The sequence below is a fragment of the Podarcis gaigeae genome (assembly GCF_964106915.1).
Source record: "Podarcis gaigeae genome assembly, chromosome: 3".
In the NCBI taxonomy this organism is placed as follows: Eukaryota; Metazoa; Chordata; class Lepidosauria; order Squamata; family Lacertidae; genus Podarcis; species Podarcis gaigeae.
Window position 1 is genome coordinate 15,375,291 of NC_139680.1, and position 113,680 is coordinate 15,488,970.

The following is a 113,680-nucleotide window of genomic DNA, read 5'->3' on the forward strand; positions in this document are numbered from 1 at the left end:
AGCTGGAGGCCCCATTAGCTAAAGTGTGCTTCAGGTTAAGAAGAGTTTCAGGTTAAGAATGGACCTCCGGAACAAATTAAGTACTTAACCCGAGGTACCACTGTATAGATCACTTTGTTCCCCTTATCAGAGAGGCAGCGTCAGAGCCTATGCCTGTGCTGCCCAGGGTGGGCGCACTCCCGAGGGGCGTGGAGGGTGCCCTCCCAGGTGCGGGATAGCCGCTCGGGTGCATGGAGCGGCACATATGCCCTGCAGTCAGGGGCAGAGCGAGCTGCCCACGGGGGCGGAGTGAGCTACTGATGGCGGACATTCGGCGCACCACCCGCCCACAACTCCCAAGCCTTCTACAGCTGTCAAAACAAAGGAAGGGGGGAATGCCACCGGCAAAGTGGCGCAACTCCCCCAACGGCTCGGGGTAGGATTGGGAGTCGCGGGTGGGCGGCGTGCCAAATGTCACACACACCCCAGCAAAGACATCCGGAGCGGTCCATCCCCACCGCACCCCCTTCTTCCACCCCTGTAGAGAGGATGAAACATTCATCTTGCCTCTCCATCATATATGCAATGTTGTTTAGTCGTTTAGTCGTGTCCGACTCTTCGTGACCCCATGGACCACAGCACGCCAAGCACTCCTGTCTTCCACTGCCTCCCGCAGTTTGGTCAAACTCATGCTGGTAGCTTCGAGAACACTCTCCAACCATCTCATCCTCTGTTGTCCCCTTCTCCTTGTGCCCTCCATCTTTCTCAACATCAGGGTCTTTTCCAGGGAGTTTTCTCTTCTCATGAGGTGGCCAAAGATGGAATAGTCCCCTTTAAAGTCTGTAAGATTGCAATCACATATCAGCCAGTATTGGAAAAATACAGAAGACAGAAGCACCCCTTCCTACCTGCCATGACCCCACTTTGCACAAGGCCCTTTCTCAGGACAAGGGCTCATCTCCTTTGGACCCCCTACAGTGGAGGTTTCAAAAAACACAAGCTAATTTGTATTTCATTGTAAAAGGTTAACTTAATCCATCACAAGTGATCTTCTTATTGGCCTCTTGGAGACGTCTGTTGTTCAGATTATTTCCTTCGTGAATAAATTGTTCATTAACTTTGGCCTCAATTTCTATTTTTGGATAGCTCTTGATATTTTCAAAGGGATTAAAGGCTTCTTGTGAATCATTCACTGTAAGTCCTGCATGAGAATCTCTCGTTAATTGTGCTTGATTGGCCATCAAGCAGCAGCTATCAAGTTCTGTACACCTCGCCCATCTGTTGATTATGACTAAGGATGGGCAAATCTGTCAATTTTGGTTTCTCTCAGTTTCTCATTTCTCCAACCCTAAATTAATTTCCCAACATTTTTGCATCAGTTAGCTATTATTTAAAATAAAACCTTATTAAAAATTCATCAACATTGTAGTATTATGAATTTCCCCTAGTTTGCACATTTTTTGTAAAGCAATTTCCCCTAATATGCATGTCATTTTCACTGATATACGAAGTTTTATGCCCATCTCACCCCAGTATATGCTTTTTTTAATATATTACATGGCTGGAGAACTGCAGAATTCGGGGAGGTGCAAATTTCAAAAGATAACTGAGTTTCAGTTCTCATCTTTGTCGTTATATGTGAACATAATCAGATTTCTCCCCCATTCCTATTTATGAATAATGGTTAAAACACCAGAATTCATAAAATGTATGAGGCTTAGCAACAGGCAGGCTGGGGGTCAATACTCCATGGGATTCCCATCTGGGTTCAAGAATAAGCACCTTCTCTTATTCTTGAACCCAGATGGGAATCCCATGGAGTATTCCCATCTGGGATTCCCATCTGGGTTCAAGAATAAGAGAAGGTGAGATTTCCAGGCTAAACAGTATATTGAGACTGATGGATTTTTGTTGAGGACTGAAACCGGGAAAAGGGTGGGTGGAGTCTGGGAATCCAAAGGGTATATAAATATAGTTTGTTTTATTTTTACTTTGCTTTGTTATTGGTATGGAAATTGGGAAAGACGTGGAAGGGAAATTTTGGTCGACTTTAGGAAAAACATTTAAAATATTTAAGAAAAAATAATGAGGTATAAATATTGTAGGTGTAAATTTGGTTAAGTTAAAAATGGTCTTTTTTTAAATGGCTAAATTAAATGAAAATAAGGTTTGTAAGTATAAATTGAGGAAATGGAAGAAAGAAGAAAAATAAAATAACAATATGTTAGAATAAATTAAATTAAGTTAAAATGGAGAAGTAAATTAAGGATTTGCTGAGCCAATAATTTAAATTGGAATACAAGAAGGGGAGGTGTGAGGAGGTCTGAGAAACAAGTTAAAAGAAAATAAGTATTTGAACTTTCAGGTGTTTTTAATTGTTTTTATTTTTAAGTTTTGGATTTTTGTATTTTTTCTTTTTGTTCATTTATTCTTGTCTTTGTTGTTATATGTGTTGTTCTTTTTTGAAAAGGCTAATAAATATTCATTTTTTAAAAAAAATAAATAAGCACCTTCTCTTGTAACAGGTGAGGTACAAGGGGAGGAAATCTTTAAGTTCTTCCTCTCCAGTATGACTAGTAACAGAAGTCTTGGCAAATCACCCCCTCCTTATGATAGGCTTCAAGGACACAGTCCACCATAAAGGCAAGTAGCTTGTTAATCCCTCCCCTTACAGCAATACAGGCTATGTCAGAGTCCATTTCTTATGTATCTCAACTTCTCATTCCCATCTGCCTGTGCTTAGGTGCCTACAGAGGACTAGTCAGCTGCTTTGTACTTGATGATGGTTCTATCAAAGCTTCTGTTGTGCACCTAGGAAGAGCATTAGACCACTTTTTGCTTGAATTGCAGCTGGTTAGGACTGAGTCACAGGGGAGAGCAAAAGCGTTGGTTCTAATTTCAAAATGTTGACCAAGTAGGATACAGGTAGAAGTGGGCAGACCCCGTTATTCTTAAGCAGCGTTGGGGAGCCCATAGCAAGAATCCCACAAGGACATCACAATTATTTCCCACTCCTTTCATTATTATTATTATTATATCAACCAACCTTCCATGTTCAGATTGAGAGATTTCTCAAGTGTATACATCCTTTACTTATAATGTAGCTCCTCTTCCCTTCCCGCTTTGCCTCTTGCTTTTGAGTAAGTTAAAACCTTCCGTTCCTATATTCCAATCACGAACCTCGCCCCACCAGGTTTTGGTAATTCCATTAAATCATATTGGCCTTCCTTTAATATTGTAAATTCAGTATGCTTATTTCCCATAATCCATTATTCTTATTTCCCATAATCCATTATGCTTATTTCCCATAATCCATATACAGTGGTACCTCAGTTTTCGAACATAATCCATTCTGGAAAACCGTTCGAGTTCCGAGACATTCAAAAACCAAAAACTCAATACAGAAGCCTCAATGCAGAAAACTCAATACGGAAGCCGCATGGCATGTTCGACTTCCGAAAAGTGTGCGAAAACCAAAGCATTTACTTCCAGGTTTACAGCATTCAAAAACCGAAACGTTCCTCAATAGAGACATTCAAAAATCGAGGTACCACTGTATTTGCATAGGGACATTGTAAACCATTGTTTTTAATTGCATATTAGTACACACCCAGGTCTACATCTCAGTTTCACACAGATTGCTGTCCCCACACATGATATGATGTTGTCTTCCAGAATCCCACTGCTCTCCCTTGTAGGACTTCGTGAAACTCCTGCCAAACACTATTTTCCATGTCCTCATGAGACGACACCCATCTCTCACCAGAGGTCCTTCATCACTGACCATGATCCAAGAATCCAAACTTTTTCTGATGACAATACGGTCAGTCGCTAACTTCCAACTTTCTTGCTTGCTTCTCTTCCTAGACTACAACTTTCAATTGGAAGCAGTGATGAAAACACCACATGAGTGCCAAGGTCTGTCACCTTCATCGTCTCTTGAAATACATTTAGAAACTGGGTTTGGAAGTATCATTTGTGGAACAGCAGGAAAGGCTTGTGGACAGTGGTCTGGATGAGTCTTGGCAAGCATTTGATCATATCCTGGGTACACTCACTAAGGAGACAATACACTTTCCGTTGAAAACTATCAGGAGAGCACACAGTTGCCTTTGTTCCTCTTAATTTGGAATCACCAATTACCACCAAATGTCTCCTCAACAGTTAAGTATGCAATAGTCGTTAATAGAACCTATAGGTATTTCCAACTGATGAGGGTCATGCCTTTTATTTTGCTGGACAATTCCAAGACCATCTTTAATTGCAATTAAGTGAAAACAACAACAATATCATCAACAGTAGCAACCAAGAGAAAGTTAAGCTGCAAAATGAGCTGTAGCCTAACCGTAACCAATGATACAGTCATGCTATGGTTAATAATAAAATGATAATGTCATATTTCAACAAATGGCATTCTATCTGGAACGGCTGTTGTGAAAACTCTGTGCTTGCTTTTGCCACTATATTTAGAAACGGATTGCAGATCAAAGTTAACAGCTGTATTTCAAAGTGGGGAGCGTGACAGCTCCTAGAAAGAAATGCAACAGAGCCATCTAATGGAACAAGCAGAAATCTGCCTTTCAGAGTCACTGAAACTACAAGCCTATAAACAATTCCTGGAACTGTCTCGTTAAACTCGACAGGTCTGACTTCTGAGTAGACATGCAGAGGACTGCATTGCATGTATACCAAAGGCCACTTTTGCTTTTGCTTCCATGGCTGATATATGGGTGTGTGGACTAGTTAGTTCTGTATTTCTTGGTATAAAGTTGGCACTGCCCTTCATCTGCAATTATATCTTTTGTAGCATGCTACAGGCAAACTGCAATAAAAAAATGAACGTAAAAGAAATTCAGTGTAGCAGCACCTCCAATTTGGGAATGATATTCAAGATCGTGTCCTCACGTCCAGGTAGGCATGCCGACAAAATTAAGGTGTTATGCCTAGGATCACAGAGCTCCAATCAATTAATCAATTAATTAACCAGTGAGCTATGGCATTGTTATTTAACCTGGAGATAACACAGCTGCATGATAGTTTCTTCCCAACTCAGTGCTTTAGTACTAAGCTGAAAGACTGCAACCTGTTCTTTAAAAAAATTCTAGGGAGTAAATCCCATGCTGTCTGCATGGTCCAGCCTGTACTAGATTCCATTTCCATCCATTGCGCGTCGAGGTGCCCAAGCCACCCCAAATAACTCACATCTCACACAGAAATTTTTGTTTAAGATTTTTAGCATAATTTTGGCCGCAACTTTATTAAAATACAAAAAATGTGAGTGGTTGCTTAGGCATTGGTTGTGACTATCTGCCCCCGGTGGGGACGGACTGACATTTCACAAGCCTGCGAAAGCCAGAAAAGGGGAATAGCGATGGAGCAAGAAACCTGCCCTCAGCCCTCCCCAAAAGCAACCAGAGGCTCTTGCGTGGCCCTAGCCCCTTGACAGGGTTGAGACAAAAGAAATGGTGAGCCCCTGTATTCCTTTAACAGAATACCCTTGCAGCAGCAGCATTAGAGGGGCAGGCACAGCCAATCCATGCCCCTCAACCAACCAAACCAAAACCAAACGAAAAACCAATGTCTAACCGCAACCTTACAAGTTGCTACGCAGTAGGCAAAAACCAAATGGCACCAGCCAATCAGCCAAATGGACAAAATTCCTACCGGGCCCCTGCCTCAAGAGCAGATGACCCCATGACAGGCATAGCAAAGTCAACACGAACAGCCCTAAATATAGGGAGGGGGGACAGGCAATCCAATGCAGGGAGCGAAAAGAGGAAGCTCTACGCTTCGTGCAGGGAGTTTTTAGGTTTCAAGCTGTCAATCACAAAAGGCAACATTAACTTCCTCCCAACAGTAAGGGAAGCCCAATCACAACAGTAGCCAATGATCAATTAGCCCACCCCACAATTTTGGAGTGCTTTGTCGGCCCCTACCGCAACCCATGCTCTCCATGAAGGAGAACACACTTCATCACATGAAAAGAAGAGACTGAGGACCAGGCAAAGTAGGTCCTCTGAGACCCAGCTGGGTATCAGGTGCATGCATGTCCAGTCCCTTAAAAAAACAAAATAGTACAGATACACCCTTTAGTGTTTGCAGTATGGTACATGCTACATAGCAGAAAGATGCCATGGCCTCTTACCACCCTACTAAAGGGATGCTTCACGCAGGAAAGGATTAAAGCCCTGCTGAAAAAGATGCCCATAGGAAGGCCACAAGCAGGATCTGAATGCAACAGCATTTGCCCCATCTATAGGTAAAGGTAAAGGGACCCCTGACCATTAGGTCCAGTCGTGGCCGACTCTGGGGTTGTGGCGCTCATCTCGCTTTATTGGCCGAGGGAGCCAGCGTACAGCTTTTAGGTCATGTGGCCAGCATGACAAAGCCGCAAGTCCTAGGCTCTGTGGTTTAGCCCACAGTGTCACCCACGTCCCATTTATAGTTTCCAGCAAATGGTATTCTGCCTCTGAGATCGCGATTGTGGCATTATTCCTAGATGCATAGAGTGATACCGCGGGTTACATACGCTTCAGGTTACAGACTCCGCTAACCCAGAAATAGTACCTTGGGTTAAGAACTTTGCTTCAGGATGAGAACAGAAATCGCGTAGCGGCAGCGGGAGGCCCCATTAGCTAAAGTGGTGCTTCAAGTTAAGAACAGTTTCATGTTAAGAACAGACCTCCGGAATGAATTAAGTTCTTAACCTGAGGTACCACTGTATAAGAAAAAAATGGGACACCATTGTGTGCCCAATTCACAAGTTTTTATTTTGCTGCATGTAAGCATGCTTAAAAGCTGCTGCACACATTATTTCCACATGGGAATGTTAGCTGTATTGCAGAACGTGCTCTCCACTTATAATGGGTGACCACGCCTTATGGTTAGGCCAAGGAGAATTTAGACAAGGATTTTGAAGGAGCAAATTAATTTCACCTCTTCCGCCTGACATCCATGTATAGAAATAGCCATCCATTTGTTTCGATTCGATGGTCCTTTGCATCGGCTTAAGCGGATACCACAATCAAAGAAACAACATGATAAGGAAACCAATAATATATCTGAAGCACTTAGCTGTGGAACAAATATTTGTTTCAGCTCCACCCCAGCTGACTCAGTGTCTGACTGTGGAAAGCTGCATATGTTTTGAATGGCATTAGAGACAGCATCTGATGAAATGTTTTCATTGCAGGCTAGCCTGCTCCTACTAAGCACATTGTTAGCTTTTGCCCCTCACAACATCATTGTATCCTATTGTTATGTTACAAGGCGCGTTCTAACCAATCGTATAAGAGTTAGTAGACAAACATTCTAATGGCAAGTAAGCGCATGCACTTTCAACTGTCAACTGTCAGTCCATTGCTCGGGTTTATTAGTGTGTTGTCTAGTCAGTTTGGTTCTTGTGTTCCTATGAGTGAGCTGTTGTCACTGACAAATGTTGAATAAACTTAGTTGAGGAACTTATACTGCCTTGGGCTTCTGACTTTTTCCGAATATTTATCACCTATCATCAATTCTTTTACAATCTGTTTTGGTTGCTGTGACGCAAAGCAGAGGGAGGGAGAGTTATCCACTCTCTGTGGTGCAAAATAATGACGTTTCCATTGGTTCTTCCTTCTCTACCAGTCCATTAATGCTGGACATTTGATTTATGGTGGGTCCCCCCCCCTCCACTCCAATATTCCAAGTCTTATACACAAGTACCGATGTAATAACCCACTTCTGGGAATCCCAAGCTAAAGGTAAAAGGTAGCCCTGACTGAGGCCGAGGGAGCCGGCATTTGTCCGCAGACAGCTTCTATCTACCCATCAAAAGTGACAGCAAGGGATGGACCTTGTATCCCTGACAGCTGAATCACTTGGGCAAAGAGGTCCCTGTCTATACTACTAACTTAAACTGGTCCTGTTCAGAAGGGTTGGGTGAACATGGGAGTGGGGACATTTGCACATGCAAATGCCTCCTTCCTGCCAACATTTGTTCTCCTGGATGTGCAGATTTCAGGAAACAGGGTGAGCTGGTATGCATAAATTTGAGTGGTGTGCTTCGCAAAAGGTTCTGCTCATGCATTAATGCAACACATGAGCATTACTTTTAATTACTACTTGTTCATGGTAAGAGGATTGGGGATCACCTTTGAGAGATTATTCTCAGCACCCTCATCAAACTACAATTTGCAAATGATTTCTGGGAAGCCACAACAAACATGCTGATTCAAAACCAATGTATGTTGGTAGTGCAGATCTGCCTTTTCCCTCTTCTGCAAGGCAGACTGTGCAGAGAGCCTCTTATAAAGGAGTAAAAAAGACTAATAAGCATGCATTAAGGTACCAGGCAGATGCCTCATTTCTCAAAAAATAAAATAAAATGGTCCAATGCTTTCTAGTGCTATAGATCCTCTATACCAGAGGTGGACTGGGTGGCACTGTGGGATAAACCACAGAGCCTAGAGCTTGCCGATCAGAAGGTTGGTGGTTCGAATCCCCGTGATGGGGTGAGCTCCCGTTGCTCGGTCCCTTCTCCTGCCAACCTAGCAGTTTGAAAGCACGTCAAAGTGCAAGTAGATAAATAGGTACTGCTCCGACGGGAAGGTAAACGGCGTTTCCGTGAGCTGCTCTGGTTTGCCAGAAGCAGCTTAGTCATGCTAGCCACATGACTCAGAAGCTGTATGCCAACTCCCTCAGTCAATAAAGCGAGATGAGCGCCGCAACCCCAGAGTTGTCCGTGACTGAACCTAACGGTCAGGAGTCCCTTTACCTTTACCAGAGGTGGGAAACCTTTTTTTGCCAGAGGGGTCATACATGGCTATGGGAGGGTGCTCAGGGTTTGGGTGGCAGTGAGTGTGGCTGGCAAAGGAGATGGCCATGTGTCCCTGGTCCTGAAAGTGCTGAGCAAACTGCCAGTGAGCTACTGGTCCCAATTCAAGGTTTTAGTTTGAGCACACAAAGTCCTAAACGGCTCAGGACCTAAGTACCTAATAAAGTGCCTTCCCGGATCTCAACCATCCCAGACCCTACAACCAGCATGGTGCTGTCACTGAGCTGCCCAGTTGGTGCTGACCAATGACAGGGCCTCCTAAGTGGTGGCTCCCCATTTGTGGAATGCCCTCCCTGGTGAGGTGTGTCTCTCCCACATTAGTGACTTTCAGCCTGAGGGATACTGTTCCTGGCAGCCCTGAAATCACCAGCTGAATTCCCACTGGCAACTAATATTACCCAACCCCCTCCCTGCAGAATGTTTGTAATTATTTAGCAACAGAATGGCAGGCTGAAATTCAACCGCCACAGAGTTTCACCTGTTGATTCTGCCCCACCCACACCTTATACAGGTGCACATCTAGATCTCTAGCTGTAGGTGTATCCTGCAAAATTCTCATTATGCTATTTGAGGGATAGGAAGCTTCCTTTCCCTCGACCTCGCAGCTGAAAGCCCTGGATTGCAGGAAGCATCACAACTTGCTCTTGAAAGCAGTAGCTTTTTTAAGAAGCATCCCAGACATCTTTAAGCCGGGGTAGATGGAAATGTCATACAAGCCACCAGGTGGTGCTCATCAGGAAAGCTTAAGGGCACTGCAGAAGGGAGATAAAGAACCCCATTGTTCCCCCCAATATTTATTATAAGGTAGAAAACAAAGCCAGAGTGTGTCTGATTGTTGTGATGAGAGCCGGGGCGGCAGCATTGTGTAGCTGCGCCAACAAATGTGAATGGGGATTGTCCTTGAGCCATAAAGCAGTCACTTTGATCCTCCCTGCTTTCCTCTCCTCTGTCCATACAAGAGAACATTGATAGATATGCAGTCACATAACTGGCATGCAATTCCACTTGGCTTCTATACAGAAACCCCTTCATTGCTATCCTACAACCAGCAGCTTCTTCTACTAGATTCCAAACCTTACGGGATACATAATCACTGGCCTGAAAGGGACCCATCATCAAAGTTGTCCTCCCCAAATCTATAACAATAGGCTTGTAAAAGGTAACTAATAAATAATACCAGTAGCACCTTAAAGACCAACTAAGTCAGTTCTTGGTATGACCTTTCGTGTGCATGCACACTTCTTCAGATACCCTTCCATGGTATCTCATTTCGTGCATGCACACGAAAGCTCATACCAAGAACTGACTTAGTTGGTCTTTAAGGTGCTACTGGAAGGAATTTTTTTTGTTTTGACTGTGGCAGACCAACACGGCTACCTATCTGTAATAAATAATAGTACTTCTATAATGATGGTGAAACTGATTTTTAAAAATGCCTAATGCTCTATCTTTTGTAAAGTGCCTAGGTAACTTTAGGCAGATGGTTTAATATTTTTATTTTATCAGCAGCAGCAACAACAACAATAACAACAACACAGACCCTGCGCCAAGCCCTACAATCTTAAGAAAACTAGTCCAGCCCAGGTTGTCCTGGAGGGAGGGAAATGAACCTGAATATCAGACCCCTGAGCCTACAAGGCTATTAAAGAGAAATCAAAGTAGAAAACATTAAAGGTCCCTTCAAAAGCTCTCTCTTAAGTCCAGTGAAGTTATTTGCGTCTTAAATTATTTCAGAGATGTCTCAAGTTAAAACATTCTACTGATACTGGTAGGTCACTTTCGTTGATACCCACCTGACATACGCCAGTGGCATTCAGGCAAAGCTTAAATTACTAATAGGCCAGCATAGAAGTCAGAGGAGGTTAAAGAATATGTAAATGACTGGTTGCACTACCGCCAAGTCAATGAAATGTATAAAGAGGATTTAAAGTGAAAAGGATTTGACGATAAAAAATCAAAATTTGAAATAGAAATATTAAACAATGAGTGTAAAATAATATCCAAAATGTATAAAATACTGTTGGAATGGCATTTGAAAGATGAGGAAGTGAAATCGGTAATGATATATTGGGCAAAAGATTTTCGATATAATATACAGCTTGAAGAATGGGAAAGGTTGTGGAATGAAAGGATAAAATTTACAGCCTGTAATGCTTTGAAAGAGAATATGTTGAAAATGATGTATAGATTGTATATTACATCAGTGAAATTAGCTAAAATGTATAAGACAAATAATAAATGTTGGAAATGTAAAGAAAAAGAAGGAACATTTTATCATATGTGGTGGGGATGTAAAAAAGTAAAGAACCTCTGGGAAATGATATATAATGAGATGAAAAAGATGTTGAAATATACATTTTTTTAAAAAAAACAGAAGCATTTTTACTTGGTATCATAGGTCAGGACATTAATAGGCAAGATGTTAAATTGTTTTTATATGCAACAACTGCGGCAAGAGTATTGTTAGCCCAGAAATGGAAACCAGAAGAAATTCCGACGAAAGAAGAATGGCAGACGAAATTAATGGGCTATGCAGAATTGGACAAAATGACAGGAAGGATTCGAAACCTGCGGGACCAGAGATTTACAGAAGATTGGAAGAAGTATATGAATTATTTGAAGAGCAACTGTAATCAACAAATTACACTAGTAGGACTACAAGAAGTTTTGTAAGGAGAAATATACAAAGTGTTACAAAGTAGAAAAAGACAGAGATATTGGTTATGAGTTTGAAATGTAATAGGGAAGATAAGAAATGCATACCAAGAGATTAGATTGGAAAATTTTCAGACAGGATTGATGGAAGTCAAAAAAACATTGAATAAGATGTAAAAGTATGTTGAATTACTGTTGAAAATGATATGTTAAAAAACTAATAAAAAAATTATAAATATAAAAAAGCATAGAAATCAGAGGGGTGTCTGATATGCTTGTAAGGGTTAGAGATCCAGAGGAAATAGAAACACAGAATTTATTGGGGAAGGCAGGCAACACATTTTGGATGTGCACTTACTAAGTTCCACAGTGCATGGCTCAATAGGAATCACTTTGTACCATTTCCTGGCCCTGGCCCAAAGTTCTTCCGCATTCAGCGGAATACTTATTTCTAATTAAAATTGGATTTAGCTAATGTCAGGCTTGAAATTCAGCCTCTGCAGATCAGCTCCCAGATAATCTGCAGCACTGGGGCTGCTGGCCAAAAGTGAAGACAATTCTAGCCAGGAAATTCAATCAATCCAGGTCCATATTCCGGCTAGCCTGAAAACCCAAAGAATAATGATTCTTTTATTCTTAATTTCTTCAGTCTTGGCATGCCATTACCGAGGGAAGGCCAGCTAGTCTCCAGCTTTGCCACTTCGCTGCTGTCTGGCAGCCAGCCGATTCCTGAAAGACGTCTCTTTGGGAAGAACCAAGGAGCAGGCCAAGGAAAAGGCAAGCATCACTTCCTAGGAGGGTCAGCAGTGGAGTCCGAAGGGAACTAAGGGTGGAGCCTGCATCCCTGGGGGTGGGGTCAGTGGTAAAGGGGTAGAGAATATCAGTATGCACATGTGAGCAAAACAAAATAATTAAATGAATGGAAAACCCAATGAGGGAACTTCCTTCTGCCTCACCAACCTAGGGCTAGAGCAGGGGTCGGCAAACTAAGGTCTGGGGGCTGGATGTGGCCCCCCAGGCTCATAAATCCGGCCTGCGGACCCTGCCACCTGCTCGGTCAGTCCCTGCGTGCTGCGGGCGCCTCGCTGCGCGGGAACTGACCTCTGCGACCCTGGCAGTTTGGATGCGGCCTGGGCAGGCCGGGTCTTCCTGTTATATACCTGCTGGGATTGACAAGGCATCTGACCCTCACCTGAATCTCACAGCTCTCCTGACAAGTACTTTGGTCTGGCCACCCGATACCTGGCACTCTACTATTCAAATTAGGCCCCAGTGCTGCTGCCACTGAGGACAACTGCCAGCTTGTCCTCCTCCCTAACCTCAGCAGCAGCAGCGCTGGCCGGGTATCAAATCGGAAGCTGGGACGGCTTTCGTAATTCCGGGACTGTTCCTAGGAAATAGTGGCACCTGGAGAGTCTGCTTTTATATTTTGGGTAAACACAATGCTTGAAGATATGCTGAAAACGTTTCTATTCCAGCTGTTATGGAAATTACAGGTGGGGCACATCTTAAAGTTGTTAAATATTATGCCTGAATGTATCCTTTCGACTTGACAGCTCATACCATTGCTATGTAACCACCCCCCCTCAGTTTCACTCCAAACATACCAGTCTCTTAATGGTGATTCATCACTTGATTTATTTGTCCCGTCTGTCGCTCTGGTCACAGAGATCCATTAATCAGCAGTCTTATCTCCCGAACTTTGCTTGATGTATGTGCTTTAGCTTCTTTCCAATTATATGTTTCCAATTATATTTTCGAGCTAAAGCGAAACTGGGCGCTGATTGGAGACAGCATCAGGAAGAGCCGACTTCACTGAGGGCTTGTGCCAAGTGACCGGGCACCCCCTTCTTTCGAATCCGGGGGTGCATTATGGACACCAGTGGCAAGGCAGTCCCCCCCATCTCCTGGGGGGGCGGGAAGGCTGCATACTTCCCATAGCAGCCTCTTAATTACCTCGTGTGGGTCAGAGAGATGTTAACATCAGCAATCTTCCAATGCGCCACCTGGTGGCCCCCCAACCTGAAACTGTTCTTAACCTGAAGCACCACTTTAGCTAATGGGGCCTCCTGCTGCTGCCGCTGCGCCGCCGGAGCACGATTTCTGTTCTCATCCTGAAGCAAAGTTCTTAACCCAAGGTAATATTTCTGGGATAGCGGAGTCTGAAGCGTATGTAACCTGAAGCGTATGTAACCCGAGGTACCACTGTATAAGAAAGCAACGTAATATCCTTCAAACAGAAATAGGACCAAGAAGCAACAAAAATCCAATATTATTAGGCATGGCCAAACCTGGCCCTCCAGCTGTTTTGGGACTACAACTCCCATCATCCATAGCTAACAGGACCAGTGGTCAGGGATGGTGGGAATTGTAGTCCCAAAACAGCTGGAGTGCCAAGTTTGGCCATGCCTGACAAAAGCCACACAATCTCCGGACAATTTCTTTTTTTAAGGGAACCTGGTGCCTGAACGCAGTTGCAGCCAACTGTTACGGAAATTAGGGGGGGCACATATTTAAAGTTGTTAAATGTTACAATTATGCCTGAATGTATCCTTTCAACTTGACAGCTCAGGGAAGTTAAGGTAAAGGTAAAGGTACCCCTGCCCGTACGGGCCAGTCTTGCCAGCCTCTAGGGTTGTGCGCTCATCTCACTCTATAGGCCGGGAGCCAGCGCTGTCCGCAGACACTTCCGGGTCACGTGGCCAGCGTGACAAGCTGCGTCTGGCGAGCCAGCGCAGCACACGGAATGCCATTTACCTTCCCGCTGGTAAGCGGTCCCTATTTATCTACTTGCACCCGGGGGTGCTTTCGAACTGCTAGGTTGGCAGGCGCTGGGACCGAACGACGGGAGCGCACCCCACCGCGGGGATTCGAACCACCGACCATGCGATCGGCAAGTCCTAGGCGCTGAGGTTTTACCCACAGCGCCACCCACGTCCCTCTCAGGGAAGTTACCTAGCTTTAAAAATAAAATAAAATCAACTGCTTTGCCAGTTTCCTCCATTCCAAAGCTATTTTCCCCTTGAAAATGGACTCCAAAAAGTTCCCAGAGGTGACAATTGCTGGGCTCATTGTTAGCCAAGGGAAGCCAAATCTCATCACCTGACTTGCCTCAGGCTAAAGACATGCAAAGGAAGTTCTATTGTACTTTTGGGTGGTGGGTACTTAAGACACATTTGTCTATGCTAATCTTATACTTGCGTGTTGCCCTAACACATCTGTCTATGCTAATCATGTGTAACCCTCCCCTTTGTGACATGTCAGTGATGTAGCAATGATGTGTTTTACTGTATGGACGTATGATTCTCTGTGTCTGTACTGGTATAAAACGGTGATGTCCATTATATAAGAAGCAAAGGTAAACATATTAACCATAAGGGGGGACCAAAATCCATATCTTCACTGGGCCAAACAAAATGTCCGCAAAATAGAGCAAGCGAGCTTCAGAGTGCTCCATAACTCTTCATCAAGCTAGATGGTATACAAAGCAAGTCGGGGAAGGGGGAGAGGGAGTTGGCTGTGCTGAAGCCAAGTCGTCTTGTCTTTGGTCACAGACTAAATGCAGACTCAGGATGGAATGTGGGAGGAGGTGGCAGACAATTAAATGAGGCTCCAGTGAGATTATTTGCAGGTTTCAGGTTGCACCCAGGACTGCAAGGATTAAGAAGCATAAAAACAGCGGATTCCTCATTCTTGAAAATATAAACTCCAGCTGTTACCATGTCTATCTCCTTAGGCAAAACACGCAAGTTTCCTTGGCAGGTAAAAATCAAGCGAAACTGGGCATGTGCATTATGTTCACCAGAAGAGGTCAGCATCAACCCAGTAACATTGAATTAATGTGCATTTTTCTTGTAATCCTTTTAAAAACAGACACTCAGAGACGCAAACCACTTTTTTAAAAGTCCCAACAAATCCTTGTTATTTAGACCAGAGGATTTCAACCTTTTTGGATCCACGGCTCCCTTGACCAACCACATTCTTTCTACGGCACCCCTGTGGGGCTCAGAGCCTTTGGGAGGCAGAGGCGCGAGAGGGCATCGGAGGGAGAAAATGAATGAAAGAGGGACAGAGGTCAGTGTTGCCCGCGGCAGCCCTGACCATCTTTCAAGGCACCCCAGGGTGCCATGGCACACTGGCTGAAAACCACTGACTTACATCGTTGCTTTTTGTTATCATTTGAAACCTTGGGGTCCTTGTGATTTAAAGGCTATGGGAAATACAGTATTTTAATCTTGGCTAATGGAATAATGTGACTTCACCACTTGATGGTAAGATGTACATCCATTTTAATCACCTGTGCTTCCACCTGCCTCTGTGATTTATGCAGCCAGGATTTCAGACTGAAGAATACTGTGTTACCTATTAATATAAGTCATCCTCAGGAAGAACCATGACTGTGCATCAGGCATCCAGTCCTGATTACCAAAATTGTGATGGGATGGTTGCCACAGGAAGTTTCAGCTGCAATTGTAGGGTAGGGTGGAACTAGGCCAGTTCTTTAGGACATTCCTGCTACAGTCATTGGGCATCATCAGTACCAAGGGGAAAGGTCAATCCTCAATTTTTTATTGACTTATCATGAAAGTTGTCTTCATAAGATTCTTGTGTTTATTATAATCAGCTTGTATGGAAAGATGAGGTAGTCTCGGTCTCTTATTTATCCAAAGGAAGATAAAGTGATCTTTCATAGCCATAACTAGAAGCTGTTGGCATCTGTCTTGAGAGACAATGGAATGAAGCCAAACCACTGGAGAATCACAATGCCTGCTCTGGCTACAGTGACTGTGAACTCATAACTGCTGCCTCCCAGGAAGTGACCTCTCTGGGGTGCAAGCCTGGGCAGTGTGTCTGGAGGTCCTGGGCTGCCCAGACGACAACCCCTCTCTCAGTCTCAGTGATGTGGTTCAAAGGAAAGCAGAGCAATACGTCTGGCACCAGCTGGGCAGCAGGAGTTGCCAGGAGGAGGCAACAAGGCATCATCTAACTGTCTTAAGGACTCCACTTTGGATTTGTGTAGGGTTTATTCCATAGCCTTGAATTCATCCCTTCCTGCCTCCTGTTGAGTTGCTTCACCATCGCAGGTGACAGAGATGCCACCAGACAGCTGAAAGGGAGAGAACAGCAACGGATGGCAAAGTCTTGCTCATTCAGTCAATGTGAGGAATAGCAAGAACTGTACTACTTTCACATAGGGGGGAGACCCTCAAATGCTACATCCTTCTAGAATCTGGAGCAAGGAAAAGTCTTTCTCCATGAAAAATGACGTGGCTTGTAAAAAAATGACGTGGCTTGTAAAAAACCACGACTTCCTGCAGGAGACCATTTCACTGCCTAACAGTTTACTGTATAGGCAAAATGATTTCATCTATTTAAAAAAACCCCTTCAAATCCGATACACATACAGACAGATGTGTGTGTTTGTGTATGTGTGTGTGTGTGTGTGTGTGTGTGTGTCACACAACCACATGAGACAATACAGACATTTGCAGTCCTTTGTTGCATTTTTATTGTTCTTTAAATATCCTGCAACCTGACTTATACCTGCAGGGTATATAAGTACTCCAAAATAAATAATAAATAACTATGTGTTGCCCTATGAAGCTGTGGAATCTAAAATACAGAGCGTCCAGCAGTAGTTATACCTAATGATGCCAACTGTCCCTGATGGGCTTCCTGCTGATGACAACTGTCAGTGCAAAATGCACGTCTTCTAGCCTGTAGGCATGAAGGAATGGGGCCAGAGATGGAACAGTGCAATTTGGGGGCACAGCTTCCCCATATGGTTCCTTTCTGCTCCACTCCAAGCAAAGAGAAGAAAGGAGATGGCACCGAAAGGTCAGGGCTTTAATAATAGCAATAATAACAATAACAATAATAATAAGTTATATCCCGCCCATCTGGTCGGAATTCCCCAGGCACACTGGGCTGCTCCCAACCGAAAATTAAAAACATAATACAGCATTAAATATTAAAAACTTCGCTAAACAGGGTTGCCTTCAAATGTCTTCTAAAAGTCAGATAGTTGTTTATTTCCTTGACATCTGGTGGGAGGGCATTCCACAGGGCAGGCGCCACTACCGAGAAGGCCCTCTGCCTGGTTCTCTGTAAACTCACTTCTCGCAGTGAGGGAACTGAGGAGATTTCACTCCTCCCATACCCAAGAATCTCCTGATGATCTCCTGATGGTCTCTGCTGACTCTCCAGAGAGGAGGAGGCGTGTTCTGCTATCTACTTATTCTGCCCCAGCACCACATCTGAGTGTGAGTGAGAGAGTCAGTCAGTCAGTGTATCGGAGAGAGAGAGAGAGTGTTAGAGATCGTGTCTAGAGATAAGGTTGCTGCTAAGAGCAGCTGCAGACTCTCAGTGTAGCATTAATTTATGCTTAGAATATTCAGCTCTGTATATAGTTTTGTATCATAGTTGTAGTTACAGAATAAAAGGAAGCTATTCTACAGAGCTGCCCTCCGAGTGGTTTATACTCTGCAAGACTCTGCAAAACTCTGCTGCGCAACGACTGTATTATTGAGACAGTGAATCCGGTGCTCTCAGCTCTAAGCTGTGAGTCCACAGCACTGTGACCTGTTCCTGTGAGAAAGGAGGTCTCTGGCAGTGCTACCCAGCTCGCCTAGCCCAGTCGGGGTTGAGGTGCATGAGTTCAGTTGGTGCACTGGCTCAAGGGCGATGCTGACAGGAACTGCCAGAAAGCCCTAGGCGCTGGATGATGATGGTGGAGATGCTCCTTCAGGAATACTGGGCTGAGGCCATTTAGGGCTTTAAAGGTCAGCACAAACACTTTGAATTGTGCTCAGAAACATACAGGGAGCCAATGTAGGTATTTAAGGATCGGTGTTATATGGTCTCAGTGGCTGCTCCCAGTCACCAGTCTAGCTGCCATATTCTGGATTAGTTGTAGTTTCCAGGTCACCTTCAAAGGTAACCCCACACAGAGTGCATTGCAGTAGTCCAAGCAGGAGATAACCAGAGCATGCACCACTCTGGTAAGACAGTCTGTGGGCAGGTAGGGTCTCAGCCTACCTACCAGATGGAGCTGATAAGACAGCTGCCCTGGACACAGAATTGACCTGCGCCTCCATGGACAGCCGTGCGTCCAAAACAGGACTAAGCCCAAAACCACCACACCAGGAGACATGGCAGCTCCTTCCCCAGAACTGTGATACCTTTAGCCAATGCCCCGGTCCCATGATGGCAATGGCAATGCTGTTGCTAAGCAACTAAGCCTGAGGTGACCCAATGGGCTTCATGTCTGAGTATCAGGGAATGGCTGGATACTGAGGAGCGGTGGCTGGGTTCTGGATTCTGATGAATGAGTTCTGGATGGGCACTGGAAGAAGGCGGGTTGGAGACTGACTTGGAAAAAGGGAACGGTGACCTGGGGGAGCCTGTAACCTGGGAGACGAGAGGCAGAGGCAGGAGAAGCTGCAAGATTGGAGAGTGAAGGTGCAGGAGGAGGGGGAGAGAGGTCAGGCTGGTGTAGAGACAAGGGCTTCCACACCTTCTCCTGTCTCCACCTCTCCTGCTTCATTTTCTCCCAGGACCAGGTGAGAATTGAAGTGGGAGGAGCAGAACCAGGTAACACGCAGATGCAGTCTTCACCTGCTCAGGTGGGGCAGACACATAAGCCAAGGTCAGGGCCGGGGACTCTCTGTTGCGGCCACTGCCTCATCAGATGCACACCTAGGAGTAGCTGAGAGACATAGGACTGAAGGGCATGCCTTTCCCTAACTTGTAAGTGTGCTTTTGACAATAAAAAGTAAGTTCCTTCCTCGGGACCTTCCTTGCCTGGCAGCACCAGGACACCGAGCCAGTAAGGGCGGCCCGTTTCGTTTTGCCACTCGAGGCAAAATGAGAATGTGCTGCCTCCTACCCATGCACCGCCTGCTCCACCACTTCTGCCACAGCACCCCCTCCACTCACCAAAACTCAGGTGGCATTCTGCAAGGCCTTAGCACTTGTCTTCTCCACCCCAGTGGCAGGGAAGACGAGCGCCAAACCCGCCTGAGGTGGCTGCTCCACCTCATCTAATGGGTGGGCTGGCTTTGAAGCCACTCTTACTCACATGCCCCCCACCACTCCAACCCCTTGGATGCTGACCTCCAGACACTCCTCCACCCCATTTTACACATGAATGCACAGGCACGTGAATAAACAAACATCACTGCTTCTAGCTTTGCCATCACTTGACTAAAAGATGCGCAATGCTTTGAGACCAGGAAATAAACAGTTTAGTTTCTCAATTAATTTGGTTTTGCCAAATCATTTTGGCTTTTGCGTATCTCCTCAGGTGTTGGGTGTCATGGGCGTGGGTGCTAGCGAGACTCAACCAACCAGCTTGGCAAGCTGAAGCCCAAGCACAGCTTGCTCCCTCCAGCCATGTTACTCCATTCATTTGCATGAGTGGGGCTAACCCTATAGCGCTTGAGTCATGCAGTTGCGCAACTGAGGTTCATTCCATAAATGCCGAGTCAGGGGAAGCGCAGGGGGAGCGATCCAAACCACTGGGTCAATGACACCAAAGGCTGAGTTTCTCATCGTTGTTGTCAAATGAGCCTCACCAACTCAAGGAACGCCCAAAGATGTTCCTGTAGATGATCTCAGTGATCCAGCTGGAATATAAGGGTTCAGGCGATCCCTGGGGCACATGATTCAATACTCCACTGAACAGGTGCTGGTGGTTATTTCCCCCCTCCCCTCTTCTTGTACAGGATGTGATGGATCTTCTGACAGTGTACCTGGCATAAACATGAGTACAGAATTGCTTTGTTTGAAAATTACATCTTTCTTCACTTTTAGAGAAACACATTAATGCAATGGTGAAGCATTAATGCTGTAGGATAAGTGCCTGTTGCCTGTTAATTTAACATTTGCCACTAATTACCATAGTGAGACACTTAAGGTATGATTTGGTACATTTTCTGGATATGCTTTCAGCCAGACAACATTGTGCCAGAAATTTTATTGCGTTGGGTCAAGTGAAGGGATGCCCATGTTTAATATAACTTGGTTCCTTTTTATGAACACTGGTGGTCGGTTTATGTTTCTTCGGAGCTACTACCTGAAGGCATGCCGTGGTTTGTGAAGATTGCAGAGGATTATTTTAAAGAAGGGTTGCATTCATCACTTTCACACACTCCAAATACCTTGCAAAGAAACACTTGAGATTTGGAAAGGGGCCAAAAAAGAAGGCAGCAGCTGGAGCTTTACTGCTAACTTGGAGGGGTTTGTCCTGTTTGCTTTGAGGAAGAAGTGGTGCTACTTTAAATACATATGTTTTGCCTGGTTTCTTGCCAGCTTCATTCATACATACATATATATATATATATATATATATATTTGCTTTCGTAGATTATATATATATATATATATATATATCGTTATGATTTTTGGGGTGTCATGACAGTATGCCGAGACCCTTCTAATCCCTGTATCCAGCAAGTGTGAAAATTTAAATAAGGCTTCTAATTCTTGGAATAGTCAGGTGGGGTGATAGCCTGGGTGTTGGGACATTAAGAAGAATAAAGGAGACAGCAAATGGGTGGGAGGTCCTCTCTCAACTCCTGGTAGTTAGAAAGACAAAGCCAGAGTTGAGAGCAGAGAGTGGCCATGATGTGAGCCAGAAGCAAAGCAGCAATTTGAGAACCGAGAGAGACAAGAGCAATGTTTGATTTCTGTTTGAATCCAAGGCTGTGGCTGTGCAAGAAACCAAACCCTTTTGGGGTGTTGATGCAGTGAACCTTTCCATTGTAGGCTCAGGTTGTAAATACTGTATGAGTAAATCAACAATATATCATACAGACACCATGGTCTCCACTGTGCCTCATTCCAAAAGGAGACACAGACCTTAGGGATCTGGCACCTCACAGAGATTGGGGTGGTATGCAACAATATTTACATATATCATGATAATGTAGATGATGACATGCTTCCAGTCTTTCTCTCTTCACAAGACAATCAACCCCACAACCTGGGTGAAAAGTTGCCCAAGAACTTCTCACCACCCAGAAAAGTGGGGCCTATGTGCAAGGCAGCATATTTCTTGCATTTCTCAAATCCCCAAGCAGCACTTCACAGGGAGGTTCCTCTGCAAGGACAGACCACTGCAGATTTATGGTGTCACTTCTACTGTCTGTTCCTTTACAGCATGGGTCGGCAAATTAAGGTCCGCAGGCAGGATCAGGTCCAATGGCCTTCTGGATCTGGCCCACGGACGGTCCAGGGATCACCACGTGGATCGCCAGTGCGTGTGTTCTTTCCTTCTCTCTCTCTCCCTCACACAGCGGCAGTGGCGCCTCCTCCCTCCCTCCTCCTGGCTTCTCCCTGCCCTGCCTAGAGGAGGAAGGGGGCTGGGCTTTGTTGGTGCCAGCAGCAGCAGCGCTTGAGCAGCCGCCATTTTAAGCAGCCCCTCTCTGGAACCCTTTCATGCGCCGCTCATTGTCCCTCCACCGCCAGACCCTGGCACTCGCAATACACAGGTAAGCAGCCACCGGGACTCATGGTGCTCTTGCATCATTTTTTTCCCCAAAATATAGTCCGGCCCCGCACAAGGTATGAGGGACAGTGGACCGGCCCCTTGCTGAAAAAGTTTGCTGACCCCTGCTTTACAGACAGGGCATTTGAGCAGAGGAGGGTCTGATAAGCACCAAGCAGTTCATGTCCTGAAAAACGATCATTCTCCCCCAAAGCAGTGACATAGACTTACATCTCTTCAAGGCTGCTTGACTGCTATCTGCAAACCTCAAGGACCTTCCTCATTCTTCTGGTCAAATTTAGAATAAAAATTTACTGTGGCCCCTGCCTGGGTGTCTACAGCTCCTGGAACACAAGTCTTTGGTTCTGGCTGCAGCTGTTCCATATTGCTAAGCCACCAAACGGGAAGCTGCAGCAGTGAGATACGCTCAGGTGCTGGGACTGCCCGCCCAGGCTGGCTCCTGGATCATTCCAAAAGAGCAGAAGAGGGCTTTTTCTTCCAGTTGAGCCTTACCTGAGTAACACAGCCTTGCCAAGCTTTGGCATGCTCTTATATTGCCTGGTTGCTCTTTGGTCCTGACTTCTTTCTGCCTTTGACTCAAGTCCTACCTCCTGGTTTCTCTGCTGCTTCTGACTTACTCTGTGGCCCCAACTCCTGACTTTATCTTCCCACTCTGATCCCCTATTGCAACTCCTGGCTTCTGGCTCTTGGCTCACCCAGACTTCTGCCTAGGGATACATTGCTGCTTGTTTCTCTTAGTGTGACATAATTTTTATGGCGCCGAGGAAGCCATCAGGCAAACACTTTCTGCTACCAAATTAAACTGTGACTCTCCTCCAGATGTTAATAATAATAATAATAATAATTTATTATTTCTACCCTGTCCATCTGGCTGGGTTTCCCCAGCCACTCTGGGCGGCTTCCAACAAAGATGAAAGATACACTAAAATGTCACATATTAAAAACTTCCCTGAACAGGGCTGCCTTCAGATGTCTTCTGAATGTCAGGTAGATGTTTATCGCTTTGACATCTGATGGGAGGGCATTCCACAGGGCGGGCGCCACTACCGAGAAGGCCCTCTGCCTGGTTCCCTGTAACTTGGCCTCTTGCAGTGAGGGAACCGCCAGAAGGCCCTCGGAGCTGGACCTCAGTGTCCGGGCAGAACGATGGGGGAGGAGATGCTCCTTCATATATACTGGACCGAGGCCGTTTAGGGCTTTAAAGGTCAGCACCAACACTTTGAATTGTGCTCGGATGTTGAAGCATCGACTCCCATGATCCCTAATCTCTGGCCTCACTGGCTAGAATATCTTTAGGGCCTAAAATGGTGCCCCTTTTTTACGTAAGCCAAAGAACAGGTTGACAGCAGACCTGTAGCTTGCACAAATCCTGATGAATGCTGTATGGCACAGTGTGCAAGGAGTTAAGCTGAGGCTGAATCTGCTCATGAAACAGGATGAAATGATAGAATAATGAGGCTGTATTGACAAACACGAAACTGGACAGGGTGCCTGCACTTTTAATTAGTAGTAAAGGTAAAGGTAAAGGTAAAGGTAAAGGGACCCCTGACCATTAGTCCAGTCGCGGACGACTCTGGGGTTGCGGCGCTCATCTCGCTTTACTGGCCGAGGGAGCCAGCGTACATTTTCCAGGTCATGTGGCCAGCATGACTAAGCCACTTCTGGCGAAGCAGAGAAGCACACGGAAACGCTGTTTACCTTCCCGCTGGAGCAGAACCTATTTATCTACTTGCACTTCATGCTTTCGAACTGCTAGGTTGGCAGGAGCAGGGACCGAGCAACGGGAGATCACCCCATCGCGGGGATTCGAACCGCCGACCTTCTGATCGGCAAGCCCTAGGCTCTGTGATTTAACCCACAGAGCGACGTCCCTTTTTAATTAGTAGTATTAGTAGAAAAAAGGTAAAGGGACCCCTGACAGTTAAGTCCAGTTGCGAACGACTCTGAGGTTGGGGTGCTCATCTCGCTTTACAGGCCGAGGGAGCCAGCGTTTGTCCACAGACAATTTTTCCGGGTCATGTGGCCAGCATGACTAAGCCGCTTCTGGCGAACCAGAGCAGCGCACGGAAACGCCGTTTACCTTCCGCCAGAGCGGTACCTATTAACCTACTTGGACTTTTTGGCATGCTTTCGAACTGCTAGGTTGGCAGGAGCTGGGACCGAGCAACGGGAGCTCACCCTGTTGCAGGGATTCGAACTGCCGACCTTTTGATCGGCAAGCCCAAGGCTCAGTGGTTTAGACCACAGCGCCACCCGCATATTGTCATGCAAATTGCTAAATTAAATGGTTTCTCAGGCCTATGGAAATTTGATATCTAAATTTTAGATATTACATTATGTTAAAAAATTAACACTTCTGAGGCTACATCTTGAGACCTATCGGTTACTATTAGTAATCATTAATAATCTTATCAATCAATTTTGCATTTTTAGATTTTCTGTTTATAATTTGGTTTGTTAAATAAAAGTCTTGTTCTTGACATTCTAGAGACACAGGTCTAGATACAGGTTTACATTCAACATAGCACTAAGTAGCACTTTGGGTGAACTAAGCGACTTTCATTTGCACCCCAGGACCTACCCCCCTTTCCCTCACCACCTCCTCCCCTAAATCTGTTCTTGGGTTTCCCCCAACCCTCCGGAGCATATTTGAGGATGGCAAGGGATGCACAGGAGGGGAGGGGAGAGTGAAAATGCCCTGTTGCACAAGCAGAGCTCATTCTGCTGACAAATTTGTTTAGTTGAAAGCCACTCCTATATATCAATATTTATGTATAAAAGTTTTGTAAATCTATTTTTCACAATAACTAATTTGATCATTTTTATATTGTATCGTATTTCTCTATCCCATTCTGTCTATGTGCATACATATATTTATAGTGCCCCTTATTATTCAGAATCATGCTTGTAGTAAATCCTTCTTCAAATACCTAGAGTTCCTCTATGTTTTTCCTACCGGTGTTCCCTTTCCCAGTTTTGAGGTTATTTTTTTTCTGATTTTTACCTGGCCAACCTATCTTGAGGTGAGGTGGGAGCACCATTTTTTAATGAGGCTCTGCATTTTTATTTTTGTTTTCTGCAAGTAACCTATCAGGGAGAAAGGTTCTTTCTTCTGTTGAGCTAGCTTTCTACTTGCATGGAGCTATGTTGTTGTTGTTGTTGTTGTTGTCGTCGTCGTGTTGAAATATCTGACTTTGAAAAGATGCAGAGACGTGCAAAGCCAAGTCAGCTCTGCAGATATAAATAACCTTTGATAAAAATCAAACTACTAATAATTAGGGCGGGGGGATAGGGCTGAGCTACTATACTCAGCCTCACATGCTCTCTTTCTCTCATTGCATGAGGCTGTTGCTCTCAAGCTTTCTTCCCACAATGCCCACCTGAGACAGCTGGAAATTGCTGAGGTCCACCAGTCACAAAATGGCGGCACAGGGGCAGAGTTAGTCACAAAATGGTGGCAGATGGAGAGGGGGAGGGGTATTGGTTTGGAGCTCTGATTTGGAGTTGTTCCTGTTTTTATTATATATTTTGTGTTTTTATCTTGTATTTTTATGTTGTGAACCACCCTGAGATCTACAGATGAACAGAAGCTTGCAGATTTTAATAATATTTACCTCTGGAGGTAAAACGTGACTCCTGATTTTGCCTGCCCAGGGGCACTAACTGGAGGCTTTTTCTTTTTTGTTTTCCCTTCCTGTTTCCATATGTCTTTCTTTCTTTCTTTCTTTCTTTCTTTCTTTCTTTCTTTCTTTCTTTCTTTCTTTCTTTCTTTCATCTCTTGCACTTTCTTTTCCCAATCTCCTTTCACACTCAACATGTATCGTGTTCACCACACCCTACTAAAACATAAAGTTTCTTTCGTCCCTTCTCCCTGGACCTCTTTTACAATATATTTTTTGTCCTATAAGCGCTATCCTCTCCTGTTCCTTTCCACTTCCATATTTACTTTGTCTAAAAGAAGAAAGAAGAAAAGAAAAGACCCCCTGGATTTCAAAGTATTATCTGCTTCCCCAAACAAGAGGTATTTGCATACTGGGATTAATAGTTCCTTCACCAGAGCTCAGAAAATGATTTCTCTAAGGAACGCACAGGACACCAACTTAACATGTCAAATGTAAAACGGCATAAAACATATCGTTTAAAAAGAAAGGCACTGGAAGCAGAGATGAAAGACAAGAAGGCGTGTCTGTGTGTTGACATACCAGATGTGAAGGTCACAGTCACATGATCAGGAGACTAGGGATGATCTCACTTTCTCGATTGAAAGAGACAAAAACCTAAGTGTTGTGTTTTGAAACTGAACAGCACTAAAACCATCACAATTGCCCGCTAATGATGGGAAACACCAGCTTCTTTTCAAGCTCCGCAGATGCTCTCCATTAGTATGATTCATCTCATCCAACCCAAGTTAAACTCCCATGTACCGCTATTTCAATTGTTAGAAAGCTGAAATAATCGACATAGACAAGTGTTTTTTAACTGTGGTTCCATTGTGATCTTTCTCCAAGGTTTTTTTCTTTTCTTTTTTGGTGTTTTTTTAAAGGCATTTTCCTGAGCAGGAAACTCCAAAGACTCTAGAGACCAGGACCTGAGGCAGCTGACAGCATAGATATTTTGTGGGCTTCCCCACAAGTTTGTTTAGCTAAAGTTTGTTTAGCGTTTCTGGAGGAGGCATAATTTTGCAATCATTTGAAGCGGAAGGGTTCCAAAAAGTGTATGAAAACTGTGCTGCAGTCCCCAAAACAATGCTTTGTGCTGAATTGTTTGTTTGTTTGTTTGTTTGTTTGCTATGTCAAGCTATTGCATTAACCTTCACAGGGATTTTTTTCAGCCAGAACTCAGTTCCAGCCCCTCTCAGGTGGGCGCCATTGGCTTTATAAGAGCACAAGGGAGGCGTTCATGGTGAGTTGCAGCACCACTTTTTCTAGAAAAACACTGACCTTCAGACTGATGTTGTCACTTTAAAACTGCTGTTGTCAATCACTGCACTTCATAGTAGGCCGAGCTACTCCCCAGATTCAAGAGTTCCTGGACAGCATGTAAGCTGCGATGCCTACTGCCATTGCATTTCAAAATTCTGTTGTCTTGGGTTGCATGTTTATGAGCATGTGCAAGTGTTCCTTCCTGGTGGCGCTGTGGTCTAAACCACTGAGCCTCTTGGGCTTGCAGATTGGAAGGTTGGCGGTTGAAGGTTCCAGTGTGCACTTGAATTACAAAATACTGACAGTCTGGAGACGCCCCTATTTACAGCGGAGATTTATTTATTTACAAAATGTGCATACCACTTAATCTCAAATAAAATCTCGAAGCAGTTTACAAAAAACATAAACAATACAGTGGTACCTCAGGTTAAGTACTTAATTCGTTCCGGAGGCCCGTTCTTAACCTGAAATTGTTCTTAACCTGAAGTACCACTTTAGCTAATGAGGCTTCCTGATGCCGCTGTGCCGCCGCTGCACAATTTCTGTTCTCATCCTGAAGCAAAGTTCTTAACCCGAGGTAATATTTCTGGAGTCTGTAACCTGAAGCGTATGTAACCAGAGGTACCACTGTACCTTAAAACTGTCAATAAAATTTGAAGTTAAATACATTTTTAACAAATCGAAATATTAATAGAATCAACAGTTAAAAATATACATTGTAAGCTAATGCACTTTTTCCTAGGGCAGTAGATGATTTTTTGCATCCTCATTGCCATCCTTCTACATGAGAGAGCAGAGTTCCTGCATTTAAAACACTTAAAGCAGAACTCCAGTTACCATGAAAAGCCCAGCAAAATGAGGAGGAGGAAAAGGTGAGGAAGTGAACCAGCATATCCTCCTATTGCTCCTGTTACATTCCTGCACTTACAAAAGTTATAGCACTTATTTCTTCATCCTGCATACTGGTTGACGTCCTGTGTTAGTGAATAAGTAGACAACACTAGAGATGTGGCTGTGAAGCTGACATCCTAGCAGGACAAGCTACAGTGGAATGGACTCCCTCAGAAGTTGGTGGGCTCTCCTTCCTTGGAGGTTTTTAAGCAGAGGTTAGATGGCCATCTGTCATGGATGATTAGTTGAGATTCCTGCATTGCAGGGGGTTGGACTAGATGACCCAAGGGGTCCCATCCAACTCTACAACTCCATGAATTCAGCACCTCCACCCTCCCATTGTCAGTCCTCCTGTTGCTGTTCTCCCGACTATCTTCTGTGCTTAAAACTCTATGCTTCGTGCTATACAGTCGTGCCTCGCAAGATGAAAAGAATCCGTTCCGCAAGTCTCTTAGTCTTGCGGTTTTTTCGTCTTGCGAAGCAAGCCCATTAGCGGATTAGCGCTATTAGCGGCTTAGGGGCTTAGCGGATCAGCTGATTAGCAGCTTAGCGGCTTAGCAGATCAGCTGATAAGCGGCTTAGCGGATCAGCTGTTAAGCGGCTTAGCGGATCAGCTGTTAAGCGGCTTAGCGGATCAGCTGTTAAGCGGCTTAGCGGATCAGCTGATAAGCGGCTTAGTGGCTTAGAAAAAGGGGGAGGAGGGAAAAAAAACCCACAGGAACTCACAAGACATTTTCGTCTTGCGAAGCAAGCCCATAGGAAATTCGTTTTGCGAAGCACCTCCAAAACAGAAAACCCTTTCGTCTAGCGGGTTTTCCGTCTTGCGAGGCATTCGTCTTGCGGGGCACCACTGTATTTTAAAGGAAAACTATATGAAAATGTTCTATAGGTGGTATATAACGCCAAGTAAGCTGGCGAAGATGTATAAGTCAGAAACGGATATTTGTTGGAAATCTAAAGAACAGGAAGGGACTTTTTTTTACCATATGTGGTGGACGTGCAAAGTAGCTTAAGACTTCTGGGAGATGATTTATAATGAAATGGAAAAAAATGTTTAAACAAACTTTTAAGGGGAAAAAACCCAGAAGCCTTTCTTTTAGGAATATTGGGTACAGATATAGCTATAGAACAGATAAACTTATTTATGTATGGAACTACAGTGGCCTGGATGGTATATTCCCAGAAATGGAAGGAAGATATACCCCCTACAGTGGAGGACTGGCAGACTAAATTAATGGAATATGCCGAGATGACTAACTTAACAAACAGATTTTGAGATCAGGAAGAAGAAGTGTTTAAGAAAGAACGGGGAAAATCTGTGGATTATTTGAAATTTAATTGCAAACAGCTAAAAATGTTAGGATTAGAATAATTGCAGGGGGGAATGGTAAATGAGTTATAAATTGGAAAGATTAAATATGGAGTAACTAGAATACATAGCAATAAAAGATAAAACAACACTAAACCATGGAAGGGGGGAAAGGGAATTTTGTGAATTTGTTGTAATATTGAAAATGATAAATAACATTGTTATGTAGTGAAGTTCACCCTGGGCCAGCAGGGGGATACTGTAGATAGTTTTCACTCAGGTCTGTAGATAGTTTTCACTCAGGTCCACATCAGTTATTTTAGGCGGGAAACTCTGGGTTGTTGTTGCTACAATGTTGACAGCCGGCTGCCTATAAAAGCAGGCCGGCTGAGCTGTTTGCTGTTCAGTTTTCTGTTCCAGCTTACAAAATAAAGAGCTGCTTTGGAGAAATCGCTGTGTCGTCTGCCATGTCTACCCACTATTGTACAAACATAATAATTAAAAAAACTCTATGCTTCGGAATAATCAAAGGGCCACAGGCCAAAGGAGCAGCCAGCCGTTTTGCTTCTCCTTAGTCCTTTTTGCCACTGAGCTGAGCTACACCAAAGTTAGACTGGAGAGATCTTAACCATGAGCCTGGGTTCAGACGACAGGCATAATTAAGCAAACCTTGGTTTAGTGCATCACAAAAGCAGACTTGGGAGGACAAAACAATTGCAAACTCCTCTCTGGAAGCCTGCCCATTTGCCCTAAGTTTGGCTTAGCATGATGTGCAAACTGGGGCAGAAACAGGTCTCCTTGCCTGGACTGGGCAAGGAAGCATCAGTGGGGGCGGAGAAAGAGATTTAAAAATAATTATCATATTTTAATTTCCCTCTTTCTTTTTCATTGTGGACTGAATATAAGTGACAAAGGCTGAGTAAAACACACACGCTAGGAAGCTGTATGTCTAGTGTACACTTTAAATAAATGTGCAAATAAATACACATTATGGGCTACAGGAAAAAGGAGATTTGGGAATTAATATTTCGAAAATTATTCAGTGGAGCATTGTATTAGAACAAGAAGAAATGACTCAGTCATTTGGATTGCTGGCTGTCCTCTGGTGAACCCATTATTTAAAGACAAAACATGCGTCTCCCATTTTTCCTGAAGTGTTGATGGGTACAAATCAGTATTTGTACAAATCAATTCACCGGAAATCACTCAGCTAGACACCTCATCTTGCACACACAGGAGCCAAATTGTCATGCAGTTTGTAATCCTGTGCTTTTCATTGATCAACACTAAGAAGCAGAGGAACCTGGAGACCAGGAAGCTACCTCTTGTCCAATGCATAGAAAGCACGGGTCAGAGAGGTTTTCCGCTTGTCCCGCCACTTTGCCCAGCAAAACCAACTCTTTGCTGCTGCATCAGAGCAAACATGAATCTGCAGAAACCCAGATGATGTTTGCTCCAATTCAACAGTAAATAGCGTGTTTTCCTGGACAAGCGGAAGCGTGGACAAGCTCTAAGTCAAAGCATTAGGTCAAGCATTAGTTAGTTTGGATAACTTAGTAGAGCATAAGACTCTTAATCTCAGGGTTGTGGGTTTGAGCCCCACATTGCGCCAAAGATTCCTGCACTGCTATGGGTTGGACTAAATGACCCTTGTGGTCCTTTCCAACAGTGGCGTAGCGTGGGTTGTCAGCACGGCAAGGCAAGTAATTTGCACCCCCTAACCCGTGGATTTGCGCCCCCTTACCCTAACCCCCAGATGTTGCGCCCGGTGCGGCCGCCCCCCCCTGCACCCCCCACGCTACGCCACTGCTTTCCAACTCTACAATTCTATGATCTAGCTATGTATTGGGGTTTCAGACTGAGGCCTCTCCCAGCCACACCTCAAGACACCAGGGACTGAACCTGAATTTTCTCCACATGAGGCTGATGCATAGCTGTCAACCGTCCCTTATTTGGCAAGAAAGTCCCTTATCCCAGCACTGGGTCCCGCTGTTGTCCCTTATTGATGATGTCCCTTAAATTTCCCAGGTTTCAAAGGAAGCAGATCCTCTCCCTCCCTCCCTGCCGGCCAGGGAGGAGGGAGGCTCCAACTGTGTTGCTTGGCTGCGTTGCTCACCCAATAAGGAGTCTAAGAACGACTGGGGGGCGGAGCTTACATGCCTTGTGCCAAACAAATCGGCCATGTTGCCTAGGGACTCACTTTTGCTCAGCGCTTCCCAGTGGAGAGGTGACGTGGTTTTCCTTGCTGCATCCCCTTTGGCAGGTTGCTGTGTTGTGGGAACCACCGCTTGAGGCTTCATTTGGCTGCTGGCTGGGCTTTCTGCCTTTGGCTCGGAGGGGTTCAGAAGTTGAACATACCTCTGCTCTGAAAATCCCTTATTTTGGCTGCTGATCCCTTATTTTCGAGGCTTCTGGCCCCTTATTTTCAAATCTGTAAGTTGACAGCTATGGGCTGATGCTCTACTGCCAAGCTAAGGTATCTTCTCAAGAAGGGCTGGGCCTAGACAGTTGGCCTCTTGTAACCTTTCGACAAATGAATTTTCCATATCACCCTATAAGCATATTATTAAACATGCTAATGAGAGAATAAATATTAGTCCAGGGCAATTATCAACTGTGTCACTAATCCACGATGCCCAAAGTTGCTTAGAGTGACATGAGCATAAAGGAATGTGCAGCGCAACCAATGTGTCACAGGAAATAGCCTTGCAAGAGGAGTCACAGGCAGCGGTTCTACCCTCCTTTGGCGTAACAAGTTTAGTGGAAGAGAATATGCCATTTTGATGAAAGCTTAAGATGCAAAATATTTGCAAACCAGCCATGGAAACAAAAGCTTGGGGAGGAATTAAGACTACCGCACCAACAGAGAGTTAATATTTAAACCACTGCTCTCTCTTCATGCCCCAACTCAGATTAGTAACTAAGGTGGTAAACTTTAACACACTTACCTGGGAGTAACTGAGCAAATATGCACAGGCGTGAGCTGTTGTGTTACAGTTCTATGCACACTGGGAATAACCCTCCACAGGGACACTTACTTCCAAGTAAACATGCATAGAGTTCTGTTTAATGGCTTCAGCTTTTATGAATGCTTACCTGGGAGTAAGTCCCAATTATTCACAGGGCTTCTCAGTAAACATGCATATAAGATTGGGTTGAGGCTCCCATCAATGCAAGAATTTCCATGTGCAGAATGGGACAAGTCCCCCCTCCTCCCATGAGATAGTCTTTGGAGCAGGGGTCAGTAAACATTTTCAGCAGGGGGCCGGTCCACTGTCCCTCAGACCTTGTGGGGGGCCGGACTATATTTTGGAGAAAGAAATGAACGCTTTCCTTAGCGCCACAAATAACACAGAGATACGTTTTAAAGAAAAGCACACATTCTACTAATGTAAAAACACCAGGCAGGCCCCACAAATAACCCAGATATGCATTTTAAATAAAAGGGCACATTCTACTCATGTAAAAACACGATGATTCCTGGACCATCCACGTGTCGGATTTAGAAGGCAATTGGGCCAGATCCGGCCCCCAGGCGTTAGTTGGCCTACCCCTGCTCTGGAGGGTTGGCAAAACCCCTAGAACGATTAGGGAGCTGGGAGGAGAATGAGGGGAGTCCCATTGCGCATGCAGAAATCCTTGTGCTGAGAGGACCCTGACTTTGTGCTATGCTGGATGTATCCCACAGCTTTGCTATGTATCCCTGGCTCAAATAGAGTGGCGTTGGAACGCAAGGATAGTGGGGACTGGGAAAGGTTCCACATTCCATTGGTGTGAAGGGTATATTTGGGGGAAGAGGTGAGATATCTGAAAGAAAAGTTAACATTACAGTAGATACATTTCTGTTGGGAAGGTTTTACTTTCTTCATAGAACATCGAAGGCCTGAAAATACTGTACGTATTCATTTTTCCTCTAAGGTTTTGTTTTCAGATTTTTGGGTGCTGTGAGATCTTGGGAGAGTATGCGCAGGCTTTTTTTTTTTTAAAAAAAAGATTTATTTATTTATTTATTAAGAAAATTGTATACACTGGTACATCGGTTCTCAGACGGAATCCGTTCTGGAAGCTCGTTCAGCTTCCAAAATGTTCAAAAACCGAGGTGCAGCTTCCCATTGGTTGCAAGAGCTTATTGCACTTAGTGGAAGCTGCATCGCACGTTCGGGTTCCAAAAAAAGTTCGAAAGCAGAAACATTTACTTCCGGGTTTTCGGCATTCAAGAACCAAAACGTACCCCAACGGAGGCGTTTGGGAACCAAGGTACCACAGTACTTGGAAAATGCAGCTTTAAGGGGGAAATTACACAAAATGCACAACATTTGAGAAACAAGCATGCATTTACTGCAGCATAAATTCATATTGCAGAATGATGCATGATTTTCCACGATCTCTCTCTTTTTTAAAAAAGGAATAAAACTTGTAGCGGTGGAAATGTAGACGCCAGTAATTTTCAATAATGGTTGAGACGTCATTTTTTTGATAAAGGTTGTAGCTAAGCCAAAGGCAACAGGTGTAGTGAAGAGAGCTGTAGGGTAACCTAAGTCACCTTTTGAGACAGGTAGGAAAACTGAGAAATCCCACACAGTCAGAGACCGGTGACCTAAAGTGGCAGCATGGAAACTTGTGCAAGGAGTGTAAACATTCAAGCCTGAGCTTGCTTCAGTTTCTCAACAAACCATCCTCAAGTCATCAAACCGCAGCCCACAAAACTAATAAAAAGTCTGCAGGTACATGGAATGGAATGGGCTATTGGCATTTCCCAGCTTATCTAAAGCAAATAGCCTTTTACGATCCTTCCTGTGCCTGGCCAAAGAAAAGCGAAACACCGTTTTCTCTGCAGCAGTTTCTCTCCAGTCTAGGCACTGCAGTGCTCAGCGCAACAGTTATGACACACCTTGCTCGATATGTGGCCTAGAACAGGCTCTGCCTCTGTGATAAAAATCAGCGTCATTTCCCTGGGCTTTTGCAGCTGCTGCAATGAGCAGGAATGTCCACCAGTCCTGTATCATGAGTAATAAATAGCATGGGAGCAGAGGAAGCGGCCTTATACTGAATTCTGATGGGTCCATCTAGCTCAGTATTGTCTGCGCTGATTGGCAGAAGCTCTCAAGAGTGCCGGGCGAGAGTTTCTCCCAGCAAAAACCTGGAGATGTCAGGAATCTTCTGCTTGCAAGACAGATGCTCTACCACTGATCTATGGGCCTTTCCTCCCAAAAATGAAAAAGCTAAGTACCAGAAGAACAATTAGGATGGTGCAAGTGATGTCCCAACACTGGGTGCAAGGTCTTGGGGGTGGAGCACAAGACCAGTTGCTGTCAATGGTGTGCGGCTTAAAATCATTATAACAGCATGAGCCTCACACTTTTGACAGTTCGTTTGCGGGTTTGTTTAGTCATCACAAAATCAGAATTACCCACGTGTAATTACCGGTAATAAAACCATTATAAACAGTGAATGTTAGTTATATTAATCCCATGCAGGTATCTTTGATTTAATAAAAGGAAAAGGTTCATTTAATATGCAAATCATCTTTAAATGTCTGGATTTTCTTCATGGATGTTATTCAGCTAATTATTTGCACTACTGCAAGGATTATCACTAGTGCAAGGCGATTCCCTCCTTTTCCTGTGCCATCCTCAAATCTTATCCAGAGGATTTAGGGGGTGCATAAGGAAGGAAGAACATTCACCTTAACATTGCATTGAATACAAGGCAATAATTTTTAGCTAATCTTTACTGTTGGTTAGTAAACTGCATCAAGAAGAAGAAGAAGAAGAAGAAGAAGAAGAAGAAGAAGAAGAAGAAGAAGAAGAAGAAGAAGAGTTTGGATTTGATATCCCGCCTTTCACTCCCCTTCAGGAGTCTCAAAGCGGCTAACAATCTCCTTTCCCTTCCTCCCCCACAACAAACACTCTGTGAGGTGAGTGGGGCTGAGAGACTTCAGAGAAGTGTGACTGGCCCAAGGTCACCCAGCAGCTGCATGTGGAGGAGCGGAGACGCGAACCCGGTTCCCCAGATTACGTGACTACCGCTCTTAACCACTACACCACACTGGCTCAATATCAGTGTGATATTGTGAAATTGGTATGTTTATTGGAGCTTCAATTTAATTAGACCAAACTAACTGGCCTTCCAAAAACAATAGCTGGATATTGCAACCAGTGCAGGCTCTTCCACTACGGCATATCCCTCTTAATGAGAATATCAAGTAATTTTTAAAACATCCCTTCTCCTTCCCCAAAAATCTCAAAGCTACACACCAAGGGTGCCAACTTGAATAAAATATTGGGGGCAGGTAAGCCATGCCCCCCATAACTGACCACATGATGCAGTGGCTCACACATCATTTGAATGGCAATGCCCATCAACTTTGGGGTGGACAGCCCCCTCAAATATTTTATGGGGCGAACCGAAGGAACCTCAGCCCCTAGGAGTTGGCTCAGTGTAAATTTTATACTTCCATGAAGTTGCAGAGGCTTGTGAATGCATTTCTGCCAACCATCTCTCTGCACCACTTAGCCAGTCCTAACTCAGAAATGTAGCTATGGCTAGAAATGGTAAGGCCTGCTGGGAAAAAGCTGGGAAAAACACAAATAGGGAAAATGAACAAACAAAGCAGGGGGCTGCCAACTGTGTGCCAACCATTTCACTGCATTCACTTAGCTTCTGGTTGGGGCAGGGCAATCAGAGCTGAACCATGTGCAACTCGATAGTATTTCCAGTAAAGGTGTGGGGATCTGCTTCCAACAAGTGCCGTCCCCTAGCATAGATTCAGAATATTTTGAACGTAGACTGGTGAGAGACATGTTGCTGCTATTATTGCTTGCTTGCTTGCTTGCTTGCTTGCTTCCTTGCTTGCTTGCTTGCTTGCTTGCTGGTTCATGAGCTAGTCAGGGAATATTTTAAACGAAAACGTTGAGCTCTCTGCCACATTGCCACACTGACTGGCTCCACATCCTTTCCCAAATCTGGAAGATATTCTCCCCAGTCTCAGACATAAGAAGTACATTTTCAGCACTGAGCCATGCCGACGCAGTCCAGATTAAATGAAACATACTGAAGGTGGCCAAATGTTGTCCCCATCTTCAAAAAGGGGGGAAAGGAAGACCCAGGTAACTACCGACCAGGAGGCTTGGCATCGATACCAGGGAAGGTACTAGAACAGATACCGTATTTTTCGCTCTATAAGACACACTTTTACCCCTTCAAAAATTAAGGGCAAATGTGTGTGCGTCTTATGGAGCGAATGCAGGTTCCATGGCTTCAGCGATAGCAACGTGAAGCCTCCAAAGCGCAGAGGGAGAGCTCCCCCCTGAGCTCCGGAGGCTTCGCATTGCTTTTGCTGAAGCCCCCGGAGCGCAGCGGGAACTCCCGCTGCACTCCGGGGGCTTCAGGCAGCTATCCGCAAGCCTTCGGAGCGCAGCAGGAGTTCTCACTGCGCTCCAAAGGCTTGCGGATAGCCGCCTGAAGCCTGAAGCCTCTGGAGCGCAGCGCGAACTCCCGCTGCGCTCTGGGGGCTTCAGGCAGCTATCCGCAAGCCTTCGGAGCACAGCGGGAGTTCTCGCTGCACTCCGAAGGCTTGCGGATAGCCGCCTGAAGCCTGGCGAGCAAGAGGGGTTGGTGCACACCGATCCCTCTTGCTCTCCAGGCTTCGCTTTGCTGGAGAGGCGCTGCACAGTTTTCCCTCTCTGCGCAGCGCCCCTTCAGCGAAGCGGGAGGAGAAATGGAAGGGGCTCCTGTTTCTCCTGCCGCTTCACTGAAGGGGCACTGAGCAGAGAGGGGGAGAATTTTTTTCCCCTGTTCTCCCCCTCCTATGGTCCGGTGCATCCTGTAGAGTGAAAAATGCGAAATTCCACAGTCAGTCTGTGAGCATTTAGAAAAGAATGGTGTAATTACTAAGACTCAGCATGGGTTTCTCAAAAATAAGTCATGCCAGACCAATATGATTTCTTTTTCTGATGAAATTGCAAGCTTGGTGGGTCAGGGAAATGCTGTGGACATAGTGTATCTTGATTTCAGTTAGCCTTTTGACAAAGGCCCCCATGATAGTCTTGTGAGGAAGCTGGTAAAATGTGGGCTGAAGGGGGTAACTGTTAGGTGGATTTGTAGCCGGTTGACTGACCAACCCCAAAGAGTACTCATTAATGGTTCCTCATCATCCCAGAATAAAGGGGCAAGTGGGGTGCCACAAGGTTCTGTCCTGGGCCTGTTGTTGTTCAACATCTTTATAAATGACTTGGATGAAGGAATTGAGGGGATGCTTATCAAATTTGCAGATGACAGCAAACTGGCAGGAGTAGCTAATGCCACAAAAGACAGAATCAAAGTTCAAAATGACCTTAACAGATTGGAGAACTGGGCGCAAGCTAACAAAATGAATTTCAGCAGGGACAAATGTATGGTTTTGCACTTTGGCAGGAAGAACCAGATGCACAAATATAGGATGGGGGGCATCTGGCTTACTAGCAGTACATGTGAAAAGGATCTAGGGGTCTTGGTGGACCACAAGCTTAACATGAGCTAACAGTGTGATGCAGCAGCAAAAAAAGCTAATGCTATTCTAGGCTGCATCAACAGAAGTATAGTGTCCAGATCAAGGGAAATGATAGTACCACTCTATTCTGCCTTAGTCAGACCACACATGGAATACTGTGTCCAATTCTGGGCACCACAGTTTAAGAAGGATGTTGAGAAGCTGGAACGTGCGCAGAGGAGGACAACCAAGACGATCAAGGGTCTGAAAACGAAGCCTTATGAGGAGCGGTTGAAGGAGCTGGGTATGTTTAGCCTGGAAAAGAGGAGACAGAAAGGAGATATGATAGCCATCTTCAAATATCTTAAGGGCTGTCACATGGAGGAGGGAAGATGCTTGTTTTCTCTTGCTCTGGAAGGTAGGACTCAAACCAATGGCTTCAAGTTGCAAGAAATAAGATTCCGACTAAACATTCGGAAAAACTTTCATACAGTAAGAGCTGTTCAGCAGTGGAACAGACTCCCTCGAGAGATGATGGACTCTCCTTCCTTGGAGGTTTTTAAACAGAGGTTGGATACTTTAGCTCAGGGACGAAGGGAGGCATCGTGACACCTGGGGAGGGCGTAACGATGTAGGATGCATGTGCTGCATGTAGCGATGCCACACATGCACTGTATAGCGGTTTGCCACCGGCGCCGCTCCAGCGCCATACAGACAGTGCCGGGATCCCTCTGGCGCCGCTACAGCCGCAAATGGAGGGTCCCAGCACTATCCGTACGGTGCTGGAGCAGCACCAGCGGCAAACCGCTATACAGTGCATGTGTGGCGTCGCTATGTACAGTGCATGCATGCGAAGCTGCACATGTGCTGTACTTAGCAGTTTGCTACCGGCGCCGGGATCATCTGCTCGCAGTTGCAGCTGTGAATGGAGGATCCTTCAAAGGCGGCTGCGGCGGTGCAATGGCTGCTCATGCCGCCGCAAGCCCCTGCGGGGTGACTTCTTGTCACCCCCACAGGCATGGAACCCGGGGCATACCGCCCCCCGTTGCGATGCCACTGCTTTAGCTGAAATTCCTGCATTGCAGGGGGTTGGACTAGATAACCCTTGAAGTCCCTTCCAAGATTCTATGATTCTATTTCTCCAATGAAAATAGCGACATCCTAAGGAAAAGTGGAGGGGTGCGGGTGGCGCTGTGGGTTAAACCACAGGGCCTAGAACTTGCCGATCAAAAGGTCGGTGGTTCGAATCCCCGTGACGGGGTGAGCTCTCGTTGCTCAGTCCCTGCTCCTGCCAACCTAGCAGTTCGAAAGTGCGTCAAAGTGCAAGTAGATAAATAGGTATCGCTCCGGCGGGAAGGTAAACGGTGTTTCTGTGTGCTGCTCTGATTCGCCAGAAGCGGCTTAGTCATGCTGGCCACATGACCTGGAAGCTGTACGCCGGCTCCCTTGGCCAATAACGCAAGATGAGCACCGCAACCCCAGAGTTAGTCACAACTGGACCTAATGGTCAGGGGTCCCTTTACCTTTACCTAAGGAAAAGTGGGCCATTCTGGGATCAAATCAGAAACTAGGATGGCTTCTGTAAATCCGGGACTGTCCCTGGAAAACAGAGGCACTTGGAGGTCTGAATATATGGTTCACACTGGACACAGTTGTGGTTAGTTCAGCGCTGCTAAGTGGAGAAACTCTGGACCTAGGAAGGGTACAGAAGTGACAAGTCAGGAAGTCAAATGCTCTCCTTGCAACTTGTCCAAAGCAAACACGTAAAACCTGCAGGTGCTTTCTCTTAATGAAACAAGCCTGGCAGGAATGTCAAGTATAGGCTTTTGCTCCACCACACCAGCAGTGTCTCAATACGCAAGGAATGGGATACGTCGACATACTTTTTCTGGCCCAGAAGGAAGGGGCTGGCTCTGAACAAACAAGTGTGACTCCCTGCAAGAGTGCGTATTATCAGGTTAGGTAAGCACGAAGGTGACAAACGAGAGTTTCTGCTAAAACTCATCGCAGTGCGTGTGTGATGCAATTCTGAGATAAACTTATACATGCTGTGCTTCACCAGGCAGACCTGAAGTTTTCGTTTTCTTTTCCCGGATCCTGAAGGAATGTCACTGTGGATTCCAGCCTAGCTCATTCCAGTCTCAGATAAGGTTGCCAACTCCCCCCCCCCAACCCTCTGGCAAAGTCCTTGTCCTTTTTAACAGTTGCCAACGGTAGAAGGTTTCCTGACTGGAAAATATCTGTGAACGGCACAGAAAGCCCGCCGGGAAAACAAAGCTGGTGGAACTGAGGTGCAAGACAGCTTTTGTTGAGCAAGTCCTTGCCTACTTGGACCTAATGTACCTCAGCGTACTGTGAAAAAATAGAGGGAAAAGAATTGTGAAATACCAAAGAGAGCTGTAAAGTGGATAGGTAGTAAGAACAGTTGAATAACAAGTAACAGTGCAAGCTTGGCACTTGGGTACATACCGTATTTTTAAACACACACCCTAAGAACTGTAGTTTATCCCTCACTGAACTTCCATTCCCAGCATCCTTAACAAACTACAGTTCCCAGAAGTCTTAGGGGCAGGGGGGTGTCCGGATCCTAAGTATGTAACTAAGGGGTTTACTTCTTATATGTCCATCTCTCCCTTGCTTTTTTTATTGGGCCAGGCGCTAGAAGAGTGAAATTGCATTCTAAATCCATACTGTTACTTTTAAAATGGTGGTAAGTGGTGGTGGGTTCTGTTTTTTTTAATGTTGTTTTAGACCCACCTCATACAGTCCACACTGACTGGCAGCCACTCTCCAGAATTTCAGGCAGAAGTCTCTCCCATCGCTACCTAGATGTGCTGCGGTTGAGCCTGGGATGTTTTGCATGAGAAACAGGTGCATGCAGCTACAGCCCTTCCTAAAAATGCTTCCTGGGAAATTCCAGGAGAGCTATATAGTTTAAAATAAATAAATGGAGGAGGAGGAAGAACAGGTGCTCCCGAACTGTTTTCTGCTTGTCTCGTGATGCTTTCTAGTCATGGGTTGTGAGCAGCTTTTTGTTTGTCCCACCACTTTCTCCAGGAAAACCTGCTGAAAATAATAACTGACCCCCCCACCCCCGTGGGTTTTCCGGGGCAGGGGAAGCGGCAAGACAAGCCAAAGTGTGGATGAGCCCTTTGTTAGGGCATGAAGGTACTTCATGGCATCATCTAGCTAGCAGCTCAGAAGGCATGACTTTCCATTTTGCATTTCGAATAACCTAATGCCATTTAGTAAGAATACACCAAGACCAGGGTTTCCTGAACTTGGTTCTCCAGCTGTTTTTTGGGACTACAACTCCCACCATGCCTAGTTGGCAGGACCATGGTCAGGATGATGGGAATTCTAGTCCAAAAAACAGCTGGAGACCCAAGTTTGGGAAACCCTGATTAGACATTTGCTGGCTTTTAACACTAAGCTTTTCTGTGCTTCCTGCTGTATTTGGGACTTTTTAGTTTAAGGGAAAAGATGAGTGAGACGTGACATGATAGAAGTTATAAAAGTATGCAGTGCATGGAGAAATTGGAGAAAGAAAAGTCCACCGCTGCACCCCGCTACCTCCTCTTATAAACACTAGAATTTGTGGACCTCCACTGAAGCTGAATGTTGGAAGATTCGGGACAGATAAAAGAAAACACTTTGCCATTCAGTGCACAGTTAAACTATGGACCTAACTCCCACAGGAGGCAGTGATGACCACCAACCTAGTTGGCTTTAAGAGAGGATTGATGGAGAGAAATACTGTATTTTTCGCTCTATAAGACGCACTTTTTCCCTCCTAAAAAGTAAGGGGAAATGTGTGTGCGTCTTATGGAGCAAATACAGGCTGCGCAGCTATCCCAGAAGCCAGAACAGAAAGAGGGATCGCTGCTTTCACCACACAACGATCCCTCTTGATGTTCTGACTTCGCTTCGCTGGAGAGGTGCTGCGCAGAGAGGGAGAGAATTTTTTTTCTTTCTTGTACTCCTCCTCTAAAACTAAGTGCCTCTTATGGTCGGGTGCGTCTTATAGAGCGAAAAATACAGTAGCTTTAAAAGAAGGCTGGTGATGGCAACTGGCCATGACAGCTATGCTCTGCCTCCACAATCAGAGGCAGTAACACTTCTGAATGTCACTTGCTGGAAACCACAGGAGAGAGTACTCCTTGCCACAGATTACCAGAGACAAAACTGATGCTGAAAGGCTTTTTCTCAGAGCAGAAAGTTTGAAAACCACTGCCGCTTTGCTGTTCACAGCCAGCACCAAGCCTTGAAAGGCAGTCTGTCTCGGCCATAAGAATACTTGAGGTAAAAGCAGGCTGGGAAGGTAGGCCTCAGTGGGGAAGAAGAGAAGCAGGACTTCCACTTCCTGAATCTTGCCTTGCTTCCTCCTCCGGCCCTATGGCTGCTTTTGAGGTTACATTTCATGGATTTGTGATTGATTCATATCCGTCACCGTGCCTTGCAGCATTATTCATTCAGATTTCTATATAAATTGCCTAACAACAGGCTAATAAATTTACATGCTTATCCTCCTCTACTGCAACAAAACTGTTGCGTTAGTAAAGCTGAGAATTAACTTCCCATAGATCACTGTAAAGATGCTAGACTAGATGGTCTAATCCAGCAGGTTTTTTAAAATTTCACCTAAGGGTACAGAGTGAGCTTATTGTTATACCAGGCATATTAACTAGGGGGAAAGTGGTAGCATGAGGAAGCCTTCCCATTAATCCCAAGCAGAAGGTAAACATTTTCCACCGCTAGTTTCATCATTTGGGGGCAAAGACAGCTCCATTTTACTACCTGAAGCTCAAAACAGAAAGATCAGAACATGTGGAGCTTTGTCTCTCCCTGTCTCCATTGGTATGATTAGAAAATATAATTATCACCCTATACCTGGACTGTAATAAGAGTTTCACATTACATTTTTAACATGTGCTATTCACACGTTTCTTTCAACCCCTAAAAATGTGACATTTGCGCTTGTGGTTCCGAAATTGTGTGCCAGGGCACATACAGGAGGGCTTGACATGAGTGTCCAGAAATTAAGCTGCCATGTTTGATGCATTCACCACTCTAAACCCATTACAGTAATGGAGGCCCAGGCAGCCTTGATTTTCCACAACTACCAATATAAGGGCAGTGCCATCACTGCAAAAGGTTGAACTGAGATTCCTTAACACAGCCTGCCGTACAGCTAACAGGGATGAGAGAATGCAGAATATTTTTTTATATATATAAATATTTATTAAGGTTTTTGAGTACAAATGCATAAATAATAAACAACATTATTTATATCATAACATAATTTCATCATTTCTTTGGACTCCCTCACGTCTCCCGCTCTCACTTACATCGTTAAAAAAGGTTTTTCCAAGCAAATTACCATCTTGTTTACAATCTTATATCCGCTCATTTAAATAGGATCTAGCAGTTCTCCAAAAGATTTATATTTTCCTTAATCTCACTTATCGTCAAATTCGGATCTAATTCAGTGGTGGGCAATTATTTGTGATCTAGCATCCTTCTTAACATTCAACCAAATTACAATATTTTTGTAAATAAATCTTGAATTTCTTCCAGTCTTCTTCAACCCTCTCTTCTCCCAGGTCGAGAGAATGCAGAATAACCACCACTGCCAAAAAACATAGTCTTGCCCCTGACCTCTGACTGACTATCCAAAAACAGGAGAGTGGGGTGCTGGGAGGCAAAGAACTTTTTGCAAGTAGGATGTCTGCCTGGTTTTTTAATTTTTTTAATTAGAAAGAGAGGGAGAGGGATGACTGAAACTATGGTATGTGTCTCTGTCTGCATGTTTTGAGGTGGAGTGGAGTGTGTGTCTAATTTGAACCAAGAAAAGGTGTTTGGGGAAACCTGCATTGATGCACAACAAAGAGGTGTTTCTTATTAACATTTATTTGATGTTTGTCTCACCTATGGATCCAGAAGGATTCCCAACACAGCTTCCATTAAAATAATACAATATAATAACGCTATCACATATAAACGTGCATACGAATACGAATCTGACTTGGTTGCTAAATGCATACATGATAAATATTATTTCACTTCTGTGTCTGAGATTGCCCTAACTCCCACTTTTATCTGACAGCAAAGTTCAGGAGAGGTTTAGTGTTCATCCACACTGACTTCTGCTCCAAGTGATTAGTTTCAGTGCCGAGTCTGTGATTCTACTGGTTTTCTTCCCTGTTCCACTGGGTCACGGCGGAGCAAATCTGAACCTCGGTTGAAGGATCCATTGAATGTTAGTGCATGGGACATAATTTGTCATAGACTTGACTGGATCTCCACATTAACAGCCACCATGTTTAACGTTTTTTATGTCTATCTACCCACTAGTAACGTCTGCGGAAGGGTCTGCAATCTTCCAGTTCAGAAGGAAATATTTCACTTGGCCAACCTTTTTGGTCCAGGAGCACAACTGGATTGGGGGGGGGATGCTTTGGGAATCACCTACTCTGGTTGCTTCTCTCCCTGCCCAGCAAACCCTCCACACCCCTAAGACAGAAACAGAGACAGCACAGGCACACATTGCTTTTCCATGGGATCTGTGTGAATATCAGATCCAATAGAATTAAAATATATCCTTTTGAATCTGCATGATTTTACAAAAATCAAACAAACAAAAAACCACTGTCAAATTAAAACTTACATTGGTAAACTGCACAGTAAAAATCTGGTGAATTCCAGGACCACAAAAATATTGACCCACGGCATAGGTCCTCATAGTTCTCCACCAACAAATCAATGTAAATACATATGTAAACACAGAGGTAACCTACAATTACCCAAAGCAGCCATTGAGTGGTGGCTTTTGCCTGTTTCCTCCAGTGAGCCAGTGTCAGATGTTGGTATTGGCCTGTCTTTTCCTGTTTATGGTTATAACTGGATCACTTTAGGTCTGTGGAAATACAATTTGTATACCAGCCTATGAGAACTATCAGGTTTGCAGGGATCTTGGAAAGGACTTTTACACTGGTGGCCCTCATCCAATTCCTAATGAAGTTTTGATGTGAAGATGCACTTGTTCTCTGCCACTTTTGTGGAATGATTTTAATTGGGCTGTGGAGGTGGTGAATCTGCTTTTATTCAGCAGTATTGTTCTATGACTGAACAGAGCAGAATGCTTTTATGGCTATTTTATGAGTATTAGAATCATAGAATTGTAGAGTTGGAAGGGACCACAAGGGTCATCTAGTCCAACCCCCTGCAATGCAGGGATCTTTTTGCCCAATGTGGGGCTTGAACCCACGTCCCTGGGAGTAAGTGTCTCATGCTCTTCTTGAATGCTTTAAAGTTTTAAACTATGTCATTTTTATATTGCTGCTATGTGTTGTTTCATTCACACATTGTGCTTTGTGAGGATACTTTCTTGAAAAGGGGGATTAAAATCTATTCAATTGGATTAAATTAAAATTGCACAACTGCGTACCTTCTGGAGAAAAGACTTCCAGAAAATTTTCTAGGAATAAGATCATGGAATTCATAGGAACTTGGGCATAGTTAATTTGGGAAGTGAATATCTGAAAGTATAAACTAATAAATACAATAGTGCGTAGGAAGAATCCCTGTCATCAGCATCCCATTAGCCTGGATGCGATATAGCATGGTTAGGAAACTAGCAACAAAGCAACCCGTGCCAAAAAAAGGTAGTGATTAGGTAGGAGTGTTCTATGTGCTCACCAGAAGTTTCTAGGCACCTAATTTGTAATAGCAGATATTAAGCGTGACTGTGCTACAGGAAAAGACCATGAATATTCCCATTCCACAGAGCCTTCTTGCTTTTGTCATCTGCATTGTTAAATACCTTCAGGACAAAAGGTAATATACCTTGGAATCTTATGTCTTCACATCTGCCCAACCCTGACTTTCGAAATGCACTTACTTTTGACATTTCTTTCCTAATAATAGCAACAGAAGCATGGCAACAGAAAGACATGAGGCATTTAATTTCTAATGTAAATATTACTTTCTAATGTACATAGGCACTGCAGATGTGTGAACCTTAAGACACTACGTACCCAGTAAAGTAACACAGGCAAACTGCATGGTTGCATTCCTTCACGGTTGAGCATTCATCCTGGTTTACTTGCACAAGTTTACATAGAGGTTAGATTATGTCTAGTATTTATTGAGGGACGCAGGTGGCACTGTGGGTAAAACCACAGTGCCTAGGACTTGCTGATCGCATGGTCGGCGGTTTGAATCCCCACGGCGGGGTGAGCTCCCGTCTTTCGGTTCCAGCTCCTGCCCACCTAGCAGTTCGAAAGCACCCCTAAGTGCAAGTAGATAAATAGGTGCCGCTTTATAGCGGGAAGGTAAACGGCGTTTCCGTGTGCTGCACTGGTGCTGGCTCGCCAGAGCAGCTTCGTCACGCTGGCCACGTGACCCGGAAGTGTCTCCGGACAGCGCTGGCCCCCGGCCTCTTAAGTGAGATGGGCGCACAACCCTAGAGTCGGACACCACTGGCCCGTACGGGCAGGGGTACCTTTACTTTTACCTTAGTATTTATTGAGCATTTGTTCTGATTTATGTGGAGGTTGTGTTATTATGGGCATTCATCCCAATTTGCTTGAATAGTGTTTATATGTTACTCATTTGCTCATCAAAACCTTTTCAGTACATTTATGTCACTTTCCTTATCACAAAGTTTGGTGTTTTTTTAGTGTCTTTGTTGTGGTAGTATGCCAAAACACTTTAATATACTTTAATTGTGCAAACCTTAATTTCTGGTACACGCTTTAATTCCTCCTACATTTCTGGAGGCAACCTTTGTCAGCCAATGATGACAACGACATTTTCAGGAGCCATTAGGAATTTCCAAATGAATGTAACATCTCTCTGAATATGGCAACTCCAGGTGTAATTATTTTCTTAGTATTCATAGTTGATTTTTAAGATGATCTTTGAGAAATAATAATAGAAATCAGGAAGAGTAACAAAAATCAAGAGGAAAAACTTGAAACATTTTGAGTGGGGACCCAGATAAATTGTCCCTTTACGAGGTACAAAACAACTGGGAAGTACATGAGTTTCCAATAATTAAACTGTGTCTCCGTTGTTGAAGACCTTGGACTTCTGAGGAACCATTAAAAATCCAGACTTCTGTTATATTTATTCTTTATGTTAATTCATTTAGATAGATACAAGTTTAGTATATGTCTGTCCCATGAATAATAATAATAATAATAATAATAATAATAATAATATTTATACTCTGCCCATCTGGCTGCGTTTCCCCAGCCACTCTTGGCAGCTTATAGCATGCATAGAACATAGTAAAATATCAAACATTAAAAACTTCCTGATACAGGGCTGCCTTCAGATGACTTCTGAAAGTTATGTAGTTCTTTATCTCCTTGGCATCTGAAGGGAGGGCGTTCCACAGGGAGGGTGCCAGTACCAAGAAGGCATTCTCCTGAAAACACAGGATGCAACCCTGCACTTAACTTTGCATACTTAAGCTTAAGGGTAAATCCCACTAGGATCAGCAGGAAGGATATGAGACACATGTATAGGATCGTGGCACACATCTCATTTGTTCCAATGAGTAAGAATGTTCGTATAACCGTTAAGTGCTGAATTAACATACCAAGGCTTGGGGCACCTGTTCTTTTCCTCTGAAGTGGGGAATTTCATTCTGTGAAGGCTTTCCCTAAGGTGCTGGTAAGGACGAAATTGCGCTTGCCAAAATCTCGTCCCGGCAACACCCTTTTGCCAGGCTGGTAGCATTGAAGAAACATAGGGAAATGATGTCCCTGGGATATAGCTTGCTTCAAAGAAATAAATAAAAATGTTGCCTATTGACAGCTTAGGGGTGAGGGAAAGGCCTCACTCCTCAACAGCATTTGCTCACTGTTTATTTGTATTTATTTATTACATTTACAGCCACCTTTATCTTCCAGGGAGCTCAAGTTGGTGCAAATGGTTCCCCTCCATACACACACACACCATTTTATCTTCACAGCAACCCTGTGAGGTAGGTTAAGGTTAGGTGACGCAGTTAGGCAAACCAGGCCAAACTTGGGCCTACGAGGGAAGCCTGAAATGCCGCCTGGAGAGTTCAAGCCTGGTACAAAAAAAAAAAAAAAGGCACAACGGGCTCTTTGCAAGCAACTCGAACCCAACTTCGCTCCCCGCCATCCGAATTAAACATCGAAATCGAGCTAAGCCTATTGTTTAGCAGCTCTGCCATGACCCGAAACTGACCTACTATTCCTAGGCTTTAAAAGGGGGCGCGGTGCTCAGTGGAAGCTTTTGAGGTGTTTACTTCTTGCAAATAAACTTATCGAAGTAGGTTTCTCCTTTTCCCTCTTTCTCTCTTGGTGGGGGAACAGAAAAGCGAAGAAACCCAACTGTGCAGATTAGGGGCCAAGAGAGGTGTGTGGGGGGGGAACCAAGGATTTCGGGTGTCACCTTTGGATATGACCTCCTTGGTGTCTCTTCCCAAAATAAAGGGCTGGTTTCCAAACGCGTAAACCTGACGCTGAGGCGGCATAATCCTGATCGCGCAGATAAAAAAACAAAGAGAGAGAGAAACAATCGCTGTGCTCCCCTGCTTTTAAAAAAATAAATAAGTAAACTCGGATCTTGCACGCCCTCCTGGCGCGCGATCAAAAGGCGCGCACAGGTTGCGCTTTGCTCAACGCGGAGCAGGGCGTGTGCCTTTGGAGCGTTCCCGCCTTCTTCTCCACCCCCTTTCCTTCTCCTCTTTCTTCTCCTTCTCCTCCTTTTCTGAATCGTTGGTACGATCTTCGCGACTCCAACTGAGTCACGCAGCTCAGGTGCCCTGGAGGACCCAGCATGGGATTTGCGTCTTGCTCCTTGATTTCGGGAACAGCAACTGCTCGACTCTGCTCCGGCCCCGCGCTATCCGAGGCATCCAGCACCAGCACCGCCACCACCGCTCGCCTCTCGGTCGCTGCGACTTCGCTGAAGCGATAGCTATCTCCTCGAAAAGCCAGCCAGACCAGTTGGATGCCTTCTTGCGCTGCAGGTCCCTCGCGTCGGAAACTTTCGCCTGCTGCTCATCCCCGCTCCGGCTTGCTCGACTTCGAAAGCGCCCGGGACCCTCCGCACGGCTCGGCGGCCGGCTCTCCTGCCAAGCAAATGGCGAACCCTAACGCGCTCTCCAATGGACACCTGCACTGCCGCCAGAACGGGCACAGCTCATTCAAACGGGACGTTCGCAAGAAAAACGGGGTGGTTAAAGAGACCAAGGTGAGCTCTGCATTTCCGGTCCCAACTCTGGAACCCTTGGCTAACCAAACTAAGCCATATACTTTTAAGCGTTCTACTTGTGTGTAGTGGGGCGATTTAGCTGTCTCTCCCCCACAAAAAAAAAAACAATAATACACTGTACATGGGAATGGGGTCAACTTATCTCTTCTAACGCCCCAGCATCTTCAGGTCAGAAAGGCTTGATTTGCATCTGTTTTAGGCCCATCTCCCCTTCCCTGCCCTCCTCTTTCTGATTAGTTTTTGGCATGGCATATAGCTGTTATACTGTTTTAAATATATGGTTATTCTCCTAGAAGCTCATATGGGGGTAGCGCATGAGACTGAGATTCAGTTGTGGGTTCGGACCCCCACATTGGGCGAAAGACTCCTGCAGTGCAGATGACTCTGGAGGTCCCTTCCGACTCTACAAATCTACGATTATTAGTAGCTTGAAACACTGCTTTTGATTAAAAAAAAAAAAAAACGGAAACATCTCTTTTCCCGCCCCCAGCATATGAATGCAGGATGGTCTTATTGTTTTGATTGTTGCATGCAAAAATGAGGGGCAACTTGTATGTGATACGTATTTGTCCCAGTGTTTGTTTCACAGCTGGACTCCAGGTCAGGGTTCTTGTTAAACTATACTGTCCTCATTTGATGTCTCGTTGAGTTGCCTCCTTTGCTTTATCTTCCTCTGATTCAGCTCTCACACCTCCAAAGTTTTCTAACAGGTTGCCGGGTGTCAGCTTGCAAAACAGGTCTTTGCTGAAGTTTGAGAAGCAGGTGTGGGTTGGTTGGATAGAGGGAGGGCTCTTCCCCATATAAGAAAAAAAAAACAATGCTTGTGTGGTTGTGGTCAAGATGAAAGTGGGACATGGGGAAGTTTCCCATGTCTGACCGCTGGTCCACCTAGCAGAGGCAGCTTTAGAGCAGTGTGACCGGTTCCGCCACAGTGGAGGCCGAGCCTAGGGGGCGTCACAACTATGACGTAGCAAATTGAACAGAATGGAAGGCTGGGGGCATGTGTGCCGAATTTTGGCATCGCACAGGACCGAAGTTGCCCCTGCATCAAGCTTAGTGTGGTCTATGTGGTTGGTCTTCAACCAGTGTGTTTGGAGTCACTAATGCATGGCAGCAACATACTGCCATACAAATAAATGGTGTGTGCATATTTGTGTGTGTGTGGTCTCCAAACACATGTTTGGGTTAACAGTGGGCCCCAGATCTGAAAAGGCTGAAGACTACTGCTGCAATGATGGTTAGCACCTCTTCAGAGCTTCAGACACACGTCTTTCCCATCTGGAATTGGATGGAAACTTCGTGCCCTTTGCATGCAAAACAGTTGCTCTTAACACTGAACTACAGCCATTTTTACCCCCAAGGCAGAAGGTGGGGGACCTGTAGCCCTTGTGATGCTACAACTCCCAGCATCTCTAGCCAGACTGCTCTATGGTCAGGGATGATGGGAGTTGCAGCTCAAAATCTGGAGGGCCTAAGGTGAAAACCAAGTTTCTTTATAATAAGTCAAAGCTTCAAGAGGTAAGAAATAGTTTGTATATGAGACTTCAAGTGCTGTGGTTTTGTTCAGTGAAGTAAAAAAAAAAAGGTGTTCGTTCATACGCTAGTGTTGCTTGTTGAATAGTATCTTGTTTCTTACTTGTGAAGAAGCAAAATACCATGGTGGTAGAACAGCTGTTGATTGGATTGCTTTCCAAACTTGGAGGCTTTCCAAACACAAACTTCCTATCTAGAGTCTCTTCCTACTGTGAACTGCATACACGGCTATGCTTATTAAGTAGACGCACCCAATGCCTTGTCCAAGGAGTGTCTATGGGTGTCTCCTGCTTGCTTGGCATAAAACCTTAGTGTGAAGATGGGAGGGAAGAATACTTGTGCAACTTATGTGGAGGGATGTTCTGGGTGACTTCCATTCAGTCTGAGAGGTTCAGGATTTTGATACTGGGCTCAGCCAACAGCAGAACAATGGGAGAGGACTCTATGCAAGGAAAGAAATCCTTCAGCAAATCTATTGATCTGCCTTAAGGGAGATACAGGCAGCCAATCAAATTTAACATACATCCCTGGCTATTTTTTTTTGCTTAATGGAAGTTTGTTGGGATGTAGTGGATATTTCCAGTATAATATAATCATCACTGCCTATACCTTTCTGCATTTCATTTCCTTCTGTCCTCATTGCTTGCTGCTCCTGCCCCGGTTGGGTATATTGCGGGTGAGTAATCTGTGGTCCTCCAGATATTGCCAAACTAGAACTCTCATGAACCCCAGCCAGCATGGCCAGTGACCAATGAGGATAGGAGTTGGTGTTGTTGGGTTTCCCATCTTTGGTGTGCGAGCGTGTTATCTGAAACTCAGGATAACACTTCATACGTTTGACAATGTGGACTGTAGTTCATTCAAGCTTATGTCACAATGTGTTAGTCTTTAAGTTTCCGTCTGTTGTAGCAAAAACAACTTTGGATATTCCCTGTAACCTTTTACTAGTAATGTGTGGCACTACTCTTCATCTACCTCCTGATAAGCCTAGAACACTTTCTGAACTCTTCTTTGCCCCTTTGCTATTCTGTGAGCCTTTAGGATAACTAATTGTTGACTCAACTGTTTCTGGAGTCTGTGTACTCCCTGTTTCCGGTTCCGAAGCTTGGTTTCAGATGAGAGCAGGGTCACCTGCAGACCATACCTTTAAAGCACATGGCTTTCCCCCAAAGAATCATGGGAACTGTAGTTTGTTAAGGGTTCTGGGAATTGTTGCTTGAAGAGGGGTAAACAGTTGTTCCCAGGATTATTTTTGAAAAGCCATGAGCTTTAGATGTACAGTATGCGGTGATTACAAATCGCAATGAAATTCTCCCTTCCCATCAGAATTCTGTGTGTATGCTTCAAGTCTGAGTGACACTTGTTAGAGCATTGCTTAAAGGAAAATGTGTTGTTAAAGCGCAGGTGGTTTGATGAAGGTTGTAACGGTGCATTCCTTATAGCACTGAACAGACATTTTTATAGTATTGGGCTAGACTGAAAGTCTGTTCTCAACTGTTTTGCCCATTGTTTGCTCTGAGACACTGAACCAATACCATTTTAAGTGATGCAGCAGTCACATCAACTGGAATGCTAGCCTCAAACCAGTCAAGGATCTGCTGCTCTCTTTTGCCAAAAGAGGACATAGCTGTGTTGTAGGATGCCTCTTTGATGTACCGTAGTTCCACCTTGCTTCAACGCTGTCTCTGGGGCAGTTCAATAGTGCTTGTTTGACGGAATCAGAGAAGCGTTCACAAAGTTCAGATATGACTGATGGGTAGTGTTGATTCGAGGCCTCGCTTTGGGCTATGGGTCTTCTGTGGCTGGAGAAGGATCTTATCACTGGGGAATGATCCATGTCACAGTCTGCATCATGGTAGTTCCATGTAACAGTGCCAATCACCTGGTGACAAGTCCAGCCCATGGTGTGACCTGGGATGTCTCCAAGACAGTCACTGTTTTGCCTTGATAGAAGAGAGCATGCTTGTGATGCAAAGGCTGTGAAAGCAGCACAGTTCAAACAGCCTTTGTCCTTTCTCGTTCATGCTGTCAATACCAAAGTGGCCTACAGAGTTGTCTCATATGTGATGATCGCTCTCAACTCTGCCACTGAAATCTCCTAGCAGGAATAGGCGCGACCAGCCTGGTCTAGTTCCTCGTGTAATAGGTCTCTGGACTGTATGTCAGAGCACATACTGGGAGCATAAATGCTCAAGATGTCAACTGGACTGGAAGTGATTGAGAGATGAATGGAAAGCAAGCATTCTGAACCCTCAGTTGGCAGTTCTGTTGCAGACAGGAAGTTCATTACTGCTAATCGTATGCCATGAATATGTGGTACTTCAGGATGTTCTCCTTGCCAGAAAAATGTATAGCTCTCCTCTCACAGCCTGCCATTCAAAGAAAGTCTGGTCTCCTGTAAAGCGTTGATGAAAGAGTTGAACATTTTCGGCTTACAGTCAATGATGGCCATTTGTATGTTGTTTCTTTTCTTTCTTTATTGCCTCGTGCAGTTTTTCAGGTAGATAGCGGTGGGTCAATATTAAGGCTGTCTGGCTTAAGCTGAGACATGATGAGCTCTCCCACTGCCAAAAGCAACCGATAGCACTTGTACCTTATGCCAATCAGATTAAATCAGATTAGATCTTATAATTTGTGGCGGCTGCCTCCCACATTGCTCTTGCTGTGCTAGCAGCACCAAAGTGACCTTTCTGGGGTGCAAGCCTGGGCAGTGTATATGGAGGTCCTGGACTGCCTAGACAACAAGACTCCTCTCTCAGCCTCACTGATGTGGTCCAGAGGGAAGCAGAGCAATACGTTTGGCACCAGCTTGGCTGCAGGAGTTGCCAGAAGGAGGCGCACAGGGCACCATCCAACCACCTTAGGGACTCTACTCTGGATCTGCATAGAGTTTACTCCTTAGCCTTTTCTTCTCCCGAAGATGTCCCGCAAGGCAGCGGATATTATTATTCAGAATTTACTCCCAAAGCCTTTCTCACAAATGTGTACGGTGGTACCTTGGGTTACAGACACTTCAGATTACAGACGCTTCAGGTTACAGACTCCACTAACCTAGAAATAGTACCTTGGGTTAAGAACTTTGCTTCAGGATGAGAACAGAAATTGTGTGGTGGCGGCATGGCAGCAGCAGGAGGCCCCATTAGCTAAAGTGGTGCTTCAGGTTAGGAACAGTTTCAGGTTAAGAATGGACTTCCAGAACGAATTAAATTCTTAACCCGAGGTACCACTGTATAGCCGCAAGGCAGCAGAGGTTTAGGATCAAAGTTTTCTTACTCCAAGATGGTTGACGAGCCCCATCTGCCACCCACTTCCCTCTACAGCACTGCAGAAACTATCTTCTTGACAATTGGACCTACAATTGGTCTTATCTGCTCAATCAACTGGGGCCCGTCTACTCATGCAAGGGAAGTCCCTAACAAAATGATGGTTTGAGGCTTATCGTCTACCCTCACATGGTTTAGCCAGCCAGTTGAAGTTGTTTCCTGTGATGTGGCCACTGTCAAATGCTGGCTGCTTCTAGGATCCACAGGTGAGAGCTGAATACAGGATGGGGACCAAAGGTGGGCAAATTACCCCAGAAGAAGCATGATGTGTGGTCCCCCCTCCCACCAGAGGTACTAACCCTACCCTAAAAGCCCATACACCCCAGGAGAGGATTAGGGTTTGGGGAATGTGGGCTGTGAGGAGTGTGTGTTTCTAAAAGGTTGCTGTAGACACAGGTGTTTCAAGAGGAAAGAGCCAAAGGACACCCATCACCCCCCTCTGCTCCTTTGCCAACACTGCAGAATACGCACACATCACTTACTTATGTAGCTTTCAAATTGTCAGTGGTTTGGAGTAGACAGTTCCACTGTAAACCAGCTGGTGCTATAGGAACGTAGGAAGCTGCCTTAAGGTTAAATGGTTCCACCTAGTCCAGTATTGATTCTAGTCCAACGTCAGAGTCCTAAACAGAGCTCCAGCATTACCTGCTATCTGATGCTTTATAGAACAGCACAGGCATGTTCCATGTCTGGGTGGTACACTGCAACTTTTTGTTGGATTAAGTCATTGGTTCTCAAGCTTTTTTCCCTCTGAACCATACTTTCAGAATAAAAATAGGCTTGCGCCACACCAAAGTTTTTATTGATAGGAAAGACACTGGAAATCAAAAATAAACAGTGCTTCGCAGTGCTTGATTCTTAATGTAGAACACAACTGAGCTTATCATATGATCATGGGGCACCCAGGAAGGGCAGCTATGTAAGGACATGAATCATTCCCCAAATATAATATTGATTGTCCTTGAATCTTCCTTCCACACTTGCAATCCTCAAAGTGCCACACCCTTTGAGAACCACTGGATTAGGTGCTGCTAGGACCTTGGTTTGAAAGAGACCTGGAGATCCCCTGCTGAAGAAGACATTCTTGCAGACAAGAGTTGCCATATTTTGATTTCATAAATATTGGAAACCAGCAGGTTTCCCTCACTTGCCAGGCTTTGGGAAGGGAGTAAAGAGCTCTGACAGTGTCCCAGAGCTCTCACACCACCTTCCCAGACCCCAGTAAACAGCCTCATGGGGAGGGCAGTTTTGGGGGTTCCTGGCTTGTGCAATGTTGCCTTTGTGCAAAAAACCCCAGAGCCGAACCCTTGCACACATGGCAGGCCCACCGTACTCCTTTTCTCCTCCCATTATTTCTAGTTGCTGTTTTTTGCCTTTGGTGCACATGCAACAATGGACATGTTCAGTTCAGATGGTGGCTTGTTTAAATACGACAGGTGTCTTTGTCTCCCTTTTTGCCTAATGCAATTACAGGTGGAACCTGCCCCCACAAAAGATCATTTTGTCATGAGGGCTTGGCAAAGCAGAAGGAGGGACTAGCTATTTATGTAGGGCATCTACAGTTATACAACCAATTTTTATGACTCCGCAGACTGCCGGGAAGAAGGTTTGAAGAAACCTTCGCAACCACTTAGTTTTCTTTTCGCAAGAGCTATGTGCAAAAATAAAAGTGTAACGTGATCACTGCCCAGAGGGCTGATGGCCTTCGTGAGATATGAAGAGAGGCCCGGCAACTGCCTTATGTACAGCCAGTCCTTCCAACTCTCTTAATCTGTTTGTGGCTCTTATTGTTAAGGATTATCTTAATGTTGTAACAAGGTGAGTTTAAAATGCATAGGACAGTTTTTAATTGACGTTCTCTGTGCTTACCTGTGAGGAGCAGACTGTGTTTGGAAACTGAAATGGATTAACGGAATGAGCCAGAGCCTACTGTTTTTCTCCATGCATCCTGTTTTTCCATTTGTTTTTTTCTGATTGGCTTCTTGGTGGTCTGCCTTCTTGTGCAGGTATACTCTGCCTCTCAGAGAAATTAGATTTCATGATCTAATTGTCATTGTCTGCTCCCTCAATGGCTTTGCGCAGGGACACATGAACCCATTTGCCAAGTTCACCACCACTGTCACTTCTCTCTGGCAAACGCCATAGGTCGCCAGCACACATTCACTGAGCTACAGGCTGCTACTTTCTCCCTTGACCCAGTGTTAGAAACTCAGATATATAAGCTACCGGTAGGTGCCAAATGGCTCCTTAAACCAGGGTTACAGTCACCAAAATGGAATGCCTAGTGGCTATTTTGGGGCCAGATGACTCGAAAGCCTTATACAGTCGTACCTTAGTTCTTGAACGCCTTGGTACTCATATGTTTTGGCTCATGAATGCCAAAAACCCAAAAGTGTTTCGGTTTTTGAACATTTTTCGGAAGCCGGACGTCCGACACTGCTTCTGCTTCAATGCAGGAAGCTCCTGCAGCCAAACGGAAGCTGTGCCTTGGTTTTTGAATGTTTTGGAAGTCAAACGGACTTCCGGAACAGATTACGTTCGAGAACCAAGGTATGACTGTATTTCAATGTGACTTTTGGGTTTCTGAAATTCGTTTCGGTAAAATATAACAGATATAATTCTACAGGATGTGGAATTAGTGTGTGAAAACAGTCAAGATCCAAGGATCCCCAGGCATGCACTCCAGATAGTAGAGATGTGAGGCATCATCCTGGGGCCCAGGCACCTTAATTTGGTCGCAAGTGGCCAATAGCCAGGTGCAAAATGCACCTGGCGATTTTGAACACCGCTGCTGGCACCACCATCGGGGCTCAGCATGTGTTGCATGCTTTCTTGGGAACTCGTGGGTAACAGTAGTGTTATTAAATCCGCCTTGCTGTGCCCCTGAGCTCAAGCTTCCCTACGCTGGAGTACCCTTTGAGTGCAGAGGCAGAGAAAGCATCTGTTTCTCTGCACCCTCTCCGGCTTAGAAGTATTATGGGATGAGAGCTTTTTCTCTGATCCCACCATCCACTTTCCCAGCTATAGAGCCTGAGAGAGGAGCAGATCCACACCCCACAAAAAAAGCCTCCTGTTACATCTCAGAGATGTAGCATGAGGCCTATGGAGTAAAAGGTCATGGTAACAACCTTTTTTTGGGTTGTGAAGGACAGAGGCAAACCCAGGTGGCAGAGGCACATTGGCTTGCCACTGTGCCCTATGGCATTCTGAGTTTGGGCTGCGTGTCAGGCACAGAGGCAGGTTAGTAACAGTGCAGCATCAGCCGCCCCCTTCCATTTCTGTGGCGCAATGGTTAGAGTGATGGACTCTGACCTGAGAGAGCAGGGTTTGAACCCCCACTCAGCCATGAAGCTCCCTGGGTGACCTTGGGCCAGTCATCATCTCTTAGCCTAACCTGCCTCACAGGGCTGTCGTGGGGGCGAAACAGGGAGAAGAAAAACCATGTACACCACTTTGAGATCCTTGGAAGAAAAGGCAGCATAGAAACCTAATTTTAAAAAACGGAGAGGGTTGTTATAATCTGACTTGCTTTGCTCACTGTGAGCTGCAGAAGGTCTATATATTTGCCTTTCCCCTTTATATAGCAGGGCTTTGTCATGAAGTCCATTGAGAGCGTTTGCTTCTGTATCTAAGTATTCAAATGGCTCAAGAGAAGAGACACCGAACCATCAAAAATATTAGAAACAAGTAGATAAGTGAATAGTCAATCACTGCCTATTGAAGATGAGAAGGCAAAGCACTAGAGTTTGGAGTGATATTTGTACGACAATAAGGGTTGTGGGAGAGGGGAGGAAGTCATAGCTGTCAACTTTCCCTTTTTCTTGCGAGGAATCCTATTCAGAATAAGGGAATTTCCCTTAAGAAAAGGGAAACGTTGACAGCTATGGAGGAAGTGAGACCCCTTCCATTGGCCTGCCTGGGACAGCTTGAATATGGCTTCTCTCTTCCCATGGCTGTTCTACCGGGTCACCATAATATTTTCTGTAACATTATTTAAATACAGTGGTACCTCGGGTTAAGAACTTAATTCGTTCTGGAAGTCCCTTCTTAACCTGAAACTGTTCTTAACCTGAGGTACCACTTTAGCTAATGGGGCCTCCCGCTGCTGCCGCGCGATTTCTTTTCTCATCCTGAAGCAAAGTTCTTAACCTGAGGTACTGTTTTTGGGTTAGTGGAGTCTGTAACCTAAAGCATCTGTAACCCGAGGTACCACTGTATTAGTAGCTAAATTGCCTCTATTTCCCCATGACTCAGGCATCTTTTCTTCTTTTTGCATCATGGCCTGTGCCTGTGTTTTGTTTTTATACTAGTTTATAAAGAGTACACCTTGTATTCTCCAAGCCATACTGTATTAGTAGCTAAATTGCCTTTATTTTCCCATGACTCCGGCATCATTTCACATCATGGGTAAGCCTCTGCCTGTGATATTTTTTTTATATTAGTTTATAAAGAGTACACCTTGTATTCTTAAATTATTAATTAATTAGTTTCTTCATCAATTAATTCTTACTTAATTAGAGTTTAGGGACCGCTTGTATCAGAAGACTTGTATACTACAGTACCTAGCATGCCAAGCCAGCTTCTTCATTAAAGTTGAATGAGTCGGTTAGGTTTTTATCTCTATCTCTTAAACACTCCCTGCTGCACTAGATGTACTATCAGGAATCTGTGTCCATGCTTTTACTGACACAAATGTGAGTTGCAACACCCTTTCGCCACTGACTTTTCCATAAGTTGGTGTGGGTGTTGTGAGCTATGAAGGAACCAGGCAGTGTTGAACCCCAAGACATGGGACCTTTCATGAGAAGCAAAAGGGAGAATTCCGTCTTAAAACAATGGGTTTTTCTAGGTGCTTACTGCCTTTTGCAGGTATGACAAAACTGGATGGCAGTAGGGCTTTATCCCAAAACATGGAGCACTGCAATGCCACATCTTCAAGGGATTGCCTCCACTTAAAATATGTCTAGTGAAATGCACACAAGGCAGTTTTACACTTGTGATGTTTGAAAACTTCTTAATGTGTCTGACTACATGTCTCTTTTATGGCCTACTTTGCTTCTTCATATTCAGTTTCCATGGTACACAGGATCACCAGTTGAATTAAGTGGAACAAGAATTCTTTATGCTCGGTAACCATAAAACTTGTAGAGCAACTGGTAAGGGTGGCTTAACAAATGCATGCATAATTTGTCAGCTGTATTTTTTATTAGATGATATTGTCAGTTTGTCCCTTCCCCACCTTTGCCTAATGTTTTTTATACTGAAATCCATTAAACTGAACAATACTAGGTAGTACTTCAATAAACTTGTGATAACTCATATCACATTCTCAATATAGGTTTGTGCGGTTGTATTCATTGTTTCTGAACATGATACAGGGTACTCAATATTCATATAACAAACAGAACCATGCTGTGTATGTGTGTGTAGATAGATAGATAGATAGATAGATAGATAGATAGATAGATAGATAGATAGGTCATTTGACTTCTACCCTTCAAATAGTTTTAGTTTATGAGATATCTTTTTAAGAAGAGCAGTTTGTCAAACCCCAGATTACCAGCAATTCAAATTATTAAGGCTAAAGGTCTTCCAGGATTTGGCAATACAATCCCTGGCTGTTGTTAAACAATGAGAAATAAGTTCGTTACTTTTCAAATCCTGTTATGTTTCCATAAGAAGATTCAAAACTGCCAGGTAGAAAGATGGAATAATAGTTAGAATAGAATAGAATTTATTAATTTCGGTCACAGACCAGTTGCAGCTTGCATTCAATATCAGGGAAGTCATAAAACACGATAGGGATACATTTGAATTTGCAATTGGGTATAACAGATATAGCAGCAGTTAAAAATATGTAAGTTAAATCTTAATCACTAAAATATAACCTAAAATTTTCATTTAAGGCCTTAGTCATTATGGTAGCACAGCTTCTTCCCTAAGTTTTATGGCAGTCGCACAGAATTTGGCCACCTTTGGCGTGATCTCTGGAATCTTGTCCTCTACCAGGGATTTTAGACATTGAAGTTCGGACCTATTTGGAGATTTTTGTATATCAGGGGTGTTAAATGCTAAGTGTATATCCTCATAGAAACGACAGCATAACAAGGCATAAGAGACTGTTTCTACCTTCATCAAGCCACAGGGGTTGACTCTAGCAAGGGTAAGCAACTGCCTGTATTTAGGTATTTGTAATTTTGACAACTATTTTGCTGCGGTGAACCCTCTTTCCCATTGTCTTTTATTGTTGGGTGTTTATTCATCTCACTCACGTGACATTGCAGTTCCACATCCCAAATTTGTTGGTGGATTATTGCTCTAGCTTTCTCATAACCTACAGCTATTGGGGCCTGTGGGGAAAACCCCAAGCCTCTTAGCTTTTTGTGCAGAAATAATAGTTTATTTAAGTTATCCAAGAGATGTCAGTGAACACATTCCAAAAAACAGCCATCTTTGAGCAGTCCTGCCACATGTGTTTATACATACCCACTACGTGGCAGCCCCTCCAACACCGTGAAGATGCACCTGGATACACAAAAGAGGGCTGTTGTGGAGTAAGGTACCAGCCACATACAAATGTTAGAGAGAGGTCTTGAGTTTGGCTTGACAAAGACTTGTACAGGTTCATGGCCTGCAGACCATTCCACTGCTCGTCTCCCTGTATGTCCCACCCTGACTTTTGACTCGGGCCCCAAGGGAGGCGTTAATAAGAAGTTCACCTTCAAGGTAGAGACCAGTGAAAATTTCTGTAACTCTTTCTTCAGGACCACTGCTGACTGCATGGGACTAGTTGCAAAAATTAGCATGTCATGAGCATAGAGCCCCGAATCAGTTTAAAGCTCCAATCTTGACTGCTATAGTTCCCTCAAGCATATGGCTAGTGGTTGCACAGTTAAAGCAAACAGTGGGAGCTGGGGACAGCCCTGACTTGTCGATTTTGAGGAATTGTGATAATTTCACTGTATTCATCAACAATAGTTGCAAGATCACACTTGTCCTTGAAACATGTGATATGTTGTGCCGGTGCCATCTCAGTGTTAGAAGATTTTATTTATTTATTTGCTTGTTCTGTATTGTGAGTGCTTCTTAATTTGGTAGAATTGCATGTCTCGTTTGTTTTAAAATTTTAAAATAATTACCACCTATGTAAAGCAAAGTTCCCTGACACTTTTTTTTAAAGATGTTTATTGCAATTTTGAACAATAAAACAAACTTCACAATCAAAACCAAAAAAAGAAAGAAAAGAAAAAAACATTATCACAATCAAATAAAAACAGAAAAATGCAATACAAAACATAAAAAGTCGAAGAAAAAAGACCTAAAAAACAACAACATATAAATCCAGTTTCTTACTTATTATTTTCATATCCTTCTTTCCTGACTTCCTCACATCTCCCTTTTCTGTGTTCCCTTTTTACACAATCATATTCAGCAGTGCCTTACCCTTTTTAAGATCTTATTCTGTGTTATACCTTTCAACTATTATGTCTCCAATTTTTCCCCTTATAACATTTTGTTTAAGTTTGACATAATGTTATAACATTTGACATAATGTTATTCTAACTTTTTCACCCTTATTTCTCATAAAACATTTTTACATATTCCTTTCAGCTATGTCACTAATGCCATATTGTCTTTATATCCTGCATCATTTTAACATTCAAACATTTTGCAATGTTTTTGCAGGTAGTCTTTAAATTTCTTCCAATCCTCTTCCATTTGCTCTTCTCCCAGGTCTCGGATTCTGCCAGTCATTTCTGCCAATTCCATGTAGTCTATCACTTGCATCTGCCATTCTTCCAGAGTGGGCAAATCTTGTGTCTTCCAGTACTTTGCGATAAGTATTCTTGCTGCTGTTGTTGCGTACATAAAGAAAGTTCTATCCTTCTTTGGCACCATTTGGCCGACAATGCCCAGGAGGAAGGCCTCTGGTTTCTTAAGGGAGGTATATTTAAATACCTTTTTCAATTCATTATAGATCATTTCCCAGAAAGCCTTGACCTTTGGGCACGTCCACCAAAGGTGAAAGAATGTTCCCTCAGTTTCCTTACATTTCCAACATTTATTATCAGGCAAATGATATACTTTTGCAAGCTTGACTGGAGTCATGTACCACCTATATATCATTTTCATAATATTTTCTTTTAAGGCATTACATGCCATGAATTTCACACCGGTGGTCCATAACCATTCCCAGGTTCCCTGACACTTTTAGGCCCAGGGGAACCTTTTGAAATTCAAGTAACTCCAACAACAACTGGTGATGCTCAGAAACACACACCCCTCACCCCCCCCAAAAAACCCAGGTAGCACACATACACACACACCAAAAAAACATAGACAAAAAAGTAGGCAACCCATCTCCCCAGCAAAAATAATAATATGAATTAAGTAAATATAAAAATTGGGTTATGAGCCTTGGTGGGTGGGTGAAGGTAACATAATGGCCACAAGCACCAGCTTTGGGATTTCAAACTTATGACAACAATAACCTAAAAGCTAGTGCATGGTATTCTTGTCAAAGGCCTATACCGCCATTGTGACCAGAGAGTATTTGAATGCACTTCATTACCCACCAATAAAACATACAAGGATGAAAGGGTTTTGTGTATGTTCATCTTGCAACACAATGCATTACAACATTACCAGCCATACTAGTTAATTTGCAGATGGCATCTGTAGCGTTTGTTCATTTATTACAATGCATGTACATAGTTTATATGCTCTGGTAACATCAAGGTTGGAGACTCCTTTGGGGCACTCTGTGGGGAAAGTGTTTGGAAACTCAGCACTGCGGAATGCAGTGGCAAGGCTATTAAACTGGTATCTGCTCAGGAGACTATATAACTTGGGTTATTTGGTTAGACAACCAGTACTTTCTACTAGCCTGGTGTCAGGTTTCACCATAATACAGTACTGCCTTGGACTTCTTTATGAGCACCCACTGCTTGCAGCATTCTGCTTACTGACCAAGTTTCTATAATCCCACCCTGGCCATGGAGAAAAGGGGAGTTAGTCTTTGGCCATCAAGATGTATCAAAGGCTTCTTCCAAACCTAGAGCCAGAAAGCAGATGAACCCTACTCCATCTTCATTTCTGTGATCATAAGAGTTGGAAAATGCCACGAGGGAATGCAGGAATCTTTTACCCAATGTGGAGCTCAAACCTATGATCCTGGGATTAAGAGTCTCATGCTGTACCAACTGAGCTATCCAACTGAAGCCTGGATTGGTCTTGGCTCTGTGCTTATTAACAGCCATAACAGTGTCTGTCTCGGATCTCAAGCTTCAGAGATAGATGGAGGAGGCAAGGCATTTGCTGACTTGATCTGGCATGTGCTCCACACCTGAAATGCCCACTGGACACAGAGACAAGACAATAAGGCAGTGCACCTCCCCCTTCCATTTCCAAGTGAAAAGGAAGAGGTGTGTGGATTTGCCCCCGAGTCTCACAGGTGCTCCTAGATTTGAGTGTCCAGGGATGTAGGGGCAGAAGAAACTGATGTCTCTCTACTTCTCCCTTCCAAGTTAAGGTGGAGGTGTGTGGATTTGCTCCACCTCTGCACCCAAGCATTCTCATGTTGGAGTTCCTTTGACTGCAGAGGCAGAGAAAGCATCTGTTCTCCACCCTGCTCCAGCTTTTGAAATGTTATGGGGTGGGAGCTTTTTTCTGACCCACTCCCCTTTCTAGCCCCAAGCCTAGGGCCTAAGAAAAGACCAGGAGAACTTCCTTTCATCTCTTGTTGTGTTTCAGAGTTGAAGTACAAGATCAGGAACAAGCCTGGGGGCGGGAGGAGCCATCCTGGCCATGACAAATTTTTGGTTGGCAAGTGTAGTCAACAAAAATGTGTTGACCCTGTGATGAAGCAAAAAATGTGAAGTACAGAAAGCCTACCCAATTGTAGATACCAGGCAAATAACAGACATCTCTACTCATTGAATTTATGGCTACTAGTCGATATTTATAAACTGCTTCCCAACATGTTTCCGAAGTGGTGCATATTCACTTCTGAAAATCTTACTGAATATAGTAGGGCTTGTTAGTGAAACTTGTGCTGGTTATTGGAGAGGAGGCAGGAAATAGCAGTGAAAACTCTTTGATTGCATATCCAGAGTTAAACTTACATCACCCGTTAACAAGCAGTGCTCAGTATATTATTAGGGACATATAGATAGCACAAAACATAATGCAAGTGCCTTGACAGCTCCATCTCACGGCCCAACATCCAAGCAGCACACTCAATTGCATTGGTGCACAGCTTCATGTTATGGGATGGTCCCACTAAATGGCATAGAAATACATTTGCCCCGATTGAGGTGATATGCCAAAACGTATATTGTATTGTTGTGTGTATTGCATTTTCTGACCCATTTTTGTATTTTCAGTATTATTTTGAAACTTGGCTTCAAGTTTTCAGAGTGCTGCCCTTCTCTTTTATTTTGAGCTTTACTTGCCTTTAAATTATCTGGGCGCAGGATGTCAGAATGTCTGAAGGAGTACCACTTAATGTGTATACCGCCACCGTCCCCAACGTTGGGGTCTGGCAGCTTGAGGTTTTCTGTAGATGCTCAGAATTGGGGCCAAACCATTTCCTTACTTGCAACTTCCCTTTGAAACTCCTTTTTGAAATAGGAATGTCTTCCAGGAGAAAGGTTAAGTCTTTTTTGTTTTTGTTTCTTATAAAAAAATATTATATAGATTGATGCTGGTGCTGATTTTATTTATCTATTTTGATAGTTTTGTCAAATTGAACTTTAAATGTTTTGTGGGTTGGGTTGTGGAAAAACAGAATAAAAAGATCTGTCTTGTGCTTCTGTAACTATCTATAGCTTAGCGTCCTCATTTGGTTTTATGTCTGTTTCACGTCCTATTTGTGTCTTTAGTCAGCTGATTACACGTTATGTGACTACATCAGTCTCTCTCCCATGGTTTTTTCCAGAACCCATGAATGTGGTTTCTGTCAACAACAGTATTCCTGTATTGTGTTCATTTGTATGTCTTGAACCCTTTTAGGAGCCTCTGCTTTGTTTTGTTTTGTTTTGCTTTGCTTTTTTTTTTCTTAAACCCTAATCTGTGTAGTTCTAGGATCCTATAGCAAATAAATAGGGCGACATTGCCAACAAATACAATAAATGATCACCCTCATGTCATTCTAAAGTTTGTGTAGAATGGGGCCAAGATGCATAATGCCGCCTGTTCATAAGACATGCTGTTTGATCACACTCTGCCGACCCATTCAAAGGTGAGAGCAGGATACTGAGAAACGTGTGCTCTTTCAATCAGTGTTGTAGGTTTTCCATTTCAGAATATTATTTTCAGTCACTTGACATGTTTACATAATGGATTTCAACCGTATTGAGTAATGCAAGTATGCCACATGGTTGATTAAACATCTCAATATCTAAAACTAGCTGAACTACTAACATGATTTAATTAACGAATTGCCATTTGCTCCAATTGAGGGCTAAAGAGCAGTTTTCACTGAGAAAAAAGCAGCGGGACTAAGAGGAAGTGTGGATAAGCCCTGTGTGGGAGCACATATAGTAGAAAACTTTCTGCTACACATCATCCTTTGGACCTTTCTAGGACAGTAAAACACTTTTCCATGACCATACAGAATATCCAGATAGCATGCAAACTTTTTTCTAGTCCCTTTTCTAGTTAATGCACACATACACTTATTTCAAGACTTTCCCTAGACCTGGATTATGTTAAACATAGTCAGAAAACAAATAAAAGATACAAGTATGTGTATAACTGAAATCGCCACCCAAGTCTATTTAAAGTTTGTCAACATGCATGGGCTAAACTATCTCTACAGTGCTGGTCCATGAATGTATTGCCTCTGTGTTCATAACTTAAAAAAAAAATGTGTGCAAGTCTCTAATCGTGTTTTTTTAATATGTCTTTGAATTAAAACATGTCTCTGTTTCACATCAGGCCTGCATATATTATCATATAAAGATAGGCGTATTGGATGTATGTTAATAGCCCAGCAAATTTAAAAACGCCTTCCAAGTACAGTGGTACCTCGGGTTACAGACACTTCAGGTTACAGACTCTGCTAACCCAGAAATAGTACCTTGAGTTAAGAACTTTGCTTCAGGATGAGAACAGAAATCGTGCAGTGGCAGCGGGAGGGCCCATTAGCTAAAGTGGTACCTCAGGTTAAGAACAGTTTCAGGTTAAGAACAGACCTCCAGAACAAATTAAGTTCTTAACCTGAGGTACCACTGTATGTACACCTGACCAACACTCTACATTTCTCTGTGGAAATGTGTGATCAGGGTGGATTTAACTATGAACAGTGCTGCATGATGGGCCAAAGCTAGTAGAATCTTTTCTGAGCAAACTTCAAGCGTACATTTCATCTGAAGCAAGTGCAAAGTGTTCCGTCTTTCTGAAGGGTTAATGTATCCACTAGCAGCTACTATTTAATATTATTATTATTTATTAAATTTGCATACTGCCCATCATCTATAGTAGCGCTCAGGGCAGTTCGCAACAAGCCACTAGGCCTGTTACTATAGGAACAGGCGGGCCTTCCTATTTACCCCTCAGGGACTCCTCAGAGTTTAGCACAGGCTTTTGTAGGTTTCCCACCAAAAAAAGGGGGGTGCTGTGAATTTGACGTCTCACCTCCCAAGAGACAGTTCTTCTAACACCGCTCAGAAGATGAAGGGAGCCTTAAGCGTCCCTTTATATTGTGTATATAACTAAGTTATTTTTTTTTAAAGACTGAAGGGGTGAGAAGACTCAAAAGAACCTGTCCCCCCCTCTTGTCGTCGCCTTTCCTTGAAATGAGCCATTTTTAGTGAGGGTCCTTGGTTTCTAATGAAGGAGCTTTTTTGAATCCTGGAAGAGCTTGGAGGAAAGGCTGTAAAGGAGGAAAGGCCTAGAAGAGAGCCCGAAGGCGCCCGTTCCTTCAAAAAACACATTTCTCGATGGGGTTGAGAGGACTGGAGAAATGGATGGGCCATCTCCCCAGGGAGACGTGGAGGGAGATCATGGCCTACATGGAAGGAGGGCACACGCCTTCGCGGCAGGGAGGAGAACGCCAAGAGGCGCCCAGGCGGCACGGGGCAGAGCTGGTGATCAACGTTTTGAAAGAGAAGAGCGGGCCGAGCTCGCCGAGGAGAGGCGACGAAAAGGAGCAGCCCCGAGATGGGGGAGAGGGGCGACCCAACGGCCAGAGCGGAATAGCATTGTCTTTGGAGGGATCCGCGGAGGTAACCCGTGGTCCCAAAGGGTTTTAACGGGGGCCTTCTCAACGTGCCACGTTAATGGCTTCCGTGGTGTCCAGAATGACGTTCCCATCGCACGCCATCCTGTTTGCAGGCTTTCCTTCATCATCCTGTGAGGACAGGATGCTGGGCTAGGTGGGCCTTGGGCCGGATCCGGCCAGGCTCTCCTCACATTCTTAATGCGCCATTTGGGGGCACCAAATCTGGAGAGTAGTATGGGCTGAGTGCCTTTCAGCGCCTTGCCAGCTAAATTACACGGTGCTGCAGGGCACTGTCTCCCCCCCCCCCCCAGTGCTATCTAATATCTATATGAAACCTCTGGGAGTGATCATTGGGATCATTGCCATGGGTATGCTATGTCTCCTTATCGTCTTAATTGAGAAAGGTTGCACGGCCCCTGGGGCACTGATTGGACGCAGTGGTGAAATGGATGAATAAGAACATGGTGAGCTTAAATCCTGGCAGAACAGAGGCACTGTGGGTGAGCAGTTCCCACATCCAATAAATTGGTCAATTGCTTGCTGTGGGCAGAGCTGCACTGCTCCTTGAAGGAGCAGGTTTGCAGTCTGGCAGGTGCTCTGTCACTGGAGGTGCAGGTAGTTTCTGTAGCTAGGAGTGCCTTTTATCAACTGCAGTTGGTATGGCAAATACAACCATTCCTGGACCAGCAGAGTCTCGCCACCGTAGTTTATGCATTTGTTATTTCAAGAACGGAATAGTGGAATGTGCTTTATGTGGCACCTGATCCGGAAGCTGCCGTTCAGTCAGATTGCTGACAAAAGTGAGGCCTTGTCAGCATATAACACCTGCGCTCAGAGATATGCACTGGTTGCCAATTTGCTGCTGGGCCAGGTTCAAGTGTGTTAGTATTTTTAAAGCCCTTAAGAACTTGGGGCCAGTTTCTTTATCAGATTGCCTTACCTTACCCCATATATGCCCACTTTGACAGCTTTGATCTGTAGAACTGGCCCCGTTAAAGGTGCCACATAATACCTGTTGCACATTTGTAAGAAATTGATATTTAGTTGTGGCAGCACCTACTCTCCGGAACTCCCTTCCTATTGACACCAGGCAAGCCTACCCAGACATGTAGGGATGTGGGTGGCGCTGTGGGTTAAACCACAGAGCCTAGGACTTGCTGATCAGAAGGTCGGTGGTTCAAATCCCCGTGCTGGGGTGAGCTCCCGTTGCTCGGTCCCTGCTCCTGCCAACCTAGCAGTTCGAAAGTACGTCAAATTGCAAGTAGATAAATAGGTACCGCTCCGGCGGGAAGTTTCCGTGCGCTGCTCTGGTTCACCAGAAGCGCCTTAGTCATGCTGGCCACATGACCCGGAAGCTGTAAGCCAGCTCCCTTGGCCAATAAAGCGAGATGAGCGCCACATCCCAAGTCGGCCACGACTGGACCTAATGGTCAGGGGTCCCTTTACCTTTACTTTACCCAGACATGTAGCATGTTGATGTATGCTTTACTCCAGGCATCCCCAACCTGCTGCCCTCCAGATGTTTTGGCCTACAACTCCCATGATCCCTAGCGAACAGGACCAGTGGTCAGGGGTGATGGGAATTGTAGTCCAAAACATCTGGAGGGCTGAAGGTTGGAGATGCTTGCTTTAATCTGTTTATAATTTATTGCTGGTTCTAATTTTTTCCCGATGTTTTAAACAGTTGGTTTCTACTGATACTTTTGTTGTTTTATTCTCTTTGTCAACTGCTTTGAGGTTTTGGAGCTTTATTTTACAATCAAGCAGTGTATAAACTTTATGAAATAAATAAAATAGCACATGTTCCTGGGCATCAGGGAATATAATGCAACATTTAAATACAAGGCAGAAATTAAAAGCATCAACAAGAGCAATAAAATGCAGCATAAAACACCATTTTTGGGCAGATAGAAATACAATTGGTAGCCCAATAAAATAAAACCAAAAGTGAATCTTATAGAACAATTTTATTTTAAAGTTGGCTGTTTTTAAAAAAAGATATCTGCCTGGCACTGAAAAGATAACAGAAGGGCATTAGGCAAGCCTCTTGGGAGACGCTCTTTTCATGGCTAGTATTGCCAGCACCGAGAGGACTCCCCCACCCCAGCTGTTACTCCCCTTGGCATGGCAACTGTATGTTGAGAAATGTGCCTGTTGCAGCAAACACTGGTAATACCTGTGTAACCTTAGTAAACCCAGTTACGTTAAGGAAGTGCCTCAGGGCAGTTCAATGATTTTTTGTGTTCTATATAATGGAAGAATCTTCAAAGCACAGTACTAGGGTGAGGGATACTTGGCCTCCAAAGGAAGGAAAAAATGCATAATAAGGAATTTGAATATGAAGATAGCAGAGAGGACGATGTAGAGTACAATAGGCAAAAAGTAAGACAAATGGAAGGTCCCCTTGAAAAAAAGGAGACATTCACCCAGTGAGATCATGCCATAATCAATGCCCACTTAATTATTATTATTTATTTATTTATTTCTAACCCACCTATCTGGCTGGGTTTCCCCAGGCACTCTGGGCAGCTCCCAGCAGAATATTAAAAACACGATAAAGCATCAAACATTAAAACCTCCCTAAACAGGGCTGCCTTCAGCTGTCTTCTAAAAGTCAGATAGTTGTTAATTTCCTTAGCATCTGATGGGAGGGCTTTCCACTACCGAGAAGGACCTCTGCCTGGTTCCCTGTAGCTTCACTTCTTACAGTGAGGGAACCGCCAGAAGGTCCTTGGAGCTGGACTTCAGTGTCCAGGCTGAACCATGGGGGTGAAGATGCTCCTTCAGGTATACTAGGTATATTCCTTCAGGTATATTCCAGCCTTGATACAACTTTGCTAATATGGTACATTTCTATGACTAGGGGATATTGTATTTATATATTTTGAAATGGAAACTAAACCGCTCTTCGCTTATAATCTTTCTGATTAGGATCAAAACATGATATTTATTTACAGATGGTGAGGGTTCAATGTTTCATGACCTAAACCAGACAATTGCAAAGTTCATGTTGGCACTTCCAGTTGAAGGCAAAGTAAGGTGACTCCCTCTGTGTGGGGCTGCGGCAACACCTGAACCTTTCTGGGGCCCTGTTCTGGCCTGCTGCTTCAGATTCAGTGAAGGACACTATCCTGTCACCAGTGTTCAGCCCAGCGCGTTTTTGTGCACCGTGTTGTCATTTAGCTTTGAGCAGTGAAAACAGGATGGACCAGGTGGGTTATTAGCCTGATCCAGTACATTTCTCCTTAGACTCTATTTAGATACCAGGTATTGTTAGATACCAGGTATTGTTTCCAAATACTAAATTGAACACAGAAACTCCTGGCATGCAGGGCTGGCCCAAAGCATTCTCACAGTGGCCAACTAGGTGCTGATGGGAAGCACCAACGCATGTGTTCAACAAGGTTAACATACGCAAGACTTATATATGCAGCTATGTTCTTGTTTCTTCATGTTCTTTATTTATTCTTTATGGTTAACTTTGGAAGAGAACAAAACTAGAGAAGAATCCTATACTGGCCAGTGATTTCATCTTGTCTTGGCCGCTGGCTGCTCTTCAGGGAGATGTGTGTGTGTGTGACCTGCAACCGTTTGTAAAAATGTGGAGGAATCTAGATCTTCCTGAACAAACCTCAGAGCCCTCACAATTAATTTGCCCATTGCTTCATGTGGAAAGTTTTAAACCCCACGTAAATCATTTTAGTTTAATACTGAAACAATACTAGAAAAATGCTTACTCCAGAAAGATTTGTGTAATGTTGAAGATACATGTTAATTTCATAAACTTGTTTAGGTGTGTATGGGCTCATTTGCCCAATGGGCAAGTCTAAAAATAGCTAGCTAAATACCAAATCTCTGTGTCTCATTATTAGCACAAAACCAAGCTCGTTTTAATGTATGTTGAACACAATTACTTACCTTGAAGATCAATCACTAAAGGCCTCTTAAGGTTCACCTGAAGAGACCCCTTGTTCTTACAAACTTTGTGCTAATATACAGCTTGGGGGAATATGTAATCTACCTGGTTAAGCAAGATTCCTGCCAAGCCTGTAGTTGTTACTTTTCATTGGAGTTCTTCTATAAATTAGTTTTTGTCCTAAGCTACATGGCATTATTTATAAATTACCCATGTTGCTCAAAAACAGAGTGCACTCAACAAAGCACTCTCACCCCACATATATAGCCTTTCTGGCAGAGTGCATTTATGGAAATAAGCTATCTGACAGGTCAACAGGTGGAATGTACCCCAAGATTGGGGCTGCTAACCTATTTCAGAGAAAAGCAACAAAGAATTAGCCACTTTTCTTCTGTTGGCAGTACACATATTAGTAGCACATAACTGGAAAGGATTGGAACATTTGCAGATATCTCACTGGAAACAGAATGTGTGGACAGTTGCTATATCAGGGGTGGAAACAAAGACTGCAAGGACTGAACAGTACAAGAGACACAGATGATGTTATTGAAATTTGGCATCCTCTTTTAAAATATTCCATTGATAATCCTGAAGAATGGCATCCACCCAAATCACAAACTGGACTTTGCCAAAACTTAATGGACTGATTTACCCTGAGGGAAGGAGTGGGGTAGATTGGGATGGGGGAATTCTTTGGAATTGTTTTTATACACTGAAAATCAATAAAACCTATTGTAAAAAACAGAAAAGAGTGCACTTGTGTATTTATCTGCATTAATTTACATAAATTTTAGATTATTGGTAGTCAATTGCACTAATAATGCATAAATATTAAGCAGTACTTATTAATATTTATCATTACTATTGCGAGTTTTTCATGGAAGTTGGTCATTTCAGTACCAAATGCTGTTGCCCAAGGTACAAATGGTGGTTGTAAGCATGTGTTTCCAAATACTGGAATACTGTGACAGCTCTGCTCTGCAGTTTGATATGAAGAGGAAGAATGTTCCCAAGCTGCCGTCGTTGGTCATTGGATTCCAGTGTCAATGAACCATTTCCTTGTGCTGATGTATTAAATCCTGCCTTCATTAATAATCATGAAGCAGTACAATAATAATGCTTCAAGGTAGCTCTGATTTCTGAGATTACAACATGCTAATAATTATTTCCGAAAGCTTTAGAATCCTCATTCTCCCACCCCTTCCCCTTTTGCGCTTATCTCCTTAGTGTAAATGCTAGCTAAAGGCAATACTGCTCTCCTGTGTCCATTAGGCTTTTTCTCACATTATATCTATCAACATAAATAGTAATGCCAGCTGTTTTCCTGGCTAATTATTATGAAAATGTGCTTGAATTTCTCTTCACATTTGATACTGAGGCAGGCCAGTGGTTCATCCAACTCAGGGCTCATCTAGACTTCCTTTTGCATTGGACTTTCCAGATCAGTGTCCAGGCGGTTCTTTTTTTATATATCCTGTCAATTTCCCCGGAAAACCTGGTGTTTAATGCTGAATCAGTACAAATCGCAATCTGCAGAAAACATGTTTGGCATTTATTCCAATTCAGCAGTAAACAGTGGGTTTTCCTTGAGGAAAGCGGTGGGACTTGTTCCTGGAAAGCACACAAGTCTTGATGAGACCTCAGCATTGCCTCTCTGATATAACAGGCAGTAGCTATTCAGAGTTGGATGCAGGACTTTCTCAGCACTGTTTTGAGATGCTGGGAATCAGACCTGGGACCCCTCTGTGTGTTAAGCAGATGTTCTACCACTGAACTTTGGCCTATCCATGATTAACATATTTGCTTATTCATAGACCCTTTGTATTTGGGGGGAAAGACAATGCTGATAGAAGGCAAAGGAAGAGTGGGGCAGAGAGGGAGAGAGCAATATAAAGTTTCACCAGATTCCATACAGTAAATAAAGGCAAATGAACTAGAATATTTGTTTTCACTGAGATGGAGCAACTCCTAAGGAACCCACTCCAGGATGAGTCAGTACGGTAAATGTTTAGAACAGTGTGCTCTTTCCTACAGACATGCTATTTTAAGCCAACAGAATCAGATTGATAGATTGTTCCTCCTGATTCAGACCATAAGCGCAAATGAAGAGACAAGCATCAAGTTGGTTCTAGGAAGCAGTAATTTTGTTCCATGCATTTCCATCCGTGTTTTTTGGTACAGCAAAAATGGCTCACTCAAGAAGTATACCAACACGCTCAGTCCCATCTAAGTATCTACTTATATCCCAGCCAAGACTCTTAATTTCAAATGGAGGGCCGGCATAGTTAGAAACAGGACAACCAGTGATGTGGCTGAGACTCAGACAATTGATGTATTACTGTGTTTAGAGCAAGATTTGTTTAAGGAACGCTGTAGTTTTATGCCCAAGTGAAATAATTATTGCTATAACTTGCTTTATTTCTATTTTCAGGAAAATGGCATCTCAAACGGAAGCATCTACAAACGAACATTTAATGAGTCCTTTGAACAAGCACCAATGTATGTGTCTATCCTTACGTATGCGGGTTTTGTCGTAGCAACGTCATTTGGTTACCTGCGAGACTTCTTGAGAGCTTGTGGACTTCAAAAAACTATTGTTGCTGTAGAGCGGGAAGAACAAAAGGTATATAGAATCAAAAACTGGTGAATGCTCTGATTCCTTCCCAAGCAGGAAGGGAATATCCAGAACAGGGTTGTAGGTGGAGGATTCGACTGTCACTTGCCCTTCAGATCTCAGGTTCCCATACTGCTTTCCATCCATCCCCCGACATAGGATGTTTCAAGACACATCTGTGGCAGAAGTCTGCATGTGTCAGGCCACAGTTGGAGAGAGATCCCTTACTGACAGTAGACCACCCATGTTTTAGATGCCTGCCTTTTTCATTTTGGAATTTCTATCTAAAATATCCAAGTCATCTGACTAGTGTACTAAATAATGTGGAGCAAGATATAAATGGGTGCAGCCTGCTCTCCACCTTCCCCTGCAAAACAACAACAACAACCTTAATAGTATTTCAGATTTAGCACCTGTGATGTGAATATAATGCTTTTTTCTTTAAAATAAAATCTTCCTTAAATTGGATCTTATGAAGGATACAGGTGTGTGCTTGCAAGTTTCCATAAGAATCAGGTGGCACCAAAGTGAAATATTTTCTTGCACTGGTCAATAATTCTGGTGAGGTTCATTCAGAGGTGTTTGGAATCTGGGGGATGGAGAATGATACCTTGGCCTCTGCCAAGTGAGTGTAGACATTACTGATTTGGATGAACCAGTGTCCTGAGTCTGTATAAAAGCAGCTACTGATGTTCCTCTTACAGGTAGGTATCCGTGTTGGTCTGCCATAGTAAAAATAATAATAATAAAAAAAATCCTTCCAGTAGCACCTTAGGGAATGAGCTTTCGTGTTCATGCACGCTTCTCAAGATACCAATGATGTTCCTCCGTGATAGGAAAAAACTCTGGCAAAGGTCCTGGAGAGATGCTTCCAGTTAGAATAAATAATACTTGCTGACTTGGACAAATAGTCTGATCTGGTATATGCAACTTTTTTCCAGTATCTATTCTGCATTCTACAAATTGAGTTAATTTGCATCTATCAAGTACTAGGGAAAAGGCTGTTCAGACATGTTGTTGTTGTTGTTGTTTAGTCGTTTAGTCGTGTCCGACTCTTCGTGACCCCATGGACCAGAGAACGCCAGGCACCTCTGTCCTCTGTTCAGACATAGACATAAATAAATATGAATGATCAGACTTGTCTTTTGAGTGCCACCCTGTGAATGCATATTCATAGCTACATGACTTGCAGATGGATGGTCTCACATGCAGTTTTCAAGAGGTTCTGAATCTCTCAGCAAATAACTTTTTAAGAGATAGGGATAGTTGACACATTCTGCGAGAATCTCGCCTCTCACCATGATGAAAATGTAGGTGTGAACCAGTCCTGGAGATGTGTCTGAAAAGCATTGGGTGTATTCCTATTATGCATGTGCTCTTTTCTCTTCTTACCCTTCCTACGCTCACTGAACTCAGCCTGAGAAACTGTGTGTTGTCACCTCCAGTTACAGATAGTAAGGATGAAAAGACGGCAGAGCACGTTGCATTTTCTTCTGTTTATGTAAGAAAAATGCAACTTAGCATCACTGTCTGAAGCATTATGTTTTTCTTTTTGCAAATTGGTGGATCTAGCAGGGAATGCTTCCAGCACAGGGGGGAAATGCAGTGTTGAAGTAGTTTGGTTTCAGGGGGCAGGTATATTCTGCAAGGAAGCGGACTTCTTACCAAACATCAAATGCCTGGTTCGAAGTTCATTGTTAATTTGCTTATTAGTCTTCAAATCACTTGTCAGGTAAATGGAATGGCAACCCATTTGATCTAACAGATAGCTTATTTTTCAGTGCAAAAGCTTCCCTTTTAAGTACCACATGGCTGGCTGGCTGGCTGGCTGGCTGGCTGACAGACACAGAAGTAGACTGTCCCTAAGGTATGGTGTTACAATCTCACAAGAATCACAGAATTGTAGAATTAGAAGGGACCATGAAGACCATCTGGTCCAGCCCCCTGCAATTCAGGAGTCCTCCCCACAGCCATCCCTGAGTGGTCTCAAACCACCAACCTTCTGATTAACAGCCAGACAAACCGACCCATTGTGCCACTGCTAGTGTGCTAAGTCCCCTTTTAATTTTACAAAGTGCTTTTCAGTCTTACCTGTTTTGATAGAGATGTATGTACATACATACATACATACATACATACCAGAACACTACCAATGAAAGTCTACCTCTTGCCAGTCTAGAGCGCACTATATTTATCTTACTAAGACTTACAGCCTTCTCTAGTGTGGCAGACTTGGGGGTCGGTGACAGGCCAAAAACCCCTCCATAAAACAACTGAAATGTGCCCATCTTTAATCTCCAACCCCAAAGGCCAAGGAGGTAGATCTTAGAATGCTTCAGAGATGTCAAATTTTTAACTCTGTAGCAGGATGGAATGCTATAAATGGAGGACAATATCAGTTGTGCGGGGGGGGGGGGGTTAATCCCACCTTTCTTCTAAGGAACTTAGAACTACTGTTCTCTTATCATTGTTTTCCCCATCCCCATTTTATCCGTGCAGCACCCTGTAAGGTGGGTTAGGCAAAGAAAGTGACTAACTGGCCCAACGATATTTGGGAAGCTTTGTGGCAGAGTAGGGATTTCAACCTAGACTTCCTAATCTTACCTTAACACTGTAACTAGCAGACCACATGCAGTCATGTGTACAGCTTTTTAATATATATAATAAAAAAAAACCTTAATGATGCATATATCCTTGAGATGTAACTTTGCACACTTCTTTTCCCTTTAAAAAACCTAGGAATTTGTACCACTTTATCAAGATTTTGAAAACTTTTTTACAAGAAACCTCTACGTGAGAATAAGAGACAATTGGAACCGCCCTATCTGCAGCGTTCCTGGACCAAAGTTTGATCTGATGGAACGTGTTTCAGATGATTACAACTGGACATTTAGGTGGGTCAGGCTAGTAAATACAGGTGATGATCGATGAAGAAAAATGTGTCTCTCACTCTCCATAGCGATCAGTGGAATTTTGTAATTACCTATTTTGTGATACCACAGAAATCATAGAATCACAGAATTGTAGAGTCTGGACAGATCTGTTTGGGAAGTCTTTTTATAAAGATTGTGTGCTTGAATTGTGACTCAAACCTAAAATTATTAATGGTTTCAACATAAGCCCTGTTCCTGTGTTAACTCACTTGCACAGAACTTGCATCTTGAAGCAGGGTTGCATTTCTGCCCTTGATGGTAGCCTGGCTGGCACATTACACAGTGGCCCAGGGCTTATTCCCCGCCTCCATTTGACCCCCAAATTTGTCTGGGTGAAACCTGATACTTAGTTCTGAATTGGAACAAACTGCAACTGAGTTTTCCACGGATTGTTGTTTGCTCCGATTTAGCATTAAAGAGTGGGTTTTCAGGGGGAAAGTGGCAGCGCAAAGGCAAAACTGCTCAAACTTGTGCCTAGAAAGCATGGGACAAGCAGGAAACCACTTGGACCCTTTCTTTATAGGCATGGGATAATCAGAAGAGTGGACAAGCCCTTAGTGTAAGCATGCACGCTCCCAAAGAAGAGATTGCAATCATTTTGCTGCTGCTAATTGTGATGTCCAAACCAGGACTAATCAATTAGATCTTCTGGACAAACCATGAGTTTTAAAACAAATAACAAACCTTCTGCTGACCCCGCTGATCTCTCCAGGGAGCACATGTAAAAGCTGGAGGGGGAGAGCTTCTATTTCATTAGCAAGTGCATGTATCATGTATATGCTGAACACCATACCAGCCAGATTAGAGCATCAGGATTGAACTCTGAGCTACCACAGACTTCAAACATAAACGCTATAGGAAATCCATGTTGTTAATCTGGAATTAATCTGAATTCTTTATTTTGATCGCAACAGAGAAAGGAACAAAGTACAAAGGGTATTGATCCTGGTGGCCAATTGCACTGGCTGCCAATTAGCTTCCAGGCCCAATTCAAAGTGCTGTTTTTCACCTATAAAGCCTTAAATGGCTCAGGACCGCAATACCTCAAGGACTGTCTCTTCCCATATAAACTGCCCCAGATTCAGTGTTCATCATCTGAGGCCCTTCTTCATGTGCCTCCTCCACTTGAGGTCTGGAGGATGGCAACATGAGAACGGGCCTTTTCTGCAGTGGCTCCCCATTTGTGAAATACTCTCCCAAGAGAGGTGCGCCTATATATTTTTAGGTAACAGGCGAAAACGTTTCTCTTAAACAGGCCTTTGGCTGATTTATATTCTACAACCTTTTAAATGTGTCTGTGGGAAGGGAGGGGTTTTTGTTGTTGTTGTTTGCTGTTTTGTTTTAATTATTTACTTGCTTTTATCCTGTATTTTGTTTTGTGAGCCACCCTGAGATCTTACGACGAAGGGCAACATATAATTCTAATAAATAACAACAACAATAAGGGAAGTAAGAATTGCTTTTGAAAAAAGATTGTAACTCTTATAGATTACTTTTCAAATTTGAGGAACTATCACTGCTCAAGAAAATAAATTTTGCAAAATCCTTTCCAGAATACATTATTCAAATAAATTGACTGAGAGAAAAACACCCATGGAGCTGCTTGTGTGTTTGATGCAGGTGAAAAAGGACTTCATTTGTTGGCTGAAATGTAGTTCCTTGTGCAGAGTTTGCCACTCGCACATATGCTTTACCAATGACCAGATTTATTAAATAAAAGGAAACAAGGGCAAGGTTTATAGGGTCACTTCCATCATATAGTTTTTTCATGTTGGCCTAACTCATATCTTCAATTCAGGAGGTTTTAATAATGCCATTTATGTTTTATTACATTAACATTGTGATTAAATATTGAAATAAGTTTTTTTCCCCTTGGCGGCAGGTTCACTGGAAAGATAATGAAGAATGTAATCAACATGGGTTCATATAACTACCTCGGCTTTGCAGAAACTGATCCTAGCGCTTTGAAAACTGTGGGCACTATGCTGCATAAATACGGCACAGGCGTATGTAGCACCAGACAAGAAATGGGTAAGGAACAGTTTTTCACTTACTACCACAATTTTTAGCGTTGGGAGCTCTTTTTTGGAAATGGCTAAAAATCCATTTGAGAATACATTTCTGGCTCCATTTCAAACCACGAAACCATTTTTAAAAGTAGCCATCATGCAAATTTGTTGTACTTATAAGCACCTTTAAAAAATCATTCTGTTCTCTCATAAAATCAGCTGACAGCATCAGTATGGAACATAACGTATTTTATATTAGTCACACGCAACATTGGGCAACGGTATCCAGGATTAGTTTATCTGCTCTGGATCAATTATAATGCCTTCTGTGACGCTGAGGCTTAAGTCTTTCAGTATCTCTAAGGAGTATTTGAATAATAATGCTTCACTGGAGGTATAAAAGTGCAACAGGCACGAAACATACTAGCAGGGGCACCATTATCCTGGAACATTATCTCAAGAAAAAGCACAGTGACACCGACATAAAGTTTTTTTCCATTAGGCGACTGAAGTCTGACCCATACATCAGAATTAATAATAATAATAATATTTATACCCTGCCCATCTGGCAGAGAGGGTACCACTACTGAGAAGTCCCTCTGCCTGGTTCCCTGTAACCTCACTTCTCGCAGGGAGGGAACCGCCAGAAGACCTTTGGAGCTGTACTTCAGGGCTGAGGCCGTTTAGGGCTTTAAAGGTCTGCACCAACACTTTGAATTGTGCTAGAAAACGTACTGGGAGCCAATGTAGGTCTTTCAGGACTGGTGTTATATGGTCTCAGAAGCCACTCCCAGTCACCAGTCTAGCTGCTGCATTCTGGATTAGTTGTAGTTTCCGGGTCGCCTTCAAAGTTAGCCCCACATAGAGCACATTGCAGTAGTCCAAGCGGGAGATAACCAGAGCATGCACCACCTTCTCAATACTAAGAAAGTACTCTTGAGACAAGAAATTAAGTTTATTCATCTTCTTAATACAATCACACCGCATGGGTTGAATACATCCTTTGATTTGGACTGTTTCTTGTAGTACCTCCTTAAGAAATCCTCGGTGTTTCAGTCTCTACTAATAAATGTCTATTAGTGGGCTTCCTCTGTGCTCTGCTAGCTAGGAAGCAGCAGTTGTCTCTACTTGTACCCAATGTGGGACCTTATTAACTCAACAGGGTGAGTCAGCCTGCTCATGGTCTGGAATAGTTTACACTACAGTGGAACCTTGGTTGTCGAACACTTTGGAAGCTGAATGCCGACAACCCGGAAGTGAATGCTTCAGTTTTCGAACGAGCCTCAAATGTCGAACGGCTTCCTAGGCGTGTTTCTCCATTTTTTAAAAGGAATTTGCCAACCGGCAATTGTGCCTTGGTTGTTGAACATTTTGGAAGTTGAACAGTCTTCCGGAATGGATTACGTTCAACAACGAGGTTCCACTGCATATAGTCTGGCTTGGGTTGCTACCATATTCTTCTATATTGTCAGCTGAAGAAGGAGTTTCTCTTCAAAACTGGGATCACCGGCCTCCAGTCCTGTTTGCTATAGCTGCTCCACCACTCCCAATAACTCCCTTGCGTCGAAGATAATGAAAATATATCATTAATTGTAATATTGTACTTGTTTTGACGATTCTGGAGTACTGCTTGCATGTACTGTATGCCTTGTAATAGCGGGTACATTGTGACAAATACATTCGTGGTACTTTGCTTGCCATATATCGTGTCTTTGTATGCTGGCCTGAACCCCTGTGTTTTCTATTTGTGTGTGTTCCTATACAGTGGGTTCCTTATTTTTGTGCTTGGAGTAAGGAAGAGGCAGAGTTTCTCCAAACTTTAGCTTTTTGGAATTCCTGACATCCCAAAAAACCTTAGTGGAAAGCTGGTATAACTTGTTCTGAGCTCCAGTAGATAGTTTTTCTATGCATTACCAACAACAGCACCAGTGAACGCTTGCTTTATAGCAGTCATACCATTGTGCTCATTATTGTCAATGTTGACTTTGTGCCACTGTCTAGGATTTCAGGCAGGAGTCCTTTCCCAACTGTACCTGGAGAATCTAATGTCAAACCTGGGATTTTTTCGCTTGCAAAGCATGCACTCTGCTAGTGAGCTATGACCCTTCCAGTAAGCACAGTGTTGGTCGATGTAACAATATTTTTGCCTGCCAGCCTAAGCATGTAAATCCCTGCCTAGATTGAGTTAGTTCTATTCTTTTTGCATTAAAAGTTGGGCTTAGAAACATGTTGAAACTGAACTGGGTATTTCATCCCCACCCTGTGCATCTTGTCACAAACCTCCCAGTGATAAGATCTGGTAGGTGCTTCATGGTTTTTCTTGAACACCTCACCTACCACCCACAGAGGTTCCACTCTAATTAGAAATGTGCAAAGCAAAGGGCTGGTCTTGCACACCCTTGCCAGTCAGGTTTGACTTATGCAAAGATGAATCAGGAATTAGTTCTCATTATGTTCTGAGAGCCATTGACATGCAGATGTAGCTGCATGTTAATGTAGCCTGAAACATATCTGTCACACTGGTTTTTGCCCGTAACATAGACGAGGATGCTTTTGCAACATCATGGAGGTGACCTTGCTAATTGCCGGAAATTATATTTGGTTAGTTCAGTTGAACTGCCAAGAGTGTTCCATTATCTGATTATTTGTCTTAGAGTAATCCGATAGCCATGTCATAATTTCCAATTTATAGTGGTCACCTGTAAAAATTTGGAAGCTATTGTGGGGAGGCGGGAGTCTTAACAGTAAACTTGTGTTACCTGTTTTAAGAACACATTGGTCTGAATCTAGAGTAGTACTTCTGCAAATGGGCTGCAGTCCCAGAATTTTCCCCTTGCTGTTCCAGAGGGTCCTTCAATCCTCTGGAACAGATTTTCAGACAGGGGAAATGGGGAATCAGAAAAAACTGACACACACCGCATCCTGTGAGCAGAACTTTGCACCTGGGATCTCTGGATCCAACTGAACATAGTAACTGTGTGTGTTATATTTCATGAAAGTACAAAGGTAGAAATACTGTTTGTTTGCTTTTTATTCCAACAACAATTACCAATATTTGGTGCTGGCAAACAGCTGTTAGCCCACATATACCTTGGCCTTTGTCACTTGAAAAGATTTTTTTTGAATTAACTTTACAATACTGCTGTGCCACTTAGCAGCTAGAGCTCACCAGACAGTTCAGAAAACAAAGGTTCAAATTATAAAATGCAAGAACATAACAATAAATGTAACATAACATCTAAAAACCAGTTAAGACAGCCGCAGAATAAAACCAACAGCAGAAACCAGTAGCAGCGCAAGAATCTAAAAATCATCAAAATATATTTAAACCTGAAGGATTAAAATTGTGAGAGGAGAGTGACCTCAGCGTTATCTCAGAAACCTGCATTTTTTTGGGTGTTTGTATGTGTTGAACATGGTGGAACAGCTCAGCAAAGCCTAATCATGTTTAGAATACTGACTGACAGTTGGGGGGGCAGGGGAGAAACCAGTTGAAAACCAGGCAAGGGAATGAAATGGAGTATCCTGTCAAAGGGCATAGGGCTGGTTTTCAAAAACATGGAAGAGGAGCACCCCACGTATTGCAACAGGCTTTTTGTAGGTACATTAGGACTGGCATTCAGGGTAAATCCACAATGCGTTCTAGATCAACCACAGGAATGAACTAAAAGTCTTTGCTGTTAGTTCCCGGCCACTCCCAATAATTTCCATAAATAGATAAATAAAATTGAGGAGGGATTCCTGAGGGTGGGAAGAGGAGGGCCTAAAACCATCCAAACCCTTTTGTGGATATTTGCACTCAGCACATGGATAGATCTACTGACTTTCTGGGTAGAGTAGGGCTGTGGGCAGGGACATGTATTTAGCCCCGCCCCCAGAGCCACATGACTCCTCTGGTCCCTTTGTATGTTTTTAGTGAACTTTTGCAGCGGGGAAGGAGCCATGGATTAGTTAATCAGAGCTGGTCCAACTCCATCATCAGATCTTTGGCTTTGTTGGCCTTTTATAGCTCCTACTTCACCTAAGTAAGGAAAAACCACACTTGAGATTGAACACTTAGTTATGTCAGCATATGGGATCTTTTAAATAAAAACATTACGTACGTTTATTCATTTATTTCTCTCTAGAAATTTTTATATGCCAGTACATCACAATAATATATCATAGCTCTCTGCAACAGTCGAAAGAAAACCATACAACAGAAATATATAAGAAGCTCAAAACCATTCTCATGTAAGATTCGGAGTAATCTGCTGGGTATATCCACTTCTTGCAAACTGTCTGCTTTGATTTTCTTGGCAAGTACTAATGTGATCTGTAAAACTATTTTTAATTGTTTCCAACAGGCAACCTTGACAAACATGTTGAGTTAGAAAATCTGGTGGCAGAATTCCTGGGCGTTGAAGCGGCTATGGCATTTGGCATGGGCTTTGCTACAAATTCTATGAACATCCCTGCATTGGTTGGGAAGGTGAGTGAACGTCTTTAGGAATGTCCATATCCCAGGAAACCTAGGGACCTTGTGGAAGGTGATGCCCAGGAAAATGTACCTGAGTCATCCTTGCCAGTTTTATGTGCCAGGCTAAGACATTTTTATTTATCCAGGCTTTTGATAGTTAAGTTTGCCGCTATTATGCTACTCATCTTTCAGTGTGCTGAGGTAGACTCCATTCTTCTTAATTTATTGTTGGGTGAGCATTTCAGGAATTTTCTACTGTATGGTGTTTTTAATTTGACTGTTAGTTTATTTTACCTGTCTGTCTTTTGTATTATTAACTCGCTATAGTACACTTTTTATGAAATGAATAACAAATGCAATTAACAGTGATAGAGATCATTTTGGGGTGTATGACTCCCTCAGGAAGGAAACATTAGCAGTGATAGTGAACCTTTTAGAAAGTAACACCCACCCTTTTTAAGAATGAGTGGTTAGAACAAGATGGCTAAACGTTTCTGTGTTCCATTTGTCAGAAAGAAAAATAAACACCTTAGTCCACAAAGACGAAATGCAAAACCAAAGTTGTATGCTTCAGTTCAGTCACACGACGGTCCGAAGATTAAAGTGTTGCTTCCATAAAGAATCATGTTCAGAGCAGGCTTCCCTTGAACCTACTAAAGACCCTTCTTACAATATTTCTCAATCAATAAACGTTACAATAAAAGTAAAAAATTGGACATTGATGACAATTACCAAGACCAAATAACATATTGTGATTCGTTATTTACTTCCACAGGGAAGTCTTATTTTAAGTGATGAACTGAACCATTCTTCACTTGTTCTCGGTGCAAGGCTCTCAGGTGCTACAATTAGAGTCTTCAGACACAACAGTAAGTATTAATACTAGGTATGTTGGGTAAAAGTGGGAAAGTGTTCAAGTGGAATTAAACTGACTTGTGTACACGCAAGGAAACTTCTGTCAATTGACATATGAGACTATTTCAATGGAGATAATGCATGTTAAAACGTATTTGTACTTCTCATTCATTTAAAAAGAAACACAGCTTTCTGTTTTGCACAAAAGCCCTTAAATTACCCAGGTTGATCTGTGGTTTTCAGAACTTTTGGAGGAAACTTTACTGACTCTGTTTGTTGTGAAACAATTCCCATGCTGCTAAGTTATTAGAAAAACTGTACAAATGAGTAACTAAAAATGGCCCATACTTCAGTTGGTGCATCAGTTAAACTTTTATGAGCACACTATATACTATATAGCAAATTACATGCCTGACTGACATTGTTTAGGAAAAAGAAGCTACCCATATTAGTCTGTTGCGACAAAAAAAAAAAAGTCTTGTGGCACCATTTTAAAGAATAATGAATTTTATCATGGTGTAAGCTTTTGTGGATTTGAATCCATGTCATCAGATGTATGGAATGCTACCACAATCTGGCAGAATATACATGGGTGTTTGTGTTATGAGCAAGCACTAATCTCAACATTTCATATCAAACATGGAATGGTTGGGAAGACAAAATCCAGCTTCTGTATAAAAGATCACCATTAAGATACTTGGTTTACTGAAAATTTAATATGGTTGTATGATAAACTAAAAGTATCTTCTACCCCACTGCTCACTCAAGGAAAAATGCACCTCTCACTAATGTGATGCAACGTGTTGTGGTTGTTGACTGGGGTTGCTTCTCAGGGGCATGTAAAGCAGCAGGCTTATTATGCAATAGAGAGCTTGGAAGTTTGTAAAATATAGTAAGACCAACTCACAACTTAACTTGTACGAATTTATCTGTACATGCTTGGCTGAATTTATTTTTTTTTAAAGGTGGGCGTCTGGGGGGAAAACATTAGCAATCTTAACCTGCCATTGCACTCCGCTTGGGAAAGCATTCAGAGGTGCAGGGAGAGTGTTTCAACCATAAGCAATTTTGGCTTTATGCACTATCCCCCACATAAGTTGAGAGCTGACTGTGTGTTGCAGGAAGACACCCATAAAAACACACCCCACCATGAACAGTAACAGTATTCTAAATGTTGACATTCTTGTTCAGGAAAGAAGACACTCAGATGTGTCCTTGAACAATTAAATTGTTCAAATATTTAAAAAGATGAATCCGTTGCTGGTCTCCAATTTTTGAAAAGCACAGACTTTTGTTACCCAGAGCATGACAGGATTACGGTCTTCCTTATTGGAAGGAGGGATATAAATGCTCTGCAAAGAAATTACATGAATAAATATCTGATGCACTGCTTTCTTGTGTTTTTGTAACCAGATATACAAAGCTTAGAAAAGCTTTTGAAGGAAGCAGTAATACATGGACAACCTCGAAGTCGGAGAGCATGGAAAAAGATTCTGATTCTTGTGGAAGGCATTTACAGGTATACAGAAATTGCAATTCCTGTGCAAGCTCAAGTTGACTTTCACTCCCTGCCATGATTTGGAAGACAATGGGTCTGTAGCTTCTAATTCCATAGGCTCCTTGCATTGTGTAGAACCCCCATCTCACAAGAAGCCTCCATGAACGTGAAAGGCTCCCCACTGCAGACATGGGAGAGCTGAGCTGGCACCTTTCTTCCTACTCGTGATTCTGGTTACAGATTATGGCAATACAGCTCAGGATCTTAAGGGCTGCCTTCCCCCATTCGATCCAACCTGGACCCTGTGCTTGTCATCTGAGGCCCTTCTCTTTGTCCCCCCCTCCCTAAGAGGTTTGTCATCTGAGGCCCTTCTCTTTGTCCCCTCTCCCTAAGAGGTTTGGAAGATGACAACACAAGAACAGGCCTTTTCTGTGGTGGCTTCCCATCTGTGGAATGCTCTCCCCAGGAGTGCATGGTTCATTCATTCAGCCTTTGTTGTCATAATGCGTGCCTGGTGTCATTATTACATCATTATGTTAGGATATTTCCGTCCCTCCTTAAAAAGGGAACAGGCGTTGTGTGTCACATGCCTGTTTACTTCCTGCTCACTGGGAGTTTCTGTTTTGTATATAGCTTTTGTTTCCTGCTGTTTTCCTCGACACGGATGCAAGCAGTCATGTTTTTTCCTTTGTTCTGATCGACGTTGAATAAAGCTGTAAATATGCTCTCCTGGGTGAATCTTCCGTTGTGGAAACTCTGCAGAAAGGGTGTGCACGAGTATTGGAATGTGTCTGAGGCTCGTGTCGCTAATTGACTGATGCTGTTCCAACGGGAGACCGGAGATCGTCCGGAGACAACATGGCTGTCTGATTGCCCATGTCTCCCTGGAAGTATCCCAACACATTACACTATCATTTGGATAACAGATGGTATATTAATAATAATATGCATATGAATAGGGATCATGTAGCATGATTCTTAAAACAATAAAGGATATATATCTGTGAGAAAGACACAGATTGCTTTTGGCATTTTTGGAAGGCTTTTTTTTATAACATGTCATGGATGAAAATCTCTAGAGATCTTTTGTTTACATAATGAATTGCACTTGGTCTGAATGTTGTGTTGCATTCCAAACTGGTCAGTGTTTCTGCAAGGTGTTGGAACTCTTCATCAAAGCAATCATGTTATCTGAATTTAGCAAGTAGATGGGTGGATGGGAAATAATAGAGCAATGAAATCATGAGTACACCCACACTTCCTGCTTAATGACATCTGGAAGGTGTCTTCACTGTACTCTTTTCAGTTCCTACTAAAACATGTTTTAGACCAGCCTATGTGTAATGTTGACATGTTTTAACTAATTATTTTAATTGTTTTTGACTGGATCAAGGAGTCTGTGCAAGATGAAAAATGAGTGGGGACCCCCCTCCCTCAACAGATAAAGCCAGAGTTTAGAGTAGAGAGGTTAGGGAGTGATATGATGCAAAAACGGCAGGCTGGAAAAGCAGAGAGAAACAGAGAGCCATGCTGGATCTCTGGCTGAATCCAAGGCTGTGGCTATGGGAGAAACAAAACCCTTTTGGGGTGTTGACACAGTGAACCTTTCCATCACAGGCTCAGGTTATATACAGGGTGGCCCAAAAGTAGGCATACTGCTTTAGAATCCACTTTCTTTGTTCTTTGACTCAAGAAGTTCTTGAGTCGGTAAAGAAAAAGAATTGTTTCTTTCTTTGAAACCTACTTTTGAACCACCCTGTATGTGTGTAAATAAACTATATATCCTAAAGACACCACAGTCTCCACTGTGCCTCATTCCCTTTTGAGACACTCCTTTGTTGACACCTAAGGAATAAACAAGAGTCCACAGCTAAGCTACTTTTGGTTTGTTGAACTCTAGTGCTTCTTTGTCTCTTGCTGGTAGCCGCTCACGAGTACAAACAAGTATACTTAGGTTTTTCTCCACTGTGGCTTCAGCTGCTTGGATGCAATCAATAGCATTATGTCCACATTATGCAACAATAGCTACAGCTGAATCAATTAAGTGCTCATTTCTCAGCTGTTTTCTTTTGTTTCCCACAGTATGGAAGGCTCCATCGTACGCTTGCCGGAGATAATTGCCTTGAAGAGAAAATACAAAGCCTATGTCTACTTGGACGAAGCTCACAGCATAGGTGCCGTTGGCCCAACAGGAAGAGGAGTTGTGGAATACTTTGGAATGGATCCCAACGATGTTGATGTACTGATGGGAACATTCACCAAAAGCTTTGGAGCAGCAGGGGGATACATAGCAGGCAAAAAGGTATTGGCATCAATTGTCAGCATTTGTAGGTGTATAAAAACTCAAATGGCAGTGATTGCTAACCATTTCAAAAATGGAATAAGACCTGGGTTGCTATAGCAGTCAGGAAGCAGATATCCTATTCTGGTACCTAGAAAATCCTGCCACTGCTCATGTTTTTGCAAAAGTTTTTGCTTCCTTGTGTGTATATTTGCACTAGGTTTGAAGGGCTTCATGTGGTTCCATCTGCATCCACAGAACAGAGAATATTCCAGTTTTGAGGTCCCTCTCTACATGGTTTTACAGAGTTCACATACTCTTTGGATTCTCCTGTTGACAGTAAACATTGTTTCTGCTGCATTTGATAACTGTGGCAATATCTCATCCCACTATTTGCATGCAGATTGTTCATAGTAAGCACTTTCTAATTAATGTCATTGAATATGATTATGTAAGGGGGAAATGCAGCAACAATTTGCACACTGGTAACTGAGTTCTCAAATGGTTTTTTGGAATGCCTCTGAATTCCTTTTGTTATTTGAACTTAAGAAAGTTTTAATGATTTCTCTGTACTGGGCACATTACATGTCTTCAGAAGTCATGTGCTTGCTGCAAAAATTGCTCTTTCATTGAGTAATATTGGGGAAAGGTGCAGTTGCATACAGCTTATATGCAAGTCCTGCCAAAGGATTGTAGCTAAACATGAATGAATTTTACATTGACTGCATAGTTTCCTTAGGGTTGTGAACTTTCAAGTCTTATGTTGCTTGAGTATAAACAAGTAAAACAGTGAGCATGTTTTGTTGTGTTTTTGTCTGCAGGGGAAACTGTAGTCAGATTTTTCACTTGAGTCAGCTTAAATTGACTTCTGTGCTACTCTTTGCATCAGATCCCTATTAGCACTGTTTAATAACCTCTCACCTCTGAGACCAGAGGTGTGCTCAGTCAGACACGCCTTTGAAAAAGATCCAGGTTGCAGGTATTTAATTAGGCATTGCTACTGTGCCAGGCCTAATTTAGCATTAAACTAATTAGAAGCACTGTTGAAAAATAAATTTCCTGATGTACTTTTCCCTTCAAATATTGTGGGTCTAGGCTGAATAACCTTTTTCTGCCTCCTTTTAAGGGATTGCAATAGAACAAAACACTGAACCCATAAAAAGAGATAAAATAGCAGTTTATTTCTTCTGGGTACAAGGTCCATGGGAAGGACTATCTCTAGTGATAGTGCATTAAAATATCATCCTCTGCTGTCTATCTGTTCTCTCATTACATGGAAATTTGGAAGCATGATGCTTCATGCCATGCACTGACTTTTTAAAAGTGTGCCCTTTTGACAGTTGCTATAAGAGTACTTGAGGGAATCAGTGAAACAAATAGTTGATTTAGCCATTGGTTCAAAACTGAGGTATGTTTCTAAATGTTTTGCATTTCGGCTTACAGTTGAGTGTGCAGCCAATTCTGGATCTGATTGCTCTTACCACCTGCAAACCTCTGTTCCAACAGACATAAGGAGGTTTTGGTGTCTGCGCTAAAACTTTATTCTGTTTTTATTCCAGGAACTAGTAGACTACTTACGGGTTCACTCCCATAGTGCTGCATATGCTTCATCTATGGCTGCTCCAGTAGTGGAACAAATCATAAGAGCAATGAAATGTGTCATGGGACTAGATGGAACCACAAAAGGTAGGGTATTGTGCTGACTGAGAAGATTTCCTTTTAGAGTTGTTTGAAATGGGAGGGGGGATAACAGCATTTCACCTTAAGAAAGGCATGCTTGTGGATGAATGCAACTGATCATTTGTGGTCAATGTATGAGCAAAACATATAGCATTTGGGGGACTTAATTCCTGGCCTTCATACACCTGCAAGCACACTTTGCTTGGAGGATGTTGTTAGACCAATAGTGATGCAGTGATTCTGACTTGGTAGGTGTATGAAGCCAGGAACAAGCATCAGGGAGCATGTGCTTCTTCACTCTTGCTGTCTCAAGATCTTGGTTGTAAACCTAAACTGACACTGAGTTACATTTCCCCATTTTAGATGTAAAGGGAAACTGATTTATTTCATCAGAACTGAAGTGCTGACACTTCAGTGTGCAAGAAGACAAGCACACAGGTCCAACACCCTATTCCTCACTTCATAAAACATATATCACTGTGTTGGGCTGTTTGTAAGGCATAATAATTACCTCCTTACATGGTGGAAATGTTAGTCTGAATAAAAGAGTCACTGAACTGTTTCCCATAAACTTCTACATAATATAGAACAGACCATGGTCAGCAGTGCATGGGGTGGCAGTGACCCAAATGTCCAAGTGATTAAAAATTAAATATTATATTTATGAGTAACCCTGTTAAAAGGAATATTCTTGCAGAATTTTGGATTTGTTTCCTGTCTTGGATGAAAAAAGGGCAGTTAGGACAAAGGTCTTATCTGCTTATGTGAAATGATGCCCAGGAGGTTTGGGGCCAACAATAAATTAAGTTTTTTTCTGATGTGGCTGAATTTGGCCAACATGTTTGGTGGAGCTTCATATAAATGCATCAAGAGGTGCCTACATAATTCATATCAGCTTCCCAGTGGCAACCACAACACCAGCATACTGAGAAGCAGGCAGAAGTGGCCAGTACTAAAGAACAGTGCCTATGAGATGCTAGCACAGAATGGGTGTACTTTGTCTCTATAGCATTTTTATGCCATAGTGTGTAGAGTTGTTATACAGTTTCTAAAGTGGTGTGAAAGAGGGTATGCTTCATCTATAGCAATAAATAAGAGCACACATGTAAAATTCGATTTATGGACTGCTTTTTTGCAAATATTCTTGCCAGTGGAGGGCAACATTGCACTGTAGTTTTCCAAGATGATAGTATTCTTTCTGGCTGTAAGAAAGAAACATAAAAGGCTCCATCTGCACTTTTTCTCTTCTTACCTTTTTGAGCTAGTACAGATCCACAGATACAGAAGTTCTCAGAACCTGCAGGTTCAAGGGTTGTTGCATTGCAAGGAGCATAGCAAGGGGAAACTAACTGCAGTGGCTTTGATGCACACTAGCACATTGGGCATCCACTCACGGTACAAGCTTCTACTTTCAGTTGAACTGAGTTAACTATAGAGCGTGCTTTTGTTTCCCTCCCTGCCTCTTAAAAGGATCGCGTCAAAAGCATTTTTAAGGAGTGATTGTTTAAAAACTGCCTTATTTAGCACTTGCACCTGGTGTAGCATAGTGACAGGCCTATTTCTCAGTAAGGTAGAAAACATCAGTCTTGAATATACTCCCCATACTTCTCATAAGGGGATACAGTGGTGGAAGAGATACAAACATGGCAAACTAGTATATTGGAGAGAAGACTAGGCTAGGACAATTACGGTATATCCAAATGAGCTTCAAGGGACCCTTTTAAAGGAGTGAGGAAATTGTGCTTCTCCTTCAAGCAGGAAGGTGGCAGCTGTGGCATTCCCTCCCACCCAGCCCCAAAGCTAAATGATCTGAAAAGGCATCATGCTCAATAGCATTAAAGGCCTTTGAGGATAATCTGCAGGCAATTGATAAGTATCTGAGATAAGGAAATAGGATGAAGCTCTTCATCTAAGCCTACGCACCTAAAGCTGATTCAGCACCTTCTTTCTGATCTGCTCAGAAAGCAAAAAAGAAGACTTCCCACTTCACTAGAATAGAATTGCCCCTTCCATATAAGTGAATGGAGAAGCCTGTTTTGCAAAAGTGCCATGTCCATGCTGGAGTTTCAGTAGAATTCCTCTTTGAAGCCTTGAAAAGGGCAGGATCCTGAGCAGGATCCTGTTTTTTTTATAAATCAATAGAACCTCTGGTGTTAGTCCATTGCAAATTATTCTGTTTTAGTGTGCTAAAACAAAACCTGGATGCAGCAGGCTGTTTCAAAGCCTCTGGCTGGGAAAGATTTAACTTCTTAGTGTGCTGAATTCTGCAATATCTAGTACAGGGGTCGGCAACCTGCGGCTCCGGAGCCGCATGCGGCTCTTTAACGCCTTTGCCGCGGCTCCGGGGTGGAGGCGAGGGGAGGAGGCGCATTTTCCTTTGTTCCCGTGCAGTCGCTGTCATCTGTGAGGCGGCGGCGGAGAGCAGAAGGCAGCGCCACTCTCCTCGCGAGTTGGGCGCAGGGCAGCGGCAGCAGGAAGGCTCCCCAAGGGCCGAGCGGCACGCGCCCGCCTTCCCCGTGAGCCATTGTTTTTAGTGCGCCTCCTTTCACTCATTGTTGCCCCGCACGGTGAAGCGACCCCGGGTTGGGAGCCGCCAGGATCTCTGGAGCGAGTCCTCTTTCGGGGGTTGTGGGGGCTCCCAGCAGCAGCAGCTCCCGGCGGGAGCTCCTGCAGGGTGCGCAAGGCTTGCAGACACTCGCCCGAAGCACGGGGAGCCCTCCGGAGGGCTCCCCGTGCTTCGGGCAACAGGCTGCCTCCCCAAGCCTCGCGCGCCCGACGGGAGCTCCTGCCGGGCGCGCAAGGCTTGCAGACACTCGCCCGAAGCACGGGGAGCCCTCCAGAGGGCTCCCTGTGCTTCGGGCAACAGGCTGCCGCCCCAAGCCTCGCGCGCCCGACGGGAGCTCCTGCCGGGCGCGCAAGGCTTGCAGACACTCACCCGAAGCACGGGGAGCCCTCCGGAGGGCTCCCTGTGCTTGGGGCGGCAGGCTGCCGCCCCAAGCCTCGCGCGCCCGACGGGAGCTCCTGCCGGGCGCGCAAGGCTTGCAGACACTCACCCGAAGCACGGGGAGCCCTCCGGAGGGCTCCCTGTGCTTCGGGCAACAGGCTGCCGCCCCAAGCCTCGCGCGCCTGGCGGGAGCTCCCGCCAGGCGCGCAAGGCTTGCGGACACTCGCTGGGGCTGCAGGCTGCTGCCCGCAAGCCTTGTGAGCCTGTGGGAACTCCCGCCGGGCTTGCAAGGCTTGCGGATAGCTTCCTGAAGCCTGGAGAGCGAGAGGGGTCGGTGCGCACCGATGCCTCTCGCTCTCCAGGCTTCAGCGAAAGCCTGCATTCGCACCATAGGACGCACACAGATTTCCCCTTCATTTTTGGAGGGGAAAAGTGCGTCCTATGGAGCGAAAAATACGGTATATAGCATGTCTTTGTTGCTGGCTGATTTGCTGCTATTGCTTTGCAATTTGCAGCTACTGTTTTGAAGGGGAGTGAGGAACACACACTCAAAAAAAGGTAACTTGTTAATATAACGTTTATTTCTATGAGGAGGAGTAATTCTGAGGGGTCAAACAAAAAATAATTAAAAAGTGTCAAAAAAGTTATTTTTATAATGACGAGGATAACATTGGGCTAAGAAACAATGTATGCAGTGTTATATTTGTTTTAAATGTCGCAATGGTTTTGCGGCTCCCAGTTGTTGTTTTTTCTTCGGAAACGGGTCCAAGTGGCTCTTTTTGTCTTAAAGGTTGCAGACCCCTGATCTAGTAGGTTCAGAAATGAGCTGGAAAGTGGGCTTCTTCCATCCGTGTCAATGGAATGAGTTATTGGACTTTGTCTTCCTTCAGTTTACAGAAAGAGAAGACTTTTAGACAGGGAATGATGAGCTGTGTGCCTTTGCTTCCAGATTTTATGTAAAGTTCATAAGCTGTTGTGAATGGAACAGAGGGAAGAGCCAAACTCACTTGGGTTGCTTCTTACCCCAACCAACAGAGTGGCAAAGATCAAAAACAAATAATCATTCATTAAAGCTTCAAAATAATCAGTTAGCTTACTGGACAGGAAAACCAATTCCTAACCCCGGGTGGTTGGTTCACTAACATTTGGGCTCTAGCTTCCATGGTTAAACTAGCCAAAATGATCCAAGTCAGAGAGGGGAAATAGAGTTATTACCATTTTCCTAAAAATACGACTTTTTATCATGTATTGCTGTAACAAGCCAAAGAAAATAGAATTCCATATGATTTGTTGGGAATATTGTGAGATATTGATTTATGAATTTGGCAAATTTCCTGGAATATTAGATATTTATCTAGCTAAATGTAGTAGTCTTTTAAAATTTCTATTGAATCGTTTTTCCTTCTATCTTTCTTTGTACATTGTTTAAAATATAAAAAATGTGTGAACAAAAATTGTCCACTACCCTCATCTATGATAGAAAGATTGAAAAAGGATTTAATTTCTGTTTGCAATTAAGGCTCAGTTTGTAATTTTGTGTCGGGGCAAGATAATGTTTCTTCTTTGAAGAAAAAAAGTTCTGTCTGAATAGAGATCTTGTGTCAGTATAGGCCTAGTTTTCATTGTGGAGAAAACCAGTATATCTGTGCTGCACTACTTCAGATTGCAGGGGTGGGGGGGTCTCACATGGTGGAAAACTCCTCTATTGGGGTGGGGGGGTTCTCTGTAAATAGAAAACAAGAATATTCAGGAGTAAGAAGCCTAGGCCAAACTCCTCCTCCCTGACCAGCTAGTCTTTTGTGCGTGCTTTATTTTTTAATATTGAGGACCTTTCCATCATGTGTGCACATACAGGCGCTCACACAACAACAGCAACAACAACAGTCGAAAGGGATAATGCCCGAACACAGATTTCACCACCTGGGTGAAAATTGTGTCCCACAAAGATGCTTAAGATTTTTAGTGAAAATCTGTGCCAACAATGAGGAAACCCCCATTGCAAATCTATCTGCGCTGACCTACATACCATGGGTGCTGTAAAGCTTATTCAGAACCACCCAGAGTGCTATATTATTGCTAAGTCTATATTACAATATTCAGAAATATTCAAATAAAAATTAAGCGCAATTCTGGGGCAGTAATTGTAGGTCCCTGGAATCATTGTTCCCCTCTGTGCCCCTCTCCAGGCTATCATTATACTTGCCATACCTTTGGTCAGTGGTAAGCGGCATTTCATGCTGATCACATGACCCGGAAGCTGTACGCCAGCTCCCTCGGCCAATAAAGTGAGATGAGCGCCACAACCCCAGAGTCGGCCATGACTGGACCTAATGGTCAGGGGTCCCATTACCTTTACCTTAAACATCGAATTTAGCACCATCTAGCCTCTGTGTAAGAGGGACACGGGTGGCGCTGTGGGTTAAACCACGGAGCCTAGGACTTGCCAATCAGAAGGTCGGCCATTTGAATCCCCGCGACGGGGTGAGCTCCCGTTGCTCGCTCCCTGCTCCTGCCAACCTAGCAGTTCAAAAGCACGTCAAACTGCAAGAAGATAAATAGGTACCGCTCCAGTGGGAAGGTAAACGACGTTTCCGTGCACTGCTCTGGTTTGCCAGAAGCGGCTTAGTCATGCTGGCCACATGACCAGGAAGCTGTATGCCGGCTCCCTTGGCCAATAAAGCGAGATGAGCGCCGCAACCCCAGAGTCGGCCATGACTGGATCTAATGGTCAGGGGTCCCTTTACCTTTACCTTTACTAGCCTCTGTGTAAGGCTCTTACTGTGGCTAGATTATTGTGTTTAGTAATGGGAATCTTTCATTTTAACAGTCATCCACTCCACCACCGTGCTGCTTTTTTTTTTTTTTTTTTTTTTTGCGCATCTATTTAGGCTTTTCAACAACAGCAAAAAGTATGAGAATGAGTTGAAAGGTCAAAAGATCTGTAGTGGATGAAAGTTGCCACAGCATCTACCCTGATCTGGAGTGCTGACTTAAATTACATGTGCTACAAATTCCTTAGAAAGCTATCTCCTCCTAGTGGTGCAGCAGTAAAACTGCTAGCACCTTTGCAAAGCTAAGCAGTCTCTGGTATTATTTCAGGTTGGATGGGAGCCTGTTTGTTGAGATTCCTACATTGCAGAGGGTTGGTCTAGATTGACCCTCAGGATATCTTCCGACTCTACAACTCTGTTACTCTATAGCTAAGAAATTAAAACAAGGCATCCTGCTTAACTACCGAAAGTCACACTTTCACAATTTGGTTTAGACAAAACAGTCTTAACCATTTTTGTCCTTTAGAAAGTTACCTTGATTTGATGGTTGAGGAGCCGCATCAATCTGCAAGTCTGTAATTGTGTTCAAGCACTGAGGTTTCTCTAAAGTACCTATCACCATAATATCTGTCCTTGTGTGTTAAAATAGCTTGGCAGAACATGTACACAAGGGTTGGGGAGGCAGTCATGCTAGTGTGTGGTCTCTGACCACAAAACACATCATCAGAAATGACAGGAAAGTGCTGAGGCTTGGTAAAGAACAGCTTACACCCTTTCTGTCATCCACTCGAAGTAGGTTTGATACAGCCCAAGACATGCAGATGTGGGTAATGGGACATTTTTATATCTTAAAAGTCAGAAGGCAACGCATGACTAAACTCTGGCACATAGAAAGTAAGCTAGCACATGGGACAAAATGGTGGGCTGGTTGTGAGTTCTGTTCATGTACACAAATCAGCTTTTGATGTTTTCCCATTACAGTGGTACCTCGGGTTACATATGTTTCAGGTTACACATGCTTCAGGTTACACTCTCCGCTAACCCAGAAATAGTGCTTCAGGTTAAGAACTTTGCTTCAGGATGAGAACAGAAATCATGCTCCGATGGCGCAGCAGCAGTGGGAGGCCCCATTAGCTAAAGTGGTGCTTCAGGTTAAGAACAGTTTCAGGTTAAGTACGGACCTCCGGAACGAATTAAGTACTTAACCCGAGGTACCACTGTACAGCCAGGAAAAGGGATCTGTGCTTGAACTAACAATTTTTCTTTTCTTGGATCCTGGTAGAAAACTGGTGGTATTTATTTTTTTACAGAAAAAAACTTTTTTTTAATCTGTGCATTAAAAATAGATAGTCCCCAGTTTAATATTAATCATGCTAAACAATGCATTAAGCCTCTAAAAATTTCCTGCACGCTATTCAAGCCCCCCTCCCCCATTTTCTTCCGAGTTCTTTTAAAATCTGTTGTGCCAAAAATATTTTTGGAAGTACCCCCAGACTATTGTTTTTATTAGAACTGGAAAGCTTTGTAGTAAGATGCTTTTTTGTGTTTTTGATACTCTGGCACAGCTGTTTTTGTTTTAGTGCCACTGGAGAGATGGTTAAGCTATTTGTCGTCCCTCTAACTCAACGGATTTGTCAAATGGAAACTGAATGGCAAACCCAAAGAATAACAGCCAGAATGCCTGTGTGAGCAGATCTGTGTATAAAAGATACTTACAGACTGTACTAGGCTTTTTGTTCCCTTCCCATTCATTCAGCAGGGCACAGGTCATCTCCAAAGCATCTTTTTCTATAAGAAAATTTCTCACTTGGGAAGTCCATGAGCTCCAAATTACTCTTTATTATGAAGGACAGTCACTGTTCTGGTACTGCCTCCTGGTAAATCACCACTCCTAGTTTTGTTCAATTTTTTTCCTCTGGAGAATCCCTTGTTAAAATTTTGTTAAGGTCACTTCTCTCACTTTTCAGGGTTTAGCTCCCACCCCAAGGCCTCTGGAACTTAAACACCAAGAGACCCACACAATACCTTGCATGCCACTTCGCATTCTTCAGTCTAGTATGGAATATTTTGAACTGTTGCTAACAAGTTGTGTGTGTTTTAGGATTGTTGTTGTTTGTCAAGAATAGCAATTTTTTGGCTTTCAAATTCAGTGAAAGACTACTGACTTCTGAGAGTGAAGGGTGGGTGGTGATCATCATCAACAACAATAATAATAATACTGCAGGATACATGGGTCTAGTGTGTAACTGTGATGGCTAAGGGGGATGGCTTGGACAGGGATCCATAAGACGCACACACATTTCCCCTTACTTTTTAGGAGGGGAAAAGTGCGTCTTATAGAGCAAAAAATACGGTATAATAGGCTCTTTCATCTGCTGTCTTAGGAAGACCCGTACTTTTCTCTTCATATTTTGGGGGACAGGAGGACAGAGGTCCAGAGCCATTCACCACCCTCTTTCCTCTCATATAGGTTCTTTTTACAATCAAGCTGTATATAAGTTTTATGAAATTAAATAAATAAATATGTATCTATAAATATGTATGTTGATAGCTTTGACTTCCCACTCATATTTGTCGGAGAGCATACCATCAAACATAGCTCATTTTTTATATAAAAAAATAAGAAATGAGATGGTGATAGAGAAGGAAGCAGCGTTGCTGTCTCTCTTTTTAAAAGAAAGATATGACTAGATAAGTATGCTAAAGGTGCCTTAGTTCTCAGACGCTGAAGAAAGTAATGGTTAGATGTATTTTTTAAAATCTAGAGTGTCACAAATGAGGTGCTTATGTAACTGCTGGTCTTTCATGACGTCACAGATAAGTTCCTGTAATTTCCACACAATCACATTTCTCAGGACAATCACACTAATCACCAAGGTGCTATCTAAGGAAAGCATCGTATTTTACTTCTGTGAAAGAAATAGGACAGCCAGCTCCTGGAAATCCTTCCAATAATTTTTCAAAATCCTTTGTCAGCTATGTCAGGTATAACAGAGCATACCCAATAAATTCACCTGTGTGGTTCTTTCAAAACTGATGGTATGGAAAGTTCCTAAACAGCTAGCTGGTCAGAAAGAGAAATCCTGCAAGGAATCATAGAATCATAGAGTTGGAAGAGATCACAAGGGCCATCGAGTCCAACCCCCTGCCAAGCAGGAGACCAGGGTCAGCCCAAAACGAGGTTGCCGCCTGAAGCAAAGGACAACATGGTACCTGCCCACTTTCCCACCTGCTGTGTTCCATCTCCCAAAGCTCCCTGGATTGACAGTTGATTCTTATTTTAACACTGGCACCAGGAAACTTGAGGGCAACATACGGTATTCGCTTAAGGAATACTGGACGTACTGTGCAAACTGCTCTGCAAACCTTCCAACATCTGCATTCTGAGGCGGCTGCCTCACTCTGCCTAATGGTATGGCCATCTCTGAAGGAGACAGTCTTCTGAGATCCAGCGAGGGCAATCTGTGAGAGCAGGCTTCAGCATGAGGATCCTTTCTTCATATTTTGAGCAGGGCTTCATGTTTTGAGTGGGGCCTTAAACAGTCTTCTGCCCCACCATATTACTTGATCAGCTACACGCACAAGAGGTTCTTCTTAACAGCTGCTGTGTGTGGATATATCTGTTTGAGATATATTGTCAACATAACATAAAGGCTAGAAATAAGCACCAAGAGTTAAATCTATTTGCAGTCCTGTAAGTTCCAACTGTGTGCCAACAGAGTGTTCTTTGGGACTCCAAAGAACTGAAATGCCTCATTTCTCAAACCAAATGGGATGAAGGGAAGAATCTCAGGATTATGGTAATTACTGATTTTTTTTTTTTGAATATAGGGAAATGCAAAATAGTTCGGCTTGAAGTGGTGCCTAAGAGAAGTGCTAATTACAAAGAACTCCAGAGACATTGTAAAATAATAATAATTCTCGGCGGGGTGGAGCAGGATGTGCCGTAGATAGAATTTCTGGAAAGAGTGAAATGCTGTAATGACAATTGTGATGGTGGCCTCCTTAAAAAAGAAATATGGTGGAGCAGTTAGGCTGTTAAAAAGATCTGCTACATTGTGATGTACAAAGATTTGCAAACATGTGCTTTGTGTCTGTCTCCTACCAACTAACATTAGAAGTAATCCAGCGAATACTTCCTTGGCTATTGGGAGATTAAAGAGATAGCCAGGTTATTGCATCATCAGTAAAGACAAGATGTAACAGTCTTGAGTCGGTAAAATATAGAAATGACTTTGGGTCAACCAGTTTAAATTTTGTTTTGTTCTGTCTGCTCTAAGTTTGCTCTAGATTCTGAACTGTGTTTTTAACTTTTAGTTAAAAAGTGGTTAACTTGTAGTGCTGCAGAAGATGCGGGACTCCAACTCCCATTAGCTCCAACCAAAATGAACTATGGTCAAGGATGATGGAAGTTGGAGTCCAACAACATCTGGAAGGTCAAAGGCTTTGGAAATTGCAAAGTACTGTGTATTGAAGTGGGTGAAATGTATCTCCCCTTTGCCTTCAAACTCCTCTCTAGCACTCCAAAGAATAGTATTATAATGAGCCCATGGCTATTATCACCTGATTTATTGTTGTTTGTGATCCAGATACAAACCCATTATCTTGACTTAGGAGGAATTTTTGGCAGGTGGAATGAGGACTTGTGTGTCCTTGCACCAGAAAACAGTCCTGGATATTGTTCTCTTTAAACCCATATTGAATGGTGGGTTTGCATGTGAGAACAACATTGTACTGTAATACTGTGTTTGTTTATTATACTAAGCAGGGTAGAACAAATGTATTGTAGTCAATCATGGTGTCTTATTGCTCCTCCCAGGCACTTTAATCATAATACCTCCGCTATGCCTTGTTAATGTAACTGAGAAGCTGTGAGTGTTTTGCTTAGAAAGCAAAGAGGGGTTAAAAAAAAAAAGAAAAGAAAAGAAAGCAAAGAGGGGAGTACAGTGTGTATGGGTCAAACTAAGCATCATCCACATAGCCTCCCTGTTCAGATATTCGGGGGGGGGCATCTGTTTTTAAACAGTATTAAAAAAATTGGGGGGAGGAGAGTACTGAACCTCCTTGCCCCTCTCTTCCCCACCCCAGTTGTTGCTCCAAGCACTTTTATTCCCTTCTGACTCCAAAACCAGAAGTAGAGAATGAAGAAGAGTGCCTTGAGCAATGGACTAGTGGGAGGTAAGGCCTGAGATGTGTGGGTTGGGGGAATGCTTAGTGGTGCTCCTTTTACCACTAGTGTAAGAACCTCCTCCACATGGATGCATGTCTCATTTGGCCCTCTGGGTACTCTTTGATCTTCATAATACTATTATGTACAGTGGTACCTTGGTAGTCGAACGGCTTGGCTCCTGAACAAATCGGCTCTCGAACGCCGCAAACCCGGAAGTGAGTGTTCCGGTTTGCGAACGTTTTTCAGAAGCTGAACGTCAAACATGGCTTCCGTGGCTTCCGATTGAGTGCAGGAAGCTCCTGCAGCCAATCAGAAGCCACGCCTTGGTTTTTGAACCGTTCCGGGAGTCGAATGAACTCTCAGAACAGATTATATTCAAGAACCAAGGTACCACTGTATCAGAAATAATCAGCTGGGGACACATTAACGTTTGAATGTATGTTTGAGGATGTATCGGCTTCTGAAGCCATCTCGGTTAGCTGTTTTACGTGCTGATCAGTCTCTGCAACATTAAAGCTCTAGATCTTTGTTTTGGTCCTGAGGCAGCAGATGTGTAATGTTCCTGCATTCACTGCTTTTCTGGTTCTTATTCCAGGACTTCAGAGAGTCCGCGCGCTAGCTGAAAATACAAGGTACTTCAGACGAAGATTGCATAAACTAGGTTTCATTATTTATGGCAATGAAGATTCTCCTGTTGTCCCTTTGCTCCTTTACATACCAGGCAAAATTGGGTAAGTTAAGCTCCTCTGCCCCAGGCAGCTATGCAGAGTTTTCAGAAATTTGCTGGTAAACTCGAAAGATTTTATTTCAGAAATGTCTTTTTTTATATTTCTACATTGGGGAACATATTTTGACTTGACTTATATGGCAGCTTCCTTCTATGGCAGCTTCCCTTCTAGTGCTGTCTACTCTGACTGACAATTGTTCTCCGGGCTTATAGGGAAAAGTATGGTCATTGATTAAATACAATCAATGGCCGTATTTAAGAGTGTCAAACTGGTGGATGCTTCCACTCTATGGTGTAATAGTCTTAAAAATTGTGCCTGTAAATTAGTTTATTTTTTTTTTAAAAAAAAAAATACTTTTCTGGGCTTAATTGAATTTAAGAGGCTCTTGGGTTTAAGCAGCCCCCTCCTCTCAATTTTATCAGGCATGTATAAAAGACAAGCAGTGCCATCCTTTATACGAGGAAGTCCTGTTTTTTCAGTAGCCCTTATTCCCAAGCAGTGATGTGGGTTTTTTTTGGGGGGGGGGGTCCCATGCAAATTAGAATAATCTGTATTGGAAAATTTTCTCAAGCCCTAAAGTGATCCAATTTAGCATGTTTCATTTTTCTTGTATTTAATCAACAAAGAAAAAAAATTGAAACTGCCAATCTTACCTAATACTGCATTTGCAATTCACATCCATTCATTGTTACTAATGAACTGATTAAGTAGAAAGTTTTCCATGGAAAAATGAAGCACTGGAACAGTTTTGTTGTTTTTTGGGGGGGGATTCTCCCCCCACCCTGGCCAAAATCACTACTACCAGCTTAAGGTAGGATTCAGCGAAAGTCCTGTCAGCAGAAGCACTGAATATGAGCTTCCACTTCTGCGATGGGGTCTTGTGTTTACTTCTTTTATATTTAAACATTGTGCAGTGTGTCAGCAATAATTTCAGTTTTGCCTCATTTTCTTACCCAGGGCTTTTGCAAGACGCATGCTAGCCAGAAATATCGGGGTGGTGGTGGTCGGCTTTCCAGCTACTCCGATCGCAGAATCCAGAGCTCGGTTTTGTGTGTCAGCTGCTCATACACGGGAGATGTTAGATGCGGTAAGCACAGCAAGCTTGCTTGCAATATCGACTTGACACTGAATGGGAAGGTTCTAGAAGAAGCCTCACACTGTCTCTTCTATTATTTTTTTTATTTTTATTTATTATTATTATTATTATTATTATTATTATTATTATTATTATTATTAACTCTTTGCCTTCCTTGATTGCCCTCACACTATTGCAGAAGGTTTGATTTTGAAAATAAATACAGTGGACGCTCAGGTTGCGAACATGATCCGTGCGGGATGCACGTTCACAACCCGCAGCAGCGCATCTGGGTTTCGATTCAGTGCTTCTGCACATGCGCAAAGCGCGATTTAGCGCTTCTGCGCATGCGCGATCGCCGAAACCCAGAAGTAACCCGTTCCGGTACTTCCGGGTTTCGGCACTCCATAACCCAAAAAAACACAACTTGAAGCATCTGTAACCCAAGGTATGACTGTACTTATGTCTACGTGAGAAACATGTTGGCAAATTAATATATTTTACTGGGCCAACTTAGAAGTATGCAAACTTTTGAGTTTCATAGAACTCTTCACTGAACAAAGTGGAAAAGCAGCAAAATGTTGGTTGCAGTCATATTTTCGGGTTGAGGGCTACGTTGGCACAAGATGATCACTAACTAAATCTAGACTTTTGATTCTGAAATCAAACAAGAGAATTGACCCAGATGGTAAGACAGCAGTATGCCAAGTTATATCCCCCATGCTGTTGCAAACATGGGTGAGAAATTGCATCTGTGTTTTGCTTTAATTTTGTATGACTTTGATCTTGTGACAGTGTTAGGGTCCTAACACTGCAACCCATGTTCTGTGCAAAATAGAATGATGGGCTTCAAATACTTGGTTGAACTCTCCTATTCGGCCATACCTTTTGAATACTGCTTGCTTCTCAAAGCACCACTCCCTTGTGGTATTTGGTGGACTTGAGAAATAATGGGGAGTTATACAGTCTCCTAATTTAATTTTTGGACAAATTAACACAGCAGTGGGAAAGAGTTACAATACCTGCTCAAGGTAAAGGCCATGTGGTGTTAAGACAGGAGAGTGAAGCTTGCTGATTGCAGTTGTATTTTGATAACCTAATATCTGCAGCATCCATAAAGGAAAGTTTGCTTGTAACTAGTTTTTTCCTATATGGTGTTATGGTTTGACACAAAACAAACAGGAAGGAAGGAAGGAAGGAAGGAAGGAAGGAAGGAAGGAAGGAAGGAAGGAAGGAAGGAAGGGGCTGTAATACCATACAAACCAATATGTTGAATGTCCTGATTTGGTTATGTTTCAACCCATTCTTGAAATGGAAAGACATCCCATTACCTTAATCCCAATGACTTTTGTAAGACACGAAAGCGTAATAATATATAATAATAATATTCTGTATAATAATAATATATAATAACCCCAAATCTAGAATAGTGCAAATAAACAAGTGTCATGCACCACAAGACCACATAAGTAATGCACTAAGAATTTTACTGTTGCTGGAGACATTTCAGGCTTGTTTCCCCTCATAAAAAAAACAAACCCATAGTTATTTGATAACAAAAGCCATCTGGTTCTTATGCAGATGCTATTTCAATTTAAAATTAATAGCAATATCATCTCACCTTCACACTTACACTCGGCTAATACTAAATGCTGTTTGTGGAGGAGAAATGCGTGCTCTTTGAGGCACTTTTTAAAATAGGCACTTGAGCTTTTTGCAGGCATGAAAAATTGTTCCTTTTGTCAAAGGAAGGTGTGGGAAGCATCATGCTTTGAGGGTGGGTAGTGGCAAGACCTGGCCTAGAACTGGATGCAAATTGGTGGTGGTGGTGACATCTTTAAAGATGTTCAGGCAATTGCCATTGCACAAATGCACATCAAGCAGGGGAATGGTAAAAAATGCACATCAAGCAGGGGAATGGTTAGCATGAAACCCATTGTAAAACTGGAGTCTAAAATGGAAAAATATACTGAAATATATCCAGACCAGAAATAAAATAGACAGGACCACACCAGAATGGAGAGTGGTTTGCAGTCTAACAGTCATGATGACAAACTAGAGAAGCAACGGAAGCAGGAAAGGAAAATGAAATTTGGAGTTCAGGTGACTTCATGTTTTAAAATGACCAGGGAGAGGAAATTTGTCTTCAGTTGGGAGGTGCCAAAGAGCAGTTGGTCTTCAACTATAAAAGAGCCTGCCTCCTTCTGACAAGCATTTGGTGGAAATGTATACACTGGATTAACTATTTGGACAAAACATCAGAAACAGAAACAATTTTCACTTCTTCATTGTTGGCCCCAGGTAATACAAGACGTAGAGTCTGTGACTCTACATTCATAATAGTGTTATGAATATGGAATAACACTATGGATTTCACCTGAATTCACCAGTGGTCTTAATTCCTTTTTTTTTTTTTGAGTGTGAAAACATACACTTGTATGGCTCTTTGTTCTTGATGCTAAGCAGAAGTGAGCGGCGTTTTATATCTTTCTGATATCGTACAATTGTATTTACAGGTCCTTGATGCTCTAGATGAACTGGGTGATTTTTTGCAGCTGAAATATTCCCAGCGCTCCAAGTCATCTCGTCCTGAACTATATGATGAAACATGCTTTGAACTTGAAGATTAAGCTTCCCTCCCATGGAGAAACCATTACGATGTTACAAGAGGGGGGGAGGGAACCTAAACAATAGGAATGTGTTTCTTCTTTTCTAAGGACAGTTTTTGCTTCACAGCTAATTGAACCAAGAAAAGCACTGTGTGTGTTTCACTGGATTGGAATCTGTGTGCAAGAGACTGAAATATGGTTGCTACAGAGCCCTACCAAGAAATACGAGTATTATTATTATTATTATTATTAATATTATTATTATTTGATGCAAAAGACTTTGTCCCATTAAGTTGATTGCAACTGTGCAGCCTTTGTTTTGAGCCTTTTTATGAGCAGGCTTTTCATAGTTCTTAATTATGATTACAATAAACTTTTCAAAAGAGTGAATTGGAATGCAGCATGTTGGTTGAAGGAAAAAATTCACTTGTTAAACTGGCTTTCACTTGCAGAACGGCATACTTCCATTTCAACTTATGTGAATTTTGGCAGAGGAAATTACAGGCAGACGTTTCTTTGATTGACAGGTGTCTTAGTAGGAGACAGTGGTCATTCAGTGCCTTACTTAACATTAACTGTTACTGCCAAAAAAATTTTGGGGAGGGGAAAGCTACAACTTCTGTTTGCCAGTTGGTTTTTTTTGGCAAAAAAAAATGTTTTAAGGTTTTTTCATCAAACGTGGCAAGAAAGGGTAAGCCACAAAAATGTCTGTTTTTATTCTTACATTGTTGATGCATTGAATACTTAAAATTAATGGTAGAAATTCTTTTCTTTTCTTTTTTTTTACTTGTTTGGTCTGAAAGCAGGTTTAAAGGCTTTTCATGCACAATTTTCATAACTAACATTTCTGTTACTCTTGCATACTTTCACATACATACCTTCCCTTGTGGTGCACAAAATATAACTGACATTCAGAAGCCTATTTTCTGTTCTTGAAGTGCCTTACAGGCTTGATAAGCATACTTGGGAGTAAAGAACACTTTGGTTGTGTGTTTCACAGAATAAGATGCGCCAAGAACTTGCTGTTTCAGACTCCTGAAACCTCTTTATAGTGCTGTTTCTATGAGGTATAACACAGTTGGAGATAAGTTGGTCAACATTCTTGGTTTTGCTGTGAGAGTTACAGATCTGTGTTTTTTATTACATGTTTACAGTTTTTAACTGGTGTTAGAACAGGACCAATGATCTGGAAAGGATAATGGGAGAATAGGTGGATGTAGTCCCACTTGCAGTGCACCAAATGAATGAAGCCAGAACTTATGGGAAGATATCATCCACTTCCAACTGGGCTGCATGTGAAATGAAGTTCTCCAGTCTCAGCAGTTAAGGAAGGTCTTTGTAGTTTTATGTAGTTTTTTTATATAAAAATAAAATAACTGGTTGAAAGTTGTTTCTGTAGCTTTGAGGGAGCTGCAAACCATTCTGGACTATCTGATGGCACTGTAAACACATCCGATCAAGAGATGGTTAGCTTTCTGTTGCACAGATGTACTTTGCTTTCATGTTCTTGAAAGCTGTGGTATCCACTTAACCCACAGCTGCAAAATTAGATTTAAGAACAGAACAATTAAATTGTGGAATAGCAATTACAGTATATGACTCCCCTGCTTGTTAAAGCAGCTTTGAGGATGAAGCAAGGCTGATTAGTTATGAGGTCCCTTTTTGTTGTTCAAGTTAATAAAATTCAATGCTGCTATAATGTTAAGAACGGACCGCAACGCATTCCACAATATCAAATGTCTGCTTCAGAAGTATATTGTGGAGGGGAGTGATTTGTACAGTGTTGTATGATTGTTCACTTTGGCAGATGAACTTGAGAAACACTATAGGGGCCATGTTTGTGCATTATACTAAAACTACTGTATAAAGATTAAAGGATGTTTTTGTTTTTATAATTTTTGAAGTTGACTCCTTTCTTGTTCGGGTAACTTTAATTTCCATCTACAGATTTGCATGGAGGGGCATTCATCCACTGAAGAGTTCTCTAAAGATGCTGCTAGTTCTGCTCTTACAAATAAAATAATTCCTCGCATCTCCATCTCCTCCCCTTCATTATTCCCTTAACAGATGCATTGTTTAGGTAGTATGGTATGGAATGGTACCATATCCTGTGTGCTTCCTCTGCTGCAGAGCTGGATACCTGTTAGTAGCAGAGCACTGGATCCAGGTCCCACATTTGTCTGTTCCTTGGAATAGATACATAAGAGTCTTTAGAACTGAAGCTACCATTCCACATCACAGATCCCCTGCTGGCGGCTAATAACATCCATATAGAATAATAGTTTCAATGGTATCTTCCAAATCAGTTCAAACCATCCCTGCCCACAGGCAAAGCATTCCTCTTTATTCCTCCCATACATCTCCCATGCACAGTTTTGGTTAGTTTTGTAATTGGGGGGGGGGGCGGATCCTGTATGGTAGGTTAATATTTTCCTATAGTGCATAATCAGCAAAAAGAGACTAGAAGGCCTTACTCTTTAAAGTACTTTGGAGTTTATGACATAGGAATGATTCGACCTTTGCACTTCATATGTTACTGATTGTCATTGTACCTATACAGAAATGTAAGCCACATGTAAGGACTGGGCTTAGAGCAGAGTAGGTCTCAATAATACTGTGGTGTTAGTTTGTGCCATTAGCCAGTGAGTTGAAAGTTTTGCCTTCTTTTGGTAAGGCAATGTCTGTTAAAGGGCTGTGACCAACTCTTCTTACTTTATTTAAGAAGTGAATATTTTCTCTTCCTAAATTCTTGTTGCAGTTCTCATTTCCAGCATACTATCACCCTCAGAGTGGGGTGGAGAGTAAGAGGCTTGAGGAAGGGGCTGTAGAGCCTGGGGAGGAACAAATTACATAAAATGGAACAGCAGTAAACAATGACTGATTTTATATTTTTTAAAATGGCATGCCTTTAAAAAAACCAAAACACTTTGGGAGCCTTGAACCTTGAAGGAAGCAGGGCCGGCCCACTCATGAGGCAACCGCCTCAGGCGGCAGAATCCACGGGGGCAGCAAATCCCTATGTAGAACTTGTTGTTGTTGTTTAGTCGTGTCCGACTCTTCGTGACCCCATGGACCAGAACACACCAGGCACTCCTGTCTTCCACTGCCTCCCGCAGTTTGGTCACTCATGCTGGTAGCTTCAAGAACACTATCCAACCATCTCGTCCTATGTCGTCCCCATCTCCTTGTGCCCTCCATCTTTCCCAACATCAGGATCTTTTCCAGGGAGTCTTCTCTTCTCATGAGGTGGCCAAAGTATTGGAGCCTTAGATTCAGGATCTGTCCTTCCAGTGAGCACTCAGGGCTGATTTCCTTAAGAATGGATAGGTCTGATCTTCTTGCAGTCCATGGGACTCTCAAGAGTCTCCTCCAGCACCATAATTCTTTTTTTACAATATATTTTTATTCATTTTCCATAACAAATTATACATCCAAAACATCTTTTTTTACATCCAAGTTCCTCCTTACTGACTTCCCTCCTTCCGCCTGAAAAGCCTTCCCAGTACTTACTTTCTCCACATTTCTTAAATTTAAATTACACCACCATATTATTTAATTTTTTAAAAAATCTAACAATATTCCTACCTTTCCTCTTCACAGAGCTTCCTTAAAACTTACAAACGTTATCTGATTACCACTTATTTTTTGCGTATATTCAATAAATGTCATCCAATCTTCTGTAAATCTTTTTTTTTATAATAATATTTATTAAGTTTTTGTTTACACAATAAAAAACATACATAATAACATAGTATTTTCCAATATCCACATTTCATTCTCATCTTTGGACTTCCTCACATCTCTTGTTCCTGCATCCTAAACTCATAAATTTTACTAGCAAATTATTAACTTGTTTCAATTCATATAATATATTTTTCCAATATTAAATCTCAGATTTTAGAATTTAAATCACTCTTTTGAAGACTTAGTTATAACAATTTATCCAAAATTTGTCTTTTCTTTCAATTACAATTAGATTTGTATTCCTTGTAGCTAATTTGTTGGAGCCATTCTATTGCTAATCTTACATCTTTCTTAACATTCATACAATTTACAATATTTTTGTATATAGTCCTTAAATTTCTTCCATTCCTCCTCCACCAGTTCTTCTCCCAGATCTCGGATTCTGCTAGTCATCTCCGCCAGTTCCATATAGTCCATCAGTTGCATCTGCCATTCTTCCAGTGTGGGCAAATCTTGAGTTTTCCAGCTTTTGGTGATGAGTATCCTTGCTGCTGTTGTAGCATACATAAAAAAAGGTTTGATCCTTCTTTTGCACACTCTGGCCGACAATGCCTAAAAGAAAGGCCTCTGGTTTCTTAGGGAAGGTATACTTAAATACCTTTTTCAGCTCATTATATATCATTTCCCAGAAAGCCTTCACTCTAGGGCAAGTCCACCAGAGGTGAAAGAATGTTCCTTCAGCTTCTTTACACTTCCAACATTTATTGTCAGACACATGATATATCTTTGCAAGCTTGACTGGAGTTATGTACCACCTATATATCATTTTCATAATGTTTTCTTTCAAGGCATTACATGCCGTAAATCTCAAACAATCTTCTGTAAATCTTTGGTCACGTCGGTTCCGGATCCTTCCTGTTAGTCTATCGAGTTCTGCATAATCCATCATTTTCATTCTCCATTCTTCAATCGTAGGTAACTCTTCTTGTTTCCACTTCTGGGCCATCAAAGTTATTGCTGCTGACACTGCATATAAAAATATCTTCCTATCTTTCTTATCTATCTCATTACCTATTATTCCTAGTAAAAACGCTTCTGGTTTCTTTACAAATGTATATTTCAACACTTTCTTCAATTCATTATAAATCATTTCCCAAAAGTTTTTAATTTTTTTACAGTCCCACCACATATGGTAAAACGTTCCTTCCTTTTCTCTACATTTCCAACATTTATTACTTATCTTATACATCTTTGCCAATTTTACAGGTGTCATATACCATCGATACATCATCTTCATTACATTTTCTTTTATAGCAGTGCACGCAGTAAATCTTATTCCATCTTTCCACAATTTTAACCAATCATCTATTTGTATATTATATCCAAAATCTTTGGCCCAGTCAATCATAACCGATTTCACCTCTTTATCCTTTGTATACCATTCCAATAATAATTTATACATTCTTGCTAAACTTTTGAATTCATTATTCAATATTTCTTTCTGAAATTTAGAATCTTTATCAGCAAAACCTCTTTGTAGCATATCTTTCTTAAACATTTCATTAATTTGAAAGTAATGCAGCCAATCATTAACATATTCTTTAACCTCTTCAAATGGTCTCATTTTCCATTTACTTCCTTTTCTTTCAATTAACTTCTCATATGTTGCCCATCCCCCCCTCATATTAATTTTCTTTACGCTCATTGCCTCCAATGGCGATAACCAATATGGAGTTTTTGGCTCCAATAAATTTTTATACCTCTCCCAGACTTCTATAAGAGACCTTCGTATTTCAAAACCTTTATGTACACGTTTCTTGTCATACCACAAATATGCATGCCACCCAAATCTATTATCAAAACCTTCCAACCATAATTCAAAAGCATCAATTCTTCTGCTTTTTAAGATGTTGTCTAGGTTTATCATTGCTTTCCTTCCAAGAAGCAGGCGTCTTTTAATTTCGTGACTGCTGCCACCATCTGCAGTGATCATGGAGCCCAAGAAAGTAAAATCTCTCACTGCCTCCATTTCTTCCCCTTCTATTTGCCAGGAGGTGATGGGCCCCCCTGTGGCCATGATCTTTTTTTGATGTTGAGCTTCAGACCATATTTGCACTCTTTTCTTTCACCCTCATTAAAAGGTTTTTTAATTCCTCCTCACTTTCTGTTTTCAAAGTTGTGTCATCTGCATATCTGAGGTTGTTGATATTTCTTCCGGCAATCTTAATTCCGGCTAGGGATTCATCCAGCCATCCTTTCGCATGATGAATTCTGCATATAAGTTAAATAAGCAGGGAGACAATATACAGCCTTGTCATACTCCTTTCCCAATTTTGAACCAATCAGTTGTTCCATATCCAGTTCTAACTGTAGCTTCTTGTCCCACATAGAGATTTCTCAGGAGACAGATGAGGTGATCTGGCACTCCCATTTCTTTAAGAACTTGCCATAGTTTGCTGTGGTCGACACAGTCAGAGGCTTTGGCATAGTCAATGAAGCAGAAGTAGATGTCTTTCTGGAACTCTCTAGCTTTCTCCATAATCCAGTGTATGTTTGCAATTTGGTTTCCGGTTCCTCTGCCTCTTCTAAATCCAGCTTGCACTTCTGGGAGTTCTCGATCCACATACTGCTCAAGCCTTCCTTGTAGAATTTTAAGCATAACCTTGCTAGCATGTGAAATGAGTGCAATTGTGCGGTAGTTGGAGCATTCTTTGGCACTGCCCTTCTTTGGGATTGGGATGTAGACTGATCTTCTCCAATCCTCTGGCAACTGCTGAGTTTTCCAAATTTGCTGGCATATTGAGTGTAGCCCCTTAACAGCAGAACTTAATTCCCCCTTATTCCTGATGTAGAAAGCAGCCCTCACTTTTTAATTTTACATTTATTACAAACATCTTGATTTTTCTGCAGTCTTGCAATAGTTTCCAATTGATCCAGGGTGGGTGGGTGTTAGTTAATATTATTTAGCAGACAGCATCTGGACCTTATATTTGCCAGGCTATGTGGCAGAAAGTATTCTAATGGGCTTCTTTAAGAGCAGAAGCAGTCGGAACTCCTGCACAAGGCAGCAGCAGCAGCAAAGCAAAGCAAAGCAAATAATCTATTCCAAAACCATTCCAACCCACCCAAACTTCCCTGTTTCCCAGGTTTTGCAAATAATATCCTCTTACTTAACAAGGACCTGTTCGTCTGCAGATTCCAGAACAAGTCTATTATTATACATATGCAGTTTTTTGACAACACAATCGTGGTGGTCAGACTTGGACCATAAATATTGTGCAAAGTGTAGTTGAGAGATGGCAAGGGGCGGGGAGCCCTCTCTTTGATATTAAAAGTGTACCTGATGCCAGCTGGATTGTGAGAGTTCCCCACACACACAAAGACACAGAGGACTTTTTTGCAAAGCAATTTCTCTTTTAAAGATTCCGTGCCTAACCAACTCCACTACTTAAAATGTAATATTTTTCTTATTTGGAATGGAAGTAGATATCCACAATTCACTAGTACGTTTTGATCCCCTACTTAATCAGATGCTCTAGAACGAGTGATGTTTGCTAATTTGTAGGTGCCATCTATTGACTTTAAGAAAAGGCGGAGGACCACCTGATGCAGGCCATGAGCGAAATGGCGCTGACCCTGTCCCATTAAAGAAAAGAAAAAGGCTGAGATCACAGTGGTACCTTGGTTCTCAAACTTAATCTGTTCCGGGAGTCCGTTCAACTCCAGAAGCTGTTCGAAAACCAAGGTGCAGCTTCCGATTGGCTGAACACTTACTTCAGGAGCTGATTTGTTCAACAACCAAGCCATTTGGGAACCAAGGTACCACAGTATTGACAAATTCAGCTTACCCGACTGTTATCCATCATAAGAGTTTTCCTGTTGATACAGCATACCTCTCTGTTTCTGAATATTTTTCCCACTGCAAAATTTATCACACTAATCCCTGCAACCTTAAGAACTAAAATTTTTTAAGGAGACAGTTTAAGAGATCTTACACCTCAGGATTTTTTATAGTTGTTGCACTCCTGTGGAGAGTGTTGGGATCTGTGTGATGGATAGGTCACAGGTTATTTCATTCTAAACAATTGAGATTTTGCCCTGTTGTCTGGTAAAGGTCTCTAACTTGTGCATTGTACTAGTTACAGGTAGGTAGCCGTGTTGAACTGCCATAGTCGAAACAAAAAAATTCCTTCCAGTAGCACCTTAGAGACCAACTAAGTTTGTTATTGGTATGAGCTTTCGTGTGCATGCACACTTCTTCAGATACACTGAAACAAAAGTCACCAGACCCTTATGTATAGTGAGAGGGTTGGGAGGGGTATTACTCAGAAGGGTGTTGGGAATGGGTGATTGGCTGATAGGTGTGGTAAACCTGTTGATGGCTGTTAACGACTGCACTTGGTCTTACAGGAAAAAGCAAGGGGTGAGATTGCTAAAAATAGCTTTATCATGTATAATGAGATAAGAATCCAATGTCTCTATTCAGACCAGGTCTCTCCATGGTTTTAAGTTTGGTAATAAGTTGCAATACAGCAACTTCTCTTTCCAGTCTATTTCTGAAATTCTTTTGTAATAAGACAATTACTTTGAGATCTTGTATAGAATGTCCTGGGAGATTGAAGTGTTCTCCTACTGGTTTCTCTGTTCAACGCATCATCAGAGATCTACAACCTCTCCTAGACAATGACAGGTGTTACTGGAAGGAATTTTTTTATTTTGTGCATTGTAGTTTGTTGGTCAGTACATTAGCAGTTGAAAGCATGTCAAAGTGCAAGTAGATAATAATAATAATAATAATAATACCCCGCCACTCTGGGCAGCTCCCAATCAAATCTTAAAAACAATACAGCGTTAAATGTTAAAAACTACCCTGTACAGGGCTGCCTTCAGATGTTTTTTAAAGATAGGATAGCTGCTTATTTCCTTCACATCTGATGGGAGGGCATTCCACAGGGTGGGCGCTACCACGAAAAAGGCCCTCTGTCTGGTTCCCTGTAACCTTACTTCTCGCAATGAGGGAGCCGCCAGAAGGCCCTCGGCGCTGGATCTCAGTGTCCGGGCTGAACGATGGGGGTGGAGACGCTCCTTCAGGTATACAGGACCAAGGCCATTTAGGGCTTTAAAGGTCAGCACCAACACTTTGAATTGTGCTCGGAAACGTACTGGGAGCCAATGCAGATCTCTCAGAACCGGTGTTATGTGGTCCCGGCGGCCACTCCCAGTCACCAGTCTAGCTGCCGCATTCTGGATTAATTGCAGTTTCCAGGTCACCTTCAAAGGTCGCCCCACGTAGAGCGCGTTGCAGTAGTCCAAGCGGAAGATAAGTAGAGCATGCACCACTCTGGCGAGACAGTCCGCGGGCAGGGAGGGTCTTAGCCTGCGTACCAGGTGGACCTAGATAAATAGGTACCGCTCCAGCAGTAAGGTAAACGGCGTTTCCGTGCGCTGCTCTGGTTTCGCCAGAAGCGGCTTACTCATGCTGGCCACATGAGCCGGAAAAACTGTCTGCAGACAAACGTCGGCTCCCTCGGCCAGTAAAGCGAAATGAGCTCTGCAGCCCCAGAGT

The 113,680-nt window shown here is 43.1% G+C and overlaps 1 protein-coding gene and 1 long non-coding RNA gene across 4 annotated transcripts; one reads left to right on the plus strand and one right to left on the minus strand.

Annotated features, from left to right (window-relative positions):
- Nucleotides 1-43,445: 43,445 nt before the first annotated feature.
- On the minus strand, nt 43,446-48,091 carry LOC310840718. Of its 2 annotated transcripts, none has more exons than XR_014562038.1 (3): nt 47,776-48,091; nt 46,288-46,470; nt 43,446-44,467 (listed from the first exon to the last, which is right to left on the minus strand). It is a non-coding gene; the product is annotated as an uncharacterized lncRNA (long non-coding RNA). The 2 variants fall into 2 exon arrangements; XR_014562039.1 differs by having other exon boundaries at nt 43,446-45,687; nt 46,067-46,470.
- Nucleotides 48,092-48,285: 194 nt separating this feature from the next.
- SPTLC3 (serine palmitoyltransferase long chain base subunit 3) lies at nt 48,286-106,325 on the plus strand. Of its 2 annotated transcripts, none has more exons than XM_083730383.1 (12): nt 48,286-48,786; nt 73,236-73,427; nt 76,158-76,312; nt 78,234-78,382; nt 82,707-82,831; nt 83,595-83,688; nt 85,088-85,193; nt 87,255-87,474; nt 89,013-89,139; nt 100,614-100,749; nt 101,704-101,833; nt 104,338-106,325. In XM_083730383.1, exons 1-12 carry the CDS (start codon nt 48,544-48,546, stop codon nt 104,449-104,451), a joined length of 1,791 nt encoding a protein of 596 aa, XP_083586509.1. In that variant the 5' UTR covers nt 48,286-48,543; the 3' UTR covers nt 104,452-106,325. The 2 variants fall into 2 exon arrangements, with proteins under 2 accessions (XP_083586509.1, XP_083586510.1); XM_083730384.1 differs by lacking the exon at nt 48,286-48,786 and adding an exon at nt 66,150-66,892.
- The last annotated feature ends 7,355 nt before the right edge of the window (nt 106,326-113,680 follow it).

What these genes read in the sequence shown, in the direction of transcription:
- SPTLC3 (XM_083730384.1), top strand. Translation starts at nt 66,608, where the DNA reads ATGGGGTTGAGAGGACTGGAGAAATGGATGGGCCATCTCCCCAGGGAG. An exon ending in TAGAGTCTTCAGACACAACA is followed by an intron (nt 83,689 to 85,087) that starts GTAAGTATTAAT and finishes TTTTGTAACCAG; the next exon opens with ATATACAAAGCTTAGAAAAG. An exon ending in CTTGTGGAAGGCATTTACAG is followed by an intron (nt 85,194 to 87,254) that starts GTATACAGAAAT and finishes TGTTTCCCACAG; the next exon opens with TATGGAAGGCTCCATCGTAC.